At 38.3% G+C, this 124,299-nt stretch overlaps 4 protein-coding genes across 12 annotated transcripts; 3 read left to right on the forward strand and 1 right to left on the reverse strand.

Moving 5' to 3' along the window:
* Positions 1-14,361: 14,361 nt before the first annotated feature.
* LOC104605894 (large ribosomal subunit protein uL18y-like) lies at positions 14,362-18,641 on the reverse strand. The gene is made up of 4 exons (XM_088903338.1): positions 18,118-18,641; positions 14,726-14,852; positions 14,549-14,628; positions 14,362-14,467 (listed from the first exon to the last, which is right to left on the reverse strand). The coding sequence occupies exons 1-4, from the start codon at positions 18,199-18,201 to the stop codon at positions 14,396-14,398; spliced, it is 363 nt and encodes a 120-aa protein (XP_088759464.1). The 5' UTR covers positions 18,202-18,641; the 3' UTR covers positions 14,362-14,395.
* Positions 18,642-20,700: 2,059 nt separating this feature from the next.
* On the forward strand, positions 20,701-107,461 carry LOC104605893 (uncharacterized). 9 transcript variants are annotated; one of them, XR_016078830.1, is made up of 17 exons: positions 20,701-20,828; positions 21,143-21,273; positions 21,453-21,579; positions 22,065-22,152; positions 51,022-51,121; positions 51,202-51,275; positions 51,392-51,463; positions 52,544-52,621; positions 53,895-54,019; positions 57,013-57,085; positions 57,182-57,243; positions 57,328-57,708; positions 68,171-68,273; positions 68,708-68,932; positions 106,887-106,934; positions 107,064-107,224; positions 107,310-107,461. XR_016078830.1 is itself a non-coding variant. In XM_010270837.3 (14 exons), the coding sequence occupies exons 2-13, from the start codon at positions 21,500-21,502 to the stop codon at positions 68,906-68,908; spliced, it is 1,437 nt and encodes a 478-aa protein (XP_010269139.1). In that variant the 5' UTR covers positions 21,041-21,273; positions 21,453-21,499; the 3' UTR covers positions 68,909-68,932; positions 75,715-78,012. The 9 variants fall into 9 exon arrangements, 3 of the variants coding, with proteins under 3 accessions (XP_010269139.1, XP_010269141.1, XP_088748345.1); XR_016078828.1 differs by having other exon boundaries at positions 20,708-21,034; XR_016078826.1 differs by having other exon boundaries at positions 20,796-21,031.
* On the forward strand, positions 107,451-109,940 carry EMB3101 (Tetratricopeptide repeat (TPR)-like superfamily protein). Its single transcript, XM_010270832.3, has one exon. It carries the CDS (start codon positions 107,451-107,453, stop codon positions 108,963-108,965), a length of 1,515 nt encoding a protein of 504 aa, XP_010269134.1. The 3' UTR covers positions 108,966-109,940.
* A 10,215-nt stretch (positions 109,941-120,155) lies between these two features.
* On the forward strand, positions 120,156-123,005 carry LOC104605891 (multicopper oxidase LPR1 homolog 1-like). The gene is made up of 4 exons (XM_010270829.2): positions 120,156-120,265; positions 120,445-120,709; positions 121,215-122,678; positions 122,816-123,005. Exons 2-4 carry the CDS (start codon positions 120,479-120,481, stop codon positions 122,867-122,869), a joined length of 1,749 nt encoding a protein of 582 aa, XP_010269131.1. The 5' UTR covers positions 120,156-120,265; positions 120,445-120,478; the 3' UTR covers positions 122,870-123,005.
* Positions 123,006-124,299: the final 1,294 nt, after the last annotated feature.

The following is a 124,299-nucleotide window of genomic DNA, read 5'->3' on the forward strand; positions in this document are numbered from 1 at the left end:
AAAAATTACAATGAAATTGAAAAATGCTATAATAATAAAATTGAAAAAAAAAATAGTGGTATTGAAAAGATTTAGAGATAACTTGCATGGTACAGATAACAATTTAACTTCTGCATCCAACCAATTTTTCAAACAAATGTATATCCCCAATGTTTATCTGTCATCATATTCCTTCTCTCATATATCACTCTTTTTCCATACTAAAACAAAATCTCGATGTTACTATTAACACTAAATTGGTTAGTAGATCATGTGTCAGGCAATAAACATAAGATAATCATTTTTTTATGCTTTTTATTAAGCTAAAATATTAAAAATTTTTATTTTCTTTTATGTAAGGAAACTTAAAAAATTATTTTACAAATAAAAATTAAGTTCACTGAAAGATGAACTTGATGTATTACTACTAGGACTACTATTCCTTTGTTCAATAGGTGGCACTAAACTCATTTTTTTTAAATTTTAGATTCATATAAGTTATACATATTAAATAATATTTTTAAATTTCTTCTTTTCGTTTACCTATATCTATTTGCATATTTGGACTATATGAATTAAGGATTATATTTACACCTCCTATTTTTATCCTAAGATATAATATTATAGCTAAGTAATATAAAGGAGAAATGTATTTTCAATATTTTTAAATTTAATTTCCATTTGTTTTTCTATGTTTTGAAAAACAATCACAAATTATAAATAATTGATTAAATAAAATAGAGGAAGTTGGATAATAAATACCAAAAAATGTTTGTAGAAACATTAAATATTTGTAAAAATTCTTTTACACAATTTCTCATTTCCCAATCAAAATCAGTTATCATATTATTTGAAATTCTTTGGTTATAAAAGTTTGATATAACTTCTTTATATGGTTACTATTTTCTAACATAACATAAGTGGAATTCCACCTATGTTGGAAATCTAACTTAAAATTTTTATATTTCATTCTATATTGATGACATAAATTTTTAAAATCTTGTTTTCTTGCACTTGAAAATATAATATATAAAATAAAAATTCTAATTTTTGACACATGTTTTGAAATTATATTTAAACCATTTTGTACACATAAATTTAAAATATGATGAGCAAATGTAATATGAAATAAGTTCCCTTCTAAAATAGGTTTTAATTGAGATATTAAAACACTTATGGCTACATCATTATTACTAGCATTACTAAGAGTAATTTAAAAAAAAAATTATTTTCTATAACATAATTATGTGTAGTCTTTAAAATACTAGTTGCAATAGCTGAGCTAATATGTGACCATTTTAATCTTCTAAAACCTAAAGTTCTTTTATGTAAAATCCAATTTTAATCAATAAAATGAGTAGTTGTAGAAATAAATTTTAGAATAAAGAGTTATCAAAATAGAAATTAAATGTTGTTTATATATTTCAAAATTTTTATAGCATTTAATATAGTTGTATTTCTAAAAATATTTCTATACGTTGGATTAAGTGTATCTAGCTAATCTTGTCACATTTTTCTTGTGAATAACAATTGGAAAATGATCCAAACCCAACCCAATTAGGATTTGAGTTGGTACTACTTTGATAGATAAAATCACTTGCATTTATTGCAAACTGCTCTCATGCCCTTTCCTGTTATATCATTCATGGTAAAATATTCCCAAACCTCGTGGTTTTCTTCTTTGGTGCCTTAGAATTACTAGAACCAGCATCAAATTGGGTTTGTTCAATAGCAGTAGCACTAGTTCTGAAAATTGGTAGTAAATTGGTAGTGTTATCATTATTGTGACTCATCAAATGACGCAAGGTGAAAGGGAGTCTAAGTAGAACTTGGCATTTTAATAAATATTAAATTCTAGAACTTATAAAGATAATCTAACTAACTTGATAACTGCACTTCAATCCTCAGAGTCTGATCCACGGATTTGGTATTTCAACTTGAAGACAAAGCTTTTAAGTCTCCCAAATTGCCAACTTCAACTTGAAACACTTGATTAAGCCTCCTTGTTGAAATATATATATCTTACTCATTTGTTAAAACAGAAATGGATGAGCATCCATCGTCCAACACCCCGATTTTACATTTCCAATTCAACCCCTCCCTCATTTCATATTTTCAATATATTTCCAATCCTATCCCCTCTTAAAATACTGATTTTATATTTCCAATTTTACCCTTCCCTGATTTCATATTTCCAATCCTACCCCCTCTTAAAATGCCTATATATATATATACACCATTTATAAAAAGAAGGATGGTGACAATGTTCTGTCAAAAACCTTGATTTTTTACTTTTCATTTTTACCCTCTATCATGTTTTTTATTTTAAAGCTTGATTTTACTCTTCGTTATATTTTTATTTTTCAATTTTATTTAATTAACGGTTAACACTTGTAATTGGATAAAACAAATAAAATAACAATAAGACTACTATGGAACCTATTCCTCGCCTTATTTGATCTTCTCCTGAAGCACCTACTTAATTAATGGACCTCTTCATTGGTTAGAGCTAACACGTGTCAAGTATTGGATGGTTTGCCCAAACCACGAATTTGAATTGAAGGGAATAATAGATTTTTTCAACCTCTCTCTTTTCATCAGGGAACAATTAGATGATTAAATGAAGTTTTTTTTTCTCCCTTTTTTTTTCAATTGTCTCTCCTAACGTAATAAGTTGTATTGGATCGAGAAGTGCTCTTAGGTTCATTATGCGTCTGTTTGGAATCGTTGTTGTTGCTCTAGAAAACGGTGCCACATCAGCGCTATGTAGGAAAAAACGGTGCTCCAGGAAACAGTCATTTGTTTGGAACCATTTTTCCGTAGAAAATGGTGCTCCAAGCCATGCCTTGGAAATTAGGAAGGCATGGCTTGGAGCAACACCAAATTTGGCATTTCCTGGAGATGCGGCTCGTTGCTGCCAATAGGGCAGTGTGTGGCAGTGGATAATGGGTAGAAGTGCAGAAAACATTTTCTAGAGCTTTGGTACCAAACAGAAAAAGAAGTTGCAGGAAACGTCCTACCTGGCAACAACAATTCCAAGTCACACATCAGTGTTGCAGCTACAGCATCGATGCCAAACATATACTATATTGATTCATTCTAGGTGTTTTTTCTTGATTATTATCGGACCAATTTGGTAATCTGACACCCTACCAACATAATATCGTGGGGATTGTACTTGGTAGGGCCATAGGGGTTTGGAATGCATTTTGTTGGTAGGAGATCCAGATTCTTCTATATAAATCAAATGGGTGTTTGATTCGAATCTGAATATAAATGAATTATGATTAACCTATATCCTAATGCTAAGCATTAGATATGCAAATAACGACCCTACCATTGGTGAGTAGAACATCAAGAGGCAAAAGGCCAAATGTCATCATTCACACATGAAGCGAAGACATAAATCCTAAAACCCCAATTCTCTCCTTTAAACCCTTCTCTGCATAGTATATATCTTATACAGTCCCCCTACTTTACAATAGGAAGGAGGAAGCAGAAATGACATCTCTCTTATCCTACGCACCTTTTTCCTCAAAATAAAGAAAATAATATAAATTACAGAAAAAACAAAGAAATACGCAAAAAAATTACAAAAATATATAAAATCATAAAAAATTATATACCATACTAAAAAATGAGAATGTTGTTTGTACCATTTATAAAAATAAGGATGGTGACAATGTTTTGTGAAAAAGCCTGATTTTCACTTTCCATTTTTACCCTTTTTAGTTCTCTAATTTTATTTAATTAACGGTTAACACTTGTAATTGGATAAAACAAATAAAATAATAATAATAGTTTTTTTTTTATTTTTCCAATTTTATTTAGTTAACAGTTCACGCTTGTAGCAAATAAAATAATAATAAAACCACTATGGAACCTACTCCTCTCTCTCTCTCCCCTTAGGCCTTATTTGATCTTCTCCCCAATAGGGCTGCAATTGGATCGAGTTCTGATTGGATGTAGCAAAATCTGCATCCGATCCGAATATTAAGAACCTATATTCAAATTTGATCCAAAATTTGATTGGATTTAGAGACTCGAATTCGAATTTGAATCCTAACAAACTCATATCGGATTCAGATTTAATCCGACTCCACTTTAAATTCTCTAAAATATCAGTAAAATTCAAAAATCATTTATTTTTTCAACTTTTATATATAATAAATTAATATAAATATAACATACCAAATTTATTATATATAAATTCATATATACTATAATATTTAAAATATAATTTTAATATAATTATGTAAAATTTATATATTAAAATTAATAAATATTATAACATAATCATATTCAAATTTTAATCAAATCATATTGGGTCAAATCCAAATCCGATTTGATTATTAATTGAATGTAGATTGTAACATCCGAATCTGATCCGATTACATAAATATGTTATCTGATTCCAAGATAATCAGATTGGATGTCGAATTGGGCCTCAGATTTTCAGGTATCATTGACAGGCCTACTCCCGTCAAGCCTACCTGACGAACCTCTTCATTGATTAGAGCCAACATGTGTCAAGTATCAGATGGTTTGCCCAAAACCCACGAATTCAAATTGAAGGGAGGAATGGATTTTTTCGACCCCTCTATTTTCATCATCAAACAATCAATTAGATGATTAAATGAAGCCTTTTTTGGTTTTCTCCCTATTTTTTCAAGTATTTTTTTCCATTTCCCCTCTATTTCGATTATCTCCATTAACATAATAAGTTGTATTGGATCAATAATGCTTTCAGGTTCATTATATTGATTTGTTTTAGGGTGTTTTTTTCTCGATGATCATCAGGCCAGTCTAATAATCTAACACCCTACCAGCGTAATACAGTAGAGATTTGGTACTTGGTAGGGTCGTAGGGGTTTGGAATGTGTTTTGTTGGCAGGAGATCCAGACTCTTCTACAAAAATCAGACGGATGTTCAAATCAAATCCGAATCTAAACTAATCAAGATCAACCTATATCCAAACGTTAGTCCTTAGATATGTAAATAACAACCCCACCATTGACGAGCAGAACGACATGAGGCAAAATGCAAAATATTATCATTCACACATGAAGCGAAGAAATAAATTTTAAAATCCCAATTCTCTCTTTTAAACCCCTCTCTGTATAGTGTATATCTTATCCATTCCCCCCACTTCACAATAGGAAGGAGGAAATAGAAATGGTGTCTCATTATCCTATGCACCTTTCTCCTCAAAATAAAGAAAACAATATAAATTACAAAAAAAAAAACAAAGAAATACACAAGCATTTACAAAAAAAATAGAAAATCATAAAAATTTCTATACCATGTATATCTTATATCTTATATACTAAAAATGAGAATGTTGCAATTGGTTTGGTCAAAACACTCTGATTCTACTTTCCAACTTTACCCTCAACTTTCTATTTTTTCCATTATATATATTGTCACTACAAAATAATTATGAAAAACATAAAATGAAGAAAACAATATAAATTACAAAAAACAAAGAAATACATTGAAAATTTACAAAAAATGTAGAAAATCATAGAAACTTATATATCACATAGAAAAATGAGAATGGTGCAATTGGTTTGGTCAAAACACTAATTTTATTTTCCAACTTTACCCTCAACTTTCTATTTTTCCCATTATATATATGTTATTGTAAAATAATTATGAAAAAAACACATAAAATGAAGAAAACAATATAAATTTTAAAAAACAAAGAAATACATAGAAAATTTATAAAAAAATAATAAATCATAAAAATTGAAGAAAATAACATAAATTATAAATCTATACCCAATATATATATATAAGAGTATGATTGCATGAGAGTAGAGTAATATGACAATATGAGAATGAAATACTGTATTTAATTGAACAATTATCGTTGTGATGAAAATGGATAAGGGTCAAAGTATTTATAGGGGTTATAAATAATTGAATTGACCAAAATATCCTCATAAAACTAATTATGTATAGTTGTTGAAAGGGGTATTTTGGGCAATTAATAAAATTTTATTTATCACATTACTTGAAATGCCCTTGAACTAGTTGTTTATAACTCTTGGGGGGCATTTTTGTCATTTTGCACCCCTTTTGTAAAATACACAAATAGCCCCCAAAGTAGATGCTTATTGTTGTTGAAGGTATTTTTGCCATTATACCTAGGGGTGGCCATGAGTCGAGCTTCTCACAAGACATTCGAGCTCGGCTCATGAAAAGTTCGGTTCGACTTAGTTTAAATCGAGCTTCGAGTCGAGCTCAAGCCTGATATATAGGCTTGTTTGCTAATCGAGACGAGCTCGAGCCTAGTGAAGCTCAGGTCGTGAGCCTCCGAGCCTAGTATAATAAATAAATATTTTTTATTATATATTTTTATATGTATAATAGTATTTTTATTTTATATAATCATATTTAATATATACTATTTTTTATGTATAATAGTAAATAATGTTTATAATTCTTATTTTTTGTTTGTAAAATAAAAACATTTTTTATATGTATATTTTTATTTTTATATGTATAATAATAAATGATTTTTATAATTCTTAATTTTTTTGTATGTAAAATAAAAAAGATTTTTATATGTATATTTTTATTTAAAAAAAAATTGGCTTGTAGTCAAGCTTGAGCCGAGCCGAGCTCAAACTTGCGAGTTTTGAACTGAGACAACCTCAAGCTCAAGTTTCTAGCTCAAATCAAACTCAAGCTCGAGCCTAACACAGTTTGGCTCGGCTCGACTTGAATCCACCCTTAATTTATACCCCTCGTACAACCATTATAGAACGGTTAGTTTCAATTAGATTGTGTTGTGCCTAGCTCGTAAGTTGCACTAGCATGTGTCCACATGGGTTGTGGGTTGGCATGGCCCTAGGGGTGATCATGGGCCTAGCCGGGCTGGGCTTTGCCTTCACAACAATGGGCTTAGGCTAGGCCTAGGCCCGACCCGACCTACATTATGGGCCTAAAAATATAAGCCTGGGATAGGCTGGGCCAAGATTCCGTGCCTAATTATTGTACTTCATTTTCAAAATTAAACAATTGTACTTTTTTTCACTTATTGTCATGGAGACTATAGTAACCTATAAGAAACTTTAAACTTAATATCAAGATAAAAGCTTCTAATATAAAAGAAATTAAATAATTATACCTTGTAATTTATAAGTTTCATATGCTTATTAGTATGCCAAAAATGATAATTTTAACAAACCAATTCTTCTATCAACAAAAAATCAACCTAGAACCTATAATATCCATTCTTTTATAAAAAAAAAAGCCATTCATTGTCATGTAATATCCACAAAACAACTTTAAACATCTCTATAAGGGGCTCCAACTTCCATTCAACTCCTACAATAAAAAGTGAAATAAAAAAGATATTAGCAAACTAAAAAAATAGTTCAAATTAATGTAAAAAGTAATAAAATATTAAAAATGGTTTCAATTTTACCCCAAACTTGCAACCACTCTAAAATTCAGATTTATCTTCATCAATGGAGTCTTCATCACTAGAAGATTCATCTTTTGGTGAGAGAGAGAGAGAGAGAGAGATTGAGCGCGGCGTTAGTTTTGTGAAATTGGTGAGGGAGATAGAACCGAGAAGATTAGAGTTTAATAATTTCTATATTTCATTAAATACTAGATTATAATTTGGATTAAAATCTTTAATCTCCTATAGATATCTATTAATCTCTATTTAATATATAAAACATCAATTTTCAAATATTTTTAAATAACATATATATGTTATTTATAAATATCCGGGTCAGACCGGACCTGAGCTTGGCCTAAAAAATTAGGCCCAAGCTTGGCCCTAAATTTTGTGGGCTTAATGCAGGTCCTTAACAAAAAAATATAGGCCCAAACCCAGATTTTCCGAGCCAAGCTAAAATGATCACCCCTACATGACCCACAGGCCACAAACCCTTAGCCTAACTTGGTTCCAAGGGTCGTGTCGGGTAATGGGCAGTGTAGTTCGTTTTACACCTATACTCTTAGGGTAGGGATGTATTAGTCATCTTGGGCAGGTTTAAGTTTTTCTTATAGACAAGTTTATTGCTACATATATCTAGGTTTTATGTATGATAAAATTCCATATAAATCTATTTATTACCTTTAATATGGTTATTATTCGGTAGCGCCAAATACACCACCGAATGCTAAAAACTTGTTTTTCAGTGCTCAGTGGGTGTCTCGCTGCATCTCCGAATGGAGCAACTGAATTATGAAAATTCCTGTTCAAACCTTGTGTTACCTCTAATCACGTTCAGAGCTAGCGCACAAAGTGTTTATTCCAAAGGTGCCTCTATAAGAATTCGAAAAACCCAAAATCATCCCAAGCTCAAATCTATTATTTTATTTTTTAATTTTCATCATTATTATTTTATAAAAGGTAAAATACAAAAATCTCCCCTAAAGTCTTTGACAATCACAAAAACCTTGCCTATAGTTTTATTGTAACAAAGACCATCTTGAAGTTTTGAGAAACTTGACAAAAACCTCCCTTCCGTCACTAACCTAGGTGGAAAACATTAGGCTCATGCATTATTTTTTTTTCTAAATATTGATTATACACCCTTCTAAAATTATTTTACATAATTTCTTAAATAACCCCATTTTAAACTCGACAAACACCTCCTTTCGATTTTTATCCTCTCCCTTCAAACTTCATCAACCCAAGAAAGAGGAAACTTGTTCGAAACTCCGACAAGCTCCAAAAGAATATTTGCTATTTTTATTTCTCCTATTTCAATCTTCCAACCATTGAAACCATGATCCATCAACTAAGGGAGAGGAACATCTTTCCACTCTTTGACGTTTTTGAAGTATTTGGCATGGGCAAAAAATGCACACCAAATTGGAGTGATAGCACAAGCCTTTCAAAAGAATGATATCAATTATATGGATTACTCCTTAAACATAAAGTCTCAGATACTGATATGAACAAATCCAGACATGTTTCCAAATTCCAAAATGTTCCCAAATAAATTATAATACAATTGAAACTCTAGTTACATAAATGCCAGGAAATTGGATATCTTTAACTTTACAAGTTTTACCATAGTTTAAAATAGGAAATCCTAGTAGAAATGATCCTCTGTTATAAATTTCATAAAATTTACTATGAACTATTTCCACAGTCATCAGTTAAGAATAGTCGACAGTGAAGAACATGGACATGGATAGCTGCCTATTCATCTCTTCTCAATTCTCATTAAAAAAAACAAACTATTGATTACTGAACTAGTACACACTCGCATTCCGACTCTCCCTTCCAGTCCCATGGAGAACAAGAAAGAGAAGACCAATTTGTATTGCTACTGAATTAGGGAGCAACAACAAAGCATAGATCATGCATAGTTTGGTTATAGGAGCGGCAACAGTAGCGGTAGTTAGGAGCTCACTTCTATTCGCATGGTTTTCAAAACCGGACTGGACCAGATGGTTGGACCAAAAAAACCGAGAAACTGATTAGGTGACTGGTTCTATTTTATGTTATAGGCCCGGGCGTAGGATCTCGTCACGGGTCGGTCCACGGGGGGAATCTCTTTCTTTCCCTTGCGCCTTCCCTTGCGTGTAGACCCTATTGTGGGAAACCGAATGGGCGATTTGTCCAAGAGACCAACCGAACTCTCCGAATGGGTGATTTGTCCAAGAGACCACCCGAACTCTCTTCACTCTTCTCTTGACTAGAAAACTGAATACTTTTATTTCAATTCGTAGCTCCTTAAATAGGAGATTACAGAAGGAAATTCCTTGTTGGATTCGGCTAGGCTAGGGTAATCCAACTTAAACTCAAACTCCTAATTACCTACTCCTAATGGTAACACAACTCTTACTTAAGGTAAGATAAGATAAGGATAAGGATAAGGGATGAGGAATGGTGTAGCTGGCGGTGAGTTGGCGAGTAGAGATGATGTGGTAAGATAAGTGTGGACCCACCTTGATGAGCTGTCGTGTGGGCCCCGGCCTACAGCTGCTGCCGGCCGGTGCGCGTGTCTTGCAGTGCTACTACCGTGAGGTGCGTGCTGCTGCCGTGCGGTGTGTGCTGCGCGCTGCCGGGCGATGCGTGCCACGCGCTTTCGGGAGGTGCGTGCTGCTATGCGGCGCTGCCGGGCGGTGCGTGCTGCTGTGCGTGTCGCTGCCTATGACTGCGCCTACTGCTTTTGTGTCTGCAACATTACACCCCTCTTGGACTACGAGCTTGTCCTCAAGCTCGAATTCAGGATGGGTGTCGGAAACACCGTCAAAGGAATCCTGGATGGCTTTGTCCTCCTAGATTAGGTTCCCATGGAGGGGGTTCATCCTCATCTTCCTCTTGTTTCACTAGGAGGCAGAAAAGTCTCTTGCACTTGTGCTCTGCTGAGTAGAGTTCATCACAATTAAAACATTGCCCCCTCGCCCTGCGTTCTGCCATCTCAGCCCTGGACAAGTGCTTAATAGGGGGTATACCGCCGCTGCTCCCCACACTGGATGCTGATATGGAATTGGTGCTTGTCTGTGTCTTCCGTTCTGGGCTGGCTGCTGAATATGGAGCCATTCCGAGTGGTTCCCTGTTGGCTGCCAGCGAAGACCCTCCTCCAGTAGGCTTCGGGTTTGTCCAAGCCGCTGTTGGGCATCCCATGCTGGATGGCCCTCGGCTAATCTGCAGTTTGCGTTCGAAGGCTCGAGCTAAATTCATTGCCGTGACCAGGTTAGGTGGGTTCTGCATCTCTACATCAACTCTCTGGGGTTCGGCTAGACCAGCTGTGAACATATCCACCTGTTGGTCTGGGCGTACTGAAGAGGCCCTGGCGAGAAGGGTCTGGAACTGCCGCTGATACTCTGCTACGGTCCCGGTCTGCTTGAGGTTAATGAGTTCCCCCAAGGGGTTGCTTGTTAATGGGTGTCCGAACCGAAGGAGGCAGTACGACTTGAACTGATCCCAACTAAGACCTGGTTCCTCCTGCTCCACTCGGTAGAACCAGAGCTGCGCTTCTTCGATCAGGTGGAGCGCGGCCAGGGTGACCTTGTCCTTCTCCTCCATGCGTTGATTACGGAAGAATTGCTCACAACGGTACAGCCATCCCAGTGAGTCACTGCTGCCGCTATACGAGGGAAACTCCAGACGACTGTATTTGGGTATGACCGCTGCTGCTGGGATGGCGTTCTGTCGTTCACTGGAGTCCTCGGCCCAATCTGGACGGCGGCTGTTATTGGTGGCTGCCTCTTCAGGACTCCTTTCTTTGGTGGAGAAGTATAACTCCAGTAGGCACCGAAGCTCCCTGACATCCTCTTTGACTTCTCTTACTTCCGCATGATTTTCAACGAGTCGGTGTTCTAGTTCGTGAACCCTGGATGATAGCTGCTCCATGTTGCTCATGACGCTAGGCTCTGATACCATAATGTTATGGGCCCGGGCGTAGGATCTCGTCACGGGTCGGTCCACGGGGGGAACCTCTTGCTTTCCCTTGCGCCTTCCCTTGCGTGTAGACCCTATTGTGGGAAACCGAATGGGTGATTTGTCCAAGAGACCACCCGAACTCTCCTCACTCTTCTCTAGATTGGAAAACTGAATACCTTTATTTCAATTTGTAGCTCCTTAAATAGGAGATTATAGAAGGAAATTCCTTGTTGGATTCGGCTAGGCTAGGGTAATCCAACTTAAACTCAAACTCCTAATTACCTACTCCTAATGGTAACACAACTCTTACTTAAGATAAGATAAGGATAAGGATAAGGGATGAGGAATGGTGTAGCTGGCGGTGAGTTGGCAAGTAGAACTGATGTGGTAAGATAAGTGCGGATCCACCTTGATGAGCTGTCATGTGGGCCCCGCCCTACTGCTGCTACCGGCCGGTGCGCGCGTCTCGCAGTGCTGCCGTCGTGCGGTGCGTGCTGCTGCCGTGCGGTGCCTGCTGCGCGCTGTCAGGCGGTGCGTGCTGCTGTGCTGCCTGCTATGCGTGTCGCTGCCTATGACTGCGCCTACTGCTTTTGTGTCTGCAACATTTTACCCCAGAACCGTTTTTTTTTCAAAACCATTGATTTGGTCAGCAAACTGCTGATCCGAGTAGTCAAACCATTTGAACCATCAACGGTTTGGTCAATTTTTATTTTTTTTTTTAAATTTTTTTTGTCAGAATGGGCCATCAGTTCAGTTCGAACGGTCAAACCGTTCAACCCAAAAACCAGACCCCTAACTAGTTTGTTGTTCAGGTCGGTTTTAAAAACCTTGCCTACTTGCCAATCGTTACTTAGACTTGGCAAATTCCAAAGCCGATCAAGAACAATTGCCGAATATTCCAAGCAATGGCACTGCTACAAGTGTTAGGGTTTACGTTCTTTTGCTCTGAAAAAAGAATGGTAAATTGTGAGTGAGACGTTACTCGATTGAGGGCAAATATGATATTTTATGATATATTTAAATGATGCCCTAGGGATAATTTTGTAAATGTATACGCTTTCCATCTAGGTTAGTGATGAAAGGGAGTTTTTTTTGTCAATTTTCTCAAAAGTTCAAGGGAGGTATTTGTTACATTGAAAGTATAGGATATGTATTTATGATTGTGAGAAACTTTAGGGGAGGTTTTTGTATTTTACCCTTTTATAAATTTGATATTTTTTACATCATTACAGGAAAAACAATCAAAGCCAGCGGTCATAGGGCCGCCACCGCCAGCTTAGGCCTTTCGACTGCCGCCTTAGATCTAAGGCGGTGGTCAAGCGTCCGCCCCCTTATCAGCTTCTGCCCTAGATTAGGACCGCCGGCTTAGATGCAAAAGACCGCTACCTTAGATGGCCGGTCGAAGATGAGTTAAATTGCTCTGAAGCGGCGGTCACGTTGAGCCACCGACTTAGCATTAATCAAGCAACAGTCTAGACCGCCAGCTTAGATACCAAAAGACCGCCACTTTAGATTTCTGTCAAACTCTCGTGTCCTTAGGTGGCGGTCTGAACCGCCGGCTTAGGTGTTAAAAGACTGCCGCCTTAGGTGTTGTTTGTGGCTAAACCGACGGTTGCATGACCGCCGGCTTAGATTTATTTTTTTTTCATTTTTACTTATACCATGTTAGTTCTAAAATCTTTTTGGTCACATTGATAGCTGAGCCGGCAGACATGACCGCCGGCATATACCTTTTTTTTTTAATTCATATACCCACTTAATTGTTGCATTTTTTGTGGTACCTGAATTGTTTATTGATTTAGCATTTTCATACCTGTTTAGTACAACAAAACCATTTGATAAAAATCAATTAAAATGAAATCTATTAATTCAAAGATTATATATTAAAATATCCAAAAGACATTGTTCAAATACAATATCCAATTGACATATAAATAGTACAAGAACTTAAAAAATCTATCAAGTTCTCTAATAATGCAGCACATCTTCCAACTATAAAGATAGGAACATCCATAAGGGCATAACTATCTACCCAGGAAGACCGTCGGTTTAGGCAAAATATTCTATAGCATCAATAGTGGTTCAAAGTAAAAATTTTATTGAAGGAGAAACATAGTACAACATGTTCCTGGTAAAGGAAACAATCTACGCAGGAAGACTGAGAGCTAAGCAACTGAGAAAGATTCTGCTCCTTAAACTCTTTGACTACAAAGACCCGAGAGATCAATCCACTCACAGTACAACAAATTAACTCATCTACACTTTTTTCTTTGTTATAGAAGATTCAATTATTTCTTTCCACCCAAATAGTTCCGAGGACAGCTGCAGGAATGGTCTTCAGCTGGCAAGACAAAGCGGTCAAACAACAATTTGTCTCTACCCATGACAATGTTCTCGTGAAAGCTTCAAAGCACATGGAGCTTCATTTATGGTTAGCACAGACACCCCTATGAAAATATGCAAAAATTCTATCAAGGAAAAAGAGGAACTATGGCAAAAATATGGCCTAATCCCCTTGACAAAGCCAATTCTACAAAACAATATGAGCACATAGTGTGCAGAAGCTGGGGACCTTCAGTCTTAGATAACAGGATGAGAACTTCATAATGCATTCTGATATGATTACAGACATTGCTGGCAACCTGTCATTCCTGCAAACTTAAAACTATTTTATTCAGACATGGCTGAGATTATGGTCAACAACCCCCCAAAAAAATTCAAATTTTCCCTTTCTTTAGATAATGAAGGCAGTCTAGAGGTTCAATATATTTAGAGGCATTGGTCATACATTCTTTGAAAAGTTCTTCATAGTTTCCACAAGTAAGTTTCTTTTGTGCATTGAATAAAACCGATGATAGATAGAAAAACCTCCCACATAAAAACTGAAATGCTCACAACATATATGGTAGCTACTAGTCCTTTGGAGAATATGATGTACAACTAAATGAAGAAATAAGAACACAATACTAATAAACAGTACTGGCTATCTTTTTTTTTTTTTTTTTTTTACCTTAAGGGCACCAAAAACACGGTTTCCAGTGGTTGTTCTAACAAAGCCAACGAGTGCGGAAAGGCCTCCTGCTCTCTGTGGATTCTACAGAGTAATCCTCCCCAGTTGCCTAACAGAAAGAAGGTGAGATCACAGTATATTGCTTCAATGAAAAGAGATGGAAAGGAAGAGTACAAATTATTTTAAATACCTCCACATTGCCTTGATATTCATCTTCCATTTCAAGCATCTTCAGTACTCGGCGAGCCAAGAGAAGTCCAGTACAGTAGGCTGGGGATCATGTTAATTATTAGAATACCAACATCATACTAAAGTTAAATAAAGAAATTAAAGGGGGAAATACTTTCAATCGCAAAGAACCTCATACCTGTTGCATAGTTAGTCAGACCTACTTCAAGACCATAGCGCGGCAACTCATGAGAATATGCTGCTGCAAGGACCATATCACCAGCAATACTTGCAGATATTACTTGTGCAGTAAAATCTTTGTTAGTCTAGTAGCAGCTTTAAGATTGAAAACATAGATAACAAGATACCATGTTTACCATAGACCCACATAAACTTGACGCCAAAACGGAAAAAAAAAACACACTTGCTAATTTGGTGATCCATATAAAAAGCCCACATTCTTAACAACCCCAAGTCTCTACAGACACACCTTCTACATGGCATACAAGCTCATCACTTATCAACAACAAATAACCTACCATAAATCCCATATCTCAATGAGATCAAAACCAACTAAGGTGGTAAAGCTTCTCAATTGCCATTGCCATGTGAAATTTTCAGAGATAAAATCTCAATGTTAGTTGGCAAATTAATTTATCAAAAAAAGTGTTAGTTTGCAAATTAAATTGGAAAGTTGAGATTCCTCATTTTTCTGGAAAATTGATGAACCGTACAAGGAAAGTACATCACTCCAAAAGGGAAGAATACATCACACCATCCAGCTTCTTGATTAGGCATTTCATCATAACAGTTGATGTAACGCAATCCGGATGCTCCCTGTAGGAGATGATTTGGCTACCAGCAACGATGGGCTCGATGGACCTGCAAGAATAGAACCAAAGAACCCGGGGTGGCTTACCCGGCGAGGTCACTCTGATGCTTAAGTTAACACTTAGTTGTGAGCTGAAAATGATATTGGATTGTGAGAGAGCTAGAGAGCAGAGATCACCAATCCTTTTTTCTTCTTTTTTGCCCCTGGGGGGTGAAGTCTTGATATACTAGAGTTCACGCTGGTTTGGTGGAGTAGTTCCTGGATCCCCGCTGTGATGGGATCTGTTTCCGTGTTAGTTGGGGATAATGCCACCAATCGGTAAGGTTGCCCATTCCCGCCTGAATCGGGGAGTGGGTGAGCTAATACAAACCGTTACAAGGCATGATCCCGTAAGACGCGGGGTACAATGGTGAGATCCTTGAAATTACCATGCGGTGGTCAGTCTGACTAGGAGGCGAGCTGCCTGTGAAGTGTCGAGCTACTTGGTGGTGAGCTGCCTATGAAGTGCCGGGCTGCTTGGTGGCGAGCTGCCTGTAAGTGTCGGGCTGCTTGGTGGCGAGCTGTCTAGGAAGTGCCGGGCTGCTTGGTGGCGAGCTGCCTAGTGGCGAGTTGTCTGGGAAGTGATGAGCTGCTTGGTGGCGAGCTGCCTGTGAAGTGTCGGGCTGCACCTAGTTGTCATGAGGTGTCATGTGTCACAATATCATTGGAGGGCCAAATCCGCCCTCATCATTTGCCCCCCACTTCCGAGCTGAAAGTAACTTGGCGAAGGGAGTAGATTGCTCCTTTTGGCATGAAATGACTAATTGGATGAGCTCGTAAGAGTCAATTCAATTCCTTAGGCTCTGGGAGCGACTCGCAGTCCACTCTCCTTACCCTTGATTTTGCCCATGCCGAAGAGGCGACTGGGTCTTATGTGGTGCCGAAGTCTTTGCCAGTTCAGCACTTTAGCCCTTAGGCTCTGGGAGCGGCTCGTAGTCCACTTTCCTTGATCTTTGATTTTGCCCATGCCGAAGAGGCGACTGGGTCTTATGTGGTGCCGAAGTCTTTGCCAGTTCGGTACTTTAGCCCTTAGTCTCTGGGAGCGACTCGTAGTCCACTCTCCTAGATCTTTGATTTTGCCCATGCCGAAGAGGCGACTGGGTCTTATGTGGTGCCGAAGTTTTTGCCAGTTCGACACTTTAGCCCTTAGGCTCTAGGAGCGACTCGTAGTCCACTCTCCTTGATTTTTGATTTTGCCCATGCTGAAGAGGCGACTAGGTCTTAGGTGGTGAGGAAGTCTTTTATCAGTTCGCCAGTTCGTGCCTGGGCCAGGCCGCCAAACCGCGCGCAGGTGCCAAGCTGCCAGGACACCAGGCCGCGCGCAGGTTGCCAGGTCGCGTCAAGCTGCGCCAGGCCATCGGGTGGGCGCCTTAGAGCTATGATTGTGCTGCATCAGCCTCATGATTCCGGTCACCCACTCCTACAAGAAGCTACTAGGAGCTCGACCAACGCGGGCAGTACTACTGACTTTAGGTCGCTAGCTCGCACGGGAGCCTTGGAAGGCTCGACCAGCAAGGGCGTCCATGCAGTCTGTTGGCCGTCAACTCCCGCGGAAGCCACGAAGAGCTCATCTTTGTAGAGGGGACCTTGCGAAGAGGACTGATGAGGTTTTATCCGAGTAGAAATAAAGTTGGTAGAGCTGCTTAGTCTGTTAGCTATCAACTTCCTGCAATGTCTTTGAGTTCATAAAAAATGAAAACTAGAAAGCGAGAGCTTTACTTTCTAAAAAGTGAGAACTTAGCTTTCTAGAAGAAGAGGACTTAGCCCTTCAGAGGACGGGAACTTAGCTTTCTGGAAGAAGAGGATTTAGCCCTTCAGAGGATGAGAACTTAGTTTTTTGTAGTGTTTCCCACAGGCGGTGCCAAATGATGTTTCGCAATCCGGCTGCTCCCTGTAGGAGATGATCTGGCTACCAGCAACGACAGGCTCGATGGACCTGCAAGAATAGAATCAGAGAACCCGGGGTGGCTTACCCGGCGAGGTCACTCCGATGCTTAAGTTAGCACTTAGTTGTGAGCTGAAAATGATATTGGATTGTGAGAGAGCTAGAGAGTAGAGATCACCCATCCTTTTTTCTTCTTTTTCGTCCCTAGGGGGTGAAGTCTTGATATACTAGAGTCCTTGCTGGTTTGGTGGAGTAGTTCCTGGATCCCCGCTGTGATGGGATCTGTTTCCGTGTTAGTTGGGGATAACGCCACCAATCGGTGAGGTTGCCCATTCCTGCCTGAATTGGGGAGTGGGTGAGCTAATACTAGCCGTTACAAGGCATGATCCCGTAAGACGCGGGGTACGATGGTGAGATCCTTGAAATTACCATGCGGTGGTCGGTCTAACTAGGAGGCGAGCTGGTTGTGAAGTGTCGGGCTGCTTGGTGGCGAGCTACCTGTGAAGTGCAGGGCTGCTTGGTGGCGAGCTGTCTGGGAAGTGCGCTGGCTGCTTGGTGGTGAATTGCCTAGTGGCGAGCTGCCTATGAAGTACCGGGCTGCTTGGTGGCGAGTTGTCTGGGAAGTGCCAGACTGCTTGGTGGCGAGTTGCCTATGAAGTGCCGGGCTGCTTGGTGGCGAGCAGCCCAGTGCACCTAATTGTCATGAGGTGCCATGTGTCACAATATCATTGGAGGGCCAAATCCGCCCTCATCAACAGTCATTCTTGACTTAAGAACCAAAAAGATCTAAAAAATGTGACTTAAGCATAATAAAAAAAAAGAACTTTAAGGATACAAATCTTACTACAAATCGATATTTTGGTGTGTTATACTTGTTCTTGTCCTGGTTGATAAGGCAAATCCTCACCCTCCTTTGCATCACCTTGGTTCTGAGTTTGGGTTTGGATTCTTAGTCAGAGATGGTGTCGGTGCTCATTTTCACCAAGCAAGCACATGCTCTATCTTGGTTTTACGGTTCTCTTTTGCATCACCTTGGTTCTCAGTTAGGGTTTGGGTTCTCAGTCAGAGATGGTGTCGGTGCTCATTTTCACCAAGCAAGCCACATGCTCTATCTTTCACCATCATCGGTTTCCCGTTTTCTCACTTTCATTTGTTGCATACCATCTCCCCACTGGAAGCTCTAGGGTTTTGAAGTGGTTTCTACTCGATCCCTGCTACTGCTGCTCACTGCTTGGTGAGTTGGTGTCCATCTTGCTATACTCTCTCTCTCTCTCTCTGATGGGGGTTTTACGGTTCTCCTCTGCATCACCTTGGTTCTCAGTTAGGGTTTGGATTCTTAGTCAGAGATGGTGTCAGTGCTCATTTTCACCAAGCAAGCCACATGCTCTATCTTTCACCATCATCAGTTTCCTGTTTCTCACTTTCATTTGTTGCATACCATCTCCCTACTGGAAGCAAAGGGTTTGCTGAGTTGAATAAGTGCGCACATTAAGAGGAAGGAGGGCATAGGTTAAGGCACAACTCTCCTTGCCACAGATACTGATCGAAGAGAAGAAGACAAGAAGAATGATGGTTTGGGATCTGAAGGGTTTCTCATCGAACAGAAAGCAGAGAGCGTGCGGGAGAAGTATTTTTGGCTTCCCTGTGTCCTTGTGTTAGACTGGTTTATGGTAGATTATACCGGTTCAAATCCGGTTTATTTGTAAAAATGTCGTGTCTATTCTCTTAGACCGCCGCGCCACTTCTTCAATTCAATTGAGGCAACAGTCTTAGAAAGACCTTCACCTTAGATATTAGTATAGTGGCGGTCAAGAGGACCGCCAACTTAGGCCATTTTTCTTGTAATGCATTTTTATTTTATTTATATTAATTTTTTACTATTTTGCCTTTTTATATTATTTTAATATTTATAAATCTGTTTATTATGCTTTATATCCATTTTGTATTATTTTATGGTCTCTTTTATATTATTTTAGTTTTTTATTACTGTCATTGTTTTATGTTTTACTTTTTTATTATAATTATAATAAAATTTCACCACTTTATTTAGTTTGCACTATTTATTTTATATTATTTTTACTATTTATGATTTTGATGATAATTTTTACTATTATATTAATAAAATTTTACTATTTTTTCTTCTTCACATTATTTTATTATTTATCAATCTATTTTACATTATTTTTTACTACTTTATATTAGTTCTATGTTATTAATGATCTTTTTTATATATTTAATTGTTATTACCATTATTATTTTATTTTAATATTTTTATTATATTTATAATAAGTTTTAATATTTAATATTTAATATTTATTGATATTATTTATTAATTATTATCATATTTTATATTTTGTATTATTTTTATAATATTTTTTATAATATCCTATTACTTCAATCATTGTTATTTACTTTTATTTAAATAATGACTTTGAGGGGCAAATTTGTAAAACATAAACTTATTAGATGTGATAACATGCAAATTAATGACCAACCCCTCTATATTCAGATATAAAAGCAAATTTTCCACCGAATGATTTTAGAGATTTTTTGAAAGTTTTTTATTTTTTATTTTTTTTTTTTATTTTCAGACTTCAACCTTAGATTTATTGAACGCCACCTACGCTACAAGAGAGAAAAAAATTGTCTTAGCTGATCAGTATGCCTTGATTTTGTTAATAAATTAATTCCCTTCTTAAACCCAAAAATAAAAAAAGAAGAAGAAAAAGTAGGAAACTTCTGTGTTTTGCTCTTTCTACCAAAAACGCAACCTAGTAGAGAGATTTTTTTGGGTTTATCTGTTCAGTCCACCCCTAAAAATCTTAATTCCACAATACAGGTGAAATGAATTAATGCCAAATTCATAAATAGGATATGGGTTATAGGTGGCTACTAATAGACTAAGAGGAGACTGTAATTTCAGATTTCTGAGTTTGAATGCGGTTTACTTATCGGTTCTTTTTTGGGGTGGGGGTTGAAAACCTATTCATTCTTGTGAGATTCTGAGTTGCAGACTTGGTCGCAAAGAAGGCTCAACTAAAAAAACAAGAAGGCTCAACTAAACTCTTTTTCTCTCTTATGTAATTGGCCTCTTTGGCTCGTAAAATGCTTCGGTTTCTGATGTAACCTTTTGACTTTCTTCCTCCTTGAAGACGTTCCGTTCTAATATATTTATATTTTGTTGAGAAGGGTTAGTTAGAATTGGATCAATGCCTCCTTTTCGAGTTCGGATCAGCTTATCAATACACGGTGTTAATAACGTCCCAACCAGCCATTGCAGTCGTACATCGAAAACAAACAAAACTGCAGTGACATGTTGGGACAGAATTGGTAGCAGATCCCTGGTCAATGGGACACATCTCAGCATTGAAGCCCACATCAGCATTTAATTATTTATTCACGAATCACGATAAAGATTCCAATCCAATAATTTTTTCATACAACTGTCGAATCCCGAGTCGAAGGGAAAAGATTTCAAAATAGCGGTTTCTCCAGGAGGATCTACGGTGGCCCGTTTTCACGTTGGCGGCACGCGGCAGGGCTTAGGTGCATCGCATCACCTGTAATAATCGTGGGCTCTTCGTTTCGTGTGACGAAGACGAACCACGAACCGAATCGAATCGATTCCAACATAATAACATATCAAAATCCCATCTGATCATCTGATGGGCTAATCGAAACTCGAAAGAGGCTTTCGATCAATTTGTTTATATTCCTCACTGTAATAAGCTCAGACGGTTTTTTTTTTGGTAGTAAAGCTCAGACGTTTATGATTTGTATTTATATTTACCTTTTCTATTCTTTCTTCTTTTCTTCTTCTTCTTCGTCGTCGTAATCTTATGGATTCTACGAATTTTCAGGGAAAAATTATTCTCAAATTGTTATGTCAGCATTTCTGTTTCTTAAGTCAACTGGGTATCTCTTTCCTATCTTTCTAAGAATTCGATGGAGATTCGAGTTGTCTACAGTTGGAACCAATATATGAATTAAGGTGGGTTAGTTCTTATGGCAAGATATTTCGTTTTAGTAATTCCTTACCATTTTTTAACATTTGATGGATTGAGTTGCATTGTTTCAGATAAAATTTTTATGTTCTTTTTGGTTTAGTATGCCCTATACTGTTTCCTTCTTTTTAATTCCTTTGGATTTTTTATGGATTTGTGTGTCCAGGTTTCGAGGAAGTTGTGCCGATTTGTTTTGTTGTTCAAAACCAGACGATGACCAGAAAAGCCAGTAAATGTGCTATATGCGAAAACTCCAATCTCGCGTCTATATGTGCTGTCTGCGTCAACTATAGGTAAGATTTCTCAACTCGTTTATTTTATATTTTTGAACGATTTAAACTATCGGGTTTATTAACTTAGAAGCTGAATTTAAAGGATAAGAATTTTGCCTGTGTTTTCATTGTTAGATACCCACTTAGCAACTGTTCATTGAACTATGGTTTTCCATGGCAACTTAATGTTGAATAAGATTTTTTTTTTTTTTAAATTCACGTATTAAATAAGATTTTGAACTTTACAGCTGTGTAATTGCTTGTAATTGTTATTGTAATTACACAAAAGAGAAGCAGATGAAATTAGGAATAAAAAAAACTTACTAGATAATGCCTTTATGATTTTGCATTTTCTCAAGTACTAACCAGATTCTTAATTACTTAATTTCTACTAATGCTTTGTTGTTATCTTCTCTTATACATAATAATGTTTGTTCCATTGTGCTATTGGCAATATCTCTTTGTCAGCAACAATTGATTATGTTGTATTTTTCTCCTTTTTGCAGATTAAATGAGTATAACACAACATTAAAATCATTGAAGAGTGTCCAGGATTCCCTATATTCAAGATTGAGTGCAAAGCTTGTGGCGAAGGTTAGCCCTATATTTAACTACAGATATTATTGCTCATTTATCCTCCTTGTGACTTAGCATCATAATTGCTGTCTTGTTTCCCCAGTTTTGGACTTTATATTGATGGAACCATGTTTCATGATTTCAATATCAATGGACATCTTGTCATGAAGAGTTGGGAGAAATTTTGGAGATAATTTGCTAATTTCACTAAGATATTTGGAAAATCTAAAAGATAGGAAAGTTTCCTAGAAACATAGAATTAGTTAATAAACCTTCGAGAGATCATTAGAAGAATTACAATTGTACATTTAAGGTTCAAAACCATAGCAAAGAACTATATAAATCAAATAGGAAAAATTAAGAGACTGTAATAGGTATGTTTCTCTTTGTCTCCCTTTTGGTCTTTAGCCATCTTCTCTTACTTATATATGACAATTATTTTCCGTTTTTTTGATCGGCAAGGAAGGATTAATTTTATTAATATATGAGAAAACAAGTTACAGAATCACAATAAATCACAAGTTATCAATCAAGCCCAAAAAAGAGACTACAATAACACCCAAAACAACTGCTGCCTATAACCCCCCTGCTTGGCGAATGAATCAGCTATCCCATTTGTAATCCTTCTAATCCAAGTAAAAGTGGCATTGAGTTCCCTTGTCAGACTTTCTATTTCCCTCAAGGTATGTCTATAAAATGCAAATCCAAGGAACATTACCCTTGTGCTAGTCCAAGAGATGACCAGTTTTGAATCCCCTTCGACCTCCAAGTTGTTTAGGTTTGCTTGCTTAGCAAGTTTTAGACCTTGTATCAACACTAAAAGCTCAGCCTTTAGAGAATCTCCTACCCCTAAAGGTCCTGAATACATTGCCATCACTTTGCTTTAGGAATCTCTAAAAACACCACCAATGCCTGCCAGTCTCAGGTTTCCTAAAGATCTGCCATCAAAGTTCAGCTTGATTTTATTGCTATTTGGGGACTTCCATTCCATCACCTTTTCTTCTTTTTCTTTAGAAGAGTGTGCCACTTCATTCCACGCACTTATTATGTTAGTCATTGAAAAGTTTGGAAGAGCTCTAGTGTTTTTATCCATTGTGCAATTTTTATCTTTACAGTTTACACGATTTCTTCTTATGACATGTGCTTCTCATTGAAGATCCTTGCGTTTCTTTCCTCCCAAACAGTCAACACCACTGTTGCGGTAACCGTTTTCCACATAAATATTCCTCTTTTCGTTGGTTGCCTTACGAAATTTGAGTTGAAGAGACCCACTACATCTCAAGGAGTAATCCACCTGCAACCAAAGAGAGAGCAAAAAGACCCCTAGACAAAGACCACAACTACACAACAAGATAATAAAGGAGTAAATGAGGTAGGATTCACCACTTGCAAAACAAAGAAAGCACACATGAGGGGAGAGGCATTTATTTGGCTTCTCTTTTGAAGCATGGTATAGGTGTTCACCACTTCACCTAAAGGAAACAAAATGTGAGATGGGTTGAAATTTGTAGTTAGACATTGAATAAAGGTCAGTGTAAAGAGAATTGAAAGGAGTTTTGGCCAACCAAAGGTCTTCACAAAAGAGTACCCTTGGTCCACATCCCACATCAAACCTGGTTAGATTGATAAAGGTTGGATATACCTCTTGTATTGTTTTCCAAGGAGAGCTCGATGTTGAGGAATTGGCCACCTTTGCATCCCAACTGATGGTGCGCGATCTGGATGCTCCTAGTTGTAGGGCAGCTCGGACGCCTGTTGCCAAGTAGGTCGCTCAAATTGCAAAGAAATGGAGGTATCAGAGAGCTCAGAGTGGCTAACCCGACGAGGTTGCTCCGATGCTTAAGTCAGTAATAGTATATGCGAGCTGAGAGTTTGAGAAAAGGAGAGCTAGAATGCACTAAACCGCACATGCCTTTTCGTGTCTGTAGAGAACACTGATGTGGGCCCCACAGCTGTGGTCCCACTCTGTCCGTAGGGTAGAATGTATCTAATCGTAGCTGATGGTCAATCTGTTATTTTGTTATTCTAGTTGTTATTTACTTTTCAATTTTATATTGTTGTGTTATGATGTAAACACCAAGGGCAGATGTGTCCTTTCATGTAACTAGCATAACATATAAATATTAAATTGAAGTGGCGGCGGCAGAACATTGAGATTCTGTCCTTCCTTTCAAAGCCTGTGTTCTACTGCTCTCTCACTACTCTTTCTCCTCTTTCTTCTTCACTTTCTCTTCTTTTCGAACCTGAAGTTTCTTAGTGATCAAGACTGATAGCAGTCTTGAACATCTACATGGTATCAGAGCCAAGTTAGGGTTTCTCATGTGAGTCTAATACCAGCCGACCACATGAGAATCTCCTAGGACTGGAAGCTGAAAAGGAGGAGTTCGCAGACTGATTCTTGGAGATCGCCAGAAGTGCTAGCAGCTGTTGGAAGCTTGTTAGGGTTGCAGAGTGTTGGTGGTCAAGAAGGATCAGAGAAGACGGGTTCGGGTAACCTTAGAAGGCAGCGAACAATTTTTCCTTGTAAGTTATTTATTTTCTAAGAGAAGTTCTATCAGAGAAGATAGGTTGGACTTATCTGGAGAGGGAGGCCGGACCATTCTAGGGTTTTCTCTCTTTGATTCACTAGGGTTTTACAGCAAACCCCACTGTTGGGCCGAACTGTCTCAACTTTGTTTCTCTCTGCTCTAGGGTTTGAAAGTGATCTTGCAGCAAGCCCTAGTGTTAGATTGAACCTTGCGATCTACCTAGAGCTGTCCTCAAGTTTATTGTTAGCATTGAAGATTCTAGGGTTTCTTATTAACCCTACTGCAAGTCTATCTATACAGTACTGATTGGATTGTGCAACTGAATTGTTCACTTTAAGGACTGATTAAAACCCTAACTCTGCCAAGCATATCAGACCTACTTCTAAGCTGTTTTTCAGAGTCTTTTGGGGTTTTCGAACTCTCTTAAGGGGTTAGAGCTCTACGGACAGCTACTGTTGTGTTGGTTAGTTGGTTTCAGATCAGAGTTATCCCAGTTTTGTGCACATACACTGTGAATACAGATCAGGCCTATACTGTTTTTTGATTGTGATTGGTAGTCCAAGTGTTGTTTTGAGACATGACAGAAATGGAGTTTAAAAATCAGGCAGAAGGCAGCTTTGGGAACATCAGTTATGGTAGTGTTTCTGAGATGGGTGGTCATATTACAACCGTAAAGTTTAATGGATCAAACTATTTGGAATGGGCCCAATCAGCCGTGATGGCTATTGGGGGAAGAGGTAAATTAGGGTACCTCTTGGGAGATATGAAAGAACCTCCCAAGGGAGACCCGACATATACCAAGTGGATCCAAGAAAACTACTTGGTTATGACATGGCTATGTAATTCTATGCAGCCTCATATTAGCCGAAATTACTTTTGGGCAAAGACAACTAAGGAGATATGGGATGTTATGAAAGAAACTTATTCCCAACCCCTTAATGTTGCCAGAGCATATGAATTGAAATGTGAAGTGAAAAATCTTAAACAAGGAGAGAGACCGGTTTCAGTATATTTCTCTACCTTGCAGTCCCTGTGGCGTGAGATTGATCACTTAGAGACTCTTGAGTGGGAGAGTCCCAAAGATGCACAGATATATAGAAAGCAGGTTGAGACAAACCGGGTATTTGAGTTTCTGGCAGGCTTAAATTCAGAGTATGATATTGTGCGGCAACAGATTTTGACTAGAGACAGTGTGACTCTCTCAGGCATACTCATTCGTACACAGTGAAGAGACCAGAAGGAAAGTTATGATGCAACCTCAGCCCCCCACACCAGCCTTTGTAGCGGTCACACCCAAATCAGGGGGTGATTCAGAGAAGGACAGGAGGAAGGAAGACAAGAAGGATGTGGTATGTGAACATTGTAAGAAGCCCAAACATACAAAAGAAACATGTTGGAAACTGCACACTTGGTTCCTGCGAAGTTGAGAAGCAAGAAGGGCACTGTTCATGTGACCGTGAACACTGATTCAGCATCCTCATCTGGCACAAAAGGAACATCTTTAGAGACCTTAGTTGCAGTTCGGGCTGCCCTAATACAGTTAGAAAAGGAAGTTGAAAATTCAGCTCAGCCACCGCAGTCACCATCAGCCCCTGCCACATTTGCCTTCGCACATTCAGGTACTCGAGCTTCAGCCTACCATGCCTCAGCTCCAGGTACTACTAAACCTTGTTGGGTAATAGATTCAGGTGCATCCGATCACATGACTAGCTTGCCCTTCATTGTTTACCACTTACCATTTGTCTTCTGGTAGGGATAAAGTATCTATTGCTGATGGCTCCCTGGTTCCTATTTCTAGGAAGGGTGACATCAAGTTATCAGATACTATCTCCCTGTCATCTGTCTTGCATGTTCCTAAGCTTGATACTAACCTTCTTTCAGTCAGTAGTATTACCAAGCATATGAACTGCTCAGTAACCTTCTTCCCTGACCGATGTGTTTTTCAGGACTTGGAGACGAAGAAGGTGATTAGGACTGGCCATGAGACGAATGGGATTTATCTGCTCGGGGAGAGGTTCCGTCAGGAAGAGTCAGTGGAGAAGATGTCTTTTGTTTCTCAGAGTGTGAGTTCGGTTATGCTTTGGCATAACCGATTAGGTCATTTGTCCTTTTGGTCTCTAAAGAGTCTGTTTCCAGCTTTATTTGAGTCTATTGAGTTGTCTCAGTTGCAGTGTGAAAGTTGTGAGTTTGATTATCATTGTAGAAAGCCTTATTTATTGAGTAATAAAAGGAGTGATAATTTTTTTGATATTGTGCATACTGACGTTTGGGGGCCTTATCACATCCCTTCCATGGGTGGGTACAGATATTTCTTGTTATTTGTTGATGACCATACCCGTTTTTCTTGGGTTTATCTCATGCGCTCACGAGATGAGGTACTTGCCCTGACCCAAAACTTTCACCAAATGATCCTAACCCAATTTGATGCCAAGATCAAAGTTCTCAGATCTGATAACGCAAAGGAATACTTTGCTAAACCATTGACATCTTATCTTCTTCATCATGGGGTTATCCACCAGAGCTCTTGCCCTCATACACCTCAGTAGAATGGAGTTGCCGAAAGGAAGAATATGCACATCTTGGAAGTGGCTAGAAGTCTCATGTTTACTTCCAATGTTCCTATCCGCTTCTAGGGTGATGCTATCCTCACGGCGGTATATCTTATTAATCAGGTTCCTTCCCGAGTCCTTGATATGAGATCTCCTTTTTCCCTTCTACACCCACATGAGGACTTGTTTTCTATTCCCCTTAAAACATTCGGTTGTACCTGCTTTGTTCAGCTTCTCGGACCCCATCACTCCAAGTTCGAACCCAAAGCCTCCAAATGCATCTTCCTTGGTTATGCACAAACTCAAAAGGGTTATTGCTGCTATGATCCTGTCTTAGGGAGGAAGTTTGTCTCCATGGATGTCACCTTCTTTGAGGAGACACCCTATTATCTTCGAGTTTCTCCTCAGGGGGAGAGCAGTGAGAGTAGGGGTTTGAGTCCTTGTCTTCAGGGGGAGAACAGTGGGAGTGGGGTTGTTCCTTTACCTATTCCATTGGGTGATGAGAGCTGCAATGGTGAGGGCGGTCAGAGGGATCAGGAGTTGAGGGGGAGCTGCAATGGTGAGGGTGGTCAGAGGGATCAGGAGTTGAGGGTCTATCACAGGCGATGTAGGCAGGTTGACCCCGATCATCAGCAGTCCAGGCCAGCTTCAATCTCATTTGCAGCTCCAGGTCCAGGTATTACAGTTCCAGGGCCCACAGAGACTTCCTCTATTGTTGCCATTTCACCTCCTACAGATGACCTTGACCTTCCGATTGCAACCGTAAAGGGAAACGACATTGTACCACATCTACAACCCACTGTATTTCCCAATTTTTATCCTATGATCGCCTATCTCCTACCTACAGGTCCTACCTTAGTTCCATTTCCAATGTCCCTATTCCAAGAGCAGTTCAAGAAGCCCTATCCGTCCCGGAATGGAAAGATGCAATGCAGGTTGAGATGGATGCCCTGTTGAAAAATAACACCTGGGAGGTAGTTGATCTGCCCAAAGGAAAGAAACTAGTTGGATGCAAATGGGTATTTACTGTGAAGCATAATGCAGATGGATCCATTGAGAGGTATAAAGCTCGATTAGTTGCAAGAGGGTTTACACAGACTTATGGTATAGATTACTTGGAGACCTTTGCCCCGGTAGCCACGATGACCACTATTCGAGTCCTATTATCCCTTGCAGCAAGTCACACTTGGCCTTTATACCAAATGGACGTGAAAAATGCTTTTCTGAATGGAGATCTGCAGGAAGAGGTTTACATGCGTTTGCCTCCTGGATTCTATGATGCAGAAATAGGTAAGAAGGTCTGCCGGCTCAACAAGGCTTTGTATGGTTTGAAACAGTCACCTAGGGCTTGGTTCGATAGATTCAGACTAGCCCTTGTGAAGTTTGGTTATGTACAGGCCCAGTCAGATCATACTCTATTCATCAAGAGGGTGGAGTCCTCCTTGACACTACTGGCAGTATATGTTGATGATATTGTGGTCACAGGGAATGATAGCCATGAGATTGAGTCCCTTAAACAACTCCTTCATCAAGAATTTGAGGTGAAAGACCTTGGTGTACTCCGGTATTTTTTGGGTATTGAGGTTGCTAGATCCAAACAGGGGATCTTTATCTCTTAGAGGAAATATGTCTTAGACTTGTTGGCAGAAACTGGAAAGTTAGGTGTCAAGCCTGCAGATACACCAATTGAACAGAACCACAGGATTAGTGCAGAGAGTGGGGAGCTTCTTGAAGACAAAGTTATGTTCCAGCGATTGGTAGGAAAGCTCCTATATCTCTGCCTCACTCGGCCAGATATTACTTATGCTGTTAGTGTTGTCAGCCAGTACATGCATTCTCCTAGAACCACACATCTTCTTGCGGCAGAAAGAATTTTAGCCTACTTGAAGAGATGCCCGGGTAGGGGTATACTGTTCAAGAACAACAACCACATGAAGGTGGAGGTCTATACGGATGCCAATTGGGCTGGGAGTGTTGATGACAGAAGGTCTACCTCAGGATATTGTGCCCTTGTGGGAGGAAACCTTGTCTCCTGGAGAAGTAAGAAACAAAGTGTTGTCTCTCGGTCTAGTGCTGAAGCAGAATACAGGTCCATGGCCAACGGAGTGGCTGAAATCCTATGGCTAAGATCTCTACTTGAGGAGTTGGGTATTGAGTATGAGAAGCCCCTGATGCTGTATTGTGATAATCAAGCAGCCATTAATATAGCACATAATCCAGTGCAGCATGACAGAACCAAACACATTGAAGTTGACCGCCATTTTGTACAAGAGAGGGTCTCATCTCAAGAAGTATGCCTCCCTTACATCACATCCAGTATGCAACTAGCAGACATCCTCACTAAAGCCGTATCAAGAAAGAAGCTAGAAGCGGATCTATCCAAGTTGGGAATGATGAACATTTACTCCCAACTTGAGGGGGAGTGTAGAGAACACTGATGTGGGCCCCACAGCTGTGGTCCCACTCTGTCCGTAGGGTAGAATGTATCTAGTCATAGCTAATGGTCAATCTGTTATTCTGTTATTCTAGTTGTTATTTACTTTTCAGTTTTATATTGTTATGTGTTATGATGTAAACACCAAGGGCAGATGTGTCCTTTCATGTAACTAGCATAACATATAAATATTAAATTGAAGTGGCGGCGGCAGAACATTGAGATTCTGTGCTTCCTTTCAAAGCCTGTGTTCTACTGCTCTCTCACTACTCTTTCTCCTCTTCTTCACTTTCTCTTCTTTTCGAACCTGAAGTTTCTTAGTGATCAAGACTGATAGCAGTCTTGAACACCTACAGTGTCATTGGGGTTGGTTCCTTTATATAGGCTTTGTTTGGCGTGGGCTTCACGCACCGCATCCAAGATTTCCGGGAGGTCGCCTAACCGGTCCGAGATCCCCGGAGGTAACCGCCACGCACGTTGGCCATCCTCCAGAACACTCAGTACGTGGGCCAACTTCCGAGAAATTTGGGAGTGTTGGGATATGCATACCAAATTTGTCAGCGAGCACAACTCGCAAGTTGCCTCCTGGACCTCAGTTAGGTCAACAAGCCCTCGAGGGAGGTCGCTCCTCGCGTCGAGGTCACATCGGGCAGTGACGAGGACAGGTCGGCCCTAGACGAGGTGCTCCTAGCGGACCTAAGTTGTGGTTGAAGTCGCTAGGTTGGCAGTAAAGGCAGGTCGCCAGGTTGGGGCGAAGACGAACTATGATCTGGGACTCCAAATAATCGCCTAGGTCGCGTCTTGGTGTCGTCTAGCTGTTTCGATATGCCATGTGTCACAATGTCATTGGAGGGCCAAACCCGACCTCATCAATTGCCCCCCACTCCCGAGCTGAAAGTAGCTCAGCGAAGGGAGTAGATCGCTCCTTTTGGCCCAGAATGACTGATTCGATAAGCTTGTAGTCATAAGAATTGGTCCAATTTGGTTCTCAGGTCAGAAGAGTCCAAGTGTTTGCAGCCTTACGCAGGACCTCGCCGTCTTGATTATCGGGGCACGAGAGCGAATTCATCCGCTCGAGGAGAGGTGGAGCAGGTACCCCGAGGACATCTACCTTATAAGGGATGGAACCGTCAAGGGGTTCTGCAATCCGACCATTACCTCAAGAGCGAAGTTTATCATGCCATCATCAAGAGGGGGTTCTGTGTGACTGTTTTATCAGGTCGCTCCACCTAGGTAGACTTTGACGCAACGTCTGTTAGGAACTCGCCTAACTCAGGGCTCTTCGAGGGAGCCAACCTCCTGAATTCGTTGGAAGGAGAGAGAGAGAGAGAGAGAGATTACTGCCGAAAGAATTACTGTCTTATTTTTCTTTGTGCTTCACTACTTATACTGTTTACAATGTTTGACTTCTTTCTGTTACAGTTGTTGCAAGTGGACGATTAGTTGTGCTGACGTGGCCTCCTCTTGTAAAACTGATTAACTGCTTTCCGTTGGTCTGTTCCAGTAGTCTTTACAATCCCCCCTCCTTTAGAGTGACCTTGCCCTCAAGGTCTAATGTGGGAAAATTTGATTGCAGATCTAAGTAGGATTCCTAGGTTGCATCCTCTTTTGGGAGTTTAGACCAAATAACTAATGCTTCTGGTATGACTCTTCCACCCCGGCGCACCCATCTGAAATCAATGATGCGGGCTGGCTCAGTCTGCACTTGTCCTTCCTCTGAAAATGTGGGAATGGTCGCACTTGTAATGACTCCTGACTTCGGCCCTTTCTTCAGTAAAGAGATATGGAATACAAGGTGCAGTTTTGATGTTGCCGGAAGGTCCAGCTTGTAGGCCACTGACCCTATTCTCTCAAGGATTTTAAATGGTCCAAAATAGCATGGGCTGAGTTTGTTCCACTGTCGGCTTGCAACTGAAATCTGTCTGAAAGGTTGTAATTTGAGAAACACCCAATCACTGACTTCATATTGGACATTCTTGTGATGTTTATCGTAGGTGTGCATCATCCATTGTTGTGCTTGTAAGAGATGATGTCTCAGTTCCTTTAACACCTCATCTCGTTGTGTTAACTGTTCTTCTAAGGCCGCTACTGTGGTGGTCCCTTTTTCATAAGGAAGTAGAGGGGGAGGGTCCCGACCATATAGAGCTCTGGAGGGTGTCATCCCAGCGGCGCTATGGAAAGTGGTGTTGTACCACCATTCAGCCTAGTGGATCCACTTCACCCATTGTCTTGGTCGATCTCCCGTGAAGCATCTCAGATATGTTTCGAGATTCTTGTTAACCACCTGTCTATCCATCAGATTGGGGGTGGTAGCTAGTTGACTTGAAGAGTTTAACCCCGTGCAGGCGAAAAAGCTCAGTCCAGAAACGACTCATAAAAATAGGGTCCCTGTTTGATACAATTGAGCTGGGGAGCCCATGTAGGCGCACAATTTTCCGGAGGAACAATTCCACTACCACAAGGATAACTGTTTTGCCAGCAGAAACGGGCAATCCTGTGATGAAATCCATTGATATATCATCCCAGACTTGGGTTGGTATTTTGAGTGGTTGCAAGAGTCCTGCTGGTGTTGTAGTGGCCGACTTGTTTTGTTGGCATACTACACACTCGACTATGAAGTTCTGGATAGATGTACGCATGCCTTTCCAATGGAATTGTGTGGCGATGCGTTTTTGTGTTCGTAGGATGCCGGAGTGGCCACCTGTGGGTGAGGCATGGAATAATTCCAGGAGCTTCCTAAGATGAGCAGAATTTTCCGGAATTTCCAGGCGTCTTTTGAAGAAGAGTAGATCATTCTTAATGGTGTACCCGGGGTGCAGTGAGGGATTTGCCAATACTTGGGCCTTCAACTGCTGTAACTCCCTATGGGATTGGGCTTCTTTTCGAAGTAGATCCAGGAGTGGAGAAGTTGGGGAAGATACTAGTAACTGAAATGATTGTGGGTGCCGTGAGAGGGCGTCAGCCACCTAGTTAGCAGCCCCTGCTTTGTACTCAATTATGTAGTCGTACCCCAGTAGCTTGGATATCCATCGTTGTTGTTCCGGGGATAGGACTGATTGATCCAATAAGAACTTCAAACTTTGATGGTCGGTCCAAATTATGAACCGTCTACCGAGCAAGTAGGATCGCCAACATTGGACTGCTAAGACCGCTACTATTAATTCTCGTTCATAAACTGATTTGGCCCACTTTTGTGATGTTAAGGCCTTGCTGAAAAAGGCTAGTGGTTGCCCCTCTTGCATGAGAACAGCCCCAACACCTTGACCGGAGGCATCACACTCAATGATGAAGTCTTTTGTGAAATCGAGCAATGCTAATGTTGGAGGGCTCGCAACTGCCTGTCTCAACTGCTCAAAAGCTTGTTGGGCATTGGTTGGGGCAGCTCTCAGCATGAGGGGGATGCGGTGGTCATGCTCCCGGCGTGGTGGAAGTTCTTGGGGTTCTTCGAACACGCTACCATATTGCTGAAGGAGTTGTTGTAGGCGGCTTCGGAAGTCTCTAGGCCCATTTGGGCTGCTGTTAGCTAAAGATGGGCTGGTCCAATTTGAGTCCATGTGCATGAATATGGGCTGATCCGGATCTCCTATTTGCTTTGTTAATGTTGCAAGACTGATGGGCCTTGGACCCTTGCACGTTTGCCCTTGTAGATGGACTGTAGAGTTCTTTGATGTGAAGTCCATGGTGAGACGGCCTAGTCACAGATCACGGGCCCTAGTTGTCTTAACCATTGAATGCCTAGCACCACGTTTGCTCCACTGAGATGAAGAGGATATAGGTCCACCGCAAACTGGTGACCCTGAACCTTTAGTGGTAAGCCTATGCAAATGCTATTGCAGGATAGGCTATTACCATTGGCCACGTGAACCGTAAAAGCCGTTGTTGGTTGAACCAGAAGTCCCATTTTATCCACCATGACTTGAGTTATGAAGTTAAGGGAACTGCCACTGTCTATGAGGATTGACACTTGGCGTCCCTGGATTAGCCCTGCAACACTCATTGTTTGAGGGGACGCAAGTCCCTTAAGGGCTTGTAGAGATATTTCATGTGTGCCATTGGGTTGTATTTCCCACCCTGGGTTAGATTCCCCGCAACCGGTGTGGTCGTCTTCCTCTTCGGCATCTGTTTGGAGGAGAAATGCTTGTTGTTTCTTGCATCGATGACCCGGCCCGGCCCGAATTTTTCTTCGTAGTTGTAACAGAGTCCTTTGTCTCTGCGGACTTGCATCTCTGCCCAGGTCAGCCGTTTGAAAGGAACCAATGGGCCTGGGCTCAGTATTCCTTCCTCCTTGTCTAGTGCTGTTGTCTTGGTTCCTGGACCCCATGGCCGTTGCACCTTTCTTGCTCGAGCGAACTTATCCTCATACAATATTGCTAGCGCTGCCGCATTTATGACCGAAGTGGGCTGCATCGCCTTCACTTCCAGTCGCAGTTCTTCTTTTATGCCACCAATGAAGCTTCCCACCAACGCCTTCTCCGTCCACCCTTGGACTCTCACAGCCAGCTTTTCGAACTCCATCTGGTAATCTTTAACTGATCCCACCTGCCGTAGCTTTGCCAAACTCTCATAATCATCTTCGAACCCAGACGATCCAAAACGGATAGTCATGGCATCAATGAAGTTTGCCCAAGTTTGACGAGGGTGCCCCCGTCGGTACCATTGGAACCAGAGGATAGCTTCCCCTTCAAGATGCGCAGAAGCCAGAGCTACCCTGTCTTGCCCAGGTGTCTCATGGTAATCGAAATACCGTTCGGCTCTGAGAATCCAAGGAGTTGGGTCGCCGCCTGAGAAGATGGGGAAATCGATTTTGGCTGCTCTCGTTGCCGCCGCCCTGTTTTGCGGTTGTTTTCATTGCTGCGCTCTTCTTGGCTTCCTCTGTCGTTGTTCGTTGCCCCTTGCTCCAGCCGATTGAGGAGAGTAGTGAAACCTTCCTTCATTTCTTTGAGATCTGAAGACATTGGATGGATCTCTACCTCCATCTGATCCACTCGGGTGTCTACTGACGTGTTTCTTGTGTTGGTCATGTTGGCTCTGTACCAACTTGTTAGGAACTTGCCTAACTCAGGGCTCTTCGAGGGAGCCAACCTCCTGAATTCATTGGAAGAAGAGAGAGAGAGAGATTACTGCCGAAAGAATTACTGTCTTATTTCTCTTTGTGCTTCACTACTTATACTATTTACAATCTTTGATTTCTTTCTGTTACAGCTGTTGCAAGTGGACGATTAGTTGTGCTGACGTGGCCTCCTCTTGTAAAACTGATTAACTGCTTTCTATTGGTCTGTTCTAGTAGTCTTTACAGCGTCCTTCAAGCTGGTTCTCAAAAGAGTAGCCAGCGAGTTCGATGCGGAGCCTGAAACTGGGTGGAGGTCTACTGTGAAGAGATAGACTAAGTTTGTGTCTGTCATGGTGCTGAAAGCGAACTAGTTTTTCCTTTGTTCTCTTTCTCATGCTGAATGCGAACTGCTTTTTATTTTGCCCATGCAAAAGAGGCGACTGGGTCTTATGTGGAGCCGAGGTCTTTTATCAGCTCGGCACCTTAGCCCTTAGGCTCTGGGAGCGGCTCACGGTCCACTCCCCATATTCTTGATTTTTCCCATGTCGAAGAGGCGACTATGTCTTAGCATGTCTATGCCGAAGAGGCAAGTAGGACTTATCTACCCATGCCGAAGAGGCAAGTAGGACTTATCTACCCATGCCGAAGAGGCGACTCGGACTTACCACGCCTATGCCGAAGAGGCAACTAGGACTTATCTGCCCATGCCGAAGAGGCGATTGCGTCTTGTATTGTGTCGATGTCTTTTGTCAGCTCGACACCATAGCCCTTAGGCTTAGGGAGTGACTTATAGTCCTCTCTTCTTATCCTTGGTCTTGCCCATGCCGAAGAAGCGACTGGGTCTCATGTGGTGTCGAGGTCTTTTATCAGCTCGACACTTTAGCCCTTAAGTTCTAGGAGTGATTCGCGGTCCACTCCTTATCCTTATTTAGCCGACGTGTGGCTTGACCTTTCCGCCTAAGCGGGTGGTCATTCTGTAGTAACTTCTCATATGGCTGCTTCTACGTCATTCCATGGGGTTATCTTCCTGGATGAGTGCTTGCAAGACCACGGCGTACATGTTTTGCCCCCCCTTGCGAGGGCACAATGTTGTTGTCAGTGTGAGTTGGAAGTTCGGGACCATGGCTGCGCTGCATCAGCCTCGTAATGACGTCGGTCGTCCACTCCTACGAGAAGCCACAGGGAGCTCGACCTACGGGGGCAGCTTTACTAACTGTAGGTCGCCGACTCGCTCAGGAGTCTTGAGGGGCTCGACCCGCAAGGGCGTTCGCATAGTTCGTAGGCCGCTAACTTCCGCGGGAGCCGCGAAGGGTTAAATCTGTAGGGGAGACCTCATGAAGAGGACTGGTGAGGCTTATCCGGGCTGAAATAAAGTCGGTAGAGTTGCTTAGTTTGTTGGCTATCAACTTCCTATGGGAACCATGACTGGCTTGACTTGGGGGGACAGCCTTACTCTGAGGTGCCTGTCGCCAGAATGTTGGTTGTTAAGGTTGTTCTGTTGTTGCCTATTCTGCATCGACAAGCATACATCGAGCTGCTCCCATGCTCACATCTGGAAATTCATGCTTCATCTCATGGAACTGCCGCACTTCGATCCCGACGGGAACTGCTGATGTTTCTACCGCAGGGAGAGGGGTGTTCGCATGCGGTAGCGGGGTATTTATCTGGGGCACTGGGAATGCTGGGTTCGGCCTGAACTTGTTTGATTGTCACATGGGAGTTCTCTAGGTTCATCATAGATGTTTTTGCCCCCCAATAATCGGTATTCGTGCTGGGTGTTGATGCTCCTCAAAAGTTCATTTGAGTTCATAAAAATGAAAATTAGAAAGTGAGAATTTTAATTTCTAAAAGGTGAGATCTTTAGTTTTCTAGAAGATGAGGACTTAGCCTTTTAGAAGGTGAGAACTTAGCTTCTTGTAGTGTTTTCCCCAGACGGCGCCAATTGATGGTGCGCGATCTAGATACTCCTAGCTGGCAGACGATCCGAACTCCATTTGGGCGGCGAGCTGGACCGATTTGCAAAATAGTGGATCAGAGAACCAGAGGTAGCTAACCCGACAAGGTTGCTCCGATGCTTAAGTAAGTACTTATGCTATGAATGCGAGCTGAATATTTGAGTGCTTGAATGCTAGTGAGTAAAGTAATCACGCGTACCTTTGCCTTGAAGTTTCATGTCCTTATATAATGGAGTAGTCCTGGGCCTTACGAAAGAGCTCCGGGATCTTCGGGCTGTGCAGATAAGGTTTGTTCCGTTTTTGAAGGAGAGCAATATGTTGATAAGGTTTATCGTTTACCTCCGATTCAGGCGGGGCTAGGACGAGTCTCATCGTGATCCCGAGAAATTCGGGGTCCGTTGGGGAGGCCTTCGGAGCAGGTTATGTGGCGTTTCAGCTCATTAGCTCCGAACTAGCACTTCGATTCTTTAGTCCCAAACTGGAATGGGTATCGAGGTGTCTATACGTCGAGGTGGTTTTTTAGGCCGAGGTGGTGGGATACTCGAGCTCTGAATGTTGCGAAACGGGTTCCTTCGGCTGAGTTGTCACCCCTCGAGCAGATCGCGCCCACATGTCCCCTTCTTAATAGGTCGTGCCAAATCACCTTTCATCAACAACCATTATTCATTAACCCATGAATGCGTTCCATGACTTTGTGCCATAGCCTATCTCTTTCCAAAAGAAACCTCCAAAGCCACTTCCCTAACAAAGATTTATTCCTCTGAATCATGTTCCTTATTCCTAGCCCTCCCTTCTCTCTCTCTCTGTTTTTTTTTTGCTAACTTGTTCCCATTTTACTAGATGGTCCCTTATTTTTATCAGAAACGATAACTTTCATTAGAGGTCTGAAGCAAAATGTTATATAAAGAAGAGCAATTGAAAAATCCAGAAGGAGATGGTTTCCAAATTCTGCTATCTCTACAAGACTGATCAAGAATGACTTCCCCTAACTGAGTGATCAAGTCATCAACCATCCCCATTTCAGAATCCCTTAGACCTCTTCTCAAGCCCAAATCCCAGGAGTTATCAACAAACACTGAAGAGATCACTTTTTTCTTTTGTTTTCAGACAAGGAGTAAATAGAAGGAAATCTATCTCTAAGGGAGTTTTCACCAACCCAAACATCTTCCCAAAACAAGACTTTATTTCTAGTGCAGACATCATATTTGAAATAAGGGAGCATAAGAGGCAAAATACCTTGAATAGCTTTCCAAGGTGAAAACTGACCTCCCAGAGAAAGTCCCTTATAAATTTCTCTAGTTGTCCGTCTATCCTAGTTGGGATCCTAAAGGTGGAAAGTTAATAGATTGGTAGGTTGGCTAAGGTTGCCCTAATCAGAGTTGATCTTCCTCCTAAAGATAAGTAGTTCCTCTTCCACTGAGCTAATTTCTTTGTAAACCTCTTTACCACTGGCTTCCAAAAGACTTTTGATTTTGGATTTCTTTATTGTTATTATATGTTTTGATTAGATTGATAACACTCTTTTGTAGTTATATGCAATTTTCTTTTTCTTTTAAATTATGGTGATTTAGTAAGTGAATCGTATCAAAGTAGTAAGTCAATTATCTAATCATTAATTCCCTGTTGGTTCTTTTAGGAAAATATTTTTAAAAATTATGATAGTTTTAATGAAATATTGAAAAGTTTGTAATAGTATTCTAAAATTTTAAATTTTAAATATATAGTCTATCAATGAAATCTGAAATATCGCTGACATATTTGTAAAATATCAAGGATATTTGGAAAAAAAGATTCTTGAAAGATTTTGTATCGCCACCTAGCAAATGGCGATATTTCGGGGATATTTTTCCAAAATCATTGATATTGCGACCCATGGATGGAACCAGGCATGGATGGAGCAGAAAAGAATATAATTTTGGCTACTCTTGCATATTAACTCACCTTTGAAACCTAGATTTGGAGTAGTGTTAAGAAAGAAAGAAAAGGAAAAAAGAGAAAAGAAAGAAAAGAAACGGGAAGGGAAGGAAAGAGAAAAATGAGATCCTCCTTCCTCTTCTTCCTCATCCCCTCCTCTTAAGGAGGCTTATGCCTCTTATGTTCTAAACTACACCTCATGTTCTAAACAGGGACATGAGATAGATGGTCTTATTATACTTAATGCATGATATGTGGAAAATCACATGGCTTTTCCTTGTACATTCAAACAACTTCCTTCTTAATTGTCCCAGAAAAGGTCAAAGATGCAAGTTCCTAGGGATTAGAAACTTACCCTGAAACTAGGAATTAGAGACAATAGGTATTGCACTTTATTGTCATAAAATACTTTCATAAAGAGATGTAGTAATTAGCTGACCCCATATAGTTGGGATACTACCAAAAAAGGGTAAGTTGCATATTAGTACCTTGTACTTTGGGGCTAGTCTCACTTTAGCACCCGAATTTTAATATGTGCCATTGTAGTACCTGAACTCCCGAAAACTGCCATTTTAGTCCAAAATTATTAACTGACATTTAGTGGCATGTAAAAGGACATAAATGCCCTTCGAGTGTCATCTAATTTTCTTTCTCAACCAACCAAATGCCCAAATCTCTCAGAAGCCAATAGGGAAAAGCAAATAGGTAGCACCCATAAATTGTATTCCCCAAAACAAGCATTAGTTACCACTCTACATAAACTAACTTAAACAAAACACATCCAGCTAAAATTTTGCTATAGTAGAGAGTAGAGAGAGAAGGAAGATTCAGGGAGGTGCAGTATTGACATGCTTTTGGTCATATGAGATTCGAGGGTTAGGGAAGGTGAATGAGATTCGAGGAGGTGTAGTATTAGGAACTGGAGCACAGGTCACAAATTTAAGCTTTTTGGTCAAACGGGTCATCGGAGAAATCTAAACTTTTTGGTGTAGGGAGTGTAGGAAGAGCTTGGGATCTCATCAGATACAGAACCACAATACGAAACCAGAGGAGATGGATGCATTGCTGGGGTTGGGTTTTCTAGTGTCGATGGAGTTGCGTTTTCTGGAGGTGGTGGGAGCAAGGTCCTTGGAGATATGTAAGGTGATTGTTAATCCGAAACAAATGCTGATGACGGTGGGGAGATGAGGGATGGGGAATTCAACTGCGGTGATTCAATTGAGCTCTTTATGCATGGTGAAAGCAAAGCAGAAGGAGATACAGGGAAAGATTTCTTACCACTCGATTGGTTGCTGTAGGAACTTGATGTCCTGATGGTCAGAGCCTTAGTTGGAACTACAGAACTCTCTTCCTCTAAAGCTAACATATCTAGAGATAACGACTCCTGAGGAAATTCAAATGGTGATGTTGCATCTATGAAGAAAATACAAGCTTGGTGGCAGTTGTAATATCTCAAAAATTCAAGCAATGCGGGAAAACTAGAATCCTAGAATAGATTAAAAATATTCATATCTTGTCAAAGAATGGATGCCATATAGTCCTACTAATCAATTGTCAAAACCAAAGCTGTTGAACCCAGTCATTTCCCAGAAGACTAACAAGAAAACTTGCAGATTGCTGTAGTTCATGTTGACAATTGCACAAAATGGTGAATTTGATGAAAGACCATTGTAAAAATAACTACAGGAGAAGCACCAAAAGAAGAAATATTGAATGATTTATATGCAGATACAAACTCCTCTTTGTGGGCCTCTCAGATTGAAAAGTTCAAAGCTAAAACGTTTTCAGCCATGGAAGAAGATCCGAGTGGAGAAACAAAAACAGAGCACATTTCCCAAATGGGGCACAGTAATGACCAACCCGAGACTCTTCTCTAAACCCACATCTCAAGACTCAAGTTGACATAAGGCTAAAGGTCACAAATTCATGGAAATCTAGTTCAAGGAACAAAGAGAGAACCCTGTCAACCAATTTCAATCTGATACAGTGTCTACTCTGCTGATCAAAAAATAAAAAAAAAATGATAGTGTCTACTCTGGTTCAGTCTCAAGGTAGAAGATGGTGAACAGTGTCTTCTTTCAAAGGGTAGTTTTGACATTTTTAAAAGTTTGAATTCACACATGCCATCACGTGATATAGATAAGTGACGGATTGCTAACGACAGGGACTAAACTGGTAGTTTTTGGGAATTCAGGTACTGCAGTGGCACGTTTTGAAGTTCGGGTACTAAAGTGAGACTAGCCCCAATGTACAGGGTACTAATCTGCAGTTTACCCAAAAAAGACCCCATATAGTTGGGATAAGGCTTGGATGGTGATGATGATGATGATGAGTGAAGCCTATTTCTCGAAGATGTTTCAACCAATTCTAATCACATATTATATGAACCATATTTCTATGTTCATCTCTGCCTTAACCTTTCCACCACACTCTGCTTTCCATGTTTCCCCATTACCCACCAAAAACTTACAGCACCCAATGTTAGATCTGTAATACAAATAAAATGGAGAGCTTGCCAATTGGCATCTATTCTTGTATTCTTCAACATTAGATGTCCATTGGTGTGATAGTGAGGGGTGGAAACTTACTCAGCTCCTTGTGTATAACCTGGAAGAATAGTAACATTCTGAGATTTTATTGCATTGCTGCAGACTAAAATGTTCCTCAAACAACTGAAGATCTGCTCAAGATGGCAGTTAATAGGCTTGCTTCTTGGCTGTCTGTAATTTCAGAATTTAAAAACCAGAATGTCTTTCAGCTCCTGAATCCCACTCCATTTGGGGTTTGTAATGTAGTAGTTCTCCTGGTGTTTTCTCACCAGATTGCTGTTGTATTGTAATTTCCCATCATCAATAAATTTTCTTACTTTACCTTCTCAAAAAAAAAAAAAAAAGTCTATGCCAGAAGATATCATGTTTGTATGATTCCATATTTCCTTGGTGGTTTACAAAAACATGAAGTTTGACAATTACCTTTGGCTCCATGCTTTTGTATAGCCATCCCATCATTTAAGCTTTCTCCTGAATGCACTATCCACTATGCATAATTAACTTTTTTTTTATTAGTAACTCAAAAAATGAATTCATTAAGCAAAATAAAGTAGCACAACAAGAAGTTGTTAAGGATACAAATAGACACATTTTTTTATTAGTAACTCAAAAAATGAATTCATTAAGCAAAATAAAGTAGCACAACAAGAAGTTGTTAAGGATACAAATAGACACCATGTGTCTAACCCCCCCCCCCCCCCCAAGTATTACAACTAAGCCCAAAACATAGTTTGTCTTTGTACTCCTTGCTTAGCTAGACCATCCGCCAAACAGTTGGCAGATATTCTAACCCATTGAACATGAATAAACATGTCCCTAGAAGCCATTTGAACCTCCTAAGGTCATTCCTTAGGTGCCAAGAAACTTCTTCTCCTTTCTTTAACCAGTCCACAACTAATTTGGAATCACCTTTAGTAATTAGCCTTTCAAAACCCAACTCCTTGGCTTTCTCAAGACCAAAAGCAACTGCCAAAAGTTCTGCTGTTGCCACATCATTTTGCTCAACTGGACCTGAGAAGAAGGCACAAGTATTACCTTCCTCACCCCTGATTAACCCTCCAATTCCAGAGGAGCCTAGATTGCCCACACAACTCCCATCAAAATTTTATTTCAGCCAGCCACAAGGCAGGGGTGACCAGTCCGCTGCTGCAATCTGTCTTCTAGAAGATGAGGCAGCTATAGCCCCCCAAGCTCTGAAAAAATCAACTTTAAAATCTGAGAAAAGATTCAAGCTCTTGATCCAATGTGCCACTCTTAGGGTTATGACCTCAATTAATGCTTCCTTATTCCTTTCCTTTCCCCCAATTTTTCTAGAATTTCTTTCCTCCCAACCTGTCCAAATCATTGCTGCCCTTGTATATTTCCACATTAATCTGCCCTCCTAGTAGAACAGCTACAAACAGAAGAGCTAAACAACCCTCCCAAACTAACAGGAGGAAGTCAACTAGGAGGAAGTCTTGCTGCCACAGCTACAAACAGAAGGGCTAAACAACCCTCCCAAACTAACAGGAGGAAGTCAACTACAACCAAAAAGTGAAGAAAACCAATCCCATATAAAGCCAACAAAGGGACAGGAGATTAGGAGATGAACTGCAGTCTTGCCATTAAGCTTGCATAAGCTGCATCAATTGGGGGACAAGTACCGGTTTGACTTCTTCCTTTGAATCATGTTTTCAGCAAGAAGAAGAAGAAGAAGAAGAAGAAGAAGAAGAACATGACAAACAGCTACAAACATAATAAAAAAGGGCTAAACAAGCTACAAACAGAAGAAGAAAACATAATAAAAAAGGAAAAGACAAAAATGCCCTTGTACATTTCCACACCTAGTAGAACAGCTACAAACAGAAGGGCTAAACAACCCTCCCAAACTGAGGAAGTCAACTACAACCAAAAAGTGAAGAAAACCAATCCCATATAAAGCCAACAAAGGGACAGGAGATTAGGAGATAAACTGCAGTCTTGCCATTAAGCTTGCATAAGCTGCATCAATTGGGGGATCAACTGGGGGACAAGCACCGGTTTGACTTCTTCCTTTGAATCATGTTTTCAGCAAGAACAAGAAGAAGAAGAAGAAGAAGAAGAAGAAGAAGAAGGAGAAAGACGTGAGAGCCAAAAGAATCCTCTCTGGCGGCGCCAGCTTTATTATTTATATGCTAGGGCGACCAAAAACATACTAAAAAAGGAAAAGACAAAAATGCCCCTCTACAACATATAGTACAGATTTCATCACTCCCCGTCAAGTTGGGGCGTAGATGTCAATCATCCCCAACTTGTCACAAAGATCATAATGCTGTAGTGAGCATAATCCTTTAGTAAGAACATTTGCAAGCTGTTCATCAGAGCTAATGTAGGGAGTGCACACTTGCCCCTTCTCAATTTTCTCTCTGATGAAATGTTTATCCACCTCAATATGCTTGGTTTTATAATGGAGAACTAGGTTGGCTGCGATGTTGATGGCAGCTTTGTTATCACAATAAAGTGACAAAGGATCATCAAAAGGAAATCCTATTTCACTTAATAGGTTCTTGATCCACAATAACTCTGCAACTCCATGTGACATAGCCCTGTATTCTGCCTCTGCACTTGACCTGGCCACCACATTGTTTTTTGCTTCTCCAAGTCACAAGGTTTCCACCAACAAAGGTACAATATCCGTTGGTGGATTTTCTGTCATCCACTGAGCTGACCCAATCTGCATTTGTGTACACCTCTACTCTCATGTGCCCATGTTTCTTAAAGAGTAGACCTGTCCTTGGAAATTTCTTCAAGTACCTAAGAACTCTGTATGTTGCCTCTAGGTGTGCCTCCTCGGGTGCATGCATGAACTGACTGAGGACACCCACAACATATGCTTATGTTAGGCCTGGTCATGGATGGGTAGAGAAGCTTGCCTACAAGTCTTTGGTACTGCCTTGGATCTTTCAAGGACTCACCACTGCAATCCCCAAGTTTGTGATTTACATCTGTAAGTGTGTCAGCTGGTTTAGCTCCTAGCTTCCCTATATCCTTTAGGAGATCTAGGGTGTACTTCCTTTGGGAAATGAAGATGCCTTGCTGAGAGCAAGCAACCTCAATACCAAGGAAGTAGTGCAAGTGCCCTAGGTCCTTTACCTCAAACTGTGTAGCAAAGGGTTTCTTTAATCTCTGAATCTTGGAGACCTAGTCTCCAGTGATGACAATATCATCTACATAGACAATCAAGGCTGCTGTTTTTCCTTATTCCCTCTTTACAAAAAGTGTGTGATCAGACTGGTACTACTTAAAACCCATATGTTGAACTGCCTGGTGAAACCTACTAAACCAAGCTATCGGAGATTGCTTTAGACCATACAAAGATTTCTTCAATTTGCAAACTTTCTGTTCACTTCCCTTAGCACAGAAACCAAGGGGTTGAGTCATATACACTTCCTCTTCCAAATCACCATTTAGGAAGGCATTCTTTATGTCAAGTTGGTGAAGCTCCCAATCAAGATTTGCAGCTAGAGACAAGAGAACCTGAATAGAGTTCATTTTTGCAACCGGAGCAAAAGTCTCAACATAATCAACTCCATGCACCTGTGTGCAACCTTTTGCAACTAGCTGAGCGTTGTACCTTTCCATAGACCCATCTGCCTTATGCTTTATAGAGAAGACCCATTTGCACCTTACAAGTTCCTTTCCCTTAGGAAGATCTACTAGTTCCCACGTGCCATTCTTGTAGAGAGCATTGATCTCTTCTTTCATTGCATTTGTCCACTCAGGAACAAATAAGGCCTCCGAAACACTCCTAGAAAGGGGAACACTATCAATGGCAGATAGAAAAGCACGAAAAGAAGATGAGACTTTCTCATAGGACAAAAACTAAGATATAGGGTGGTGTGTGGTGCATGATCTGACACCCTTCCTTTTTGCAATAGGGAGGTTCAGATCACAATTTGAAGTGTCAATATCAATAGGTTCAGGAACATCAACTAGAACAATAGTACCTGGGTTGGGTGAAGGATCCAGCCCCTGAGATTCTGATGGCATTGGTGGCATGGTTTCCGGTGGCTATGTGGCAATTGAACTCTGTTGGCCTTGATTTTTGTAGCGTAATCTCCGAAAGACACGAAATGGAGGAGGATCAGGAATAGAAGGCAACAAAACTTGAGTCTGACTCTGTTTCTCCTCAACTCTACTCTCCCCTTGAGGAGAAATAGGAAAGTAGGGAGCATCTTCAAAGAAAGAGACATCCATAGAGGCAAAGTATTTTTTAGACACAGGGTCAAAACAATGATAGCCTTTTTGAGCAAGGGGATAACCAAGAAAAATGCACACAATAGCTTTGGGGTCAAGCTTACCACGAGTAGGAGAGAGATCATGAACAAAACACTTACATCCAAAGACCCGCATAGGGATAGGAAATAGAGGAGCTTTAAGGAAAAGGAGCTGATGAGGGGACCTATATTCCAATACCCGAGATGGTGTTCTATTGATGACATAGGCAGCAGTTAGAACAACATCCACCCAAAATCTTTTTGGGACATTCATTTGTAACATTAATCCTCGAGCAACTTCAAGGACATGTCGATTTTTTCTTTCTGCAACCCCATTTTGTTGTGGGGTTCTAGCACAAGAGTTCATGTGTTGATAGCCACAGGATGCAAAGAAATCTGTGAGGTCTCCATGGAAATATTCCTTGGCATTATCTGATTGAAAGATTCGGATCTCATATTGAAATTGGGTGTAAACCATACGCTGAAAGTCTTTCACAATTTTAGGAACTTCCTCCCATGAATGCATAGGATAAACCCAAGTGTAGCGAGAGAAGTCATCAACAAAAGAAATAAAATACTTGGAACCATTCTCAGTTGGAATATTAACAGGTCCCCACACATTTGAATACACAATGTGAAAAGGAAATTCTGATCTTTTATTATGTAAAGGGAATGAGGTTCTACAATGTTTACTCAGTTGACACACTTGACACTAAAAATCACTAACAAACAAAGACTTAAACAACTTTGGAAATAAAAACTTCAAAGACTCAAAAGACACATGCCCCAAACGGTGGTGCCACAAAATAATCTGACTCTTACTCGACGGACTCAAAAACTAAACTGTAAGACCGACTTTGTTCTCCAGCATGTAGAGATCATCCACCATGTTCCCTCTACCAATCGTCCTCCCGGTAGCCAAATCCTGAAAAACACAAGAATGTGGAAGAATGGTTACTGAGCAATTCAAGGCATGAGTAATACTACTAATGGATAACAAAATAATAGGTGACTTTGGAACATGTAGGACATTAGATAAGGAGAGGCCAAAAGGCAAAGATCCTTGACCAGCAATGGATGAGAAGGATCCATTTGCTAGCCTCACTTTATCTCTGCCAGAGAGGAGAATATGTTTGAAACAAGGTTGACTTACCAGTCATGTGGTTGGATGCACCGGAATCAATAAACCATGGGGATTCCGGGTTATCAGTAGACACATGGAAAGTTGAGGCAGGATTACCTAAAGAGGAGGCAAAAGAAGTAGAAGGTGTGGGTCCAGAATCAGCATTGCAGAGAGCCCTACCATATTGCTCTAAGTGGTCACGGAAGGAATTGATAATATCTTCCTTTGGGTCAAAACAAGGGAGGCATCCCTGAGAAGTACTCTAATGTTCATGAGATGCTAAGTGAGCCGAAGTAAACTTCTTCTGGTATGGCTTCTTGCTTGGTTCTTGTGTTGATTTCTTACCCAATTCCTGTGCCCATTTCGGTTTCCCATTCAATTCCCAACAAGTTTTACGGGTGTGCCTAGGTTTTTGACAATGAGTACACCACATTTTGTCTTTATCATCTGTCTTTTTCTGATTTTCCCCTTTTCTCGGTGCCCCAGTGTTACCCCTTACAGCAAGAGAAATAGTCTCCTCCTCAGGAGGATTCATGGTAGACTTCCTACTCTCTTCAAACTGAACAAGTGCATAAACCTCTTGGATAGATGGAAGATCCTGCTGCCCAAAATCTGAACATGAATAGGTTCATACACGGGATTCAAACCTAGAAGGAAAGTAAAGACCCTTTGTTGTGAAACTAACTTTTTATATGCTTTATTATCTTTTTCACTTTCCCACTCAATGTTCTGGTAATAGCCTAGTTCTTTCCAAACTGAAGTGAGCGCATAATAATATGTCGATAAGTTCCTTTCTCCCTGCTTACATGTTGAAGATTCTGCTTGTAGCTGGTAAATTCTAGCATAATGCCTCTGCTCTGAGTAAGTTGCTTGTGCTTGGTCTAGTGATTTAAAAGGTGCGCCTAGGCGCACAGGCGAGACGCATTTTGGGGTATGCGCCTTGCCCAGGTCCTAGGCTCACCCCTTTCAAAAGGCGCCCACCAGGTGTGCCTAGGTGTGCACCTTGCGCCTCATCCCAGGCGTGCGCCTTTTTTAAATTTTGCCCTTTTTGCCTTTTTTGAGTCTAACGGCTGGGCTGTTCGGGCTTGCCTCGAGGGGCGTGGTACAAAGGCGACTTAGAGAATCAAGAATGCAATATGTTTTACATCACATTAGCTACTTGAAGCAATGCAATTAAGGAAAGAAAGAGATCTTACATGCTTCAAAATGCTTTATATGTTTGCTTTTATTTTTAAATTTTCATTTGAATACGCTTTACATGTTATTTTTATGTATTTCAATTTTAAATAATTGGTTTTTTAAAACATTTATTTTAAAATTTATTTTTGATTTTTTAGCTTTTTTTCTTTTGTAGTTTTGCGCTTTTAAAACACTGGCTTGGTCCCATATTTCTTTTGCTGTCTCGGCCCAGAGAAAATTCTGTTTGATGGATGGTAACATGGATGTCAAAAGCCAAGACATAATCATGCAATTTTCTTGGTCCCACTTATCGTATTCTGCAGTACCAGCCCTAGGTTTCTTTATTTTCCCATTAATATATCCTGCCTTACCCCTCTTTGTGATATACAGCCGCATCTCCTTAGACCAAGCTAGATAATTCTTACCATCCAATGGGGTGATAGTCATTAGGAAATTCATGGAATCATGACCACTACTCATTCCACTGTGATTCATGGTGGTTCCCGAAGTTGCAGACTCTTCAGCGTTCATGATTTCAGTCTATACACACCCACAAGAGAAGACACAGCCCTCACTCTGAGTAATTAACAATCAAAACCCAACTTCTGCTGCTATGCTGATCACCTGAACACTCTCACAGGTGTAACAGATCCCCCAAGGTTGATATTAGCCACAAACATCAGTAAACAGCTGCTGTACCAGTCAGCCGAACCAGGTCACTCATGACCTACAAATTTCTTCGCAAGAAAAAAAAAAGGTTTTCTGGATCATCCGACCCACAAAGGAATTAAACCCACCTTATATCATTCGGTCAAGGAAAAAGAATCTTAACCTGTTCTTGGTATCAGCACCAAGAACCAAACAAAAAGGTTTATGAAGTGTCCCTGATCAGTCCGACAGAATTCTGGGTTTTCCAGTAACAAAGTAGGGAACAACAGAAAAGAAAAAGGAACAGCCGACCTCTTAGGAAGATTCAGCCAATCATTAACGACTCCTGGGATCACTTCAGTCAAGTTTTAGCCCAGAACAGACGAAAGAGATGCAGCTGAACAGTTCTCAGGTCCAGAACATCAGTATGTTTCCTTTGTTCTCAGTCCAGAAAGCACAGAACAATCAACTGATGCAGTGAGGAGATTTTACAGAGCACCACCTGCTCTGATACCATGTTTTCCACCAGAGAGCCAAAATAATCCTCTCTGGTGGTGCCAGCTTTATTATTTATATGTTAGGGCGACCAAAAACATAAAAAAGGAAAAGACAAAAATGCCCCTCTACGGCATATAGTACAGATTTCATCAAATCACAAGCATTAATGCAACCATGATACACTTCCTAGCAAAAACATTGACTCTAGGAGGAATGGGAGAGCACCAAATTTCCTTAATAGGGAAGGTAGGAGAAAGGGAAGGTGTGAGGAGGTAACAAGGGAGTTAAACAAAGACTTACAAGTGAAGGTCCCAACCGCATTGAGGGTCCACACCCCCTCCCCAAGAACCACAGGACTTAGCAAGGTAAGCACAACAGACACAAAGGGGATTTCAGACTCTCTAAGATTCTTAGTGAGGCCCAAATTCCAGTTCAATCCAGAAGGAGAGGGAGGGGAGAAAGATCAAGGTGATAAGACAATACAGGCTACCCTCAATGAACTCAGACATAGGTCTGCTCAGACAATACAGACATAGGTCTACCCTCAATGAACTCAATGAACTCAATGAACTCAGACAATACAGGCTACCCTCAATAAAGAGAGGGAAAGATAAAGAGGACTCCCCAACCCAAATATCTTCCCAGAACCTAATATTCTTACCCAAAACCAAGTCATACCTGATGCGACTGAGGAAGATAGGAACACAATTATAGATGGCTTTCCAAGGGGTAGCCAAAGTAGCTCTGTGAAGACACTGTGCATAATTAACTACATCTGACTTAAGTTGCTTCTTGGTTGGATATTTTAATGACTTGGTCCATTGCATGATCTAAAGTTACATCTGTTAGTTTGGTGGGCGCCATTTGAAATTAAAAAAAAAATCTTAATGAGACATTTCTGGACTTCACAAACATGACAATCCGAGATCAGATCATCTACAAATCAACATGTGCATTATTACTCATAAGATGGGAACTGCAACTCAGAAAACATAATTGGCAGTCCCAATCCACCATAAATGAGATTATAGCACTTAAAGAAACATTCAGTCCTAATCAACTATAAATGAGATTATAGCACTTAAAAAAACATTGTGGAAGAGATCAGAACACACTGAAATCAGCAAATAGTCTGTTGCAAATCTTGAAGTATCATGGAGGGTCTATTGGAAGATTTAATCACCATATATAGGACTTTTGGTAGCCTCTGCTCTTCATATGTAAATGGAAGAAAGCATCAACATTCACCTGACCTCTTATGTTTTTAATGTAAAGAGGGCTTGGAACCTACCAAGAGCAACTCAAGATTCATCGATTCTGACTTTGAAACCACCATTTCACATTGGATAGAATATCTGATCTTTTATCAGCTTGAAACTTATTCAATTACAAAAAAATAATGATAATAATATAACGGTGGTGAAATTTTGAAAAGAAAAGAATCTTACCTTGTTTCCGGACTAGTAAATCTGTCCTGGAATCTCTGTACCTTATTGTTTTTATGAAATAAAATTTTATCTTACCTTTTCCAAAAAGAAAAGAAAAGAATCATTCCCTTCATGGCTCTGTTACATGATGTGATCTGGGATGTGATGAAAAAACAGGCATAAAAGTAAAAAAGAGCATGGAAGAATGATGTGAGAGAGAAATCAGAAACCTTATAAATGTTAATAATAGTATGCATGTATTTACTACATTGGCCAAAATGTCTTCATGTGAGAGAAAGTAATAATTGGAAAAACAAATAAATGAAGGTAAAATTCATTTATGGGAGTACATCACAATGCAGGGACGATGAGGTAAATTAATTTGCTTGATTTTGGGATACCAAACAAGAAAGAAAATATTAGAATTACCTTTCTTGTTGTTTTAATTGGTGAACCTCATTGTCAATAATCTTGCTTAGAAATTTGCTAGAACTTAACTTACATCCTTAATGGGCAAAGTTTAATATATTGTAAAGTAAAGAAATCAATAGATCAAATTTGTCTTCCTTACAATAAATTATTGGTTCAATTAATCATCTTTTCCTGTCTGTTATATTCATGCGGTCATGCCTTTGTATTTCCTTTGTTCTTTGCTCAGTACCTCTTTCCTGTTGCTAATATTACTGGCCCAATCTGGACAACTGATTGAAAGCTGTTTTATTATTTTTATATTCAAAGATCATGACATGGTGTATTCTTTATTATTTATAATAACTATTTGCCTATATCACTCACCAGGGTAAAGCTGATGATCAGCTCAACTGGAGAGTGCTCCAGAATGAGAAACTTGCAAGATTAAGGGAGAAGCTCTGTCTTACAGAGAAACAACTCCTACAAGGTTTGTTCCATTATATATAATGTCCTCTGTAATTTAGGTTATACATTTGAATAAGGATTTCCAGTTGATTGTTCTTGTAGGGAAGGCTATGCTTGAAAAGATGTCTAATGATTTGAAGGTTAGATATGGGATGCTTGAATCAGCCCAATCCATGGTAGCAAAATTTTCCCATCTTAGCTCTTTTCAATGAACTTTGAAGTTTTAAATTATCTATTAACCTTCTATTTTGTTTTTTGGTTCACTTATTTAAGTTGGTCATGTTCAATGCAGTTGGAAAAGAACCGTGTGGAGCAGCTGGAAAAATTTTACCCAAACCTTATTTGCACTCAGAGCCTTGGACATGTAAGAACTTTTTTCATAGTTTGGTCTTCTTTGAGGACCCTCCTTTTGAATGGGGAGCAACTACTCACATTAATTTATTAGTATTTCTATCTCGTGTTCTGGCTAAATATGCCATTATTTCATTGAGGTTCCTATAACTACTGTTTAACAACAGAGGCATGAGGCAAGGCACCATAATTTAGATATGCAAGGTACAAGCCTTGGGTTGTGAGGCTTAAGCCTCTTGGTTACCAATTTTTAATAAAAACATCAAATTAATATGAGGAAGAGTATAAAATATGCATAGTAGATGTATATTTTTATGTAGGAAAAGCGTATAAATGAGTAAATGATCTCGTAAACAAAGGTGTTGAGAATATTAAGTTCTTCAGAGAAAACCATCGCATTCCTCCATTGCCAGGAAGCTTATAGAATTTGGGAGCACTTTATTGGTGCAGCCAAGTTGTCCTGGGTAATGCCAGGATCCTTGCCGGAGCTTCCAAGTGTGTGTCATAGGCCTGAGTTCAGTGCCAAAGGAAAAGTTATTTTGGCAGCTTGTTCCTGCTGCCATCATATGGACTGGACAATTTTGTCTTAAATAAATGGAAGAGTGTTCTCCCAAAGATCAATGTGTGTGGAGGAGCTGATAAATGTTGTGATTGGTAGGTCCTGGACCTCTGTTTCTAAAAGAGGTTGCAGATATGTCTCCAGTCCAGCTTTGTAATGGTTCACTGTTGTGGAATGATTGAAGTTCTTATTGGGGGGGGGGGTCTGCCTAGTGGGTAACCCTGCCCTGCCTGTTTGTTGTATCGTTGGGCTTCAGTTCAGCAATTATCTTTTTCAAAAAACAAAAAAGAAAAAACTATTAAGAAGCTCTAAATGACAAATAATACCTCAAAATGGCCTTAAATATTTTAAAATATAGATACAAACACATGTATACAGTAAGGTATGTGCCTTGCCTTGAGTTGAGCCTCAAGGTGTAGGCCTTGTATGATTTTTAAAATACTGCATATAAACCATTGATTTATCCATCATTTTTAAAGCTTTAACTATTAGATGCACTATGGGTTAATGCTTAAACTATTGAATGCATTGCAGATGGCAATTACCTCTGAACGCCTTCATAAACAATCAGTAGTTATAAAAAAGATCTGCAAATTGTTTCCACAACGCCGGGTAAGCACTTGGATTTTGCATGTATCTTTGATTCAACTTTGACAAAATCTTACATTCTTATTTTCATCAAACTTATCTACTGAATGAACTCCAACAATGATGTACTTATGTAGACAAATATGATGTCTGAAATTTTAATTCCATTGGATGTGATTTTTAGTATGATATGCATGTTCTGAAGCCTCATCTACAAATATATACACAGTCATTCCCTGCCTTCATTGTTCATCCCATTCTTGACTTATTTTTTGATTGGTCCATCTTACTCTTGGCTTTGAGGAGGTCAATGGCTTTTTCATGTAAAACCAAGGCCCCCTTTGGGATCAAGGGGGAGTTATCCATCTAGTGGGTCTGTTGGGGAGGTGGAAGTAGAGGTTATGGCTTTCTCCTTTGGGATCAGAGGAGTTATCCATATAAGTATTTTAGCTTTACTGGTTGACTTAGATGGGAGAAAGGGATTGTGAGGGCCTAGTGGTCCATGGTGGTTGTCACAATTCAATGATTTTTATTCAGATCTTGTATCATTTTTCTGATAATCTAGTTATCACTGTGTTTGTTGTTGAAAAGAAAAAATGGCCATGAGGCTCATCTCTGGCACCATGGGATATGGAGCTACAAAATATAGTTATAAATATAGGACATTCTAATTATCATATTTAAAATGGAATTTAAATATGATAATTAGGAATTGATATGCCTTAAATTGATAATAGAGAAGTGTAGAAATTGGTATGCCATGTATTCTAGGATACAACAGTCTGCAGTTGCATATGTTGTCATCCATATTACATGATTCAGGTATGGGGCAGGGCTAAAATATTGACAAAGGTTGCATCAGGCTGGGCTCTGGTGGACCTTGTCCTAGCCAAGGGCCAAACCATAGAAAAAAGTTCATCAGGATATGAATGAACCAGTGGAGGCTCCTTGCCGAAAAGACATGGTTACTTATCCCCCCACTGCACCCCACCCTGACAAGGAAAATTTCTAATTTGAATGGTTAGAGAGATTTGGTCTCCACCATCTATCTTGAACTCCTCATCTTATTGGTCCTGTAATTGGCTAATTTCGTTGTTGAGTTCAATTAGAGAGGGGTTTCCAAAGATAACTTGTTTTGCCATTTGCTAGGGTAAAGGTCTTTTTTTATACTTCTTTTTTAGGAAACCTCCTCTTAGGATCAACCTTGCTCGGTTACTTGTTTCCCTTTTTTTCCTTATTTGTTGTGTAAACTAGAGTTTTTACTTTTTGTTCTTCTTTCCTTTTTTGTTTTTCCCAGGTTAATATAGATGGAGAAAGAAAAGATGGATGTAGTGGTCAATATGATCAAATATGTAATGCTCGCTTACCAAGAGGTCTTGATCCTCATTCTGTTCCATCTCAAGAGCTTGCAGCCTCTCTTGGGTAATTTTCACTTTGTTGAGAACTGATGATCCATGCTTTTGGAACTATGGCTCTTATGTTACTGGAAAATCCTTATTAGATTTTCTAAATCCTACACCTGAGGTGGTCTTTGTGGATTTTCTGATATCTTCTGGTTAATTCCAAAATTCTTATGCTCATTTGTAAATGCTATTGTCTGGTGGGTCTCATGGTGAGAATTTTGTCCTTAGGTAAATGAGGCATTTGCAGATTATTTTATACATTTCAATATTATCTATTAGCAAAGTTTTATAATGATTTTAAGTTCACTTTTCTGGAAAACTTAGTAAGATGTGAAGCAGGTAAGGCATGTTATCAATATAATATCTAGTTATCTACATCTACATTTTTATGAAATGTTCCTTTACTGAGTAGTAATTGGTCAAAGATTGTCATGCTGATCTGCAAGTATAATGCAATCATAAGCTGAACGGAAAGGAAGAACAGCTTGCACTCAGTGAATCATGTGCCTTTTTGTTTCTGCACCACCTAGATGACTAGTGGTGCAGGAGCACGAAGGACAACACAGCCCGTATTACTGTAGTAGCACTGTTCACTGGTTACTGTAGCATATTATAGCCAGGGGGAGTCTTTTGTTATTTCTGTCTTCTATGAGGGTCTTTTTGTAATTTTGTTAGCTTAAATGTTTTGTTGCCTTTTGTTGTTAGTTTGTGGCTTGGGCTGCAAGTTTCTTTAATGTGGCTTGGAAGGCAAGCTTCTTGGTTATCAGCCTATATAAAGAAAATGGGCAGATCTGTAAGGGACTTTTTTTTTGGCTTATTTTTAAATTCATACTATCAAATTAAAGGGCTTGTTAAAGCCCTTTCAACCTGTTCCTTGTTCTAATCATCTTCATTCTCTAAATCTATCTCTTCCCCTACTCACCCTGCATCAAATTGTCTTTTCAATCCTGTTAACTTTTTGAATATTTTTTTATAGGAAACTAAAAGCAATAATTATGTACATTTTAGGAGATTTGGTGTTTTTTATAGGTCTTTTCACTTAAATGCAATTATTTGCCATCAGGGATGAAACCATAGCACTACATGTTGGGACATGTAGTGCTATTTGCTTTTTTGATACATTTTAGCTTCAATTGCTGTCTCTACCAGTCAGCTTATTTCCTACCTATATTATTGTCCTTGCATTAACTTACTAGATCCTATCTTGTTACCTTTTGGGGATGTTCTTTCAAATAATCTGATTTCTAATTTAATACTTTGTGCAAAGAAAAAAGGCCAGTAAAAGAACAATTTCCTTCTTTATTTGCCATCTCCAACTATAAAAATGAGCCTATTTCTACTTTCTTGTCTTCTTTGGGCTTGGGTCTTGAGGTAGAATGGGCTTCGGGGTTTAGGTGGGGTCTTAGAGATTCGGAATTGGACAATGCCTTGGCATTGCTACAAAATCTTCAAAAGATTCCATTGGAACCTTCTAAATTGGACTCTCGGATTTGGACCCTCTCCCCTTCTGGTTCCTTTTCTTGTGCCTCTTTGTTCAAAGCCTTAACTCAACCTTTTAATAGCCTTGACAACCTTTTCCCACTAAGGAGGTTTGGGGTAAACTGGTCTCTTCGTGGGTTGGGGCTCTTTGTTGGGAGACGTTCTTGGAAAGAATCAACACTTGCGATCTACTTCAAAGAAAAAAAGGCCTTTTTGGTGCTTACCCCCTAACTGGTGCATTCTTTGCAAGGCCAATGGTGAGTTCTACCACCACTTATTAATCTCCTACCCCTTTGTTTCTTCTATTTGGGATTGGTTTTTTCTCTGTTTGGCCACAGGTGGACCCACCACCAAACATGCAAATCCTCTTTGACTCTTCTGCCAATAGCTGGACTAAGAAGGGAAGAATGCTGTGGAGATGCATAAGAATTAAGAGCTGCAGTTTGTTGGACAGTTTGGGAGGAAAGAAACCAAAGAATTTTTGCAGAAAAGGAGAAAAAATAGAGGGGTAATTATTGAGGTGATTACTGCTAGGGTAGTTCACTGGATCAAATCAGTGTACCTATTTGAATAGTTGGAAGGAAGTGGCAGATTTAGCCCCAAGTAGAAATGTCTCTCTTCCTTTATGGAATCTGCCATGTTCAAGTTTCATTAAGTTGAATTTTGATGGCAGCACTGAAGGTAATCCTGGGTTTTCAGGGAGTGGTGGAGTTTTTAGGACAGAGGAAGGAGGATGAGGGTGCAAAAAGGGCTAAGGAATTAAGTATTAACAGATTGATCGTTGAAGGAGACTCAAAAGTGGTGATAGGTTGGTTAGGATGAGGGTATGTGGCCTTGTCTTTATGAATGAAGACTCTTCAAGTCGCTGGCTCAGGGTATGGAAGTGAGACTGCAGTGAGTTAAGAGGTGTGCTATTTTATTCGTAGATACACTAGCCAAACAAGGGGTGGGAAGGGATAAGTTTTTTTGGGCTGTATTATAATTTTCTTTTTATTTTCTGGGGAGAGTTAAGAGAGTTTACCTCCCTCTGCCTTTGTACTTATTCTTAATTATCTAATGAAACAGTTATGTTTTGATCAAAAAAGGCCAAGGGTTAAGTCTGTATCCAGTTCACCCATCCCAAGACCCCAGATAGCTGGGACCAACATTGGGTAATGACATTTTGGTTAAGTAGGGAAGCATCATTTTCAGCCATTCTAAAAAGTTTATGTTTGTGCAATTAAATGGAAATATTTAAACATTTATGATAGATATTTTATAATCATTCCTCTCCCATACATGCATATGTTATCATGCATGAGGAAGCACTCAAAATTTACCAGATATATGTAGCCATGTTTTCTTTCTTTAATAAAACTTTTTCCATTTACTTACAAAAAAAATGTTTTCTTTCTTTCAGATTTCTAATCAAGTCAACATCACTATAATTCTTAGGTGGATTTGAAATAGTTTATCTAATCAGCCTATACATTAATAGGATATTCCTTGGATAACTAATGTATTTTAGCCTAATAGCTAATAATTGGAAAACAGATACATGGTGCAACTTCTGAATCTTGTTGTCCACAAGTTGGCTGCTCCTGCACTTCATAACTCGGGATTTGCGGTAAGCTTTGATGCATATTGTGCACAATTTGTTTAAGAAGTTAATTTTAATATGTAGTAACTTTAGTATATATTCCATTCCAAAATTTTGTCTCAGGGTTCATGTTCACGTATATGGCAACGGGATTCATATTGGGATGGTCACCCATCTTCTCGAAGGTACTTTTCCCTGGAAATATTGTCTTGCTTGACCAACTTAAGTTTTGTTAAACAACTGACATAGTTAATATATTTGCCCTGCAGCAATGAATGCCCTCTTTTCATACCCCGTCAGAACTATTGCTCCACAGGTGAAGAGAATTCATGGCCAGATAAAAGCTCAAGTAATTTTGGTGTAGCTTCCATGGATTCAGAAAATAAACCCCATCTGGATTCTGCAAGAAGGGGTAGCTTTAATTATTCTTCCGCTTCTCCACATTCAGTTGAAACTCACAAGGACCTGCAGAAAGGGATATCACTTCTGAAGAAAAGTGTGGCATGTGTTACAGCGTACTGCTACAACTCACTATGTTTAGATGTCCCTTCCGAGGCATCCACCTTCGAAGCTTTTGCAAAGTTGTTGACCACACTGTCTTCTTCCAAGGAAGTTCGATCTGTTTTTTCATTGAAAATAGCAGGTTCAAGGTATATCTTCTCTTTCTTGATTCATAGTTTTCTGTTAATTGGTCCTTCAATTTTACTCAACCCAACCCAACTTGCATCCCTAGGTGCAAATAAGCCTCATAGGAGCTAAATAAAGTTTTCCTTGGAAAGAAAGAGCCCCAATAGAACCATTTCCTCTTCATTCTCACTCTAGCAAGGCTGTTTACTGGTGAGCTGGCTAACCTCAGATCTGTCACATCCATCTCAGTGATATATTCATGCTCAATGCCAACTTGAATGAGATGTCTCAACTGCCTTAGACCAACAAAGATTCTCTTCATCCAGCCAATGACCTCTTGTTCTTCCACTTCAAACCATTCAACACCCACTGAAACATCAACTGAAGTCTTTGAAGCAGTTCCAAGATCTCCTCTTATGGATTGCCTCTCCAGGTGGAGTACATAATACAAGCACTATCTTCTGTCCTGTCATTTTAAACACCACATAATATGTGGCACATAATACAAGCACAATTTCTCTCTAAATAATTTCTGTCAAACCTTGGTGAAACCCTAATCCACCTCCTATATACCTATCCTTAGCCTTGCAAACCAAAACCTTTGACCTTAACCCTTGAAAGTATCACATTTTCTTCACTTGATCTTCAAAATTGTTACAATTCTGCCATTGGATCATATCAATCATATTATTAATTGATATCATACCAGTTGGTCTTACATCATTTGGCATCAGAGCTGTTGGTCCTACTTTGCTTATACCCTCCAAACTGTCAAACAAGTTAGAAAAAAGCTGGCTGGGGACTTGCACTTGCATATTCTTGATCAATGGTTAGAGCCTTGAAGTTGTCACCATCATGTCTTCTTTTTACTGGACTTGTCAAGGTAGAAATAACATATGAAAGAAAAAAAGAAATAGTATAAATGACAATCATGCATCTCTTTCACTATACTTGCATTTTTCTTTATTTATTGGTAATTTATTAGTAAAAAAAGAAAATTAGTACAAAAGAAAACTTCCCAACATGGAGGAAATGGAGTTAGTCTGTAACACTAGCTAACCATATAGAAGTATACCCCCAAACGGTAATACTCAATGATTGAACCAATAGGGGAGACCCCCCCCTCCCCAATACAACTCAGTACTGTCTCCTCTCTATAGCTCGGGAGTCTGCCAAAGAATCACCCAACTGAATGAGTTTTTTCATGCTAGATGCAAAGATCTCGGGGGAATGATGGATTGGCCATGGAGTTGAAGCACCCTCCTGCATCTTCCAAGTCACTTGAGAGTTGAGAATCTCTAACTTTTAATCTGCTGCATCATCCTAGAGAATAGCTAATCAGATCTCCTGAACTAAAGACAGTACTCATCTTGAATAGATCCCAAATGCCTATAGGTCGTTAACCATCAAGAACTCTCCGTGATGATATGTAAGTGCAAGCACCAATGCCTGATGGTGCTGATCTTACAGGGTTCGCTGTACTATTGTAACCAGAGTTTAGCTTAATGCTGTTGTGAGAAGGGGGCATCCAAGATGTACAGCTGCTCTTCCATCTGACAATGAGGCCATTTCTAATTCTGCTCTTCTTGCTAATCCAGTGGCCATTTCTAATTGTAAAGAGACGGCGCCGAATGGGCCCTAGCATCTTTTCTTGTAGTATGTTTTTATTTATCTGTTAGCTAATGGGCCTGTCTTAATGAGCCTGTTATTTCTTTTTCTTAGTTCTCTTTATGTTACTGCCTAGCTGGCCGCTCACTCAAGGGTATACTTTTAATTATGTTAATATTGAAGTTAAGTAAAAGGATTAGAGAAGGGAGGGAAGAGACATTCGAACTCTTCTTCTTCCTCCTCTTTTCTCCATCTTCTTTCTCTTCTACTGCTGTTCTCTTCTTTTCTTCCTTTTTCCTCTCTAATTTTTCCAAGTTAACATCAGTTTTAGAGGACTGTTTCACATCTTGGTATCAGAGCAGGTTTCTTTCTTCCCTCTTTTCTTCTTTCTCTTTTCCCATACACCCTTCGATTAAGAGAGCTTATGGAGAGATAGGTTCTCTTTAGTTCAAAGGATCTTTTGCCTAGAGGGTTTGGAGAGTTTAAATCTGGCTGGATATTGCCAAGAAGTGGTGCTGTACTGTTTCTACCCAAAACCCTAGCCGATTAGAGATTTTCGAAGTTATAGGTAAATGTGAAGCTTTGGGTGTGGCGCTCTGTGCTTGGGAGGTGTCTTTTGACTTCTAAAAGAGGGTGGTTCAGGTCTAGAAGAGATTGGGAAGCTCTGGTAGGAGCGGTTGCATCTTCTCTCTTTCTCCCCAATAGCCGGACACAGTGAAACCCTAGTTTTCAAGCATCTAGGTACTGGTTTGACTTCAAGTAAGTTTATAAAGACCAAAATTCTGGTTTTTTGATTTTCGTTTGATTAATGGAGCAATACGGAAGCGAGTTCAAGCAGGTGCCGGTTTCTGGGCTTGGCTCGGTAGATTCCGTTTTGATTGGGCTGACCACAATTAAGCTAGATGGGACAAATTATCTTGCTTGGGCACAGTCTATAAGGATTTATGTCTGTAGTAGAGGAAAATTAGGGTACCTCATACGCAGTAAAGTGAAACCCAAAGAGATAGACCCTGAATTTGAAAAATGGATGCAGGAGAACTATACTGTCATAGGATGGTTGGTCAACTCTATGCAGCCTCATTTAAGTCAGCACTATCTTTGGATGTCCTCGGCCAAGGAGATCTGGGACAGTGTTACTAAAACTTATTCACAAAAGTTGAATGTGGCTAGAGTCTACAAGCTGAAAAGTGATGTGAAGAACTTAAGACAGGGGAAGAAGAGTGTGGCAATCTACTATTCTAAACTGAAATCCTTATGGCAGGAAATTGATGTTATGGAGACAGTTGTATGGGAGAGTAGGAATGATGCAGAAATGTTTAGGAAGTTGGTGGAAAGAAACAGGTTTTTGAATTTCTTACTGGACTCAACCTTGAGTTTGACATTATTAGGCAGAATATTCTAGCCAAAGATGAGGTTACTCTTGCCTAGGCATATGCTATGGTGAGCAGTGAGGAGAGTAGGTGGTAGGTTCAGTTACAGAGTCCACCTACGAACACTTTGAACATGCTAGAATAAAGCCGAAGGGTCCAACTGAGAAGAAGGAGCAGATATGTGAATATTGCAAGAAATCGAGGCATACGAAGGACACTTGCTGAAAGCTTCATCCTGATCTTCTTCCTGACCGGTTTAAGAATAACAATAATTTTAAGAAGGGAAATTAGACAGGAAAGCCTAAGATAGCTAATGTTTCCACAGTACTAGAAGAAGGAAGTAAGGAGAGTGAAGAGAAGTCAACCATTGAACAATTGGCCGCAATGAAGGCAGAATTTGAAAAGTATGGAAGGCTGTTAAATCACTTGGAGGCTACTATTTCTACATCTCACTCTTCAGGCAACACATCATCATCATTAACATTTGCTCACTCAGGTATTCGTGCTTCTGCAAACCATGCTTCAATTTTAGGTAATCATAAAATCCCTTGGATCATTGATTTTGGTGCATTAGACCAAATGACCATGTAGAGAAGATGGGCCGAATGGCCCATAGGCTGTTTATTCTTTCTTACTGTTTATGTTCCTTTTTGTAATGGGCCTTATTTTGGGCCCATCCTTTCTATGTTATGTTCTTTGTAATTTCTTGCCCAACTAAGGGCCTCCTTGTAATTATTCAAATTTAACTTAATAAAATAGTGTTAGGGTGTTAGAGAGAGTAATGTTCGAAACTCTCATTCTCTAAACCCTCATTGCCACACTCTCAAGGACTGTTTTTCTTCTTGGTATCAGAGCAGGCCTGAACTTGGCTTAGGCTCTCATGTGGGTGTAGTCCAGCCGACTGCATGAGAGTGTTCTAGGGCTAGAAGCTTCAGCTCGTGTTGCCTGATTCTTGGAGGTCATTGGAAGGTGCCCAAGACTCAAATCTCTTGGAGAAGTGGTTCGGTGACCAGGAAGAATTAGAGAAAAAAAGGGGGAACAGTTCGGTTTCTGATTTGAAGCTTAAATATTGTAAGTTGTGCTCAAATTTCTGGGTTATATGACTTCTACAAGTGTACTGAATGAGGATGAGCAAGGACTGAGTTCAACCAACCTCAAGACAGCAATACACAAGGCCAAACCACACCCGGAAGCTGTAAGAACCAAGTCTGAAGCAGCACCTTGTCGTCTACACGAGACACTAAAAACAGTTTGGTTCGGCCTTCAAGAAGTAATCGGAAAACTTCTAAGCATTGTGCACCCAATCGAAGTTCCTTTTCTAATCAGGGACTTCAAGGTAATCACCAAAAAGTACCCAAAAGGAGTAAATACCAGTCTGTATTGATGAAGAGGCCTTTTTACAAGCACAGTGTGGGCAGTAAAGAAGACCCCACTGTCAAAGGTGAGAAAAAAGCCTCAGGAACAGTTCGTACAAGCCCCAAAAACAGCCAAATAGAAGCAACAATTCGCAGCACTGAATCCAAGGGGGGGTCAATCGTTCCATTCTCCCTGCCCCAGTGTTCTTCTTCCTTTACCTCCTCGTCCTATCCTCAATCCCAAGGTGTATCAAAGGCAAAGATCCAGAAATGAGCAGGTTGTTTCCCTTACAACACATGAGCCTCATACACTTCTAGTCACAGATGAGACAATAGGTACTGTTTCATCACCCTTGGAGCCATCCTTCCCTGATCTTGATATTCCCATTACTATTAGGAAAGGAAAACGGAAGTGCACCGCACACTGCATTTCCAAACACCTTTCTTACAGGTTGCTTTCACCTTCATACTTTGCCTATCTCTCTTCTGTTGCTTCTAACCCTATTCCCAGGTCTGTGTCAGAAGCTCTTAATATTCCAGAATGGAGGGATGCTATGAGATCTAAAATTGATGTCCTACACAAGAATGACACAGGGGAAGTGGTTGATTTGCCTGAAGGGAAGGATCCAGTTGGTTGCAAGTGGGTTTTTACTATCGAATATCGAGCTGATGGCACCATTGAAAGGTACAAGGCTAGGCTGGTTGCAAAAGTCTATATACATAGACATATGGGATTGATTATCTGGAGAGCTTTGCACCTGTTGCCAAGATGACATCTGTGAGGGTTCTTCTATCTTTAGCTGCTCACTTTGACTGGCCCCTTTATCAATTGGATGTGAAGAATGCATTTCTGAATGGTGAATTACATGAGGAGGTTTATATGTCTCTTCCTCCAGGGATGTATGGAACCGATATGAAAGGAAAGGTATGTAGGCTGAAGAAATCTCTTTATGGACTAAAACAATCCCCTAGAGCATGGTTTGAGAGTTTTAGAACAACACTTGTTAACTTTGGCTATGTGCAAACACAGTCTGATCATACTCTTTTTGTGGAAAGGAGTGGACCTCTGGCAGTATACCTCATTGTGTATGTAGATGATATTTTAGTGACTGGTAATGATGTTTCAGGAATTCATGATCTCAAATCTTTCCTCCATACAGAGTTTGAGATTAAATATTTGGGGGAATTGAGATACTTCCTTGGCATAGAAGTTGCTCGATCCAAGGATGGGATTCTTATCTCCCAAAGGAAGTATGTTCTTGACTTGCTCTCTGAAACTGGGAAGATGGGTGCTAGACCAGTTGCTACTCCTATTGATATGAGTCATAAACTCTCTGCCTCAGATGGGACATTGTTAGAAGACAAAGGAGTCTTCCAGAGACTTCTTGGGAAATTTCTGTACCTATGCATGACTCGGCTAGATATTGCATATGCAGTCAGTTGCATTAGCCAATTCATGCATGCTCCCCGAGACATTCATATGGCAGCAGCAAAGCGAATCCTGTGTTATTTGAAGGTCTCCCCAGGAAAGGGAATTCTGTTTGCCAAGCATGGTCATATGAAACTTGAAACCTACACCGATGCTGACTGGGTCAGAAACATTGATAACAGAAGATCTACTTCTGGGTATTGCAGGTTGGTGGCTGGTAATGTTATTTCTTGGAGAAGCAAGAAACAATCAGTTGTTGCTCGGTCTTCAGCAGAAGCAGAATACAGGGCCATGGCACATGGAGTTTCTGAACTATTATGGCTAAAATCATTGATGGAGGAACTTTGGGTTGAGCATGACAAGCCAATGATGTTGTACTGTGATAATCAGGCTGCCATCAACATTGCTCACAACCCAGTGCAACATGATAGAACTAAACATATTGAAGTCGATCGACACTTCATTAGAGAAAGGGTCTCTTCGGGTGAAGTATGTCTTCCTTTCATCACATCTGAAGGACAGTTGATAGATTTTCTCACCAAAGGCATTCCCAAGGCAAAATTTCAGCATGGTACTAGCAAGCTTGGCATGATTGACATCTATGCTCAGTTTGAGGGGGAGTGTAGAGAAGATGGGCCGAATGGCCCATAGGCTGTTTATTCTTTCTTATTGTTTATGTTCCTTTCTGTAATGGGCCTTATTCTGGGCCCATCCTTTCTATGTTATGTTCTTTGTAATTTCTTGCCCAACTAAGGGCCTCCTTGTAATTATTCAAATTTAACTTAATAAAATAGTGTTAGGGTGTTAGAGAGAGAGTAATGTTCGAAACTCTCATTCTCTAAACCCTCATTGCCACACTCTCAAGGACTGTTTTTCTTCTGACCAGCTTGTCCAACCTTTTCTGTTCATACCACATTCTCTCTGGTAAAGAGAAAATATCCCTTGCTGATGGGTCTCTTGCTCCCATTTCTAGCAAAGGGGATATAAAGACCTCTGACACCCTTTATTTATTGTCTGTCCTTTATGTCCCTAAACTTAATACAAATCTTTTATCTGTTAGCAGCTTAACTAAATCCATGAACTGTAGCACAACCTTCTTTCCCACTCATTGTGTTTTTCAGGACCTACAGTCTCAGAGGATAACTGGGAGTGGCCATGAGGCAAATGGAATATACTTGCTAGACACACCTGATAGAGCTCTTGGACCACCTTATGGAGTTGCCTTGGAGTCAATCTTGTCAAAGTTTGTTGACAAAGTCATGTTATGTCACTTTCGGTTTGGTCATTTGTCTTTTTCTGCTGAGTCATTTATTGCTAGATATGTTTAAGGGAGTGGCTTTATCAAGTCTTCATTGTGAGTCATGTGAACTGGCAAAGCATTGTAGACAATCTTATTCAGTAAGCAATAAAAGATTTATTTCTCCTTTCCATATTGTTCACTCTGATGTGTGGGGGCCATATCATTTGCCTACTATGGGGGGTTATAGGTACTTTATCCTTTTTATTGATGAATACTCTCAGTACACTTGGATTTATCTCATGAAATCCAGGGATGAAGTACCAACTATTGTGCAAAAATTTCATGAGCTCATTCTTACCTAGTTTAACACCCGAGTCAAAATATTCCGCTCTGATAATGCTAAGGAGTATTTTGAGAAAACCCTCTCAGCCTATCTTGAAACTTTTGGGGTTATTCATCAATGTTCTTATTCCTACACTTCACAACAGAATGGAGTGGCAAAAAGGAAGAACCGGCACGTGGTTAAAGTTGCCAGATCCCTCCTTTTTGCATCCCATGCTCCTATAAAAATTTTGGGGAGATGCTGTCCTTACTGCTACCTTTTTTATTAACTGTATGCCTTCCCGGGTTCTTGGCTTCAAAACTCCCTTTAGCCTTCTCTTTTTGGATGAGGATCTCTTCTCTCTTCCTCTCCGTGTTTTTGGGTGCACTTGCTATGTGCATGTTCACAGCCATCAAAGGCACAAATTTGAACCTAAGGCTCGTAAATGTGTTTTTTTGGGATATGCCTCCACACAGAAGGGATATTGCTGTTTTGATCCGGTTAGTGGCACCTCCTTTGTATCTCGGGATGTCACATTTGTTGAGTCTACTCCTTTCTTTAGTATTCCTCCTGAGGGGGAGAAATCTAAGGAACCCTTTGCTATCTCCCCAACAGTTCCTCTTCCTGTTCCTTTTGAGTCATCTCATGAGGTGTCCACTTCTCCCATTGGGACTACCTCTAATATTCCCAATCCTCCTCCTCCACCACATCCTCCTGTAATTCCTCCTTATCTTGTTCTCCAAAGGTGGTATCAAAGGCACAAATTCAGACATGGGCAAGTTGTTTCCACTCCTACAGAAGAGCCTCTTGCTCCTCCCATCATTACTGAGGTAACAGGTCAGCCTTCCTCTGACCCATCTACTTCTTTCCCAGACCTTGATCTTTCTATTGCTCTCCGCAAGGGCAAGCGGAAGTGTACAGCCCATTGTATCTCCAAACACCTGTCTTGTAGCCTTCTATCTCCTACCCCCTACTCTTTTCTTGCTTCTGTTTATTCCCATGTGATACCCATGTCTGTACCAGAAGCCTTATCTAAACCTGAATGGAGGGATGCTATGATGGCTGAATTGGATGCTTTGCATAAGAACCATACCTGGGATATTGTTGACTTGCCTAAAGGGAATGAACCAATAGGTTGTAAATGGGTATTTACCATTAAATATCACTATGATGGTTCTATTTGAGAGATTTAAGGCCAGGTTGGTTGCTAAAGGCTACACTCAGATGTATGGTATTGACTATCTTGATACATTTGCTCCTATGGCTAAGATGACCTCAGTCCGAGTTTTGTTTTCTCTAGTTGCTACTTTTGATTGGCCTCTCCACCAGTTTGATGTTAAAAATGCCTTCTTGAATGGAGATCTACGTGAAGAGGTATATATGTCTTTGCCTCCAGGGATGTATGGAAAGGAAATGTAGGGGAAGGTGTGTAAACTGTAGAAATCCATTTATGGTCTCAAACAGTCTCATCGGGCTTGGTTTGAGAGGTTCAGGACTGCTCTTGTCTCCTTTGGTTACACACAAACTCAATTTGATCATACCCTGTTCTTGAAAAGAAGTGGCTCTCTGGTGACCTTTTTGATAGTCTAAGGATGGTATCTTCATTTCTCAGCGCAAATATGTCCTTGACCTTCTTGTTGAGATTGGTAAACTTGGTGCTAAACTAGCCTCCACTCCTATTGATCCCAATCATAAGCTTTCTGTTACAGATGGTGAACTTTTATCTGATAGGGGAGTGTTTCAGAGACTGCTTGGGAAGTTGTTATATCTTTGCATGACTCGGCCAGACATTTTCTATGCAATGAGTGTTATTAGTCAATTTTTGCATTGTCCTAGAGATACTCATTTAGTTGCTGCAGAAAGAGTTTTGTGTTACTTGAAAGGTACTCCAGGGAAAGGTATTCTATTTGCCAAACATGGACACATGAAGCTGGAAGCATACACTGAAGCTGATTGGGCAGGATGTATTGATGACAAGAGATCCACCTCGGGTTATTGTGCTTTGGTGGCAGGGAACATTGTTTCATGGAGGAGTAAGAAACAGTTTGTGGTTGCCAGATCCTCTGCTGAAGCAGAATGCAGGGCTATGGCACATGGTGTGTCAGAATTACTATGGCTACGGTCCCTTTTAGAAGAAATGGGGGTCGACTATGAGAAGCCAATGATGCTCTACTGTGACAACCAAGCAACTATCAATATTGCACATAATAGTGTTCAACATGATAGAACTAAGCACATTGAGGTTGATAGACATTTTATACGAGAAAGAGTTTCCTTTGGAGAAGCTTGTTTGCCATTCATCATCTCAAAAGAGCAGTTGGCTGATATTTTGACCAAGGGAGTTCCGAGAGGGAAGAAGCTGACACACTATATAAGCAAGCTGGGCATGATTGACATCTAGGCTCAGATTGAGGGGGAATGTAAAGAGACTGGGCCGAATGGTCCCTAACATCTTTTCTTGTAGTGTGTTTTTATTTATTTGTTAGCTAATAGGCCTGTCTTAATGGGCTTGTTATTTCTTTTTCTTAGTTCTCTTTATGTTACTGCCTAGCTGGCCGCCCACTTAAGGGTATACTTGTAATTATCTTAATATTGAAGTTAAGTAAAAGGATTAGAGAAGGGAGGGAAGAGACATTCGAACTCTTCTTCTTCCTCCTCTTTTCTCCATCTTTCTCTTGTACTGCTGTTTCCTTTTTCCTCTCTAATTTTTCCAAGTTAACATCAGTTTTAGAGAACTGTTTCACATCTCTAATGGTTATCAACTCAATGAAATCATCTGAAGTTTGTTTCTTAGAAAAATTCTTGCATGCTTCTCTTCTCAAACTGACCAACCTTCCCCATGCATTTTACCTCTTTTTGAAGGAGAGTCTAAATAAGCTATCAATATCTTGAAGTAGTGCCTGCCTTGCAATGTTGCCTTTTATTTTCTCTTTCATTTCAATGTTGTTGCCTTTATCTATTAGTTACTGGAGCTACAACTTCTGTTCTAAAATTTGATTCTTTTGGAATATCCATTTTTCTAAGCTTAATAATAATTAATGGGAGCCCATTGACCTGAGTATAACTGAGCGAGCACATTGACTATACAAGTGGAAGGTAGATGTTCTTTACAAGGAAATTTTATTCTATTCTACATGACATTTTCCCTTTCATTTTCTCAGGCCTTCTAAACAAGTTCAAAAGTTTAATAAATCTGTATGGAATGTGAATTCATTCATCTCGTCAAGCAGTTTATTGGAGAGTGAACACACAGCAACTATAATGGTATAACCTGGTTCCTTGACTTCATAATTCTGGAAGTGTTTTAAATTTATGGATGTTTGTGCTTCAGTACATTGGACAAGTACCCAACTTCCATGATGTTCAGGTGATGTTGAATTGTTTAAATTTGTCATGAATTCAATGGAAAAACCACATTTGGAATAATTTTCTCTTTTTCTTTCTTTTTTTTTTCCAAAACCTAATCATCACTAGGAAAAATTTTCTCTTTGTATGCTGTAGTCACATGTTGGCTGCTTCTGTTATGAGTTCATTTTGATTTTCCATCCTCAGAGTTATTTTTATATACTCTACATTTCTACTAAAATGATTTTGGGCTTTCTTGTAAAATAATGCGTGAAAAAATTTTCTAATGAATTTAGTCTTTTTTTATTCTTGTCTTCCTCTTATTTGTTTTATCTTCTATGTTCTATTGACAGCGAAACACTTGTGAAAGCAACCTTTCAAATTCTGCTTCTAGTTTTCTATATACTCCTGAGATCTCTGATATTGGAAAGACGGAGACCCTTGTTGAAGGATGGGATCTAGTCGAGCATCCAACATTTCCCCCTCCACCATTGCAAACTGAGGACATTGAACATTGGACTCAGGCTGTGTTCATTGATGCCACAAGGAGATGATAATGCTACAACACCTTGAATTTTGTAAGACCTATGGTCCTTTGGAATACCAACTTTTTATTTTTTTGGAAGATTTGTTTTTCAAAGTATGATGATTCCTCTTTCCTTATGTAGACAACATTATAGCAAATGATTGTCTGCAGTTCTTTTACTTTTTTTCTTAGAACTATCACATGCTAGCAAGACACAGCTTCTATCATAGAGAAAGGAAGCATAATTTCTCTTGAAAAACAACCAAAAGGAGCACAAACAAAAAATGCATGAAGGTGATAGGGAAAATGATTATTTGATTAGATGGGAGGTGGTGAGTCGAAGCAAGGAACAAAGGGGCTTAGGGTTAGCGAACCTAGTAAGCTCTTTTGGGCAAGTGGTTATGGAGGTGGCCTCTGGAAAGAGAGAGATTGTGGCATGAGGTGGTGGCTAGTATCCATGGTTGTCCTGAATCTGGTTGGGATGCTAAGGTATCTCAATGGGCCACACTCACTACACCTTGGAAGGTGATTTTTGGCATCCTCCCAAAATTTCTCAAGTTCATAAGGCATGATGTCTGCAATGGTAATTTTGTGCTGTTTTGGGAAGATGTTTGGGTGGGCAACCCACCATTAAAAGACCTCTATCCCTCCCTTTTTTTCTATTTCCCTCTATAAAAAGGAGCCTGTTTTGAGGTTTCTTTCTCCCCCCGTTCCCCCATTGTCTCTTAATTGGGATTTTGGGTTCTGTAGGGGGTTGAGGGATGAGGAATCGGTTTTTGCCTCTGAGCTCTTACTTTTACTTGATTTTGTTTGTTTGGACCCTCCTAAACCAGATAGAATATTTTGGTCTTTGACCTCGAGTGGCTCCTTCTCTTGTTCTTCCTTCTTTAAGTCCCTTTACTCTACTCCTTCCTCTTTGTTGTTCCCAGTTAAAGAAGTCTGGTTAAGGCCAATTCCACCTAAAATTGCTGGTTTTTGTTGGGAAGTGTATTATGGTAAAGTTAATACTGTGGACAATGTACAAAAAAAGAGACCTTATTCATGCTTGCCCCCCAATTGGTGCATTTTATGTAAAGTGTAGAATGAGGACTGTTATCACCTACTGATTTCTTGCTCTTTTACAGTAAATATTTGGAATTGGGTTTTTATGTTGTTTGGGTACAGGTGGAACTTGCCTCCTGAAGTAAATCTACTTTTTGATCTGTCTTTTCTTGGTTGGCCAACAAAGAGAGGGAAAGTAATGTGGAAATGTATTAGGGCAGCCCTCTTATGGACCATTTGGGAGGAAAGAAATGCCAGAATTTTCCAGGAGGAGAGAAGCATTGTTGAAATAAAGGATTGTATACTAACTAACAAGGGCAATCCTTTGGCTAAAAACTACTGATCTCTTTGTGGATTACCCCAGTGATGACCTTTGAAGGAGTTGGGCAGCAGTGGCCTCCACATCATCCAAGAAAAATAAAACACAAGCAAGTTGGTTACCCCCTCCGGAAGGAGTTGTAAAGTTAAACTTTGATGGGAGCAGTCAAGGCAATCTAGGACCTTCGGTGTATAGGATGGATCCTAAGGAATAAGGATGGCAACATTCTGTCCTTATTCTTAGGTCCAGCGGGTTATGGAGACTCTACAAGGGCTGAGATATTAGCTGTGGTACAAGGACTACAGATTTCCAACCAACTTGGAGTGACTAATTTGATAGTTGAAGGAGACTCTAAGGTGATAGTGGGATGGATATCAAACCTAGAAACTGTTGTTTGGGGATATAGGGACATCATCAAAAAAGTCAAATGGCTTACGAAAACCATGTCAGTTAGCTTTCAGTGGCTTAGTATATCGGCAAATGCTTTGGCAAGTTCTTTAGCTAAACAAGGGGCTTCAAGGGATTCTCTGTTTTTGGATAATTTGTAACTGCAATCTGAAAAGAGTTGGGTTTGGAACCACCTTTAAGGGGAGGTAACACCTCGTGCCTCCTCTTAGGGTTCTTCATGCTTGTACTATATCTATCTGTATTTAATAAAATACCATTCATTCATCAAAAAAAAAAATCTGTTCCTTAAGAAATAGAACTCTTCATTCTCTTCACCTTTTTCATTTGAAAGGCAATGACTTTGGCAATTACTTTATACACACTTACAACCAAGCTTATTGGCATATGGTCCCTTAATTCTTTATTTTTGTCACTTTCTTTGGAATTAAAGTAATGAAAGTGACATAAGTTTTTTTCTAGTTATGACTTTACATAAAACTCTTCAAAAACTTAAAATCCCTTAATGATCCCCCAACATTGCTTTTACAGAATGACATGGAGAATTGATCCAGAGCAAAAGTAATTCCCTTTACCATTTCATAAGTTACTGCCTTGACTTCTTCTTTAAATTCAATTCATTGGCTTACTTCTCTTATCCCATTATTCATGTATTATGTGAAACAGAAGCACTCTCTACTGTCTCTCAAGCCTGTCATAACTTCAATTAATCTCTTGTAAATAAATGATCAGCAGTTGGATTCTCTCTTCTCTTTGCATTTACAAGTCATTGAACAGAAGCTTTCTCCTCTTCCCAATCCAAAGCCAATTTTGCTTCAACTAAATTTCTATGGACATTTTGGTGTTTTACATTTCATTTGCCGGGCAACCTTTGTTTCTCTACCTCCTATAGGTGGAAATTCATTAGCTTTTCTGCTATATATCTGAGACTCAAAGGAACAATGCTAACCCAAGTTGTTTCCATATTTCAAAAGCCTAGTGCCAAAGTAAATTATTTGACACCTGTGGGGATTTGAGTTTCTTTTGGCAAGATGAAGTAGTATTATATATCTGGTAAAGGAAAACCTAGGAATCTTCCAAATATTAGTGAGTAGGGATTCATTAACATAACCCAGGAATCTTCCAAATATTTGCAGTTAATTTTCCTTATATAGGCCAATGAAAATGGATTACCCAGACACATTATCTTGCACAAAGAGATCTAAACATGCCAATCATCTATGCGGCAGTGCTGGTGGCAGACAAAATGGTTCTACATGTTTGGAACATCACTTTCTGTTCATGTGGCAAGTTTGAGCCCTGAAATCAGCCTTGTGGAAATGGAAATGCTTTTTTCTGGTTAAATTCTGAAAGCTGTAACTTTTGCTAAAAGAGCTTTCTACATTAGAGCTTCTGTTGGCTGAAACAGAAGAGGTTAGTGGTTAACCATTTAAATTATATGTAAGACCTATTCTAAAAAAAATTAAAAAGCAATATGACAATCTTTGCCTTCTTGATCCTCCCTCTCCCTCTCCCCAATGGTGTATTTGATTGCCAAGAAACGACTTAGAAAATAAGAATATTCGCCTAAGATGCCATATTTCATGCATTTGTTTTGGGGGATGGGATGAGAAAAAGTGGGACACAGGTTCCAAAAACTCAGGATGCGGGGTTGCAGTGAAATGGTGTGACCCCACTGAGAAGAGACAATTGTGAGAAAAAAAAATTTATCAGGCTGCACTTTTCAGTTTCTGTTGTCTTCCTCACGACACCCCAGATTTCTGTCAACAATAAAATCTCTGATCAAGGTTCCAACGATCTTTCGTCAAAGTAAGAGTAGATCGTGATCTACAATCCCTGGCCACCCATCTTCAACCTTTTTTCTTTCCATTCATCAGCCTAGGCCTCCAGCAAGACATCACCACTTGCCGAGTAGAAGCCATGGAGTCCGGCATCCTTGGGCTTTTTTTTTGCAGATCTACACTTCCATCATGTAGATCTAACAGTTTTGATGATTTTTCTGCAATTAGAGCACAAAAACAAGACTTGGTAAGATTTTATCCTCTATCCTCGTCTATTTGTAATATCTAGTTTGGAAGGTAAGATTAGAAATTGTGCTGAAGAACCGTAGAGAGATTCTCGAGTGACACTAGATGTGCTCAAACCAATCACATCTAAGCATAAACAAGGTTCACCTATTTTATCATACTAGTATGTGTGCACGTGCTTTGCACGTGGAAATTCTAGATAATGATAATCATAGTAATGATGCGTCTAAAAATAACAATAAATATGTATTTTTTATTTCTTGTTTTATATCTTGTTTATTTTTTATTATTAATTGTGTGCAGATTGCAAAATCCAAATATGATTTTATAAAAACCTCATCTAAATATATGATAATCAGACCGAGTTGTGAAGTTTCAAGCATCATTGACAGGCCTACATGCTTGGTTAGACTCTTCTTTTTGTAGTATCTTTTTTCTTTTGTTGATTTATCAAAAAAATGTAAGTTTAAAATAGAGGAAATTTAATGAGGTGAAAAGTAGTAGTTCTACAATTTAAACCTTACAATTAAATATGGACTAAATTAAAAAATGAGTATTCATTACTTTTAATAGCAGTGTAAATATAGAATTATAGATGCGTTCGATTTTTTCTATAATTTTTGTATTTTTGTGTGTAAAAACAATTTTGATATGTCATGCTTACTTTTTGTTTAATATTATAATTATATAATATTAAACATGTGCCTAAAAGTTTTTTTTTTTTGCAAAACTTATATATTTTTTCATTCTTATATTCTTATATTTTATTAATTTTTACTGTTTATGTATGACATTAAATGTTAACACATTTGACCTAAAAGTTGAATTATTGATCTTTGTCAAATAGTAAAATAATTTTATTTTTAGTCAGTTCTAAATTATGCATTTCATTTTCATTATTTGTTGAGTTTGGGCCGATTTTAAGTTATTGGGCCCAACTTTGTTTTATTTTTATTTAAATTATTTAGTTAGGAAGTTATTGGGCCTTAGGCTCATTAGTTTTTATTGAGTTTAAGTTGTGATTGGTCAGCTACTAAGTAGCCAACCTATTAAGGGTATCATTGTACTTTTTGTTCTTTTTATAAAGTATATAAATCAAAGAGGGGTTGGCGGCCAGATCTATTCAATTCTGGCGACATCCCACTCTTTTCACAAAGATCACACTAAAACAACTTTTAGCAACTTTTACTTGGTATCAGAGCAGGTCGAAGGTTTCTTGAGCTGCTCCATCATGCTGCCCTGGATCAGCCAACTGCATAGTGATGTGAGAGACTGATCGAAGACCTTAGGTAAGCCCAATTTTTGGATTTTTTTGGTGAATTTGTTTTGCCCTATAGTTGGTCTAGGGTTTCCCATCAAATTCAGGAAGAACTGGAAAAAAGGGGGAGAGTCATGTTTTTGTAGGACTCTTCAATTTTGACTTAGGAAGTGGTGCCCTAGTAGTTTTTTTAGGGTTTCTTGGAGTTTTCTGAAGGGGGCGGTTCAAGTCCCACCTGTTTTGGAGGCCTTTGGAGGGAGCAGTTGCTTCTTCTCTCCTCCAGCTCTCACGAAAAAGGAATCTTTTGTGTGAGGAGCATCTAGGGTATCAGAAGGGTATTCGTGGTGCCTGAAGGAAATTATTCTATATTTATTCATCTTAAAGTGATTTTCTAACCCTTTTTTGGGCATAATTGAGGGTCACAGAGTTGAAAACAAATCGGAGTGTGAAATGGGACAAGGGGGAGGTGTCGAAGACCTTTTCAGGGCTGGGACCATCACTGCAATTAAGTTAGATGGTACAAACTATTTAGAATGGTCACAATTTGCAAAGATGGCCATTGGTGCTCGTGGGAAGTTGGGGTATATCACTGGTGAGGAAGTGAAACTCGAGACTAACTACTCCTGGTGGGTATAGGAAAATTATATGGTAATGACTTGGTTGTGCAATTCTATGTTGCTCCATACAAGTAAAAATTTTTTGTGGGCAAATACAACTAAGGAAATTTGGGATGGGGTTGCAGAAACCTATTGACAGAGTGAAAATGTTGCTAGGGCTTACTAGTTGAGACACTAGGTTATTGCTACCAAATAAGGAAATAAACCTATTGTTGTTTATTTTTCGATCCTTAAAACCCTATGGCAGGAGATTGACCATCTAGAGACAGTGGTTTGGGAAAGTAGTAAGGATGCAACAACCTACCAGAAGCTCTAGAGTCTTTGAATTTCTTGTTGGCCTTAATCCCGAGTATGACATTGCAAGGCAACATATCCTTTCTATGGATAGTGTTACTTTCTCTCAGGCATATGCCTTTGTATCAGGGGAAGAGAGTAGGATGAATGTGATGATGAAGAATTCGGGTTTTGAGCAGTCAGCTATGGTATAGTACTGTGAAATCTAAACAGAGTGGAGATAGGGGTGGAAATGAAATCAGCAAGGAAGATAAGGACCTAATATGCGACTACTGTAAGAAGTCTAAACACATGAGAGATACTTGCTGGAAGTTTCACCTTCACCTTGTGTCGAATAGACACAAAAAAAAGGGAAATGTGAACATGGTAGTAACCGGTGAGTTACCTGGACCTCCTACTACAGCTACTTTGGAGTTTATTGCAACTGCCGCAGTGTGGGTCAAACTTGAGAGATATGGGTAGTTACTTAATCCGTTATCAGGTGGACAACTAGGTACAAGTGGATCTGGTGGTGGACATTCTACTTCTTTTGCCCATACAAGTAGTTCACATGCCATTGCAAACTATGTTTCTACTTCAGGTAAGGAGGGACCTCTTTGGATTATAGATTCTGGAGCCTCAGAGCATATGACCCATATTTTCACTATTTTCTCCTCATACCAACTCTGCTCTGGTAGAGACAGAGTTTCCACAACTAATGGATCTCATGTTCTCATTGCTGGAAATGGGTCGTCTGTCAAGATAACTGATTCCATTTCCCTACCATCTGTCCTCCATGTACCCAGATTGAGTACTAACTTGTTATCTGTTAGTAGTTTGACTAAGAACTTGAATTGCTCAGTGATTTTTTCTCTTGGCCATTGTATTTTGCAGGATCTGGTTTCAAAGATGACAATTGGGAATGGTCATGAGATGAATGGAATCTACCTTCTAGATGCACTTCTTAGTCATCAGAATCATCATGTCAATAGGGATTTTGAGTCAGAGTCTGTGGGTCAGATTATGCTTTGGCATAATCGGTTGGGACATTTATCTTTTTCTTCTTTGCGTTTCTTATTTCCAAAGTTATTTGAGTGTGTTAGTTTATCTAGTTTAGAGTGTGAAAGTTATCAGTTTGGAAAACATTGTAGACATTCCTTTAAAACTAGTCATAAAAGATGTTCATATGCTTTTGATGTTATTTATATTGATGTGTAGGGACCATACCATGTTCCTTCTATGGGTGGCTACCGATACTTTCTTTTTATTTGTGGATGATTTTTCTCGATATTCTTGGATTTACTTGATAAGATCCCATAATGAGGTGCCACCCTTGGTTCGACAGTTTTATCAGATGGTGCTAACACAATTTGGGGTACGAGTGAAAGTGTTCAGATTAAACAATGCTAAGGAATATTTTGAAAAGAACATTGCTTCGTATCTATCAGAGTATGGAGTAATTCATTAGAGCAGTTGTTCTTACACTCCATAGCAAAATGGTGTAGTAGAAAGGAAGAACAGACACGTTGAGATTGCGATGAGCATGATGATAACATCTATTGTTCCAGTTTGATTTTTGGGTGATGTAGTTCTCATAACAATCTTTCTAATTAATAGGGTGCCTTTTCGTGTTCTTGGATATAGTACCCCATTCAACCTTCTTTTTCCTGAGGGAGAGATGTTTCACATTCCTCTCAAGGTTTTTGGTTGTGTTTGCTTTGCTCATGTTCTTGGTCCTCATCGCTCAAAGTTTGATCTGAATGCAAAGAAGTGTGTTTTTCTTGGGTATGTAGAAAATCAGAAAGGATACTGTTGCTATGATCCAGTCTTTGGGAGTCGGTATGTTAGTATGGATGTCACATTTTTTGAGCCCACACCTTTTTTTCTAGAAGGGTTCTTCTCAGGGGGAGTGTTTTGGGGAAGGAAGTGAGTAGTCTATTCCTCTTCTGGTTCCAGTCCATGTGTCCACTCCTGTGTTTAATCCTCCTATGTCACCTACTTTACCACCTCCCTTGCGTCCTATTTCTTAGTGTTTCTCACGACAGTGCCTACGACTTCACAGGGAGGTTGATTCCATAGTAGAAGAACCCACATCACTTCCTATCGGTTCCTTGGAGACTCCAGATTCGGCTGACACTGACTCGGGTATTCCTCTTTCTCCCTTTGATGTTTTAGTTCCTATTGATTCCATTAACCCCATTTCAGATGACCTTGACCTTCCTATTGCACTCAGAAAAGGGAAGAGAAAGTGTATTGCTCATTGTATCTTGCAGTATCTCTCCTACATTGGACTTTCTCCTTCTTATCGAGCCTTCATTTCTTCCTTCGACTCTGTGTTTATACCCAAGCGTGTCAATGAGGCTCTCTCCAAACCTGAGTAGAAAACAACTATGCATGAAGAAATTGAAGCTTTAATTAAAATTCAGACGTAGGAGATTGTGGATCTACCAGAGGACAAGGAGATTGTTGGATGCAGATGGATTTATATAGTTAAATACAAGGTAGATAGAAGTATAGAAAGGTATAAGGCAAGAGTGGTTACAAAAGGGTACACTCAATCCTAAGGCATTGATTACTTAGAGACTTCCGCACTAGTTGCAAAAATGAATTCTGTTTGGATCATTCTCTCTCTTGCTGTTACATACTCTTGGCCCATTTTCCAACTTGATATGAAAAATGCATTTCTTATTGGGGACCTCAAGAATAAGTATATATGGATCTTTTTGCTGGTTTCTACAATGATGCTAAAAATGGAAATGTATGCATATTGAAGAAGTCTCTTTATGATTTAAAACAGTCTCCTAGAGCGTGGTTTGACAAGTTCAAAAAAGCCTTAATTGCTTTTGGCTATACTCAGAATCAATCAGGCCCATAGTTTTCAAGGTGCCAAGGTGAGGCTAGGCGACTGGGGGGTGCCTTGTCACTTAGTCACCTAGGCGGGCACCTAGGCAATGTATTTTTTTATGTTAAAAACATAGATCCTAGGCTAGATCCCTCGGTTCCATAACCATATTTCTATAATAATTATTCATGATTTTCATAAGAAAAGTATAAATTTCATATTAAAGTATAGAAAATCAATATATTCATGAAAAGAAAATGAAGAGGGAAAATAAAATTCAAAAAACATAGGGGCTGAACCCTTATTTTTCTTATAGGAAAAGAAGAAAATAAAAAGTATTGGTAGTAGTAGAAGAAGAAGTAGAAGAAGAATATATGGAAGAGGAAAATGTGCTGATTAGATAAAATTTTAAGTTCTTTCATACTTATTGGTTTAGGTTTTTTAAGTCTTTGAGGGTGCAATACAATATTTAGCAATGTTTGTATTGATTAAACCCTAATAAATAAGAAAATAATAAAAAGAAATTAGTATATAAATACACAAAATGATTATTTCTAGTAGGAAGTAGAAAACTGCTTGGCGATTAGGTGAGGCGAGCTTTAAAGGGCACCTGTCACCTAGGCGTCGCCTTGACAACTATGATCAGGCCATTATTTGTTTGTGAAGCGGAGGGGGTCCATGGTGTCAGTACTAATAGTTTATGTGAATGACATTGTAGTTACAGGAAATGACCTGAATGAGATTGATAGTTTGAAAAAGAATTTATACAGAGAATTTCAAATTAATGATCTTGGGGAGTTGAGGTATTTCTTGGGCATTGAGGTAGCAAGATCAAAACATGAAATCTTTATTTCTCAGAGGAATTATGTTCAAAACCTTTTACAAGAGATAGGGAAACATGGAACAAAGGCAGCCATAACTCCTATCGACCAGAATCACAAAATTAATGCATCAGAAGGTGAACTGGTGAAGGACATTGGGAGATATCAGAGACTAGTGGGGCAATTGTTATATTTATGTATGACAAGACCAGGCATCTCTTATGCAGTGAGTGTGGTGAGTCAATACATTCATGCCCCACGAGTCCAACATTAGGAGGCTGTTGACAGAATTCTTGCTTATCTGAAGGGACACCCAGGTAGAAGCACACTATTTGTTGACCATGGACAGTTGAAGCTAGAGGCTTACACAGATGCTAATTAGGCAGGACACTTAGATGACAGGAGATCTACCTCGGGAGTTTGCACTCTTCTTGGAGGCAATCTAGTTTCATGGAAAAGTAAGAAACAGAAGTTGTGGCGAGGTCAAGTGCAGAAGTTGAATACAAAGCCATGGCACATGGAGTTTCAAAGCTTCTCTAGATCTATTCCTTGTTAGGAGAAATTGGTATTGAGGCAGAAGAACCTATGATGTTGTACTGTGATAATCAGGCAGCAATTAACATTACACACAACCCAGTTCAGCATGACAGGACAAAACACATTGAAGTGGACAAATATTTCATAAGAGAAATTGTGACTTCAGGGGAAGTTTGTCTTCCATACATTACTTCTGATTTACAGCTTGTTGATGTTCTTACAAAAGGTGTTGCAAGAAACAAGCTGGAGCATGATCTATGTAAGTTGGGAATGTGTGGCATTTATTTCCAACTTGAGGGGGAGTGTTGAGTATGGGCTGATTTTAAGTTATTGGGCCTAGCTTTATTTTATTTTTATTTAAGTTATTTAGTTAGGAAGTTATTGGGTCTTAGGCCCATTAGTTTATGTTAAGTTTAAGTTGTAATTGTTCAGCTACTTAAAGTAGTCGACCTACTAAGGGTATCATTGTACTTTTCATTCTTTTTATAAAGTATATAAATCAAAGAAGGGTTGGCGGCCAGATCTATTCAATTATGGCGACATCCCACTCTCTTCTCTTCTTCTTCTCTTCTTTCTCTTGTTGAAACTCTTCATCATCTTCTTCTTTTCTTCACAAAGATCACACTAAAACAACTTTCAGTAACTTCTACTTTATTAATAAAAATAATTATTGTTTATTACACTTACTTTTTTAATTTAACTAACAAAAATATCATAAATGTGGCTAATGTTTTCTACATTTTTGTAATTTTCTATATTTATTTCTTTTTAAAAAAATTATTATCTAACTATGACTTCTTAGATTGATCATTATTCGGATGGTTAAATTGCTTAGCCATCACTTTGATAAAGAATGATTTTGTTTTTGAGTCAGTTCTAAAATATATGGGCTTATATTGTTAAAAATATTGGCATAGATCTAATTAGTAGCATTTATTATAAAGAATACCTTAAGTTAATTGTAAGACTTAATAAGAGGATATTAAATGAGGTGGATTATGATAGTAATAATATATTCAAAATTTTCTATAAATTTTATGTATTTTTTGTTTTTTATTATTAATTAAATGCAAATTGAAAAATACAAACCTAATTATATAAACACCTTATCCAAATATGTGATAATTGGATCTATTTGTGAAGTTTCAAAAATCATTGACATGCCTAATTGCTTGGCTAGACTCTTCTTTTGGTAGTGTTTTCTCTTTTTGGGGTATCTTTTTTCTTTTGTTCATTTATCAAAAAAATGTAAGATTTAAATAAAAGGAATTGAATGAGGTGAAAAATAGTAGTTCAATTTACAATTTAAACTATACAATGTACAATTAAATAATGACTAAATTTAAAAATGAGTATTTTAGTCAAAAGATAGTTCCACAATCTTATTCATATTTTTAATAGTATTGTAAATATAGAATTATAGATGTGTTCAATTTTTTTCTACATTTTTTTTGTATTTATGTGTGTAAAAGTAATTCTAATACCTCATACTTACTTTTATTTAATACGATAAATATATGATACTATACATGTGCTTGAATGCTTTTTCTTTGTAAAATTTATGTATTTTTTTAATTATTATTATTCATTTATGACATTAAAGGTTAACAAATTTAACCCAAAAGTTGAACTATTTATTATCAATTTTTTATATTTCATTTTTGGTTAATTCTAAATTATGTATTTCGTTTTCATTATCAATGAAAATAATTATTATTTATTACATTTATTTTTTTAATTTGATTAATAAAAATTTCATATATGTGTCTAATTTTTCTATATTTCTGTAATTTTCTATATTTATTTCTATTTTAAAAATTTTATTACCTAATTATGACTTCTTAAGTTGATCAATTTGATTCGGGTAGTTGAATTGCTTAGCCACCACTTAGATAAAAAATTGTTTTATTTTTTAGTCAGTTTTAAAATATGAGTTTATATTGTAAAAATGTTGACATAAATATAATTAGTAGTATTTATTAGTGAAAAATAACTTAAAAATATAGGATTTAGTAAGAGAAAATGAGATTTAATACCTTAAGTATAAGACTTAATGAAAAGGGATTAAATAAGGTGGAAAGTAATAACTGAAGTTAGATTTTCAACCCTAACAATTAGAGATGGATTAAATATACAAGTGTAGGCATTTTAGTAGCCATTAAATATTGCATTAAAGCTATAATAAAATGACTTTTATACCATTTCTCAAACAAAGAAATATAGTATAAATTTAGTCCAAAAAAAGTTTCACACTACATTCACACTTTTATATATGGTATAGATTATGTTAACAATAGGCCTTGTTTGTTTCTTGGTAAATCATTTACCTATGTAAATGCACTTATTCAGGCAAGTGCTTACTAGAAAACACTTAATTGAATAAATGCACTTACCGGTGTTATTTTGTTCTCCATGTAAAATTGTACAATGACTTTTATCCAAAAATGTGACATTATTGAAGGGACAATACTATCCCATCATGTATTAGCAATTTTTAGTGTGAATGGATAATTGATTTACCCAAGTCTCAAGAGAGTATTATTTGTCCAGGTAAATGAATCACTCAAGAATCATTTTTTCTGTGGGACCCACTAATACTGAAATATGAACGTAGGTTTACTTCTTTTCCATGGGACCCATCAATTTACCTGCCCCCAAACAAAGCCTACATATCCAAATGCTAAATAACCTCTGGTGTGCAATAATCATCATATTGCTCCTCTTCTAAATCTTTTGAAATTGTTAAATTAGACCAGAGATCAAGAGTCTAATAGCAATCTAATTAAACAATCCCTAAGAAGAAAGTGGAATTGACTTAGATGAAAATAAAATTATAACTTCATGCTCGAGCCTTGTATCCTCTTTATATTGCATTCTCCGCTACTACTCATATGGGTATGGAACATCGGTATATTCACTCGTGATTGGTTACCAGGTTCATACACTTGTATTTGCACCAGATCTTGATGCAAACTTCCCTTTAGCACTGCAATCTGTAGCTGGGCACTCAAAAAGGACCCCACGTATGCATGTGACGGGATTCCTGCAAGCAAAAACACTGCACATATTGAAAGCATGAGAATCCAGTCATACATTAGGAATATCTCTCCATGCATGAATTTAACATACATATGGGAGATATTCATGCAACTAGATGTTATGCGGGCAGAGTTCTATTTTGTAATAGATCTAATTTCCCATGCAAGGTTCAAAATATCGATGCAGGGCGATATGCTGGGGGCGTATCAGCCTGTATTAGTACTGTTATTTATGTGTTTTTTTTCGAAACTAGTTCAAAGGAGCTGGTTTAAGGTTACTCTACCCCGTAAACCACTCACCGACCCGAAACACTCCTATAGAGATATATCGGGAAGGCTCCAATATGATATGTATTGGTCGATATGGGCCTATATGTAACGAAATTTTGATCCTTGCTCCCATGTATTCTTTCATCTTCTTTTCAAGAAATTTTAGGCCCAGAACCACAATTACAGCATCATAGCCCTTTTCCTCCTGCACTTTCTTGTAGTTAAAAAACAATCAAAGGTCAAAATATTGATAGACCTGATGTCAAAAATTGGTTATCATTATGCATTGATATGATTGATAGTCATTATTTTTATTATTTTATAAGCATTAGGGGATGCATTCTATCATTCCAAAGTTCTAAAACCCCCAGTCATCTATGTATATCCATGCACCGGTGTCGATTATAATTTCAGTCACTGGTGTCGATTATAACTCGATGTAAGATACAGTCATACAGGGCTGTATGGATCGGGGGAATAAAAAATGTGGTAAATCCAGGTGGACCCTGACTAATGGATGGATCCGATTGGTCATATCTATCCTTCGTATCATCGTATGACAGAAGTAGTACGATAAATTGTTTAGACTTAGAAGATCTTTGTTGACCTGGTTATAACCCTTTTGTCTAAAGACTCCTTTTGTTTTACCACAAAATAATAGAAAATTTTTAGGCAAATTATTGATTCTCCTACCTCCCAAATTCAATTCGATACCTCCCTTCATCTTAACAAATCAAAAGTCGATTTGTTTAATTAATGAATCAAATTCAAATATACCTAGATCCGATCCGATCTGTTAACTGTGAAACATTATTATATTATATTATATTATTTATATTATATCATCAAGTTTTCTTATTACAATTCAAATTAAATTGGATTTGGATCAGATATCCGATATTTGAATTCAAATTCGAATTGTAATATTCGGAACCAACGGATTCTTATTGATAGTATTTCTTATCGAATCAGATTGGATATGCCTTTTGCTGAATCCGATCTGATCCATTTGCAGCCTTAGGCCTTGTTTGATAATACTTTTCAAAGGTCTGGTGTCTGAAAAATTTGCTTTTCAGACACCAGACTCGTTTGGTGTTGCGTCTAAAAATCGATCTGAATTTTTTTTTTTAGATCTGGAATTTTAAATTAAAAGCCTAGCACTTATGCATTCAAACGTAATTGAGAGGTGTGTAAAAGACATAAATGCCATCAAAGAAATTTTAATATTACTATGTTTTTGCCCTTCATGTAATTCGAATCGAACCCTCACTGCGGCATACGAAGCTCCACTGTCACTGCACGCTCTCTGTCTCTGTCTTTCTCTCTCTCTCTCTCTCTCTCTCTCTCTCCTGTATTCTCGTCACTGCAGCGGCAGTGGTTCCTTCTCTCTCGCTCTCACTCTCTCTTTCTCTCTCTCTCTCTCTCTCTCTCTATCTCTCTCTCTCTCTCCCCCTGTCCTCCCTTCACCATCACTGCAACTTGCAACGGTGGCGGTTCCTTCTATCTCTCTCGCTCCCTCTCTCTCTCTCTCTTTCTCTCTCTCTCTCTCTCTCTCTCGCTCTCGCTCTCTCGTTCTCTCGCTCTCTCTCCGTATCTTTCTATCACCATTGCTGCAAGTTGCAGTGGTAGTGGTTCTCTCTCTCTCCCCTATCTTTTCGCCACCGCCACCACTACTACAACTAGGGGTGTGTGTCCATGAAAAACAAAAAAAATCAAGAAGTCGAACCACAAAATGCAATTAACTGAACCGATCGGTTTGGTTTTGGTTCGAGATTTTTGAAAAACTAAAGGATCGGTTCAGTTTTCGGTTAACCTACAAAAAAACCGACGGTTAAACGAACCGACCGGTATATATATTTTTATGTATATTTTATATATTTTTTTAATATGTCATATTTTCTATGTATTATATATAAATATATATTCATTATATATATAAATATATACTTATATTATATTTATAATGATCTATTTATAAATATATTATGTATTTTTCAAATATTTATAATATTATATATATATATATTTGTATAACATATAAATATAAAAAATCAAAAAACCGAAGAACCGAACCGATCAAAAACCAAAACTAGTGGACTGGTTAACCAATGATACTAGTTCGGTTTCGGTTTGGAGAATTGGAAAAACCGATACCATCGGTTCGGTTTACAAAAAGGTGCCATGGTTTGGTTAACTGAACCGTGGACACCCCTAGTTGCAAATTGCAGTGGCGGTTCTGTGAGTAGAAATAATAATATTATTATTAATTATAAATTATTTTTATTAAATATTACTTATTTTAATATTTTTATTAAAGATTAATTATTGTTATTTTTTATTAATTATTAGTATTTAATAATTATTTTTATTAAAATTACTAATTATTAAATATTTTTATTAAATAGTAATTTTTAATTATTTCTATAATTTTTAAAAACTATTTTATTTTTCTTTGTGTAAATTATTAATTATTATATTTTAATATTTTTATAGTCATTAATTTTTTAATTTTAATTGCTTCATTTATTAATTAGTAATTATTAATTATTGATTATTAATTATTATCTATTAATTTATTATTTATTATTTGTATTGTTTCAATGTTATTTTGAGGTTGAAAATTATTTTTTATGAGATGATGCAAATTGAACTCAACATTTACAAATAGTATGTTCTAGGGGTAAAATAATAAAATAAGTAAATTTCAGATGGTAAAGGGTTGATCCAACACAAACAAACTTATAGATTCAAAGCCTCTAAAAAAGTAGAAAAAGCATCTATGCCTCTTTTCAGATTTCAGACACTTTTAATATCTTTTTAACTTTTCAGATTTATCAAACGCCACCTTAGTCTCAAAACTATGGGATCAAATTGCATCTGCCCCCTAAACTTTCAAAGTTTTAGCAATTAACTTCCTTGTTTAGTCCATCGTTAGGAAAGTAGACAGAAAATGGTCGTGTATACATTAAGTGAGGTTTTAAAATTTTCAAAAATGCCCAAAAATATCCTTTTAAATATATTTTCTCTAATCTTCTTCAGAAAAGAGCATTTTTTTTTTCTTTGAGTAGGACAATACATTATTAGCAAATCAGTTGGAGCATTGAGATCTTCTTGTCGGTAGGGGTATCAATGGACCGGTTTTAGATTGGATACTATACAAATCAAAATCAATTTAGATGGTTTGGATGGACCAATAAGACATATTGAATTAGACCAGTTTAGACTTAATGGTCCAAAGTATTTATTGGATTGTACCGAACCTGATCCATCTGTAATGATTCATATTAGATTGGGTCAAATAGAGCCAATATCTGATCTATTGATAAATAATAAGAACACAGGTATCAATGAATCAAGTTTGGGTTAGAACCAATCTAAATTAAAACCAATTTGAATAGATTGGATTGGACCTAATCCATTTCTCATGAACCAATCTAAATTAAAACATGTTTTCATTATATAATGAGACTGAAACAAAGCTTGGCAATTCTCATTTTTTTTCCTTTATCGGAGGTAGCAAATCTTTTTTTTCCCTTTCTGCCAGAGGTTTAGGGCATTTTGGTTAGTTGTCATAGGCTTCACTTTTTTTTTCAACTTTTACTTATTTTGGGAAAAAATGGACAAGAATGTTTGTTATAAAATTATTGCCACGAGCCTCGTTATAATGAAAAATGGGCCTTCCCCATTTTTTTCATTATTAGAGGTAGCTAATCTTTTTTTCCCCTTATGCTAGTGGTTTAAGGCATTTTGGTTAGTTATCATAGGCTTCATTTTTTTTTTTCAATCTATATATATATATACTTACTAGCGGGGACCTGTGCGATGCACAAGATTTGTTAAGCGAAAGATAAATAATAGAAATGGTCATTTATTAAAATACCCCTTATAGTTTCATGGATTTACTAAAATTTACCCTATAGTTTGTATTTTACTAAAACACCACTTATAATTTGCTATGGATTTAATCAATCTTCCATTAGATGACAGTGGAAAATGACAGTGTCAACCCTAATGTTCATTTAAATAAATTTTATCAAAAGAAAATAAAAATAAAAATACCATTTTTGCCCCTAATAAGACACGGGCAACCACTCTATTGGCTATATTTGGTCAATTTTGATTTCTGTACAAAAAAGTGATAAGGGTATTTTTGGAATAAAAAATCATGGCCCTAATGGCAAAACAAACACTCCTTAATGAAAGGTTGATTAAGTAAATAAGTTGTAAAATATATGAGATATTTTATTAAAATGAATACTATAAGGTAGGTTAAAGTAAATATGTAAAACTCTAATGTGTGTTAGTATACAACTATTTTATATTTTCAAAATTTTAAATAATTAATAATTCTTCATATTTTATATACTACTTTTAATAAATTTTTTATAATACAAAAATAATAATAATTAATTTCAATTAGGTTTATTCATTAAATTGATGAAACCGACCAACCTGATCAACTTGACCTGACCATATTAGATCAGTTTCGCTTTGGCCATTTGTAAATCGACCAAAATTGGATGACTTGACCACTGATATATATTAATATTTTATATTTTAAATATAATTTTTAATATAGGAAAGTGGGAAATTTCCCATACTTCTTAGTCTAAAATGTTTTATATCATAAATTTAATTTTTAACAATTGAACTGTAATTTTTAAAATTTAAATTTATTTTTTAAGTTTAAATCTTTTGAACCAATTGACTAAACCAAAAAATCGACCAAAATTGATACAACTTGAGTGGGTCGGTTTTCACAAATGGTCAATTGGTTTCAACTGACCAGGTCAATTTGGTTGGCAAAACAATCTACAACCGAACCGAACCAACTCATGAACACTCATAATTTCAGATAAATTAATAGTCTCATCTTTGATAAATAATAATACTTTAATCTCCAATAATTGTTGAAAATTTATAGCGAAAATACACAATAAGTACTAAAAATATATTAAATTATTCAATAAATAATATAATCTCTAATAAATATTAATCAATAAGTTATATAAAAATACAATAAATACAATATGTACAATAAAAAAAATTTAAAAATTCCAATAATAATATAATCTCCAATAATTATTGAAAGTTTTTGATAAATAACAAGACAAAAATAAATGTATACATAATTACTGAAAATACATTTATCACAAAAAACAATAAATAATTACTGGAATACAATAAATATTAATATTAGAATATGTAATTATATAATAAATATATATATTAAGAGTTTAAAATTATTATTAATAAATAGTAATTTTTATGAAAGCTATTTTCTCGAATTATTAATTGATATAAGCGAAATTAGTTACTTACAATACTATGTAAAAATATTAAATTATTATTAAAGTTATTTAATTATTAATTTTGTAAAATATTAAAATATTATTAATTTCAACATTATGTTATAATTATTTTTCTACTTTTCATATTTTTTAAATTTATTACATAACTTCTTTATTTTAACCAATTTAAAATCTTGTTATGTTAAATATTTTGCTATTTAAAATGTTTAGTTACTTAACTACTTAAGTAATATGTAAAATATTTAAATTTTAAAATATTAATTATTTATTGAATTTAATAATTCATAAAATTATAATTTATACTATTATTACATAATTTTGTAAGATATTGAATTATGATTAACTTCAATATTATGCTATAATTATTTTTCTACTTTTAAGAATTTTTTTAAAATTTATTACATAATTTCGTTATTTTAACTATTTAAAATCTAGTTATGTTAAATATTTACATAATATGTAAAATATTTAAAATTTTTTGTTATTTACTGAATTTAAAAGTCCATTAAATTATAATTTATACTATTAATACATAATTTTATTGTTAATTTTGTAAGATATTAAATTATTATTAATTTCAATATTATGTTATAATTATTTTTCTATTTTTATGAATTTTTTAAATTTATTACATATTTTCGTTATTTTAACTACTTAAAATCTAGTTATGTTAAATATTTAAATAATATGTAAAATATTTAAAATTTTTATTATTTGAATTTTATTTATTTAAAGGTATTACATATTACTAAGTATTTTGTTATATAGTTATTTATATATTTATAATATTTGTTATTTGCGATATTTATTTATTGAAATATTTAAATAAGATTTTATTTTTTAATGTTAATTTTTATTATTTGAATGACATTTAAATTGATAATCCGGAAGAACAAAATTTAAATTGTTAGTACATAATTTCCTGATATATTTTGTAAAAATATAAAATTATTTTTTTTGTGTTTTTAATAAATATTTTAAAGTCATTATATAATTTTGTTAGAATAGTTAAATAATTCTTAAATTTTTTAATCCAAACTTTATTTAGATAGATATAGATAAAAAAGTTGGGGAGAGGATAAATAGGAATTAGAGATAATTTAGGAGATAATTCTCTACTAAATTAGAGATAATTTTTGAGATAAATAGAAAATAGAGATAATTTAGAAGATAAATAGGAATTAGAGATAATTATGAAAAAAGTGTGGGATAGTGGGGAGGTAGTTTAGGAGAAATTTTAGAAGAAAAGATCATTTAGGTTATTGGAAAAGTGCATCTCATTGCTTGTTTAAAAAATGAGATAGAATAAAAAAAAATAAAAAATAAAAAAAAGAAAATTTCGCTATATTTTAATATATATATATATAAATTACGAAATGGGTGGTTTCTCCTTACGCTAAATGGAATCTACACGTGCGAGGAGATTAGTGCTCTCACGTGCAGATATTTTGTACGTGTAAAAAACATTGTTTGTTCGACCAAGGGTCACGAGCATACAGACCTTCGAGTCAGGAGAGCTTCGAGGGAAGAACGGCGAGCGTTGAGGAAGAAATCCAACGGCGAGCTTCGAGGAAGAAATCCGGGGAAGAAATCGAGGAAGACCATCTCGTTTCAGCTGTGCCTCCCGTAGAAAACCCTACTGCTCTTTGATTCGCTGTTACTGCAACCCCTGTAAGGTTTCTGGAGACGGATCTGTTCCCTTCCAAGGTATGTGGTTTTAACTTTTTCTTTCATTGCATTCATTTTGATTTTTCCTCGTTCTTCAAAATCTAGGGTTTTTCAGCCTCAATGTTCTATTGTATTTGTTCTCATTGTTTTCTCTTTCTCGGTTCTCGTTGTAACTAATTTGCTCATCTTCTGTCCTCAGAAGATGATTGAGAGAAATAGGAAGTAATTGATTGAGAGAAAAAATGTGAAAAAAAAGAGATAAAATAGGAATGAATATAAAATCTTTTCTTATGTAACAGATTTTTTTCCTTGCATCTTGTCTGAAATTTTGAAATTCCTACAGTTTCTTTTTCTTAAAAAAATAGTTTTGAAGGAGGCCAAAACCTATATCCAAACCAAAATTAACTACTTTGGTTGCAAATCATGATTACAAGCAGATCCATTAGAGTTAAGGCTCAATACCCATAGGCTTTTTCCTAAGATGTCCAATTTTGATTCTTATGAATAATCTTGAAAAGGGCTCTTCAGTTTGAGATGATGCCGCCATTATTTGGACTTTCGTTTTGGCTTTCATTTTAGCTCAAATTCAGCTCTTTATATAGCTTGGAGAGTCATCCTTTTGGCTTTCATTTTAATCATTCTGTTTGTAAGGCATTATGAGACTATAAGTAGAAGTACTGTTCTCCCTCAGCCACCTGAAATGATCAAAACACATTAGAAGGATGTTTCATTCCTTCACTGTTTGAAAATTTGTTCCAGGTGTCCAACGCCTAATACAGCTTCAACAACTTAGGTACAGATTCAAAACAAGAAATACAAGCTTCCTGCCTAATCAACCGGAAAGTCTAATCATCTTACAAAATTTCCAAATGTCTGCATCCATGAATGCAAGGTTCTGGAGGTGGAAAGGTCTGTAAATACAAGAATGCAAACACTTACTTGATTCACCAGCTCCTCATTAGACACAGAGCTTTTATCTTCTGATGCAACATTTGTAGCTGATGACAATTTAATTGTAAGAGCACTATCAGCACATTCAGATGTGAAGTTCAAAGCACCTGAAATCTTGTCATGAATCTTTCTCTCCACTACATATGTTTCACCATGTCCAACTTTATGATCTGAACTCAAATAAACAGTTTGTTTATCCAAGGATAAAGGACCCTGCCTACTTCCTGAGTCATTTTGTTCACTGGTATGCCTCCATGTAAAGATGAGAGGAAACCATTTTGCTTCATCTCTTTCCACAATTTCAATGAGTCATTTTACTCCGAAGGCCCAGTTGAGCTCCTACACTCCGAAACCTCTCTGGATTTAACATGACCATAAATTTCATAAGGAAAAAATGATTTTTGATCAACTGAGCTGGAGACATCTGTTGCATTGAGATCCAATCCGGTTTCTCTTGAAGCTGTAAAATTACCACCATGATCTTTCTGATGCTTTGCAAGCAAAGATGGCTTGCTAACATCATCATTCTCATTTTCATGAGAATGATTAGGTTGACTAGTTCCTGATTCATGAACATTTCTAGGTCTTTCTTTCTATCATTTACTTCCTTTCCTCTTTTTAAATGGCTTGCTGATCTTCTTTGAATGTGACCATTTTCAAGCTTTTCACATCTGACTAGGGCCTCAATTATAGAATGGACCTGTTTACTATTCCTCACATAGTTAATGACCTGTTTACTATTCCTCACATATATATGATGTTTATATGTGAGTACTGAGCTTTAGGTTGAATCATATCTGAAGGAGTCCCACAAGATGTATGGGAAACTCCTAAAATAATCTTGCTTTCCTATAATAAAAAAGGTAAGAGGAAAAGTAGATGTTTATTTTGCTTTTAACATAGATCCTCTTGTGGCAATGCTCTATGTATGTTAACACAGGAATGAGTTCCCAATCCACTCACAAATATCCATCATTTAGTAATCTAAGTTGTGAGGGCACATACTAGCATTATAAAAGTAAATGCATAATCTGAGTATGCAAATACAAATAGGTTGTTTATAGTAAACTTATAGATTACATTCTTTCTACAATAATTAAGCTTTTTAGATGTGGATGGATCCTATGAGCCACTTACAGATTATGTTACTATAGGTCTGATAGTAATTGAGTTTCAAAGTGACAAGGTTATATTTGCTTCACAATACCAATGCATGGCAAGAAGCAACATTGAAGCTGAATGGTGGGCAGTTATAGGAGCCATGGACTTGTTATGAAATAGATGAACCAGCCGCAATTGGAATGCCATTGGGCTGAGAAGATACTTAAGATTGTGAAGAACATGATTTCTGTTTTATTTTTCTTGCCAAGTAAAGATGAATAACATTATTTCTGTTTTTGATGTATATAAAATCTTACTTGTCAGTAGGATAGACAATGATATAGCTCACCATATTTTTGCCTTTTTTTGCTTGTAATTATAAGATGGATCTATGTTTCGACATCCCTGAGTAGGGAATTCTTGTAAATACATTGTCATCTTTACTAAAAAGGTTGATGTTTAAAAAAATAGAATTGTTCCTTTAGATGGTGGGACTCTATTGGCGTTGATGCAGACTGCAAAGATATTAATGAGCCCAGAATCAGCTTGTGGAACAGATGCTGATTTCGACATTTGCATTTATCGAATACCACATGATTATTCTTCTTTTTGTTTGATGGAATCCTATGCTCTTGTGTTTCAGTTTATATTTCTCTTAGGCTTTTTGTTTGTTGAGTTTCATTTTTTTTTCATTTAATTTAGATAGCCTATTTAAATAAATGCTTAAAATTTGTGAAAGGTGTATTTGGTTGGATTCCAAACGAAAGCTAAACCATTCAAATGGCTACAAATAATTAATAAAGAGCTCGGAAAAATAAAGCTACTTCTGGGTGTTTGGTGTTCATGTTAATCAAGGTGTCCAATTGTTAACTGGTTAATCCATCAATATATGCAACTTAAATTTGTGGTTAATCAAGGCTGGTTTTAAAGACAAAATTGTTCAAGTATGGTTATCAATTTTGTGAGAACAGTGTTTTAAAACACGGAGGCGTGATGCGAGGCGTTCCACTACCTAGAGGTGTGAGGCGTAATTCAGAACACAAGAGGCGTAAGCCTCCCGAACACGCCTCCTTAAGAGGAGGGGGGTTATGAGGAGGATGAAAAGGAAGGGGGGATCTCATTTTTTCTTTATTTTTAATAAAAATCTTTTATATTAAGAAGAATAAAGATGCATAACAGTAGTTCAAAGGGGGGGTCTTGTTGAAGCGAAGGCCCCCCAGCCGAAGGGACAGGGGGCAAACCATTTTCTTTCCCCTTATCTTTTCTTCCCTTCCCTTACTTTTCTTTTCCTTTTCTCTTTTTTTCTTCTCTTTCCTTTCCTTCTCTTTCCCTTTCTTTTCTTTTCCTTTCCTTTTTTTCTTTTTTTTTTTTTTTTTTTTTTTCTGTATTTTCATATCAGATGTGCATGAGGCGCAAGAGGCGTACACCTCTTACACCCGAGGCGTACGCCTCAGAGGTGTCAGCGCCTCTGGCATACGCCTCGGGGCGTTTTGGGAGCGCCTTGCCTGGAGGCACGCCTCCAGGCGTACGCCTCCCACGCCTTTTAAAACACTATGTGAGAGTGGGAGAACCTACAATGAAGAAGAAAGAGAAAATAATTTAAATCCTTTATTTTCCGTTTCCTTCTTTTTTTGGTGGTGGTGGGGTGGAGTCATGGAGGGTTGGGATAACTGTGCACTAGGGCTGCATCTATATGCAGTACAACTAATTTACATTATCACTTGTTTTGTTTTACTATTATTTTTGCACAATTTAATTCACATTCCTTATAATCAGCCCCTGCCCACTAGTTTTTACTTATTTTGGGAAAAAATGGACAAGAATGTTTATTATAAAATTATTGCCATGTGCCTCGTTAGAATGAAAAATGGGTCTTCCCCTGCTGCACAAAAAATAATCTGTAGGAGGCTGCCATTCTCATTTTCTTCAACTTCGACTCTCTCAGTTTCTCTGGATATTCACTGTGGTTCTCTCTTTATCAAAACATCGGTTCTTGATGTTCTCTTCCACCTGTGATCTCTGATCTATGTAGGTCTTTCTCTCTCTCTCTCTCTCTCACCCGCGCTTCATAGAGTAAACCGAGAGACCACGTTTTTTCTCTCTATAACGTCCGCTCTTTCTCCCTAAAATCACTCTCTCCTATTAACTTCTCTGCTGCCACACAGGAGAGGATCTATAGAAGTTGAAGCGATTACAGAGAGAATGCTCGGAGCTCTCTTTTGCATTTGTTTCATTGATTCTATGGTTTTTGTTTTTTGAATTTAGTAGAAAGAGAGTGTTGGTTTGAAGTTGTTTCGTCTGATTATTGACCGGAGACGTAGAATCGACTGGGAAACTTTCAGTTTTGGAGTGAAAATTCTGTAGAGGATTGGAAGTTGAGGTCTGAGTTTGGTGGCATGGATCTCGAATATGCTTCTCAGAGTCAGGAATCTATTTTGGATGGGTTTAGTTTCTTTGCGTGTTTGTTGAATTTCAGTTGAATGTGGACTGTCATGTTGGTTGGTATTTTAGGGTTTTGGATTCCAATGGACTTTTGATGTTGATTTTTTATGAGTTATAGTTATTTGGTTTTGAAGTATAAAGGAATTAGTCTATATTTCTACTAAAAAAATTCAGTTTTCTGCGTTTCTGCTGAGTATATTAGGATTTAGAGTAATGCCACTGTTATTGGATTACTCTTGAGTTTATGGGAACCCAGCTTGCTTCAAGTTGGAAAGGAGATTCGTGGTCTTTTTTAGTTTTCAAAAAAAAAAAAAAAGATTCATGGTCTTTTTTGAAAAATGGATTCGAGTCAAACATACATGTGGGACATGTGGGAAGTGCACTTTTGACTATGTATTCAAGGTGTGGTTGCTTGAGTTCTGCTTATAGGGATTTTAATAGTTGATCTCAGCCTGATTTGGTTCAATGATCTACTCTGACAACTGGATTCATTCATTCTGGAACTTGTGAAGAAGCCCTGTTCTTGTTCAGGGAAATGAATCTCAAGGGTCAAAAAGCAGATGCTATTTCAATTGCTTGTAGAAGCTGTTGTCTAAAAACTAAGGCAGTATTGGGTACTGTATCAAGGGAAGGTTTCTGGTGTTCCCAGGTACAAGAAACATTCCCTTGGAATGTTACCAAATGGTTCCTAATAGACCTTAATTTTGCATCCCCCATGTAAGGATTTTGAAGGTCCCTTTGCTAAATGAGGATTTACCCTTCGTCTGAACAGTCTAACATGTTTTATGCAGCTAATCAAATATGTTTTCAAGAGTTAAAAATTTCATCTTCTGTCCCACGTTATTTGGAGTTGATACTGAGACAGTTGTCTTTCACAACTTTTATACGTATTTACATTAAAATTGGAGAAATCTATTCATTTTAGGTCCTGGTGATGCTGATTCAGCAAATACACTATATGAGTCAATATTGTAGTATTGGGCTTAAGCCATTTTGATACAAAATCAGATATTTATGTTTAATCGTTCGAACAGTAAAGGGAAGTTAAAATTTGCCAGCATAAAGGACATTTATGCTAAGTTTCCACTCATCTCCTCTACTCTGTATATTTATTTTTTTATTTATTTTGAAGAAAGGTTAACATCCACTGTATAGTTAAGTACACTATCAGATAATCTCAGTGTTCAGATAGTATTTGGAAAGTATAAGAACCATTCCAGAAAGATACTGCCAAGATTCAATTTCCATTTGTGAACCCTTATCCAGTGTCCTTTCTGTGGAGTTACTCTTTAGAAGCCTAGATTTCTTGTTATTAGTTTCAAAAGTTAAACCATTTGATGTTGCAGGTTTCATCTTCAGCATGGAGATTTGCCCAAGGATCTCATTTGAAAACTCCATAGGTTCTCCTTGAGGATTCATGTATTATGAAATGGCAAAACAGGATTCGTGTAACTGAGCTCAGATGATGATGATGATGATGGATGGGTTCTCCTTGAGGACTTCAATACAAGGTGATCCACAACTTTGCTCCCAAGTACTTGTAAAGATAATATCCTAAACCCCATCAATTTATGAGCTGATAAAAAAAAGCCCCATCAATTTATGAAGGATTTTTCGAAGTCTTTTGTGGATATTTTGGCTGAAGAACATACCTGACTTTAAGAGGTTAGTTCAGGACTGTTATCAGTCTTGAACTCTAATGGATTTCAGGATCGAAAGTAAGAAGAAAGGTAAGAGGAAAGAAGAGGAAGAGGGAGGAGAAGCAATAGAACACAAGAGTTGAAAGGAGGAGCAGAAGCTTGATGTTTTGCCGCCACCACTTTAATTAATATTTATAGGTTATGCTCATTACATGGAAAGGACAGATCTGCCCTTAGTCTTTACATAACAAATAGAGCAAAAAATAAGACTGAAATAAATAACAACTGAAACAACTAAATGACCAATAACCCTAGGCAGACTAGAACATCTTCTACCCTACGAACACAGTGGGACCGTAGCTGTGGGACCCACATCAGTGTTCTTTACACTCCCCCTCAAGTTGGGAATAAATGTTTATCATTCCCAACTTGGATAGATCTGCCTCTAGCTTCTTTCGTGGTACAGCTTTGGTGAGGATATCTGCCAGCTGCATGTTGGAGGTGATGTATGGGAGACACACTTCTTGTGATGAGACCCTCTCTCGTACAAAGTGTCGATCAACTTCAATATATTTAGTCCTGTCATGCTGCACTGGGTTGTGTGCTATATTAATAGCCGCTTGATTATCACAATACAGCATCAGGGGCTTCTCATACTCAATACCCAACTCTTCAAGTAGTGATCTCAGCCAAAGAATTTCAGCCACTCCATTAGCCATTAACCTGTACTCAGCTTCAACACTGGATCGGGAGACAACACTCTGTTTTTTACTCCTCCAAGAGACTAGGTTACCACCCACAAGAGCACAATATCCAGAGGTAGATCTTCTGTCATCAACACTCCCAGCCCAATCGGCATCCGTATAGACTTCCACCTTCATGTGGTCATTGTTTTTGAACAGTATACCTCTACCCGGGCATCTCTTCAAGTATGCTAGTATTCTTTCTACTGCTAGAAGGTGCGTGGTTCTAGGAGAATGCATGTACTGACTGAAAACACTAACGGCATAACTGATATCTGGCCGGGTGAGGCATAGATATAGGAGCTTTCCCACTAACCGCTGGAACATAACCTTGTCTTCAAGCAGCTCCCCACTCTCTGCACTAATCCTGTGGTTCTGTTCAATGGGTGTATCTGCAGGTTTGACACCCAGCTTTCCAGTTTCAACCAAGAGATCTAAAACATATTTCCTCTGAGAGACAAAGATCCCCTGTTTAGATCTAGCAACCTCGATCCCCAAAAAATACCGTAGTGTACCCAGATCTTTCACCTCAAACTCTTGATGAAGGAGCTGCTTGAGGGACTCAATCTCATGGTTCTCATTTCCTGTCACCACAATATCATCAACATATACTGCAAGTAGTGTCAGTGACGACTCCACCCTCTTGATGAACAGTGTATGATCTGACTGGGCCTGTACATAACCGAACTTCCCAAGGGCTAGTCTGAATCTGTCGAACCAAGCTCTAGGTGACTGCTTTAAACCATATAATGCCTTATTGAGCCGGCAAACCTTCTTACCTGCCTCTGTATCATAGAATCCAGGAGGCAACTGCATGTAAACCTATTCCTGCAAGTCCCCATTCAGGAAGGCATTCTTAACATCCATTTAGTACAAAGGCCAAGTGTAGCTTGCTGCAAGAGATAATAGAACCCGAATGGTGGTCATCTTGGCTACCGGGGCAAATGTCTCCAAGTAATCTATACCATAAGTCTGAGTGAACCCTTTTGCAACTAGCCGAGCTTTGTACCTCTCAATGGAACCATCCGCATTGTGCTTCACAGTAAATACCCACCTGCATCCAACTGGTTTCTTTCCTTTGGGCAAGTCAACTAGCTCCCAGGTATTATTTTTCAACAGGGCATCCATTTCAACTTGCATTGCACCTCTTCACTCCGGGACTGATAGGGCTTCTTGCACTGTTCTCGGAATAGGGACATCAACAATGGAGGTGAGATAGGACCTGTAGGAGGGAGATAGGCGATCATAGGACAAAAACTGGGAGATGCAGTGGGTTGTAGATGTGGTGCAATGTCGTTTTCCTTTACGGAGGGCAATGGGAAGGTCAAGGTCATCTGCAGAGGGTGAGGTAGCAACAATGGAAGGAGTCTCTGTGGGCACTGGGACTGTAATATCTGGACTTGGAGCCGCAGAAGAGGTTGGAGCTGGTCGGGACTACTGATGACCGGGATCAACCTGCCTGCATCACCTGTGATAGACTCTCAACTCCCGATCCCTTTGACCACCCTGCTACTGCAGCCCTCATCACCAACTGGAATAGGTAAGGGAACAACCCCAAAAGTATTAACCCTGTCCTCACTGCACTCCCCCTGAAGAAAAGGACCCAAATCTCCACACTCACTACTCTCCCCCCTGAGGATAGACCCGAGAATAGTAGAGTGTCTCCTCAAAGAAAGTGACATCCATGGATACAAACTTCTTCCCTGAGACAGGATCATAACAACAATAACCCTTTTGAGTTTGTGCATAACCAAGAAAGATGCATTTGGAGGCCTTGGGTTCAAACTTGGAGTGATGGGGACCGAGAAGCTTAACAAAACAGGTACAACCAAATGTCTTGAGTGGAATAGTGAACAATTCCTCATTGGGGTATAGAAGGGAAAAATGAGGTTTCATATCAAGAACCCGGGAAGGAATCCGATTAACAAGATATACCGCCGTAAGGATAGCATCACCCTAGAAACGAATAGGGACATTGGAGGTAAACATAATACTTCTAGCTACCTCCAAGATGTGCCTATTCTTCCTTTCTGCAACCCCATTTTGCTGAGGTGTATGAGGGCAAGTGCTCTGGTGGATAACCCCATGATTAAGGAGGTATGATGCCAATGGCTTAGCAAAGTATTCCTTTGCATTATCAGATCTAAGCACTTTGATCCTGGCATCAAACTGGGTTAGGATCATTTGGTGGAAGTTTTGGGTCAGGGCAGGCACCTCATCTCGTGAATGCATAAGATAAACCCAAGAAAACCGGGTGTGGTCATCAACAAATAACAAAAAATACCTGTACCCATCCATAGAAGGAATGTGATATGGCCCCCAAACATCAGTATGCACAATATCAAAAGAACTATTACTCCTTTTATTACTCAATGAATAAGAGTTTCTACAATGTTTAGCAAACTCACAACTTTCACACTTCAACTGAGATGACTCAACAGACTCAAACAAAGTAGGAAACAGACTCTTCAAGGACCGAAAAGATAAATGACCCAATCGGTTATGCCAAAGCATAACCGGACTCACAACTTGAGAAACAAGTAACTTCTTATCCACTGACTCTTTCCGACAAGAACTCTCCCCGAGTAGATAGATCCCATTCGTCTCACGGCCAGTCCCAATCACCTTCTTCGTCTTCAGGTCCTGAAAAACACATCGGTCAGGAAAGAAAGTTACGGAGCAGTTCAAATGTTTGGTAATACTACTAACAGAAAGGAGGTTAGTATTCAGTTTAGGAACATGCAAGACAGAGGACAAGGATATAGTATCTGATAGTTTGATGTCACCCTTGCCAGAAATAGGGACAAGAGAGCCATCAGCTATAGATACTTTATCTCTACCAGAAGATAAGTAATAAGTAGTAAACAAAGAGGGCAAGCTAGTCATATGGTCGGATGCACCTAAATCTATTACCCAACAAGGTTCAGTAGTACTTGGAGCGGAGGCATGGTAGGCTGAGGCTCGAGTACCTGAGTGTGCAAAGGCCGATGTGGCCGGGGCTGACGATGACTGCGGTAACTAAGCTGAACTACCAACTTCCTTCTCCAATTGTATTAGAGCAGCCCGAACTGTAGCTAAGGTCTCTAATGGTGTGCCTCTTGTGCTAGATGAGGATGCTGAATCAGTAGTCATAGTCACATGAGCATTACCCTTTTTATTTCTCAACTTTGCCGGGACCAAATGTGGATGCAGCTTCCAACATGTTTCTTTTGTGTGTTTAGGTTTCTTGCAATGCTCACACACCACATCCCGTTTATCTTCCTTCTTTCTGTCCCTCTCTGAATCACCCTCTGTTTTGGGTTTGACAGCTACCAAGGCAGGTGTAAGCGGATGAGGTTGCATCATGACTTTCCTCTTGGTCTCTTCACTGTGCACTAAGGAGTATGCCTGAGAGAGGGTCACACTATCTCTGGTCAAAATCTGTTGCCTCACAATATCATATTCTGAATTCAGTCCTGCCAGGAACTCAAACACTCTGTTTGTTTCGATGTGCTTTCTATGTATCTGAGCATCTTTGGGACTCTCCCACTCAAGAGTCTCTAAGTGATCAATCTCATGCCACAGGGACTTCAAGGTAGAGAAGTAGACCGACACCGGTTTCTCTCCTTGTTTAAGGGAATTCACCTCACATTTCAATTCATATGCTCTGGCAACATTAAGGGGTTGGGAGTAAGTCTCTTTCATCACATTCCATATCTCCTTGGCTGTCTTTGCCCATAAGTAATTTCGGCTGATATGGGGCTGCATAGAATTACAGAGCCATGTCATAACCAAGTAGTTTTCTTGGACCCACTTGGTATACATAGGGTCTCCCTTGGAAGGTTCTGCCACATCTCCCAAGAGATACCCTACTTTGCCCCTTCCCCCAATAGCCATCATAGCTGATTGGGCCCATTCCAAATAGTTTGATCCATCAAACTTTACGGTCGTAATCTGAAAACCTGTCTCAGAACCACCACCATAATTGTTGTTCCCAAAACTGCCTTCTGCCGAATTCTTAAACTCCATTTCGGTCAAGAACCAGAAGTCTCAAAATTAGGGTTACTATAGTCAAAACCAGCACTAGGACTACCAGCCACAATCACAAAATCAGTATAGAACCAATCTGTACTCACAGTAGATGTGCATGAAACATGTATAAAACTGATCTGAAATCAATAGCCACACACAACAGCAACAGTCCGAACTGTTTTCACCCCTTTAGAAGTGTTTGAAACCCCAAAAGAAAACTGAAAGACAGTTTGAAGAACAATCTGATATGCTGAAGCCAATTTGAGGTTTTAATCAGTCCTAAAAGCCGTACACTCCAGACAGTACCGTACGGATAAGGTTTGTATTAGGGTTAATATGAAACCCTAAAACTGATCAATGTTGAGGAGAACTATTAGGGTTTGCCGCAGGGATAGGACCACAAGGTTCAGTCCAATACTAGGGTTTGCCGCAAGGATAAGACAAAACCCTAGAGAATAGAGAGAAAAAACCTAGAGTGGTTCGGCCACCCTTGCTGGATAGGTCCAACCTATCTTCTCTGATATTACTTCTCTCAGAAAATAAAAGACTTACAATAGGATGCAGTTCGCTGCCTACCAAGGTTACCCGAACCCTAGCCTTCTCTGATTCTTCCTGATCACCAACTCGCTGCAACTGTGGCACTTCTTCAAACAGCTGCTAATCCTCTGGAGATCTCCAAGAACCAGTCAACGAACTCTGCTTTCTCAGCTTCTAGCCTTAGGTGGTTCTCATGTGGTCGGCTGGACTAGACTCACATGAGAAACCCTAGCTCTGATAACAAGTAGAAGTTCAGGACTGTTATCAGTCTTGAACTCTAATGGATTTCAGGATCGAAAGTAAGAAGAAAGGTAAGAGGAAAGAAGAGGAAGAGGGAGGAGAAGCAATAGAACACAAGAGTTGAAAGGAGGAGCAGAAGCTTGATGTTTTGCCGCCGCCACTTTAATTAATATTTATAGGTTATGCTCATTACATGGAAAGGACAGATCTGCCCTTAGTCTTTACATAACAAATAGAGCAAAAAATAAGACTGAAATAAATAACAACTGAAACAACTAAATGACCAATAGCTAACCCTAGGCAGACTAGAACATCTACCCTACGAACACAGTGGGACCGTAGCTGTGGAGCCCACATCAGTGTTCTCTACAGAAAACTCCATAGGTTCTCCTTGAGGATTCATGTATTATGAAATGGCAAAACAGGATTCGTGTAACTGAGCTCAGATGATGATGATGATGGATGGGTTCTCCTTGAGGACTTCAATACAAGGTGATCCACAACTTTGCTCCCAAGTACTTGTAAAGATAATATCCTAAACCCCATCAATTTATGAGCTGATAAAAAAAAGCCCCATCAATTTATGAAGGATTTTTCGAAGTCTTTTGTGGATATTTTAGCTGAAGAACATACCTGACTTCAAGAGGTTAATTTTTTGCCCCAATAATTGCTCAAAGTTTCCTAACACTTCCTTTAGATCTTTAACTTGCTCCACATCTGCTTTACAAAATAACATACAATCATCTACAAAAAGTAGATGAGAAATCTGAACTCCATGCCTATGAAAAGAAAATCCTTGTACTTTCCCATTTCCCTCTTCCTTCTCCAGCAGTAGAGATAAAACTTGCATCTCAAAAGTAAATAGATATGGAAACAGTGGGTCACCTTGTCTTAATCATTTCTTAACTTGAAAAAAACTCCTTCACTGTTCCATTTAACTTGACAGAGAAGAAAGGGGGTGAGATGCAAAAGTTTGCAATGTCAAACCATTTCTCGGGGAACTCCATGTTCCACATGACCTTAACAATGAAGTCCCTTCTCATAATAAAATATAAACGGTTTAATTATCAAAAAAAAAAAAAAAACAATGAAGTCCCTTCTCATTCTATTGTAGGCACTTGACATATCCAATTTTAGAGCTATCCAACCCTTCCCCTTTTTTTTCTGTTTTTTCACTTTGTGGAAAATTTCCCTTACAATAATTACATTTTCAATCCTTCCTTTTATAAAAGCCGCTTGGTTTGGGGATATTAATTTTGGAACTATTTTCTGTAATTTCTTCACCATGCATTTCTCTATAATCTTGTATAAAACATTACACAAACTTATAGATCTGAACTGAGTAAAATTATGGGGATTTTTACACTAGATTTGTGCAATTTATTTCTTCCTTGAAGGTTGCACTTGTAAAAAATTCTACACTAGTTTGCACACATCTTCCCTTACTACAGCCCAATATTTTTGGTAAAAGAGAGTTGTGATCCCATCCGGGTCGGGGCAGAATGTGGTTTTAAACTTTTAACCACCTCCCAAATTTCTTCTTCAGTGGGTATCTCATCCAATTTCTTTATATATCATCCTCATCTATCTTGGGTATTCTCAAAATCTTCCATTCCAAACATCTCCATGCTGGTACCAATATCATCACTTACTTGGATTGTATTCTCCTTAAACTTCTTTGCAATCTCTTCTAGCTTCATTCATTCTTCTTGATCATTTTTCATCATGCTCAAATGATTCGTTCTTCTGTTAAAGTTGGTGACTTGGTGAAAAAACCTTGTATTTCTACCCCTTCATGTAACCAAGTCTCCCTTGATTTATCTCTCCACAGTTGCTCCTCCTCTCTCTTAACTCATATCGTTGTTTCAATTTCATTACTCTCCCTTTTGAATATGGCAGTTGCTCCCCTTGTAATAAGATCTGTAAGCTCTCTTCAATTGCCTTCAATTTGTCTTGCAAACCAAATTTCTCCTTGTTCCATTGTCATAACTTTTTTTTACATCCCTTTAGCTTGTGCAAGATCTGAATATCTCTTTCCCCTTCTTTCTCTTTGTCATTCCTCCTTCACTATTGCTCCACACTCTTCTTCCTCCACCCACATAGGCATAAAATGGAATTGTTTAGGTCCCAATTGTAACTTGGGGATTTGTTTGAAGCAACGTGTAAGTGTGGTCACAGTACAGGGATCTAGTCATTGTGATTATTATTTCTGGGAAGTCTTCTACCCACCCAATTGTAGCTAAACCCCTATCTAATTTCTCCTGAACTAGACCATTTCCCTGCTGTTCATTGGACCAGGTAAAAGCTTCCCCCCCTACTGCTGATCTATTGTAGCCTATTTTCCCAAACAAATCTCTGAAATGCCTTGGAGACATACACCCTTCTATCATTTTTCCAAGTGCAAAACAGACCCCTAGAAAAACCCTTAGCAGAAACCCAGGTTCTCTTCCTATACCTCAATTTTTTAAATAATGATACATTTTGGCTTCGAAAAGTCAAGCTTCCGCTAGGAATATTAGATCTGTGTCATGGGATTTGCACAATTCTTTTGAGAAAATGTATTTTATTTGGATTATTACACCCTCTTATGTTCCAGAAAAGGAATTTCATAGTTTTCCAAACATGAAAACACACAACTAGGCTAAACATGATGCATATATTACAGAGGAAGAGAACAAAATGACTAACTTGTAACTGAAATACTTGAAGTTGGTTGTGAGAGGTTAATTCAATAAGAGGTGATGGCTGAGAGATTATCAGAGGTAGATCCCACTTTTTTCCTTCCAAATGATCTATTGGTAACTGTGGCAGCATGGTTTTCCCAATGAATTTTGGCTCGTCCACTAGCATTATAGATTCCCGAGTTGCATAGCTCTTCCACCACATGAGTTCATGTTTGTGCCCCATCAATAGCTGCCCTTGAGGTGACATCTCCATTGCTACTTCCTTGACAAACTTTCCATTAGAGTCCAAAAAACCTTAGATCTGGTCCCATCCTTAGACAGAGCCTGAAGGCTTGACAGAGTCAAGACAATTAGGTCCCTCGTATCCAGGTCCAGAACAGTTTTTCTGGGTCACCCTATTTTCCTCCGACCTAAAACTGGATCATAATAACTTAAGACCCCAGTTTTTGTGATGTATATAACCCAAATGCACTCTTTGCATGTGTTCAAATATGGACACGTGCACTTCTTCTCAGTTGCATGTGTGAGGTGTGTCTTATTGCCCTCATCACGTGTAGAGTATTTCATACCACCTGTAGATTACATCCTTTTTCTGGACTTGTGAGTTGACTCCTCTGATCTCTGTTGAATCACTCCTACTTGACTCAGATTCTGCCCTGATCGCAACCAAGTCATCGCTGAGTTTCCATCAACACACCAATGTTTTGATTCTCATTCTTCCAAAAGGGACCTTTACTTGTGCTTCCTTTTTAAAATCCCTCACTGCCAATCCTAACTCCTGAGTGTTTCCAGTTAAAGAAGTTTGGATAGGACCTATTCCCCCCAAAATTGCTATTTTTTTTCTGGGAAGTATTCTATAGGAAAATCAACACTTTGGAAAGCTTGCAAAAGAAGAGACATTTTCTTTGCCTCTCCCCTAATTGGTGCTTCATGTGTAAGGCCCAGAATGAGAATTATTACCATCTACTGATTTCTTGCTCCTTGCTGCAGCCTTATGGAGTTGGAGCTTTAGTTTATTTGGAATTTGTATGTAGGTGGAACCCACCGTCTGATGTAAGTATGCTGTTTAATCCATCTACTTTTGGGTGGCACACGAATAGAGATAAAATCATGCGGAAGTGTATCAGGGCAGCTATATTATGGACTGCTTGGGAGGAAAGGAATACTAGAACTTTCCTAGAAAAGGAAAGAGGTTTTGCTAAAGTGAAGGATTGTATCTTAACTAGAGTAATCCATTGGCTGAAGACATTGGACCTGTTTGCTGAATTCTCATTCGATGATCTTTGGAGGAATTGGCCAGAAGTGGCTAATACCTCCACCAGGAATAATAGAAGGGTGGTAGAGTGGGAACCTCCTCCAGAAGGTGTCATACTGTCATTAAATTGAACTTTGATGGGAGCAGCCAAGGTAACCCTGGGCTTTCGGGGGTAGGGGATGTGCTAGGGAATAAGGACAGCAACATTATTTCCTTGTTCTCAGGACCGGTGGGAGTTGGAAACTCCACAAGCTGAGTTACTAGCTGCCATTCAAGGGATCCATCTTGCCAACCAACTTGGGATGGAACATCTTTTAATTGAAGGAGATTCTCAAGTAGTAGTAGGATGGCTGTCAAATCCGGATACTACTAGGGGTGTCCAAGGTTCGGTTAACCGAACCATGGCACTTTTTTGTAAACCGAACTGGTGGTACCGGTTTTTCCAGTTCTCCAAACCGAAACTGAACCGGTACCACCAGTTAACCAGTCCGTTAGTTTCGGTTTTTGACCGGTTTGGTTCTTCGATTTTTCGGTTTTTTATATTTATAATATATATTATACAAATATATGTATAATATTATATAATAAATAATAAATGATATATAAAATATTATAAATATTTGAAAAATATATAATATTTTTATAAATAGATCATTATAAATATAATATAAGTATATATTTGTATATATATAATGAATATATATTTATATATAATACATAGAAAATATGTGACATATATTAAAAATATATATAAAATATACATAAAAATATAAATACGGTCGGTTCGGTTAACTGTCGGTTTTTTTGTAGGTTAACTGAAAACCGAACTGGTCCTTCGGTTTTTCAAAAATCTTGAACCGAAACTGAACCGATCGGTTCGGTTCGGTTTTTCAGTTTTTCGGTTTTTTATGGACACCCCTAGATACTACTATTTGGGGCTATAAAGACCTCCTCAAGGGGTATCTAGGGAAGGTCTTTTTTGGGTAAGCAGATCGACAAATACTGTGGCTGACTCCTTGGCCAAGCAAGGGGTATCTAGGGAAGGTCTTTTCTGGGCTAGTTTGTAACTTGTTCTAGTAAGTCTGGACTCTGGAAAGCTGTATCTAACTTTTTTGGAGAGGTCGCATCTCGTGCCTCTCCTTGGGATGCTTGTACTCCTTATCTTTGGTGATTTATAAAATTCATTCATTTATCAAAAAAAAATGTTTTGATTCTCATTCTTTGTCTTCTGAATCTTCATCAAATCCGTTATCACTCATACGGATCATCTGCAACCTACATGGCTCCTCCACTCCTTTGTATTGAGGGATTCTCAATGGTTTATTGGATCTATACTCTGCATGTAACCAGTCACCAGGAATATCCATCTCTCTGTTATCCATTTTCTTCTTTTTCTCATCTAGGTTGGTTACTGTCCTCGTACACTTCATCCAATTGTGTCCAAGAAGGCCATAATAAAGCGCAAAGCTCCGGCAGAGATTCATAGCAATATCTAACCCAGACATGCTTCCCATTGACTTTGACAAATAGTCCTCTGAATAGATCGTAATGCATATCTACCAACACTTGAATTCGTATCTGCCGGTTCCTCATATCTCCCTGGCTGAATAGAAGGTTGATCCTTTACCACTTCCCTTGCTGCCATTGCTAAAGAAACAGGGTTAATTTTCCTATTCCGTTAATGACACTTGTAAAAGTTTGGGATGGTATCTACAACTTTCAATAGTCTAGGTAGTAAAGTGACACACCCCCTATAGTTTGGGAGGGTTTTTGAAGTTTACCCAAATTTTTTCCATTTGTAAAATTAGTTATGTTTCAGCATATTTTTATGGTAAAACTTGTTTTTGTTTCATCAAGTTTGATCATTTTTTATTTATTTGTTTATGTATTATGTATTTTGGATACTCTATTATTGTACTTGGTAAGACTTATTTGGTTGATATCTTTGCTCAATAATTTTTTTTTCTATTGTAGAGCCGTTGCAGTGCTCACCGGCTTCCAGTGCTCCACCAGTATCTGCAGGTAACGGCTTTTCTTCTTCTTTCTTCTTCTCTCCATTTGTTTCCCGCTGCCATCTTTGGGTGAAGATGGTTATCTGTTTGAATTTGAGCTCTCAATCAGCCAATTTGGTTTGGTCCAACCATAATGCAGGGAGCAGCACCTTATGGAGTGCCTCTTATGGTGTTTTCATGTACACAGACACTTCTAGGTGATCTAGCTGGGCCTACAGATTTGAGCTAGAGTGGATAATAGCTCTTGCACTATAAAAAAAAAGGCTTTTACACTTGGCTGCATCCATCGCAGATGTTTGGGTAAATATACTCTCCTCTGGGTTTGTTTTCTTGATTGATTACAGACTATTGCATCCCATTTATAATACCACACTCTTAATGACAGTGACAGCTGCATTTGTGCATCCACATGATTACAGTAGTCAGAGAGGGGTAATGCTAGATAACCATGAGGGGTAATTTTCCTTTGGGTGCTGTCTAGATTTGAGCAAAGGCAAAGAAAAAGTAACTGATTCCAAGTTCCAAGATGATAAGATGGCCAAGGTATCTCACAGCAACGCAACTATCTCAGCTCATCCGGAAACAGAAGAACCCATTAACAGCTCTCCAAATCTTCAATGAAGCCAAAACCAGACACCCCAACTACAGACACAATGGTCCTGTCTATGCAGCCATGATCAATATCCTTGGAAGCTCAGGCTACCTCACTGAGATGAAAGGTGTGATTGAACAGATGAAAGAAGACTCGTGTGAAAGCAAAGATTCAGTATTTGCAGATGCAATTAAGACTTATGCTCAGGCAGGCTTGCTCAATGAAGCTGTCTCCCTATTCAGAAGCCTTAGACAGTTCAATTGTGTAAATTGGACACAGTCTTTCAATGCCCTTTTGCAGATACTGATAAAAGAAGCCAAGTTTGATACTGCTTGTCGTCTTTACTTGGAGTATTCAAATGTGTGGGAAGTAAGGACCCAAACTAGTTCCTTGAAATTGCTTATTGATGCTCTGTGTCAGATGAAGTGTTCAGATCTAGCTCTGCTGGTATTCCAAGAGATGAGTGATCAATGTTGCTACCCGGACAGAGAGACGTATCAGGTGCTAATGAGAGGGTTGTGTGAAGATGGGAGGCTGAATGAGGCAATCCATTTATTGTATTCCATGTTTTGGAGGATTTCACAGAAAGGAAGTGGTAAGGATGTGCTCATTTACAGAACACTTTTAGATTCTTTATGTGATAATGGACAAGTTGAAGAGGCTGTGAAAATTCTTGGTAAGGTCTTGAGGAAAGGCTTCAAGGCTCCTAAGCGGTGCCACCAGGGTCTGGACCTAAATTATTTTCTTGCAAGTGAAAGCTTAGAAAGAGCCAAGGGTCTGATCAATGAGACTCTGCTAAGAGGTGGAATTCCTAGTTTGGCTAGCTACAGTTCTATGGCCATTGATCTTTATTCTGAAGGAAAGATCCATGATTCTAATTGGGTGTTTGCTGAAATGCAAGAGAAGGGCTTTAGGCCATCAGTTTCCATGTATGAATCAAAAATTGCTGCATTGTGTAGAGAGGAGAGATCTGTTGAAGCTGTTAAGGTGATTGAAGAGGAGATGATGAAGGGGAATTGTGTTCCAACAGTTGCAACATACAATATTCTGCTGAAAGGCCTCTGTAACGAAGGAAAGTCGGTGATGGCTATTGGTTACTTGGATAAGATGGCTAGGCAGGTGGGTTGCGTTGCTAACAAGCAGACATATGACATTTTAGTGGATGGGTTGTGTTGTGATGGTTGGTATGTTGAAGCAAGCCGAGTTTTAGAGAGGATGTTGGACATGAAATATTCGCCTTCTAATGCCACCCTTTTTACTAAGCTCATCAGAGGGCTTTGTTTTGTGGGTAGAAGATACGAGGCTGTGCTGTGGCTGGAGGAAATGGTTAGCCAAGGTAAAACACCAGAGGTTTCTGTGTGGAACTCATTGGTCAGTGCTGTTTGTGGTGACATGGCCAAGGTAGATTCTAATGTTGATAAACTTTGGCAACTTACTGACTCTTCATAGATTTTATTACATGGGAAGACAGTTGTTAGACAATGTGCTAGATATGGAACTTACACTAAAATTGAAATATCCGGCATGATATGGCACCAAAGGGGTACTTATGGCAGGTAGTCTAGACTCTAGAGTAGTTGACACTTGACAGCTAGTCTAAAGTAAGTAGTAAAGGGGTGTACTTGTGGCATATATGAGGCGGGCTAGCCTACATCTCATGGATATGATACTAATGGTGCCAGGCTCAAGAATTATGGCAAATGAATCCGATATATGGCCTTCAATTTTGGACAGATTTCTAACAATGCTGGAGCATTCTGGTCAATTGTAGTAATGGGGCACTCCTGGAAATGGCAGTGTAAGAGAGTCTTTGAAGGTATTGGTTTTCACCGTCAAATGTAATTGCTACTGCCAATGCGTGCCTAGCTGAATTAATAAGCCAAATCCCAAATGCCGACCTGGTTTTGAGTGATGGGTCGAGCCACAACCAAGGACTCTGGTACCTAGATCGCAGCCTCCAACTGGTGGGTACCTTAAAATAAATATAGATGGGTCCTCTTCTTTTGACAAGGCGGGTGCTGGTACTGTCATCAGAGACTCCTATGGAAATTTTGTGTTTGGTAGAGATGCTAAACTGCCTTTGGTCTTGTGCTAAGTAGCCGAAACCTTTGCCTAGCTCTATGCACTGAGATTTTCTTTAGAGATTGATTTATCTCGTATCCTTATTGAAAGCCTGCCTTTACTGATTGTGCACTCTCGGTTATTCATAGATGCTCAAATTGCGTAACACACAGTATTGCGAATTTGCTTGCTCTGTACAAAGCATCTATACTTGGTCATCTGAACCTTCTTCTTCATGATCTCGTTGTAACAGACTTCTTAATTTAATAGATGCTTTGTTTTTAGAAAAAATAATACTTTCTATTGTACATTTGTACTTGGTAAGACACTGCTACTATAACATAAATATTTTATCCACTAAAATGGCCTGTAAGTTTTGGAATACTTGACTAATACTGTACTGACCTGGTTAAACCATAAAGCAGGTGTGCGAATAGTAACGTACTGTTGGTTTGTGTACATAGAACAGAAGGGAAACAAAAGGTTTTTTTTTTTTTTTTTTTTGGAAAACCGATATCCAATATAAAAATGAACTATTTTCCTAGTTTTTCTAGAGTTTGGCTTGGGAAATAAACCCGAATGGCTGAACGGTTTGAGAAATACGAGTGTCGGCAAGATTCGACTCCAGCAGACCGACTCTCTTTTAATGACTTATCGGAAGATCACAAGGAATTTCTTTTTCCTACAACTACTACGAAAACTTTAAGAACACATTAATTTCTGTTTCTGTTGAAATATTTGTTTTTCTTCATTTTGTTTCTGCAATTGGACTGAACCTTGGAAAAGTTCAAATAAAATTTTCAAAAGGTATAAGACAGGCAGCCTACCATTCAGTGTTGCACATCATGACAGAATTAAAGTTTTCTTTTTCATTAAACAAGACAATAATAGAACTATACTTATCAATGGATTTTTTTTTACCTTTCTGCTGCCTGCTTCTATTAGTGTAAATGTGTAATTGGTCACTCTCTGAGGTCTGGGGGCTACAAAACCCATAGTAGTGATATGGGGATTGGGGGGACTAATGAGTAATGACTTTCCACCGGTTTTTATATTTGGAGGATCAGGACCTAGCATTAACAGCATCACCTAACCTTGAGCATTATTTGTTTGTATACTTGTTGATTAATTCTCAGACCAAGAAAAGAATAACAGATTCTGTGTATCCCAACTTCTTGATCCCAAATTTTTAGAGCAAATTTGGATTATTAAATTAAAACGTAACATATCCAACCTTTTCCTAACCTCAGGTTTCTATGATTAAATTTTTAACATGTTCTTTTAAGATAAAAAACTTATACTTGAACGAATTCCATACCATACTCTTTCCATTTTCTGCATATGGGTCTTGACTTGTTTTATTTATTTGTTTCTTTGGGACTGAAAGAAGAGTGGGTGAGTAGTTATACAGAGTTCTCCCTTCAAAATTTTAATTTTTGACCATCTTTTAGAGTTAAAAACAAATCCCTTTATTTAGTTTTGAGTTTCCTGAATTCCATTGTTAGCAGAAGAAATGTATGAACAACAAAGCTATGAAGCCAATAAGCTCCCAGACCAGAATTCCTACACAACCAAGTACCCAGACAAAAGAGGATCAAGTAGAGAAAAACACCAAGAAAGCTCGGAAATAAAAGTGATGTTTTGGTGTATTGTCGAAGTTACCCATTGTTAATAGAGGAAATATACCGGCAGGATGCTTGACGTGAACAACAAAGCTTGGAAGCCAATAAGTCTCCCAAATATTCCTACACAACTCAGTATCCCAGCGGCATCTATCAATTGAATAATCAGATTAACTTCTAGAATTTCTGGAAATGGTCAGACAAAAGAGGATAACTAGAAAAAGAAAACTTAGAATTAAAAATAAGGGATGATACGTTGGTGTATTGTCAAAATCACCAAGATTTGCTTTTGAAAACACATTTCTAAGACGTTTAGACTTACATGTTCTAGTTGGGTTATTAGAAAAAATTTGTTGTTTCAATTTTCAAACTTTCAATACCTACGAGTCATATTCAGAAGATAGAAAATCCAACAAAGATCTCATGCATGCAAATAGGTGGAGTACAGCGTTACATGGATTCGATCTAGCTAAAGTACTGAAAGCTCCACAATATCCCAAATCTTATGTGACAGGACGCAACCTCATATAAGTTGGGTTAAGGCTTATGATGAATTAGGGTTGTCAATGGAATTTGCAAGTTCAACACCCAAATCTAAATTCAACCCGATTATTTTGGATTCAGATCATCTGTTTACATAACTGGTAGATTGATTTGTTTACGTTCAATTCAATTAAAGTTTGATACTGTTTAAATTTTATAATATACATATTATATAACTATATGGATAATAATACAATTATATAAAATTTTTAATTAATAATTTCATTTTTATATTTATTTAAATTTATTTTATAATATAATGATTGTTTTTTATTTTTAATTCTTTCTTATTTTTAAAATATGAAAATTAAGGACTCTGATTCAAAATCCATTCTGAGACCCTAGGTCAAATCGGATTTCGGATTGAATTTAAATCTTAAACAATGGGATCGGGTTAAACAATTGAATTGACAAATGGGATGTTTTGTTGGGGGGTAAGCACAGATAAGGCCATGTTTGAGAGTTCTTAAAAATAAGTGTTTATTCAAAATAAGTGCTTATTTGAGCGGAGACTACATTAAGCATTTATTGGTGTTGGAAAATAAGCTCGAAATAAGGGCTTAATTTTTAATCCCAAATTTCCAGTTTTTTTTTTAAGTGCTCATACAATAAGCACTTATTCAATTTTTTCTTCCAAAATTGTCCCTAGTAAATTTTTAAAATACCAATTATATCCTTTTACAAAAGCAATTTTACAAAGGCACTTTTATAAAAGTAATTTTATGAAAAGTACTTTTATGAAAGCATTTTTAGAAAAGTACTTTTATGAAAGTACTTTTACATAAAAACACTTATAAAAGTACTTTTATGAAAGTACTTTTATGAAAACACTTTTATGAAAGCATCTTTACAAAAACGCTTTTACAAAAGTACTTCTATGGAAGTACTTTTATGAAAATACTCTTCTAAAAGTACTTTACAAAAGCATTTTTATGAATATACTTTTACAAAAGCACTTTTAGGAAAGTACTTTTATAAAAGAACTTTTATGGAAGCACTTTTATAAAAGCACTTTTATGGAAGTACATTTATAAAAGCACTTTTATAAAATTATTTTACGGATCAAAGTGCTTTGATGAAAGCACTTTTATAAAAGTACTTTTGTAAAATCACTTCTATCAGAGTACTTTTATTCATTAACTTTGGATTGGATATATTGAAACTTTGAAGGAAAATGAAGGACAAAAGAGTCACAATTGCTTGTTTAAGTGCTTATTAGAGAAAAAGACCACCAAATGCCATATATAAAATAAGTGCTTATTTTGAAAAAAATGGGTGCCAAATACAAATAAGTGCTTATTCAAATAAGTACTTGTTTTTAAGCACTTATTTTAAACATAAACACTCCCAAACATGGCCTAAGATCCATTAGACAAACAAAAGAGCTAGCACCGCCTTGATTTGGTAAATGGTTAAAATCACACAGATTGCTTTCAAAATGGTTTGAGGCCTTGAATCCTTGACCCCCTTCGAGAGTGCCATGCTCCTGTTCTTCATTAAATCAAATCAAATCACAAGTTAAAATAATAACAGAAAGAGTACCGGGTTGACATGAACGTCTATACATTAAGTTCTAGTTTGTTTCATGGATTTTAGTAGGGGGAAAGTTGGGCAATGGAATTGTGATCCCATTGACCAATTCTCCCACATTTCTTTTTAGGACTTAGGTGAGACCTACGGTAAATATGTTTTTCTTGGGTATCACGTCTTACTCTTTTTCCACTTGGGAAAGTCAAATTTTCTGTGTGGAGAGTAAATACTCAAAATATAATATCCCAAAAATATCCATTAAAACAATATAATCCAAAAAGCATGAACTTGTGCCTAAGGGTAAAATCGACAAAAAAAAACTAACCATTCACCGAGACAAAAGAATATGAGAAAATTGAAAGGCTTTTCTAGGTAAATTTAACAATAAAGAACATAGATAAGTGTAATTATCTAAACAGCCTCTTGGTAAATAATAAAGGCCTAAATAATTTTTTTAATTGCGCTTTTGTGGAATTATTTTTTTTCTTACAAACAGACAAATTTGCTACTATTGAGAAGAGGAAGAGAAGGAACGTGTCACAACTCACAAGTCACAAGGCAATTAATGCGTACAAGTCACGGTCTACACTATAATTAAAATTTAAAAGAAAAAAAATAAAGTCGAGGTGATGAGAATTGAATTATCGTTTGGAAGAGCCACACCAAAAACGACTTTTTGAGTTTTGTCTGTAGAATCACTGCAAAGAACAAGGAGAAAGAGGTCATCACCAACCTTTTGAAAAGCAAGTGGGGGTCCTGATTAACTTGTGAAACCAGAAGTTAATTATGGCTTGTATCACCAGTTCGTCCTATGAGAAATTCTTTTTTAAACGAAAGAAAAATATATAAAATACCCTCAACTTGTCCCAGCACCTACCTAGCCTTAAATTGTTTCAGAGAAAAGAGAGAGAGAAAGAATTGTAGTAGTAATTTTGAAATTGTCTACATTTTAGTAGCCTTAAATTGTTCTATGGGGATGTGCATATCAATTCCCAACTGAAATTATTATTAAGTGCTGATAGACAAACTGTAAACGAAGAAATTCATACCAAAATCTAGCATAAACAAGGGAATCCTGTTAGGAGAACATACGTATCCTCCCTCTCTCTCTCTCTCACACACACACAGAAAGTCAAAACACACACAGATAAACAAAGACAAAGGTTATGCTGTTTCTACTAGAAATGTTTAGCGTTCATCAAAATAAATATTTGAGGGATCATCTTGTTGTATCACATCAATTAATTAACCACTTCTATTAAAAAAATGTATGTATTAGATTTGTGTTAGCATTTCTAACAGGAACATCGAATTTCATTTTTCTTGTAGAATTTTATGTAAACAGCAACCTATTTTATCAAAAAATTGAATTGATAAACCCCAAATGTTTCTAATTGAAGCATCAATGATATAAAACACAATCAAAATAAGAGAAGCAAAGGGAAAGTTATTTTTTCAGATTGATCAAGAAATCTATGTTATTTTTTTAGATTTATGTAAGGATTAGAGAAAGTTTAATTTATTTTCCTAGATATCACTTATCCAGATAAGACTTACCGAAAATCAAAGGGGGCCTAAAAGTAAAGACTTGGGGGTCTTTCCAATCCAAGTCAAAAGTACTCACTGTAGATCTTTTACCCACCAAAGAAAATGTTAGACCTGATACATTTTATGCATTTCTTGTTTCTTTTAATGTAAATGAGAGTCGTATAGTAAGGCAAGTTAAGTTATAATTATTGCACGTATCTAACCATTAACCATTTAGCCTAAAGGAACAATTAAATTTCATTTATATATCAACAACTTTGCCTGTTCTTCTCTTTGTGGGAGGTTGTTTGATTTTAATTAGGCAACAATGTGATGCGTTCTAAAACTGAGAATCAAAACTGCCTGACCCACGATCAGTTTTATGATATTTAGAGACTGTTAAGTATGGTTTGTTTGGGGTGCAAATTTATTTACATCGGTGCAGAAGTTTGGGAGTGCAAATAGCTTGTGCAAGTTTTGATTTACTTTTTAGTTTTTCTATTTTTATCTTATTTTGTTTGTTTGTTTGTCCGATACCATATCTTTCCCGCATCGTAGATTTTCCCACATAACATAGAGATTTGAATCGTAACAACAACCTTATTCTTTGCTTCCGGCAATTTTAACAGTTTCAGTCAATCAGTGTTTTCAACCTTATAATAGTTTATTACTGTTTGAATTATAACAAGTTAATATTTAACACCAGTTTCCACTTATAATGTTTATTTTAATGGGGAAGCAGCATTACAGAGTCAATGAAAGATTCCGACAACCCAAGTAATTAGCCAACCATTCTATCTCTGAAAAATGAAGTTTATGAAAGCTTAACTTGTTTCTCTCTATGTGGGGCACCTCTTGATTAATTCAATTGTTTTTCTATTAAATTAAAGGTAGATGAAGCTATCAAATTGTTATATTTATGGTTCAGTTATTCTCTCGATGTTGAAGCTCACCAAATCACTTGAGTCTGCATTCTGCAACCGTTCTGTATTGATTGCACGCAGAAGTACCGGGATAATTTAACTGACTGTTATCATATCAAACTCTTCCTTATTACCTCTCTCTCTCTCTCTCTCTTTCTTTCTCTCTCTACACAGGATTAATTACATCGATCAAACTCGCTCGCTTGTGAAGAAGATGATGCTTATATAAGCTGCAAGTATGTGCCAGCTTCCTACGTCAAACTGAGTGGCTTTGGAAAGCTGCTCCCTCCACTGAATAATTTATTCAGGCTTAAAATTGGTTACGTTTGTTGTGAGTGGCTATTTCATTCCGCCATTACTAATTAATTATTAATAGCGTTAATTTTATATGTTTTTATGGATACCATAAGTGCATACTGATGAAGGCGGATTTGGTCCTCCAGTGAATTGTGACACATGACACCTCATGCCAAATGTGTAGCCTCTTAACAACTAGATAGCTCGAGCTAGCCACAAGCAGTTCGCTATAGGCAGCTTGCCACAGGCAGTTCGCCATAGGCAGCTCGCTACAGGCAGCTCACCACAGGCAGCTCACCCTTAGCCTGGCACAAGCGCGGCTTGGCCTTGGCGCGAGCTAGCCCTGGCACGAGCTGGCAGCCTGGCCCAGACACCGACCCGCCGCCTAACATAGGCGCCGACCTGACAACCCGGCCCAGGCACCGACCTAACAACCCGGCCCAGGCGCCGACCTAACAACCCGGCCCAGGCGCCGACCTGGCTGCCTGGCCCAAGCGCCGACCTGGCTGCCTGACACAGGCGCCAGCCTGACAACCCCGAGGAGCTCACCACCGTACCCCGGTTCTGACGGGATGTGACGAGTCTTACCATTTGAAGGCTTTTCACCCACCTAACACGCAACAGGTTCCATAGGGGAGAGAAAGGAAAAAGGATGGTAACCCCTGCTCTCTAACTCTCTCATTCTCTAATATCATCTTCAAGCTCTCTACTATCAGAGTGCTAACTTAGCCATCGGAGTGACCTCGCCGGGTAAACACCCCTGGGTTCTCTGATTCAGTTCTCGCAGGTTACGTCAATTGCCGCCGTCTACAAAGAGGAGCAGATCATCTCATGTAGGGAGCAATCGGGTTGCACTACACTAGGGAGCTCGCCACCAAGGCAGCTCACCACCAAGCAACTCATCAAGGCAGCTCACCACCCAACAGCTCATCAAAGTAGCTCACCACCAGGCAGTTCGCCACCAGGGAGCTCCACTTCAGCCACTTAGTCACCAACCACACGGAAGCAGACGAGATGACGAGATACTTAGCCAAAAAATTGACACATCACGAAAAAATGATACGTGACCGGAAACCGTCACATCACATACTATGCGTACTTTGTGCATGATAATTCTAAAGGATGATAATGATAATAATAATGTATCTAAAATTTCCTATAAATATGTATTTTTATTTTTTTTTGTTTTTATGTTTTTTGCTTTTTATTATTAATCAGATGCATGCATATTGCAAAATCCAAATCTTATTACATAAACACCTCATTTAAATATGTGATAATTGAATCGATTTATGAAGTTTCAAATATCATTGAAATGTCTACTTGCTCGGTTAGATTCTTCTTTTTATAATATTTTATCATTTTTACCATAGAAATGTAAAATTTAAATGGAGGGAATTGAATGAGATGAAAATTATTAGTTCAATTTGCAATTTAATCCTTATAATTAAATAGGGACTGAATTCAAAATTAAGTTTTTACTCAAAAGAAAGTTCCCCAATCTTATTTATATTTTTATTAGCAGTGTAAATATAAAATTATAGATGTGTTCAATTTTTTCTATAATTCTTTTATATTTCTGTGTAAAAATAATTCCAATATGTCACACTTACTTTTTGTTTAATATGATAATTAATTAATATTATACATGTTCATAAATGTTTCTTTGCAATATTTATGTATTTTTATATTTTATTAACTTTTATTATTTATTTATGACATTGAATGTTAAAACCCAAAAGTTGAACTATTGATCTTTGCCAAATAGTAAGACAATTTCATTTTTGGTCAGTTCTAATGTATGCATTTCATTTTCATTATCAATAAAAATAACTTTTTAGTACACTTATTTTTTAATTTAAATAAGAAAAGTATCATAAATGTGTCTAATTTTTTATACATTTTTGTAACTTTTATATTGTTTCTACTTTAAAAATTTTATTACCTAACTATAACTTCATAGGCTTATCAATTTGATTCGAATGATTGAATTGCTTAGTCACCACTTGGATAAAGAATGGTTTTGCTTTTTAGCTAGTTTTAAAATATATTGGTTTATATCATTAAAAATATTAACATAGATTTAATTAGTAATATTTATTGGTGAAAAATAATATAAATATAGGATTTAATAAGAGAAAATGGGAGTTAATACCTTTAAGTATAAGACTTAATGAAAGGGAATTAAATGAGGTGAAAAGTAATAATTGAAGTTACATTTTCAACCCTTACAATTAGTTATGTAATAAATAGATAAATATGGGCATTTTAGTAACAATCAAAAGTTGGCATTAAAGTTGTAATAAAATGACTTTCATACCCTTTATTAAACAAGGAAATAGAGGGTCATTTTAGTCCAAAAAACTTTCACTTTGTATTTGCACTTTTATATATAGTATAGATCATTTTTTCTTTTGTTCATTTATAAAAAGAGTGTAATATTTAAATAAAGTGAATTGAACCAGACCGTATGATCGAACTGTTTGGCTCGGGAACTAGTTAGGTCATTGATTCCGTTTTGGCCCAAAACCGCTATTTTTACAAAAGAAAAAAGAAAAAGATAGGAGTAAGGGTGTAAAGATAGGAAAACCAAACACAACCTTAGATGATGTTTTAAATTTTCACATGTCAATAATACAACTGTTATTTTCCAATTTCTCATTCCAACCTTATCTTGATAGCCACTTTTAAGTATATTTGAATGAATGACACTTATTGACACTATTTATGCAATTTCTCTCCCTCTTTCTCTCTCTCTTACCTACTCTGCACATGCACATAGGACACTTAACTAATACGAAAGAAATTAATGAGGGACCTTGAATCATGGAAGACTTTGAGCTAGGAAAATAATGTCAATGGGGCAGATTTGGAGTGGAGATTAATTTTTTTTTCATCCCGTCTCTGTTCCTCATTGATGATAAAAATGAACCTCCATGGAAATGAATTTGGGACCCGAATGCCGATTTTTTTTTAATTAATTTACCACTTAATTAATATCATTAATCACCAAATAACATAGAGACTGAAACTTATTCAATATATGTAATGGTAATTTTATAATTTTCAGATATACTCACCAGAAACAGTTTTGGCAATGTTTAATATAGGATGTGGAAAACAAAAGACTTGCGATATGTTTAATCAAGAACTCGACCTCTCTGTGTCTAGATTGAAGAACCAGTCTAACCACAGAAGACAACTTTCTTAAGGATGGTCATCACCAACCCTCGAAGACTTCCTTTTCCTCCTCCATATTTAAAATCAAATCTTCTTTAATTTCTTCACCAAGACGTTTATGTGTGAAAGACAGAAGCTAGCCATCTATCTGCGACTCGTTTCGGCATTTAGTCTCATGATTCATACTTTTTTCTTCACCCAAATGGTCTCAATCCTTCTCCACTCTATTCGTCTATTTAAGAATCATTTTAACATCGACACCCACTAAAGAAAGATTCGTGTCAATATAAAACAACCCATTCCAATTTAGCAGCTGACTCAAAACCAGGTATGATATAGTGAGTCCCAGGCCAAGGTTTAAGATAAGCATATATACCAATGTGATCAATTCTTTCAACTTTCTTATTACTTAATTACTAAAAGATAATCAGTTAATAACATTGTGATTTGTGACATAATAACCATTAAGTAACATTAAGGCTGTGTTTGGTTTGATAGAACAGAAAATTCCTTAAGAACTTAATTGGCCTCATTAATTTTTTTTCTACATATATGTCCCTTATTTCTACCAAAACAAACATGGCCTAAGGAATTAATAGTTATTTAGCTAGGTATTAAAAATGGACAAATGGGTCTTAGTATGCACTGAGAATACGTATGATTTCAACCACCTAACAACCCACTTCGCATTAAAAGTTGAAATTTTATGAGCCCCTTCTTTATGCTGGGGACCTCTTAACTAAATGATTGATTTATATTGTGCTAATTAATTAATTAGCATATGTTAATTTCCCATGCATCAATACTTCTTAATAGCCAAGTAATCTTATTTTAGGGTTCCTTTTCTGGAAATTTAGATTTTGACCAAATCACGACGCCTACTGTTTTCTTAGACCACGCGGTATTAGACTTAATTTCATCACCATCTCTCATTGATTTACTCAGCAGAGAGGAAACATAACTAAAAAATTTTCAATAAATAGGTCACTTGTTCGACATCAATCCTGTCTTGTGCCTGGCACACGCCTCTCTCTCTCTCTCTCTCTCGTGCTTTCTCCTGCGAAAGGTATGTCTGCCAACCCCGGCCCCTGAGCAACCATCTTCTCTCTTCTGATCTCTTCTAGTGTTCTTCTTCGTGGCGATGGGTGTTGTGCTGCATGGTCTGACTGATTTTGTTGTCTGTTGATCAGTCGATTGCACACTGACCGTTCAGTTTTTTCACAAAACTACTGCGCTTTTTTACAGATAGGGTGGCTGGTGCTTCGTACGATTGGAAACGATGAGGATTGAAGTAGTGCCGTTGTTAGCTCTGCTCGTGGCGATTTGCAGCGGAGCTGCCTCACAAGCCGCCCCGCCTCCTGTCACTGACGCTGCTCTAACTCAAGTGGCCGCTTCTCTGCAAATGTTCGTGGATGAACTCCCACAGATGCCCAAGCTCTATGGCTTTTCCTTACGAGCTGGAAAGCCCGCGCCTGGAAACCTCGTCGTTGGCATGTTTGAAAAGAAATGGGTACGCTGTACGCATGATGCCTATAACTCTAACAAGTGCACTCCGGATCCAGGTCCAGGGCCTTCAAATGGATTTCATCCAATTGGATTTGGATGGATATCCATTTAATCATGATTGGATCGGATCGGATTTAAATATATAATGCATGATTCAATTTAATTAAGGGATCCAATGGGATTTGGAATTAAAACACACCAGTTTTTCTATTTATAGTGGATATTTATTTATATTTAGATTTGATTTACTGAGTTTCTGATCAAATTAGATGTCTGGATTTCTATATGAATCGGATTCGAATCCAAAGACATCAAATTTGGATATAATTCATTTATGTAGAATTATTGCAATATTGTTGGAGCCCGGAGGTCTGGGAATCGGGGTGAACCTAACTCCTTAACGTGGGCCGGAGTTGGGTTGGGAATTTGTCAAATTTTCAATGGACCCGAATCTAAACCGGACCCTAATTGTGGTGACTCTCACTTTTCTTAACTCTGATCTCATGCAGAAATTTCACCGCGATTTGCCAGCAACGACAGTCTTCGCTTTCGGGACAAGCGCAGAAGACGCAACCGTGCCCGGTCCCACAATTGAGGCCATCCAGGGGATACCGGCATACGTGACGTGGCAAAATCACCTCCCTCAAAGCCACATACTCCCGTGGGATCCCACCATCCCCACCGCAATCCCCAAGAACGGTGGGGTCCCAACCGTGGTGCACCTCCATGGTGGAATTCACGAGCCACAGAGCGATGGTCACCCCGATGCCTGGTTCACCTCCAACTTCAGAGAGACCGGGCCCACCTGGTCCAAAGCCACCTATAGCTATCCAAACGTCCACCACTCAGGGAATTTTTGGTACCATGACCACGCAAAAGGATTGACACGTGTCAACTTGCTAGCTGGCCTGATTGGACCTTACGTCATCCGCAACCCAGTCCTAGATGCCTACCTGAACCTTCCCTCCGGCCCTGAGTTCGACCGGCACCTGATGATCTTCGACCGGAGCTTCAATAGGGACGGTTCCCTCTACATGAACTACACCGGCGTTGTCCCGTCCATCCACCCTCAGTGGCAACCGGAGTACTTCGGCCATGCCATCGTCGTTAACGGCAAGGCCTGGCCCTACCTGAAGGTACAGAGGCGGAAGTACAGGTTCAGGATCATCAACGCCGCCAACGCACGATATTTCTCGTTGTCATTAAGCAACGGCCTCCCATTTATCCAGGTGGGATCCGATGGGTCCTACCTTCCGTCACCGGTGCAAACACAGACTGTGGTCTTAGCACCCGCCGAGATTGCCGATGTGATCATTGACTTCTCAACTTCCAGCGTCAATGAGATTGTAGTGAACAATAATGCACCCTATCCATACCCAGGCGGTAGCTCTGTGGATCAGCTCAACTCCAAGGTAATGAAGTTCATAATTGCACCGGGCAAGCCGAAGGTACCAGATACCTCCAAGATCCCAACCAGTCTAGTGAGTTACCGGGCGACGCCGACGGTAGATGGTGCGGTGAAGAAAAGGTACATAGTGTTCTACGAGTACATGACCCCTTCCGGGGATCCCACTCACTTCTTGATAAACGGTAAAAAGTTCTCCGACCCAGTGACGGAGACACCGAAGTCCGGTAGCACAGAGGTGTGGGAGGTGATCAACTTGACCGGGGACGACCACCCATTACACGTACACTTGGCAACATTTCAGGCGATCAAAGTGCAGGACCTGGTGAATGTGGCCCAATTCAATAGCTGCATGACAACCAAAAACGATGCCATCGCCTGCAATGTAGCGTCATATGTCACCGGAAAATTGACAGAGGTACCTCGGAATGAAAGGACGTGGAAGAACATAGTGAAGATAGCGCCGAATACCCAAACAACCGTCGTCATCAAGTTTAATCTGGTCGACACGAATTCTCCTTTTCCATTTGACGCAACTGCAGAACCCGGATATGTCTACCATTGCCATGTAAGTGAGAGGCCTCACTAGCTCTGAATTCTGAAACAAGAAAGTGTGTTAAAGTAAAGTAATATTGTTTGGTTCTCCTTCTCATTCCCACGGTTAATTTGATGATATATACTGAATCCTGATTTTCGTGAATGCAGATTCTGGATCACGAGGATAACGTCATGATTCGGCCATTGAAGTTGACTTCCTGAAGTTTGATGACATGAGAGAACTGCTTGACCTTGAGTTTCTCTACTTTTTTCTTTTCAGTGTGCTTGTGAGTCGTCTGAGGTTAAATAAGTGCACGATATGATCCATGTAATAGCACAAATTACAGATTACAGATTACGGAGACTTAATTGGTGGAATGATGATGATTTACTGTTTTACAAAGCAAGAAACAGCTCCCTCTTGATTTGTATATTTTTATCTACAATTACAAGCAAAAGGAATAAAACACAAATTTTGGCGAGAAACCCTTTAACAAGCCAAACCTGATAACCCCGGCACGTCTGGTCACGGTCTAGGCTTGGCTCGGTCATTGCCTGCTAGGGCTTTTTCTTGTATGGGCTGGGCCTAGGACAATGGGGCCTAACTACTTCTAAGATTGGGCCCTGGGATTCCCCGAAATTCCTGCTTGTCCTATCCAAATTTTATGATTCAGTTCTAAAGAAGTTGTAGACTTGCAATAGTGATCACTCTTCTTGGTTCTTTTTTAAGCCTGAAAAGGCAGCATATAATGATAAATGCTCAGACTACAAACAAGATCAAACAATCAGAAAAAAAAAAGCATGAACTGAACATGAACCGACAAATAAATCCAACATCGATCAAGCAACAGACCAAATTAAACTTGATCATGAAGAACAATGAATGGAACATACCCATGTACACATCATAGTAAGAGGTTCTAAAACTCAAGCACTCTTGTCTATTTTTAAAAGACAGCTTTATTTTTTCCCTATTTAATATTACTAGATGAGATGTTTTCAGTAAGAGTATTTACTAAAGATCTTGACCACCAAACTAAGATCAGCCAATTAATCTTGAAAGCCTAAGTGATGTGAATGGTTTCAATTAACCTGGGCTACGAAAGTGATATAATCATTAAATAATATATCAAATTAACCTAAAGGTTTAGGCCATTAAATGGTTCTAGATGAAACCGTTAATTAATCTCAACCATCCAAATGATGTACCTCTATTCCACAAAGTACAAAACCAAGCCATCCAAAAAAATACAATTTAATACAAAAATTCTAAACATCAAAACGGTCTCCTTGGAACAAAGAATCAATCTTATCCATCCAAGCAATTTACAGAGATTTTAACTAATCTCAGCCATTCAATAAGGCCGCCCCTAAACCGCCTATACAACAGCGGTGCCAACAGCAGACCTGGGCACAAGTTTAATATAACCCTAAAATCAGTTGGGATCAGGTAGGCACAACGTTGTAAGCACGTTTAATGGGCATTTGAAATTTAGTTTTGGCACTTATCCCTTAAACCATTGTTAAATATTATCTAACGTACTTACTTATGTTGTATCTATTAGATCTGGTCCCTCTAAAATACAGGGACTCTATAATTTACCTTCTTTTTGGCTATAAAAAGACTCAAACTTTCATTAGTTCATAGTGGG

The sequence above is a fragment of the Nelumbo nucifera genome, chromosome 1, assembly GCF_055504915.1.
Source record: "Nelumbo nucifera cultivar China Antique chromosome 1, China Antique-T2T, whole genome shotgun sequence".
In the NCBI taxonomy this organism is placed as follows: domain Eukaryota; kingdom Viridiplantae; phylum Streptophyta; class Magnoliopsida; order Proteales; family Nelumbonaceae; genus Nelumbo; species Nelumbo nucifera.

Coding starts and splice junctions, on each gene's coding strand:
- EMB3101 (XM_010270832.3), top strand. CDS start 107,451: ATGATAAGATGGCCAAGGTATCTCACAGCAACGCAACTATCTCAGCTC.
- LOC104605891 (XM_010270829.2), top strand. CDS start 120,479: ATGAGGATTGAAGTAGTGCCGTTGTTAGCTCTGCTCGTGGCGATTTGC. Junction 120,710..121,214: donor GCATGTTTGAAAAGAAATGG/GTACGCTGTACG, acceptor GATCTCATGCAG/AAATTTCACCGCGATTTGCC. Junction 122,679..122,815: donor GATATGTCTACCATTGCCAT/GTAAGTGAGAGG, acceptor TCGTGAATGCAG/ATTCTGGATCACGAGGATAA.
- LOC104605894 (XM_088903338.1), bottom strand. CDS start 18,201: ATGCAAAGGAGGGTGAGGATTTGCCTTATCAACCAGGACAAGAACAAG. Junction 14,853..18,117: donor ATCGATTTGTAGTAAGATTT/GTATCCTTAAAG, acceptor AGCTGCTACTAG/ACTAACAAAGATTTTACTGC. Junction 14,629..14,725: donor TCTGACTAACTATGCAACAG/GTATGAGGTTCT, acceptor CATGATCCCCAG/CCTACTGTACTGGACTTCTC.
- LOC104605893 (XM_010270837.3), top strand. CDS start 21,500: ATGACCAGAAAAGCCAGTAAATGTGCTATATGCGAAAACTCCAATCTC. Junction 21,580..22,064: donor GCTGTCTGCGTCAACTATAG/GTAAGATTTCTC, acceptor TCCTTTTTGCAG/ATTAAATGAGTATAACACAA. Junction 51,464..52,543: donor GCACTCAGAGCCTTGGACAT/GTAAGAACTTTT, acceptor AATGCATTGCAG/ATGGCAATTACCTCTGAACG.